Below are 114,224 nucleotides of genomic sequence, written 5' to 3' on the forward strand. Positions count from 1 at the left end.
CCCCTCATTATATCACATGGTAATTAGCTAATTCTCCACTAGACTACAGCTCCTGGAGAACAAGGGCCCTGTCTATTCTTTTATTCCAGCAGCTAGCATAATGGCATATAGTAGGTGCTTTACACATATTTATTACATGAATGAATGCCCTCAGGAAGAATGAAAGGTGACTTGGGCTTAACGTTTCAACTTTACATTGGTTCAGTGTGTGAGAGTCATGAAATTAGAAGTAATCATTAATTTCCAAGGAACTTTAGAGAACCACTTCAAGAACTGTGTAAAAACCTTTGCCATGGAGAGGGCAGGGTGGGGTGGGAAAGGGATTGAAACTGAGCCAACAGAAAAAAGAATGCTCAGTAGTGGGAGGCCTGGGTGGCTCAGTTGGTTGGATGACTGCCTTCGGCTCAGGTCATGATCCCGGAGTCCTGGGATCGAGTCCCGCATCGGGCTCCCCGCTCCATGGGGAGTCTGCTTCTCCCTCTAACCTTCTTGCTTATGTTGTCTCTGTCTCGCTCTCAAAAAAAAAAAAAAAAAAAAAAGCCCAGTACTGATTCAGTGATATGGGCAGGACTAGGATACTATTCTATCCAAGCTCCAGGATCTGTACGATGGTTTCCACCAGTTCTTTTGTCCCAGTCCCCAGAGTGGCGATGTTAACCACAACACTCTGCGAAGTTACATAGATGTATAGAAACTGTCCGTGTATGTGTAAAATAAGAAATATGTTGTACAGATACAATAAAGCAGTGGCCAATCAGTAGGCAGAATACTCTAATAGTATCAGTGACTTTCAGTCTATTTGATCTTTCCAACAGACATCTTTCAGTCTATTGATAATGTTTCAAAATCTATTTTCATGATCGAGCCTATTCTATATGACAGGGGTACTCAGGAACACTTTATAGTCTTAAAATTATTGAGGATCCCAAGGAGCTTTGGTTTATGTGGGTTATTGCTATCAGTATTCGTTATGTTAGAAATTAAAACATAAATTTTAAAAATATTCATAGATTTGTTTTAAAATAACTGTGGTATATCTGCTACATGTTAACATTTCTTTCTGAAAATAACTATATATTCCAAAGAAAATAATTTAGTGAGAAAAGTGGCATTGTTTTACATTTTTGCAAGCCTCTTTAATGTCTGGCTTAGTAGAAGACAGCTGGATTCTCATATCACTTCTATATTCAATCTGTATTGCAATATGTTGTTTTATTTGAAGTAGATGAAGAATATCCCATTTTACACAGACATGTAGTTGGAAAATGAAGCAGCATTTTAATAACACTTTTAATAATTCTGGATATTCTTCTTTGATGCTACACCAAAATTCTACAAGTGGTAGTTTCTTAAATCTTCTAATTGCAGTGTGAAATATGAAACTGTGTCACTTAATTTTTCATACTCCATTATATTAAAATTCTTCGACCCATCTTGTACTTTGAATGGTTCTTTAACTTCATGAATGATTTTATAACATCATCCGTCATTGGTCATTTGGAAAATAGTGGTTCACTGAGTCTTGTAGAGCTTCCAAATGTCAATATATTTCATTGTACAATATCAAAAACATATTAATTAAAATTATGACAATCTTAGTACAAAAGGCTTTGAATATAGGAAAGCTACCAAGCTCATGGTGGCAGAGACAAGTTTTCTAAATTCTTTATTTTTTACTTGAAAGCCCATATTTTTCATTGAAAATAAATACTTCCAGTTGTTAACCTTGAAGTGACAGGCTCACTTAATTTGTTTAGAAAAAAAAAATTTGCAAAACATCCAAGTGTAAATAACCATAGCTTGTCTGTCAGTTGTACTTTCAAGTAAAAATATGTCTCATGGAAAAAAGCAGCTAGTTTAGCTCACAACCCAATTACCCAAGGGTTTTAATTCACGACTAACACTGTGCTTTAGAAGATGCCACAGAAGAATTTTATGTGTGCCTCCCATTTTGCCACACAGAATATTAAAAGGACAGAGTGAAGAGTTGAAACTTAATAAGAATGAATAAGTTTTACTGCTTCATCAAAGACATTCTTAAGTGAAAGTGACATTTGTGACAGTGGAGACGACAACTACTAGGAAGCTTGGTTCCACTGTCCTGATCCATGCTAAGGTGATAGCAGTTTTACCCATCACTGTTTTTGTACTCTTAGTGCAAATGTCAACAAAGTAAAAAAAAAATAATAATAACATCTTAGAACTAATATAATAATAGCTTTGGCCTTGCAGAACTCCCTGAAAGGTTTCAGGAACCCCAAGGGATCTATAGACCATATTTGAGGACTGCTGCTTTAAGACACAGGCTTGTTCAAGGAGTTCTCTTACACAGACTTTAATTATATTCTTAGTTTTATAATCATTTTGGGCTTTCCCCTCCAATTAAATAAAAATAAATGTCATAATCTAAAAGTAACCTCATAAATAAATAAATCTCTGCCAGACACTTGAATATGGCATACGACCTCATCCTCACAAAACATCTGTAAGTCAGCTATAATTTGTTCCATTTTTATACTTGAAAAGCAAAACAATACACTGAAGCTCAGTGAGGCTAACCTATTTACCCCATAGCAAATAATTACCTGAGTCTAGAATTAAATACAAGTCTGTCTGACTAAATAATGCCTTCTAATATGACATATCACTCAAGTCTGAGGATATTTAATACATATATATATTTTTAGAAGACAGGTATATTGATATATACAAATCCTGATGTTCAAAACAGAAATATTTTTAGGGACTTTCATAAAAACAACCTTCACAGAGTTCTTCTAGAACTTGTCACATAGATTTGGTCTGTCATGAATTGTCCGTGTTAATGATAAGTCACTTTCACACCTTTTGAACTCCGTTTCTTTCTAATGGCAATTTTAAAGCACTATCTCAATCTCCGGTTTATTCAAACTCCCCACTAATTCTGTGAAATTTATGGGCCAGGTAGGGTGCCCTGTGCATACTGAGGAGGGAACTGACCCTCAAAGAACTTCATAGACTTCTTAGCCTTTCCCTTTCCACCTGTTTTTCCCTCAGTATCATCCAATTAAGACCAAGTGTCTCGCGTAAGAAAGCAAACAAAAATACAACTTCTACACACGTGCTTTTCTTATAATTTTTTTCTCCTTTCCCTCAAGTCCAAACTGTTAGGTAAAAGAGCTGGTGTTCTCTGTCCCCGTGATCCCACCTTCTCTACCTGCTATGATCTGGATCCTTCATACACATAAATTATAAACTACAGTTGCTTAGGTGAAGATCACTGAGACATTTGTAAGGAGTAGCAGTTGCTTCTCAGGCTGGCTGTCTTGATCATTCCGCCACATGCTGCACTGGTCAACAGTCCCTTCCTCTCTTGGTTTCATCAGCCTTGCTCTCTCCTAGTTTCCTCTTCTTTTTCTGGTCTTCAACTCTTTCTTTTGCAGGTTCCTCTTCTTCCATCTATCCCTACGTGAATGGAACATTGGTGCTCTGCCATGTTCCATCCTGTCTCTCCCTGGCTGTTTTCATCTTCTCCCTAGCTTTAAGAAATACCTGAAGGCTGATGATTCCTGATGGATCCTCCATTTTGGATTTCTCTCTCCGGAACACTCCTTCCAACAGCTTACCCAGTGCTGGAGCTCAGCTATCCCACATTTGCACCCAACTCAAGAAGTTTCAAACAGAACTCATTACATTCCTACCAAAAGTGCTCCTTTCTATATGTTTTTTTTTTTCTTGGCAAAGAGCATCTTCTCCTGCCTTCTTGCCCCAACCAGAAATCTCCATGTCAGTCTAGACAACTCCTATTCCCCACTACCCCCAATATAAACCATTACGTCTTGTCTGTTCTATTTCCTAAATATCTCTAGAGCTGTCCCAACCTCCAGTTGGCACTTCCATTGCCTTAGTTGAAACCTAAATTTTTCTCTAGAAATAACCTCCTCACTGCCATCTCTCTTCTATTTGTCTTCCACAACAATAGCAGCTATAACTTTTTAAAACTCTTACTGAATGACAGTTAGAAACCTTAAAAGCTGTCCTTGCATAAAGCCCTTAGTGTTTCCCAGCCATGCACCACCTTCAGGAGAGTTTTGGCTCTTTGGGCCTGTAGAGCCTGGTGTGTCCTGGCCATGCTTACTTCGAGCCCCAATCCATCACACCTCCAGCTCCCAGGACACACCAAGTACTTCAACACCTAACCTCCTCACTTGCTCTTCTCTGTGGAATGCCCTTCCCTTCCCCATCCTTATCCGCCTGGCATTCTCTTCTTCGTCCTTCAGAAAACTCTACACTAAAATCTCTATCCATAATACCCACCACTCAATGTGGTGGGTATTATGGAGGGCACGCACTGCACGGAGTACTGGATGTGATGCAAAAACAATGAATTCTGTTACGCTGAAAAGAAATTTAAAAAAAAAAAAAAAAAAAGAATACCTTCCAAAGAATAATTAGCTGTTCCCTTTCCAATGCTCCTACACAGAAATGTACCCAACAGGTACATTTATTATAGTGATATTTCCACTTCCATGTATGCCTCTGTCTTCCCACCAGGCTGTGAGCTCCTTAAAGTCAGCAGGCACTGTGTTTTACCTTGAAATCACAGCACAAAGATATACATAGTACACAGTAGACATTTAATAAATGTTTGCTAATGAATGCCCAATGACCAGCTCTGGGTCATTAAATGCTGCAGTCATTTCTCCTGATCTGAGCAGAGACCAAGAGATCCCCTTTTCCCATCTCATTGGCTCATATCCTAAATAAATAAATATACAAGTTTGCACAGTGATATCAACATCTCTTTTAGCTTAAATATTCTATGGGTTTTACAAAACTACTTTGTGGACTATAAACAGGTTCATAAATCCATCTACAGCAGTATTCTGACCTAGGAGCCACAAAACTTCGGGAGCCCTCTGTGACCAGGTATTTAACAAAAAGACCATAGTTGTTCATAGGACCTCCGTAAGGCTGATTTTCATCTTCTTTATCTTCATTTATCTGCGGTAATCACAAGAGGGCAAGTATTTTTCATGCTTTCAATACTGACACTCGGAGAACTTAAAATTCGAGAGTATAAAAACCAGGTTTGCTGGAAACTAGGTTCGCATTTGGGAAAATGAGATCACTAAATCACTCAGTACTCCCCCTCCTTCCCCCGCCTTTTTTCGATGCCCTGGCCAGGTTGCTAATTAGGTAACTTCTTATCATAATTACCTAGTCAGCCTTAATGGCTTCACACACTCTGCTCCGTCTCTCACTGGTCCTGTAGGGCCGCTTTTCAATTGTTAAAACAGCTGCTGAGTTTCAAGCCGGAGGAGGCTCGGTGTGCGCCGAGGGGGAAGCGCTCCCTGAGTGAAGGCTGTGGTAGGCAGGCGGTCGGGTGAAAAGTGGGACATGAATGCACAGTTTGCACACTCTGCTTTCCGCCTCCAACCTTCTGGATTTAGCTCGTCTCTCCACTCCCCCCTCCCCATCAACCCCAGAGTTCCCCCTTATTGTGCACCCGGGTCTCCCAGACAGTGCGATGGCCCCGCGTACGCCTCTCCCTAGATTTTGTGGCTTTGGGGGGTCTCGGTGGGCCTCCCTCTCCTTCCCTGAGACCGGCGGGGCGGCCAGGACGGCGGTAGGTCCCCTGCGATGCCGCCTGCGAGGGTCCCTGTTTGGGGAGTCCTGGGTCGTGGAGTGTGTGTGTGTGTGTGTTTGTGTGTGTGTGTGTGAGTGTGTGTTTGCGCGCGCGCGCGGTGGCGCGCAGCGGGAGGGAGGGAGGGAGGAACTGAGTGGGGGGGAGGCACCGGGCAGAGGAGGGAGGGGGCGGGCGGGCAGCGGTGGGGCGGGAGGGGGAGCGGCTCTGGGCTTCAGCAGTGACACTCGGGAGCGAACACACACACTCCCCGCTCGGAGCCGCGAGAGAGCGGAGCTTACCGCGCAGCGTACCCGCCGCCGCCGCGCGCCCGGCTCTCCTTGCGTCGCACTCCAGCCAGGCGCCGGTGCCCCGAGCGGCCGCCCGCGGAGCCCGCGACAGCCCCGCTGACCTCGGCAGCATCCTCCCGCCGCCCAGCCCCCGTACCCTCCCCGCCTTTTAAAAGGACCTCCCGCCACTTCCCCGCTCTGTCCCGGGATCCCCCAGCCCCGGGCTTCTCCCCGCTCCACTCCGCAGCAACTTCGGCGGCCCGCGCGCCGCCAGCCTCGCCCGCCTTTGAAGTTTGCAGCGCCCACCGCAAAGTTGGGACACTTCGGCCGATTTAATTTTTCTCTTTTATCTGCCTCCTCCTACGCCTCCCAGCCCCTTCGGTTCCTGAGTACTGGTGCTTAGCATCTTGGCCGGTGCCTGGGACGTGGACTGTTTCGCACACCACACCTCGGGGAGGGATTTTTCCTCTCACCCTCCCAGGAAAATCAAACAGATTTTTTAAGGTAAGTAGCGAGAGGAAAGCAAACTTGTGACGCCTCGACGCCTTAGCCCGCCACCCCAAGACCTGGCACAGGGAGTGTTCACACCCAAGGTTTCATCCGGGGTGGGGGGTGGAGGCGCGCGACCCCTAAGTCAGAGGGGCCCAGCGAGGTTCTCCGTCACCGCTGGACGAGGGCGCCAGATCCAGAGGAGCAGAGGGCTTTAGGGGCGTAGAGCAGGTCTCCCTCGGTTTTCCACGCTGGCTTCGTGGCTGGGCGGCGCGAACGGTGTTAGGAGGTGGAGAGACAGTTGCACAGGCCGGGGACACTAGGTTCCCGGTGCCCAGGATGCGGCGGAGTCCGGGGAGCCACAGAACCTTTATCCCGGACTTGGCCTGGACACTTACTTTGCCCGCCCGCCGGGAGGGCTGCTGCCTCCCCCTCTGCTTCATGCCCTCTACCCTTCGCTAGAGAAAGTCAGCGGGACTGGGTGATAGAAGCGCATGAGTGTGGGACGAAGAGGGGTCTGGCATGCGCATGGGCTCGCCTGCGGGCAGGACTGAAGCGGGTTCCTGGCGGGCGGCCCCATCCCCGCAGCGGGGGCTCTGGGATCTCGGTCCCCTTCGGCCAGCCGAACCCCTACCGCTCTGGCTCCTCGTTAGTCCTCTGCCTGCTAAGCGAGCATCGTTAGAGAAACTTCCTCGAGCTAAGCAGGGAGGCCTGGGACCGGATCCTGCTTTTGCCGGGGTACTAGAGCAGCCACCGAGGGGACCTTCCCTCTCGCGCCAGACCCAGCGACAGAGCGTCGTGCCCCAGCCCTGTCTGTGCACCAGTCGGTGTTCGCTCTAGTCGGCGCTACCTTCAGTGCCACCGAGCTGAGAGTTGGGGCAGCCCCGACACTCGGGAATCCGAAAGAGTGGTTCCACGTCCCAGCTGTTCTCCCGGGACACTTCGCAAACTGCAGAATTTAGGTGCGGTTTCGTTTCATTGTGCGCCCTTCCTGCCTCCACCCACCCCGTACACCCGCGGGGGGCTGGAGAATTCGCCGCTGCCCCCGCACCAGGTCCAGGCGGGTCGCGGAGGCCCTTGGAGTTTGCCGTGGGCACCTCTGCAGGGGCGCTGAGCTGTTCTTCGGGCCAGGTCGCGGTTCCCCTCCCGGTCCCCTTCGGGGCGCTGTCCATCTCCTGCTCTGGGTACAAGGAGCTCCCTGAAACCAAGACCTTGAGCGAGAAATGAACCTGAGAAACTCTCTGGGTTTAATTTTTTTTTTTTTTTAACATAGTTCCTTTAAGCAACTTAGTTGCGCTGATTAATTTGTCTACTTTTCATCATCATTCGATCCTGCTATATCAAAAAATAATTTATTTTTTCATTCAGTCGCTGACCTCTCCAACCACACTACCCTCTTCCCCCCACCGCCCTCGCCCACCCCTTCTTTTGCCTCGCTTCCTGAACCCTTTTTCTTTTCTGAAGGAGGGAATCTCCGCACCTCCTCCCTTTTTCCTCCCACCCGGTCCCTGAACGCCTGTGAGAACGAGGGGAGTCGTCAATGGAAATAAATAGGACCCCCGCTCCATTCTCCGCCCCCTTTAAACAAGTAAAATCCTCCCTGGGCTGGCAGAAGTAGAGATAAAACATCCCTCCAGAGGGAGCGGTTTTGAGGATTTGATGGGAATGAATTGTTTTATTATCCTGAAAGATGTGATGGATGGATGCTAGAGCAATATGGGTACAGATCAGAGTGTACTGAGGGCTCTCAGTATTTATTATTATTAATTATTGTTTATTAAGGGTAATAATAAGACCATACCCTAGCTGAAGACCATGTTTATATTTGGTTTTGTTTTTGGGTCAGTCTCTTATTACAGTGGTCTGAGAAAGTGAATACACCAAAACGATATTAATTTCTTACACCCTTTCTGCATATGGAATTAATTAAATGTCAAAAAGATACTGTCATTTTACCAAAGTTTTAACCCATGAACTTTTAGAAGGTTGCATTCTTATGAAATGCCCTCGTTTGCCTCAGTCTGTCTCCTTAAAGTTCAAAAACTTGGCAACATAATTAATTATGGTCCCAATTCCCATTTTCAATCTAAACCTATATGCAGGATTACATTAAAATATCCCATCATTTATCCTTTAAAAGTGACTCTGATGAGTTTAAATTCTTGGGGAAGGGGAGTCACCTGGGAATGAGAGGTCCAGAAGTTAGAAAAATTAGTGACTATTTCAGATTTCACTAAAAAAATCCTTTAATTCCTCCTTTAAGGAATGAAATTAACAAGTGTTTTCTCTGTGTAATTCTGAACTTCAGTGAATGTCCTTAATCTTTACCATACAGTAGAAACACAACAGCTTGAAGCTTTGTCTGTATTGTTTTCATTTTTATGTCAGGACGTTTTATTCATTAAACCTGTATGTGGAAGTCACAGGCTCCACGTGGCAGCAACACTCTGTTTTAATTAGTAACTATCATAAAAAAGAAGCTAGAACTCTGTAATGGGCCTAAATTGCTAGGAATTATGTGTGGTTTAAATTACGCATTTATTTCAGCAGAAATGAAACCATGAATACAAAACATCTTTTAATCACTTGCAGACACAGCTTTTATCTCTTAAGATGTAACAAAATATATAATTGAAAAATATCCTTCTAAGAATGAGGGAAGCCCTGACCCTCATTTTATTTGTCCTGGGCCTATTGAACATTCATGTGGTAACATGAATAGTAAGCAAAGAGTGATGTCATAACCTTGGCAATACCATGCTGAGGGCATGCTTACATTCAATGTAGCCATGGTGGATCCGTCTGCAGATAACTTAATGTAGCAACTTCTTCATCTGGCTTCATGAACCTGGTGATTCAGATATAGTTTTCTCACTGGAATTTATTGACCAGACTCTCCATGTGATAAGGGAAAATTTGTGTTGTAGAACTCTAACTATCTGGGATGAAGGTGGGAAGATAGAAATAAAATATACCTGTCAGTTGTTCTCTTCCTATATTTGTTTCTGTAGTATTTCTATTCAGTGTACCAAGAGGCCAGAATTTTTATTTTCAAACTGATTGTGTTTTTGTTGTTTTGTTAGGACAGAACTTGTCCTTCATTTTGCAATGATGAATGAGTAGATCTGGAAATGTAAGGACTATGCCTGATTTAACAGATAGCAAGGAGTAGTGTGAATTCCAAAGGATGTGCACTAAAATTATTTTAGTCTTTCTTCCCTTAGTTATTCCAGTGACCGGGTGATTGAGTCTAGTGACCAAGCAGTGCTCTCATGCTTTTTTTGTTCCCTATTTCTGTGTCCGGTCTTGTTTTGGGGAGCCCTGCCCTCATCCTAACATCTAAGTTAATGAACGGCAGCCAGTGTCAGCTGCCATCATCTTATTCACCAGGAAGAAAGCATATCCCATAGCCATCCCTATTGGGTGAAAAGCAAGTGTAATCTACAAAAGTTGTTCAGATTATTCACTTGACCTCAAAACAAGGTCTAGAACCTCTAAATATCTACTTTGGAACAATTATTCCAAAGAATATAATTTATTCATTTCCAGTTGATTCACAATCATTCAGTAGAAACAACTAAACAAGTTATAGTTGAGTAGTAAACAGTAAATCACACTAAATCTTTACTTTCAGACTGACTTTAAAATTAAAGCCCTCCAGTACTTAAATACTCCATTTAAAAATGCTTTGCAATTTAACCCTGAGGTTAGGCTAAATTCTGCCTTATTTTAACATTATATTACAATGCAAATTGACACCTATGTTACACACACTCATGCTTCCACGTGTTAATTTTCAACTAAGAAGAAATGTAAATACTTGGCTGTTACTGTTAAAAAGAATCACATAGCATGACATAGAAAAACAAAATTGCCAATATTTTATTATATCATATGGTGATATGCTGATCCTAAATTTAGTTAATATCTCTGAGAAGAACCACACCATTTTAGGATGAATGTGTTGGGATATGTATATAGATCTCTTGCCTCTTCTGAGAGGACACCTGGCATTTTCTTTCTATAGCCCACCAGCGCCCAAGCCAATAACAAATGCAGGTATATTCCTGGCTGCTTACTTCTTGAACACATTTCCTAACGCCAAAGATGCTATAGTCATACCTTCCCCCTTTCTTTTGGTATGTTACTAATAACTGCAAACCAACTAATCCTTGCATTTTAATATTTTGAAATATTTAGAAATTATAAAATATATAATATTAATTGACCCAAGATTTTAAAAAACATTTCTAGTTTTACATTTTAAAAATTGAGAGTAAGGGTATTTGATCAGTATGGAATAAAAAGCAAACTGGCAATATGTTTCTGCAAATTTTACCCTTTGGGATAGAGACAGATTTGACCACAGAACAGCTGGATTTTGGGTCCTGTTACAATGTCAATTTTTTTTTAAGAACTCACTAAACTAAATGTGATTTAGACCTCAAGTTTTTAAATCTAGAAACTTCCAAGATTACATGTCATTATTCCTTCAACAATTTCCGGATCCCTTGGAAACTGATTTATTTTAGTAAGTTGGTGAGTAGCTTTTGGTTTTGAATTGTTAATTTTTCCATGTTTCAAATTTGAAAATGACACATATTTAATATTTTATATATTTCTCTGAAGTATTTATTTTTAGTTTCACTTGTGAAAACTCTGAATGAATCTTTAAAAAAGAAAAATGTGGCAGAATGTATATAGTTAACTTTTCCAATGTCCCTTAATTGTTCTTTTGAAAAAAATTGCTGCTATTCTTTTGAAAGAATTGTTTCTATATAGTTATGAGAAAAGAAAAAAACATTTTTAGAAACAGTGGGTTATATAGAGTTTGGAAGGAACTCAATAAAAACATAATTACATGATTAGAAATCGACTCATTTGAACAAACCTCTTAGACACTGCCTCTGCAGTGTGGAGGTTTTAAATATAATAACCAAATAACAAAATCGAGTTAGCAATATGCACTCATTTTCTAATTGGAATGATTAAAGCCAATATCACAAATAGGGGTCACTGACTATACTGTATGATAACTGTGCAAGTTTCTGTCTTCTCCCCAACATGAAAGAGAGGCACACACTGTCTTCTTCCAGTTGTGTGCTTGGAGGACATATATTCCACAATCTAAAGACATAGTCAAAAAATATGGACTATATTCAAATGCGTGTTTTATCCATAACTAAAAATCATAAGTACATAGGTTCTCCGAGGCAATTGTCCATAAGCATACAGATCTAAATAAAATGAGACTGAATTTTATCCTTTCTCTAAAAGAAAGACTAAAACCTGAAGCCATAATTAGAAAGATTTGTAAAGGGTGATATCTTGTTTTTGAAATCACCATGACTGTGGTTAAAGTTATAATACAGAAACTATGAGCAAGTGTTTATTTATGAAGATGGAGTGTATGGATAGTTGACAAATAAAATGAGGGGCAACATTGTGATGCTTACCTGAAAATATTGTATTTAAAAGGGGAAAGCTAGTGTGAAAGGGATTAATTTATGTAGGGTTAGTTTCTCTGACTTAGGTGCTACAAGTGTTTGGTGCCTCCTGGAGTATAGATGGTTAGAATTTACAGCACATCGTAGTGAAAAATAAACCTCAGCAATCCATATGGACTTAGGAGATGGCTTTGATTACTCTCTTTTATTCAGGTCATGTGTACTCAAAGCTCACTGGCATTGCCAAATGTAACATTATGCATTTTATTTCTGTAATAAAATATGTTTCTGATTAAATTATCAGTCATACAAAAAAAATCAACTCACATAAGCATGAATGTATTTGATCCGTTTTAGTTATCTTGTTTAAAATACACACAGAAAATAAATACACTTTACCCATAAGAATACACTAGTAAATATGTCCTGGTTGAAATCTAAATATTATTCATATGTTGATAGCACTCAATAAATGTTGTAATTCATGTTAAATCCCAGCATTCACTGAAATTGATAATATAGTATCAAAAGCTTCACATTGGGATTGGTTCAGAAGTAACTGGATCCTGTAATTGGAGAGAGATTTGTTGCCAGCAGCGGTAACGGTGATCAGAAACAGCAGTGGTAGCTAAAACACCTGGCAAACTGAGAAAAAAGAGCAATCATTTAGCTTTGGGTCTCCCCAAGTTTCAGATATTTTAGTTCTCGGATGATCCTTCGAAGTTTGCTAAAATATGCTATGAAAATATATTACCTTTTTTTATGGAAAATGAAACTGCTCCCTAAATAGAAGATATGGATTGGACCCTCTGATGATCCCAGTGGCAAGCATAACTGTATTAGTAGGTGGACAAGCAGGCAGGTCTTATGGGAAATGGCCTGAGGTCCTGGGGAAGCCACCCTGCCCCCAACTGCTACCAAGGCCTCTTGTGGTACTAAAATGCTATCTGCAAAAAGATGATTTTTCGTGGGGTTTTTTTTTTAAGATTTTATTTATTTATTAACGAGAGAGAGATCGAGATCACAAGCAGGCAGAGAGGCAGGCAGAGAGAGAGGGAGAAGCAGGCTCCCCGCTGAGCAGAAAAGACAATGCAGGGCTTGATGACAGGACCTTGGGATCATGACCTGAGCAGAAGGCAGAGGCTTAACCCATTGAGCCACCCAGCCCCCCCCCTGATTTTTTGTTTTTAAAATAACTTTGTTTTTGAGTGTCCACTGTAAATATGAAAATGCCGCTAAGATGGGAAACAGGGTAAGCTGCTGTCAGCTAACATCCTCTCAAGATGTTAATAGTGGGACAAAGCCAGACTAGAAGAAGGCTAGTTTAAGACGGAATTTTAAAAAAGGGAGGGATACTGACCTTTGGATCTCTTGGCCTCTTCTTCTTTGGACAGCCTCCCGTTAGAATACACCTGTTCTTTTCTCCTCTTCCTCTGATAGTTGCTTCTCAGTTTCTTATACTCTAGAAATTATACCTGGGGCCAGGTTTGTGGGCCACAGCTGGAATGGCCCCATTGCTTCGTTGAATGCTCTTCTGTCACCATCCTGAAGTTCATAATTCTTGAACAAGAGGTCTTTCATCGGGCCCCACAATTTTATATTTTATACTGAGACTACAAAATATGTAACTCATCTTCTTTCTACCTTGATGCGAATTTAAGATAGAGAATCTATATGTTGAAGAACTGGTAAGGACATTTGAGATTATCTTTGCAACGTTAAGTCGAGTGAATATTTGTATCAAAAAACTTATCTTTTCAGTAAAATGAAAGAAACAATACTCTTTTAAACAATTGAGAGACTGAGCAGGTATCTAGCTTTTGATAGTGCTGTTCTTGTAAAGCAGAGGTCTCTAAAAGGGAGTGGAGAAAATATCAAAACTCTATTTAAGCTTACTTTTATGTATAAAGGAGGAAAAGAGTTTTGTTAACATTATGTAATATATTTATTGGCAAAGTCACTCTTACTCAGCATATTGGATGATCACTGAAAAATCAGTAATCAGAGGTAACAGCTTCTGTGAAGTAAAAATAATAACAGGTGAAAATAATGACATTCTAATCAGCTCTGACAAGGAGTGAGCCCTACCCAAAAGTTAACCAGAAAAAAGATGTGGAGTATAGGGGTTTTTCCAATGTAATCAACTATGATACTCATCACAATATAGAATGTCTCAAATAATGTGTGTGTGTGTGTGTACATATATATATATTATTTTATTATATATATATTTACTTAAATAAATAAATATGTATTTTTATTATATATGTGTACATATACACACACATATAAAATATATATAATATAAATATATAATAAAATAACAATATATTTTATATATATATACACACACACATATATATCTATAAAAAATCCCAATTCTAAAAGATTTGGAGACACCACATTACAGGGCCAGAGATTTTCAACAGAAGCTGAAAGAGCCCTCAAATAAATCAGTCACCATTATCTTTAAGTATTCTTAGTTATATGTATAAGCATTTGATAATTCATCTGTTACCAGTAAATAGATAATACACTCCATTATGTTCTGAAAAATTCAGTATTCCAAGAGTTAAAAAAAAGTTACCTAATCTTAATGCTCTTGTAAAAAAAATAATTGTGTTACATTTTGAAATTTATATTTAAAATTGTATTGTCTCTCAGTAAAGTTGCCGGTTATTAATTTACACCAAAGTTGTTTCTGTGTTTTGAATTTCACAACGTGAATGGAAATTATCCTACTTATTAACAGTATTATAACTTCTTAAAACCCTCAGTTGTTCACAAGGTACTTCCACATCCATCATTTTCTTTAATCCTTACGGGTACCCAGTAAGGAAGATATTAATCCCCTACTGCTGAGAAGTCTGAAACTCCATTTCAGCTAAGAGAATAAACTACACTCACAAACTTTTAAAATAAAGTGGGGACTCCTTGGTTCCAGAAGCAAAACTGATGGAAATGTCTAAAACTTTTAAATTGAGATTAGTTTCCAAATTAATTTGCAAGGACACAATTTACTTGGAATTTTTTTTTGGTTACAATTTAATGATTCAAAAAATCATTAATTTAATCTAAATTCACAAGACCTTAATCGTAGACAGTTTATGTGCTAAATGTTTACTGATTTGGGTCATGGTTAACTTACTAGGTAATTTTGTGGCAGAAGATGAGTACACTTTTTTACACTTAAATCCATATGTGTTAAGGTACAACACTGAAAAATAAGTAATCTGTAGACTCCCTTCTTAAATTAGTGGTAATTCATAAGAATTCACCTCTAAAGTCATTCCAGTATTCTAAAGATTTTTATTTATTTATTTGTCAGAGAGAGAGCGAGCGAGAGCGAGCACAGGCAGAGTGGAAGGCAGAGTCAGAGGGAGAAGCAGGCTCCCTGCGGAGCAAGGAGCCCGATGTGGGACTCGATCCCAGGACGCTGGGATCATGACCTGAGCCGAAGGCAGCTGCTTAACCAACTGAGCCACCCAGGCGTCCCATCATTCCAGTATTCTAATAATGTGGCATTTTTAAGAGATATAAGATTTGAAGTTAAATCTGTTTTAAAAATTTTTAAATAGGGGAACCTGGGTGGCTCAGTTGGTTGGACGACTGCCTTCAGCTCAGGTCATGATCCTGGAGTCCTCGGATGGAGTCCCACGTCGGGCTCCCAGCTCCATGGAGAGTCTGCTTCTCCCTCTGACCTTCTCCTCGCTCATGCTCTCTCTCACTGTCTCTCTCTCAAATAAATAAATAAAGTCTTTAAAAAAAATTTTTTTAAATAAGTGTTTCTACATTTCAATGTAGTTCTACATTTCAATGGAATACTGAGAGTTGCTGTAGATGCATAGGCTAGGATATTCCAAATACCCTAAATACTTAAAGCCCTTTAAAACATAATGAGGAATAAGTCAGCTCCAACAGTGAAAATATTTATACACCCACACATATTAACACTTCAGCCAGAAAGTTCAGCCTATAATTGAAAAAAAATATCTACATTTAAAGTTTTGTTCATACTTGCAAAGCAGTGACAACAAGGAGGCAGTTTTGAAACATCTTTTTCTCTTAGCAGGCTCTATGTTGTGTAATGACCGCTGATGACAGTTGACCCCCTACACTCACCAGCTACAGCCTTTCCCTAATGCATCCCTTAAAAAATTTTTTTAAAGAAGAAAAACCACGCCTAACTGTGTATCTTACTTTTGGGGGAAGGACGGGAAGGGATGAAATAATTGTGGTCAGGATTCTGTGGTTTGTCTTCTCTCTGATTGTTGCAGATTTATGTGTTTGTATTATATCATCATAATTTACTGTAAACTCTTCATTAAAAGTGACCGTGGGGTCTGCCCGCATTATCTGCCTTTTGAGTGCCCTGTTCTTTAATCATCTCTTAATCCAGAAATAATAATGCAGAACATCCCAGGAACTGAGCCTGATCCTCAGCTCTCTAATCTCAACACGTGCATCTGAAATCCTTTGCTAGATCTACTGCCTGCAAAGCCTGAGCACACTCACCTTTGAATCCCTTTAATCCATCTTTGTTTGTTAAACAATATTGATGCCCCCAGATATGGTCTCTCAAGGTTAACAAAAAGAATATTAAGGATTTCCTACTGTTTGTGTGATTATTTTTAAAAACTCAACATCTTGGCCTCTCCTCTGTGCTCTAGTCAGTCTTTGAGGAAAGAGGAACTTTTTATCTGATAGATTAGGTAAATTCTGATAGAATAACCTGATGCTGAGATTCCGTCTGATACCTGTTTAAAGAGCAGGCCAAAACATGTATCTTTTGTTGTTGAGTAAAATGTTGCAACTAGTTAGAGAAGCTGTTTTATACTATGTGCAGATAAACAGGACTTCTTATTTCAAAAGAGCGTTTACATCCACTATCTTAAACCTCATAACAACCCTGGGAATAATTGTCTTCATCGTGTAGATGAGGAAACGGAGACCAAAAGAGGTTAAGAGACTTGCTCCCAGTACAAAAGGCAATAATGGTTTAGTCAGAACTTCTTCCGCTCAGATCTTCTTACTCGAAGTCCAGCAGATCATTTTCGGTTTTACTTTGGAAGCCTTTTAACTGTTCCCAAACGTGGAGACATGAGACCAGAGAGTGAACTACAGAAAGACAGGGGAGACGTTAACTTCCCTTTCTTTAAGGTTCTCTCAACTGTGAGATTGTCACGATCCAGTGTCCTTGGAGAGTATTATCTCATCTCTCCAAAGACAGGGCTTACGTTTATAGTTTGTTTTTGGCCTAGGATTTTGTAAAAGGGGTCGCAGAAGAAATATGTATTTGAAAACTGTTACTTTAACTTATTTCATTTTACAAGAACAGGACAAATGCATACTTGTGTGCCCCCCCCCTTTTTTCTTTTCTGGAAATAAGAATAATCTAGGATTTAACTTTTTTAACTATTTAAGGTTCCTGATACATCTGTCCCACTCTTCTATCTTTGGGTTATATTATCCTGATTATAGTTATTTTTAAATCAGTACCTTGATTTTGTCCTGTGTGTTGGTCCTGGAGGCCACCACAGAAAATCTGACAGCCGACAGGCTTTACTGCTGTCTTATCAAAATAAGTTCCAGTGCAGGGCAAGAGGCAAACTTCCAGGACCATCACGAACTGGGAAAATAGAGGATTGGGTCCATGGAACCAAATGCCAATTTTTAGTCTATGGTATTTATTATTCTATGGTAATAATGATTTCATCTTGATAGAATCTTATTTCTTAGTATTTGCCAACTCCATTAAGTAGATGAATAAATTAGAATCTTGTCACAATCTCCTAAAAATTGCACAAGGCCATTTTTGGGCTTTAATGTAAACACAGACATATTCCCCAGAGCAAAAAACCTGCCATCTTCCTCCTCCTCCTCTACCTCCTCTTCCTCCTCCTTTTCCTCCTCCTCCTCCTCCTCCTCCTTCTTCTTCTTCCTCTTTCTCTTCTCCCTCTTCTTCCTCCTCCTCTTCCTCTTCCTCTATGTAAAGAAGGTAGAGAAAAGAAAGCCATGAAACTGTGTGGATGTAATAGTAGTACTCACAGTAAAAAGAGGAAAGGATGTGTATAATCTGCATGTCATCCATGCTGAATAGATGTGTAAAACATTAACATTTGGTCATGAGTAAAAATTGGAAATCAGGAAGTTCAAATAACGAGGGGAGGGGTGCCTGGCTGGTTCAGTCGGTAGAGCATGCGACTCTTGATCTCAGAGTTGTAAATTCAAATCCAACGTTGGGTGTAGAGTTTATTTAAAAATATATCTTTTAAAAAGTATAAATGGTGCAAATACTGGAGAAGAAAATCATAGTGCCACCATTATCAGATAATCAGTCACACGATTGGAAGAGACAGCTACTCGAAGTGCAGCCCACGAACTATCAGCATCCACATCTCCATGGAGCTTGTTAGAGAGGCCGAGTGAAAGGGCCCACCCCACATCTTTTGAAACAGAATCTGCAACTTAATAAGAAAGCTGGGTCATGTGATTGTACATTCAGGTTTGAGAAGCACGGTCCATAGCATTTGTTCCTATTCTCTGATCAGAATGTATCCCAGCCAAACCATATTCTACATGTTTTCAGAGGAAAGAGGTCCTTTCAAGTAATGCACTATGTTATTCTTACTAAGACATGACTGTGTTCTTAAGGACAGAAGAAAATGCATCCTTCTCCTAGGCTCCTGGACCATCCAGCATCTGCCACCCATCTAATAGCAACCAGCTAACAGGTTTCCATGAGGTCCTCCTCAAAAGACTGAAGAAATACTTCCCAAGTTTTTGAGTTTTACAAAGTAGCCTATTTTATACCCATAAACTTGCCAAAAGCACCCATGACTTATTTCCTATTTAGCTTATAATCTCTCGCGCGAAACAAATTCCATAAATCAGCAATAATGAGCAGTTTGCCTATTTTGGATTTTATTTATTTGTTACCCACAAAACGTCACGAACACTGGCTTGGTGTTTAGGTTCCGTGATCAGCATTATACCTGTTGTAAAAGATAGCATTGCGTTTCCTTTCTGCAGAACCTGGGCATCTCAAGAATACGTACAAACAGAAGTTAAAATGGTCTGCAATAGAAGTACACACACTGGAAAACACAACTCGATTGCCCAGTGGTTGTAGATGCTTAGGTTGTAAAGAAAGAGTAGGATTCTGCCACCCAGAGAAGCGACAGAGACAGAGGAGGCCTCCAGGGCCCGGGACAGGCATCAGCACATGCTGGGAAGGGGAAACCCCGTGTGGGGAGTTGTAGGAAATAAGTTTGGTAGAGTGAGTTGTGAGGTCAGAGACCTCATGGGCACAAACTTTGTCCTCTAGTTCACGGGAAATCATCTGACTTTTTATTTTTATCAGCAGAAGAAGGAAACATTTTTGTTTTTAAGATAAGGATGTTGGTGCTGTGCAAATGATCAGGGAGAGATGCGGGCAATGGATGTGAGAAGCAGTGAATGGCTCATATGAGGCACCGGCAGTTTGGATAGAGAAGAGAGAACCAGTCTGAGGGAATGTGCAGCAGGTGCATTGGCAGGATGTGTTGGTTAGCGGGGGATGGGGATTGAAAACAAGCAGAGGATGGTGAGGTTCCTAGCGTGGCACCTGGCAGGCCGGTGCTCCTGAGGTAGAACTAGCGTGTGCTGGTTTTCATGCGGCATCTGGTGACCCTCCAGCAGCCTTCCCAAGGACTACTCTTCCATTTCAGTCAACAAACACAGGAAGAAACCAAGGCAGTTCAGGAGTGGTCTCAATCTGCCCTTGGACTCGAGGATGCAGAAGTGTTCTGGCAGAATAAGGAATGGGGCCCAGATTCACAATGCAGCCTGAATCTGGTTCCGTGAGGCCCATGCTAAGCCACTTCACACTTTTAAGTGTTCTATCCTGGGCATCTGAAGGAAAAGTGAGTCTGGAGCCAAGTAAATCAGCCTTGAGGCCTCGGCAAACCAACCACCCCCCCCAACAACTTCCTTGCATAGTCCAGAATCTGATGGGAGAGATTTCAGACCCTCTTACTCTTTGCAATAAACTTCTTGAAATCAGTATAATTAAGCAAATATTTATTTAGTGCCTACTTTGTGTAAGAACCATAGAAATCTGTAGAAGAGATAGAAAAAGGACTAAAAAAATCTTTCCTAAGGGTCATTTACTTGGGTAAACTTATGAAAGCCTCATGAAGAGCTTTTTCATTTTTTAAGGATGAGAAAAAAATATTAAAATATCTATAACTCAAGTGAAATAAGAAAGGGCCATAAGAATCGAAGCCTCTCGTTTCACTGGAGGACCTTGATTCAGCTTCATCTGCCCCTGATGTCTGCAAGGAACTTGCAGTAGGCACTCAAACACTAGTTCACTTACTGACAATGTACAGAGGAAGCTCAGATAGGAAGCCGTCTAAGTAAATACCACATGGCTGCAATCTTGTTAAGAATCTTCCTGCAGATTTTGTAGCCCCCCCCCCAACTTTTTTTCTTTTGGTATCTCACTCCAGAATGTCAGGAAACCTGTCAGAACACCTCCTACTTTTTAAACTGCTCTGTTCAGTTTACCAGCTTTGTCAGAGAAGTCTGTATTTTACTGAGTCCCGAACTCCTTCCTTAGAGTCCCATGACAGCCACTGGGACTCGCTGGGCCGGCCAGTGCTTCTTATCCCTCTTTCATCTGATAATAGACCTTAAAACATCTGGTGTCACAGCCCATCCCCGCATTCCTGGATTTAACCCTGGCCAGGCCTTCCTCACCAGATGTGATTGTGGCTGCCTCAGTTGAGTCAGGACTGTCTTCTGGTCTCTGTGCATTGGGACTGTCCACTTTAGTGGCTGAGGGCTGTGGTTAAGGCACAGGTGGGGCAGATTCCTGGGCATAAAGCACAGCAGACCAAATAGGTCCTTCCCCTCAGTCTCCCTGACTTACTCCTCTCCGTTCAAGTCCCTGCTGAAATGTCACTTCCTCAGAGAGGCCTTCCATGACCACTCAGCCTCAGAGGGCTCCTTCCCCCTACCTTTCTTCCCATGGCACCCCTCCAGCCATTTCACCTACTCCACTTTCTGCCTGGTGCTGCTGCTCTCTGGAATGGTTATATGTAGATGTTAGCTTGTTCGTCCTCTCCCTTACCTACCGAACTCAAAGCTTTACAAGCAAAAGGACATCACACATCTTATCCACGGCTATATTTCTCAAGCAGTGCTTGGCACAGAGTAAGTGCCCAGTAAACATTTGGTGCATCAACTGATGAATTCTGCAATTCCATCATGCTGGCTCTTGGAAACAAAGTTCCTGTTGTCACTGCCTTGTTGATGAGTATCTTTTTTTATTACATCACTAGGAGCTGGGTTATAAAGGTTTCTTTGATCAAAACTTTATGGAAGATTTGGCCCATGTGTTCAGCAGACATAGCTGGCAGAATTACCAAAGCAATTTTTGAAACCAGGTTTGTCATCGGAACAGGAATATCTTTGAGCCTGAATAATTAAAATACCTGTTTTTGTGAGTATGGTTAGGCAGAATGAAAAAAAAAACTTTTTAAATTTTTAAGTTCCTTGGAGAAGATAGTATGTATTATCTGAGATAGATGGAAAATATATAAAAATGTAAGGTTATTTGCTTATGGATGAGTGAAGATAGATTATTTTTAGAATCTTTGTTCCCACTACAGTATTTATTTTATCCTTGCTGTCACTGGCACACAAAACTAGTAATGATCTTCGTTCAGAAGATATAGTGATTATTGAGTTTGGTCCACCGATTGGTTATTTAGTAAACCCTACTGGATATATTACAGAATGTCTGAAAAGATTGCTGACTTTTCTCCTTCAGAGTATTACACTTCAAAGCTTGGTGACCCCGCGCCCCAAGGACCTCTTTCCTTTCTCTAGCCGGATTTTTCCTGCCTATCAATAAGCTTACTCCTGTCGGTTCCCTGCCCGCGCCTGCGCAGTTCCTCATTCGCCTATCAGCCCCACTGGCTTTAGGATTCCTCACTGGTCCTCCAGCTCTCTGCAGAAAGTGCGCAGAAGTATCAGTTAGGTGGTATTGGCAGATATGAGCTCATAGGAAGATTCCTAAGTTTTATTTAGCCTGTCCATTTAGACACAGCTTATGAAGAGGTCTGGTTATATGCCAAATTTCAGTGTTTTTTTTTTGTTTTTTCTTTTGTTTTTTCTAATTTTCTTCTTAACTTCCATATATGTTTCTCTTAGCTTCCTCCTCACTGACCATAAACCACCTCTTACCAGAACTTTTGACAAATCAGTTAGCCTCGGTTGTTACGCACCCTTCATTGGAAACCTAAATTCAAAGAAGCAGCTACTGGTTACGCGCGCACGCGCGCGCGTGCGAGAGTGTGTGTGTACACATATACTTGTTGCCTTTCCCCAGTATGTCTCACCCACCTTCCCTGCACCCATCAGATCCACTTTCCCACCCGGACAATTGAACTCAATATTTTTGGCTATCAAACTGCACATCTTGCTACTTTCTACCTTGGCCAGTGCTTCTTTATGTCTCTCATAACAAGAAGAGAGTGTCTTCCTTTTTTGTCTTTTCTAATACCTTAACCAGTATAAGAATTAGCTTTTAAAAACTGCATCTAACATTATCAGCAATTCATGTATTATTGGATGCCAACTGGAAATTCTGCCCAACTAATTTCATTTCTCTCTGATTTCTTCCAATGCTCTGTTATTTCATTGCCCCTGTTCCTATAATCAAGATGTTATCTTTGATTCTTATTTCCTCACTTCCTGCCTCCAACTCACCTGTACATTCTCGACGTAAGACACAATGCATCTCTCCATTACTCTCCATCTCCCCCACCAAGTTTAAGCCATCACCGCGTCTGCCGTGGACAGCTGCAGTGGACTTCTTCTGATCTTGTTGCTTTTACAAAAATGAAGTTGGTTTTTGCTTTTATAGTTATCATGTCTCTAACATCTGTTCTTTACAAAATAGAGTTATTCCTAAAAAACATGGATTGAATCATGATCCTGAGCTTTTTTTTTTTTTTTTTTTAAGATTTTATTTTTTTTATTTGTCAGAGAGAGAGAGAGAGAGAGAGAGAGAGAGCTTGTGCATGCACACAAGCAAAGGGAGCAGCAGGCAGAGGGAGAAGCAGGTTCCCCACTGAGCAGGGAGCCCAATGCAGGACTCCATCCCAGGACCCTGGGATTGTGACCTGAGCTGAAGGCAGATACTTAATCAACTGAGCCACCCAGGCGTCCTGATTCTGAACTTCTTAAAGGCTTTCCCTCATACTCAGAATAGAGTCCAAACTCCTTAATATGGTTTGCAGAACTGTATGTGATCTGCCCTTTGCCTTCTACTCTCCCCTCTGCCCACTTTGTTGCACAGTGATAGCCTTTTCTTTGCCCATACTCACATCGAGTGCCAACTTTGGGCCTTTGCACCAGCTGTCTATCTGCCCAGAATGCTCTTTCCTCTGACATCTCTTTCACTGGCTTCCTCTGGTTCATTACATGTCGGAGGAAAGGTCATTTCTTCCAAGAAACCATCTCTAAATCTTCCACCTAAAGCTGCCATTGCTTTCTCTCACGCAGGCCTATTGTAATTCTGTATGGAACTGTGAATGTCAGCCACTGGTGTTTTGTTATTGATATTTCTGTGTATGTGCTGTCACCCCCACTAGACTGTGGTTTCCTGAGATTATCAGTGTCCCTAGACAGTGTCTGATATGTAGCAAGGACTCATGACAGACATGTTGAGTAAAAAAAGTAGTGAATGAGTGAATATACTAACATTATTGGATTCCCCTGCTTGGATATATATGTTTTGTTTTTATAAGTAAGTTGTACATTCCTAGGATACGTCTTTTGAGTCCTCTTGTTACCTAGTTTGGTTTGGGATATAGAGGCAGTGCTTGGAAGATTCTTATTCTCTTGACTTTAGCTCTTTTTTGACCTTATTTAGTTTGTGCATCCTAAGAAGTCTGTGGAGTGTCTTACTGAAGAGTTCCCTTCCTGGTTAAAATAACTATAAAATAATCAAATTCAAAATTGACATACTATAGTCTTAACCTCCAGTGAGTTTACAGCAACGTACCTCTATGGTCCTAAAGATTATTTCCAAGGGAATTGGAAGTAGGTTTACTCACTAATAGAAATTCACATTAATACTCTGGTGTGCGCTGTTACCACAGTTGTGATAAACCCTCTCCCAGGGCTAACTTACAGCAGTAACTATTCAGTACATCACATGGATGGACAGATTTCCATGAAAGTAGATTACTTTTCTTCACTTAAGTCTTTAACCTGTTCTTTTTTTGTCTTAGAATTAAATACAGGGGAGCCCAAGTCATAGTTTGCATCTTTGTGAAACTTCGTCACTGCCTTATGTTGCCGTGTTTCCTAAGAGATATGATGCGCTAATCTCAACTCTCAGGGGTTCACAACTGTGGGGCACCAAGGAGAAAATTTGGGCCAATAAGCCACCAATGTGAATAGTTCTCATGCTTGCACCAGAAATGTCCTGACTCGGTGTGTGATTTTTCCCCACTGAACCATGCTTCCTAATCTTGGGAGTGTAGGAGAGGGAAATTCTGTGTGGAAAAGAGAAGTTTTACAAATTGTATTCCTTGAAAAAGTAGCCTGTTTTGAGGAAATACTTGTTCTCGTCTCCATCACCTTTCCCTGTGGTCTTGGGACATGATGTGGAACTGTTTTGTTCCCTTTTCAGAATTCCCTTTTCAGAATTCTTCCCGGGAATCTCAGCAGTTGCTAAGAAACATAGATGGTAAACCATTAGAAAACACCTTTCAGCTTTCTAAGTTTTCCCATCCTTTATAAAGGGATATCTTGCTTTTATGACCCTTCACAGTTAGTTCCCTACTAATCTCTCTTTATCTCTTCTAAAAGTATTTTTTTCCTCACTTTTTTCTAGACCATAAAGACCTCAAGAAGAGAGGGTGTCTTATGTAACTGGCACATTGTTCAGTGTCTTGCACAAAGGAAGTACTCAATTAACATTTGTTTATTAACTCTTACTGATGCAGTTCTCTCTCTGTGCGTCAGCTCCTGAGCCGCCACCTCTTACCAGAACTTTTGACAAATTAGTCTCTCTCCCTTCCCCACATCTAGCTCTTCTCCCCTTTTCCTACTATCTCTCTGAGGCTTGCTCTGTCTTCCCCCCACCTCTGTTAAGCACTTATTCTATGAGCCACCTGTTTTCTGTTGGTATTTTGTCATCTTACATTGCAGGGTACTCTTATCTGGAATTAATGTACACTCAACCTAATTGTAAGCAGCAGAACAGTCTGAATCTATATTAAATGTCTTTGCACTTTCAGTGTGTTACACAGAGCAGGGACTCAGTGTCTGTTGCCCACAACAGCTCGTGTCTTATCTTCTGCGCTGATAGGTGCTATTGCTAGATACTCCTGGCATGTTGCCATGTTACATCTTAGCTAAATTTCAGCAGAGGATGGGGTGTATAGTTTGTTAACTGCTTTGGAGAACATTGCACAGGAAGTCATTTCCATTTTGTTGCAGATCAACAGGAAATAAGGCTTAGTTGCCAAACTAAAGTAAGAAAAGCAACCAAGCATATTTATTCCTCCTTTAGGGACTTTCATTGTTCCAGGAATCATTAGCTTCTCTTCAGATAGTGGAAATTATCCTGGATATCTCAGTTGCACATGCAGAGAAAAGTTTGATAGGAGGAAGATGTTCAGTCTTTTGTTCCAGTTTTACTTTGCATTATCTACACTCTGTAGCAGTTGAATTTATCATAGCTTCTAATCACTTATCAGCTAGATGCCTTTAAGGAGATCTACTCCTTCCTTTAGTAAAATGGGTCTGGCTTCCTGGATCAAAGACTACTCTTATCTGTAGTACACTTATTTTGGCCATTTCTCTTGCTCATTATTCTTTTTATTGGCATTAGTGATGGTGAGAATACAGGATTACTGACTCTAAAATCTGATCCTCTTTCAAGTTTATTTCATAGGCATGACCATCTTTTAAAATTAGAGTGCCGTAACCTTGGCCCTGCTGTGAACTACGCACCATGAGGATCAGAGGGGAAGAGATGAGAGAATGGAAACTTTATTCAGATCTTTGGTGTGTTTTAATTTTACGTTGTGTTTTCATACTAATTTAATTTCCTTCCAGAATGAAAGTTGGCAGTCATTTAGAGAAGTGGTAGAGGAGGTTGGAATCATTGCCCTTGAAATGCATGTGAGAGTCCCTAATCCATAGATTATTGACATAATGAACTCTAAAACTCTTAATAATCATTCCACTATGTAATGACAGCCTGTATTTAGAGAGCTTTAGCCGGTGGATTGTGTGCCTAACTCTGGCTTTGCTCTGTTGGGGTTCGCACATTGCAGCTGTGCCCTAGTCCTCGGGAACAGGAGCTCACCTAGCACCTGCCAGAGAGGGCTCAGCAGCGGGAGCCCTTTCCTCCCACTGGCTTCATTTCACCCTTTGCAGAGACAGAAACACCCCAATCCACAAGATGCCTTATTTCCCTCCAGTTTTCAACTACAGCAGAGGATATTTCTGTACGGATAAGAATGACCAACTAATTTCCATGGCTGTTTTTCACATTTTTCATGTTTGCCATTTTCATTGTTTGCAAAAGACAGCAAACAACAGGAGGACTCCTGGGAATTCAGCTTTTTTCATTGCTAAATATCAGCCTGGAGGGCATCTGTATGCCCTTGCTGGGCATCTTGCTCTTCCAGAGGCAAACCCCCTCGCTCACAGCCTGCTCTGTGACACGGGGCCGGTCCCCCAGTGAATGCTACGTTTTTTCTTTACAGCTAGATTAAATGCTGCAGACTTATTATCAGATGTGGCGTGGATGACTCAAATGAAAACAAATGGCCTAGAGTTTAAAAATAGAAGTTGAGAGACTAAATATTTGCACTTAAAAAGGAAGGGAAAAGAACAGAAATCACCATGGCCGACCACTTCTTGAAGTCATCCTCACTCAATTATAATTTGCACTTTCCACTCCCTATAACTAAACATTAGATTTCATTTACTCCAGATGCATTTGCCTCAAGTAAATTCAGAATGCCATCCTTCTTTCTGGTGATAGTAAATTTATTTCATGTTTGTGGCCTACATGTGACTGGGTACACTGAATAGTCTTTAAGTGAATCTTAGTGACATTATGGGGAGTTTTTTTAATCGTTTGCTTGGTGTGACCTGTTTAGAGTTTTGCAACATTTAGTATCTATAAAAGCTTGACAACATTTTTTACAAATAAATCATGTTTTTGCAAGGAACTTACAGGCCCTTGGTGGTTGGTGGTGGAGGGCTGGAGGGATTTGCTTTGAGTATATCTTTCTCAGGTAGACTGAGCTATTCGTTGCTGTCTGTGGAATGTACGGTGCTGAGAAAGGTCACAGTGTCTTTAATATATACATGACACCTTCTGTTCAGAGAGTCTTGGACAGTTGGTGAAAACCTGAAACAACTTTTTATTTAGCAGACTTGTAAATTCCTTACATTAGTGAGACAATATAGCTAAACAGTAGCCTATAAATACAAAAGGAAGCTTTTTAGTGGCCTGAAATATTTCTCTACCCCTAAGACAAGATTACCAATTAAGATTGTGGTTAAGTACATCTTTTATATTTTTTAAAAGGAATAAAAAATTAACGAGATTTCTTTACTTATAATCACTGTTTACATAATTTCAAGCAATAAATTTTTATGTTCACTAAATGACCCAGTGGATTAACCAAGATGGTAAATTGACTAGCCCATCTTACGTAATTAAAGATAAATCTTGCCAAATGACAGTAGTGAAGTTGCTGCAGACACTCCCCAGGGCAAGTTTTATTGTTTTTACGCATAGTTTTTGTGTTGATAGAGGTCATGCTGGGTGTTTAGTTGATACATTGATGAATTATTTGAGCTCCCTTTTTTTTTTTTCCTGTTTACCACTAGACTATTTTACAGTTCTGAAACATTCCCACAGGTTTGTGGTAAAAAGATATGCCAGGTCAGTTTGACTATTTATTTTTCACTGCACTAAAGGCTCCATAAAATAAAAAGTTGAAATGAATGCTGAAAATAAAGTCTTAGCATGAGTTTCAGGCTTTCAGTTACCCATCATATGCTCTACTCCCTACCACCAGAAAACAACGTAAATGCTTCATATCTCCTCCTTGGTGTTTCCTTCAAAACCAGTCTTCAGTTCATTCCTTGCACTTTTTACTCTGTGGCCTGGGGGAGCAGAGAGCCCTGCAGAGAAGGTGGAAGAGAAGAATGGGAGAAGCAAACTTGGTCCTCATTCCTAAAACATCCCAAAGAAAACCACTCTCCACTCTTTGACCTGTAGCTTTTACCCTCTCGCCAGCAATTATAAAAATAATTTATTATCTGTAAAAGTTCTTCTTTTAGATCCGCTGCTCATTTACCTTTACTCTAACATGAACTAACTGGACTCATATAATGTTTCCAAATAGTTTAACCTCAAATTTGTGTGTGTGTGTGTGTGTGTGTGTGTGTGTGTGGGTGCGCATGCATGCGCACTGTGTAAGTTCATTATATTTAAAGTTATTTACTTGGGGCACCTGGGTGGCTCAGTGGGTTAAAGTTATTTACTTTTTAGTGCCTAGATCTCTAACTTTGTAGTAGAGAACACATGGCTAATCTCTGGATAATTATATTTCAAAAACAATTGGGCCTTCCAAAGAATAAAACTATGCAATAATCTAGATTACTCATAATCTAGGCTAAAGGTTAAGGTTTATAAATCATTAGATCATTTTTGTTTTTTCTCTTTGGTCTTGGCAGGATCTGAAAGTATGTGCCAAATATAAAGAAGCCTCTGACAACATGAAAACATCGGTTTTAGATTAGCATCTCTATTACTTGATTCATTAGAACTTTTTAATTGAAACAAAGTCAATCTTCTCAGTAATAGGATAACACTGTCTAGTTTTTCTGGGCTGTGAATAATTGTAGGACCAAGTTGATTGATATGCCTAGAAAAATAAAAATATTTGCCATCATCCTAGAAACTTCCTACTTCTGTTGGAACTAGACCATGGATTATAAAAAGATAGTGTGGTTTCTTGCTATACAGATAGATTGCTGAGATTACTACCAGATGCCCAGGACAAAAGAAATAATACCAAAAGAGAAATTCTAGGAAATGTTATTTAACTTAAACTTTAAATTTAGGTAAGCTCTGGATACCTAGAAGTAACAAAAATAAATGAAAGGAAAAGTTATGCCATTAGAGGGCACTTTTGTAATCTTAGAAGAAGTCAGTTCTTATAGACTGGCTTACCCAAGTCTTATTCTTAAGAGGAATGTATTTTTAGTTGTTTATTTAAAATGACTAATTCTTAAGCTGAGTGTCTGAGAGAGAACATTTTACTGGTGGGGGAAAAAAATCTATAGAATCTTAATATCTAAGTAAACCTTTAAACCTGAATCACTGAATAGAAGTTGTAAAAATATGTACACTCCATCTGCACAATAGTTTTTTGATTAGCTATCTTCAGTGCTTCTTTTAAATACATTTTGTTTAGAATAATTCTGCCTGTAACCTGATCAAATGATTAACTTTCCTTAATAACTGAGTATGCTTTTCCCCAACAGTAGATGAATGTTATTAGATAACATGTTGAAGAAGATAGTCCTGTAGAATATAAAGATCTGTGCTTTGGGACCATACTAATTTTTTCTAGTTTTATTGAAAAATAGTTGTTATATATTACTATGTAAATTTAAGGTGCACACATGATAGTTTGATTTGTATATATTAATGAAATGATTACCACAATAGGGATAGCCAACATCCATCTTCTCATATAGATACAAAGTGGGAAAAAAAAAAAAAGAAAAAAAAGGAATAATAATTTTAAATATTTTTCCAAAAAGTGTCTGTTTTGCCCATAATGTATGGCAATTAAAATGGTTAAAATTGCTTCAGAAATAAAAAGTTGATGTGATAGAACTTTAGCTGAATAAATAACGATTTTCATTTTTTAATAAAGAAAGCGAAAAGATAGGGTTGAGTCTCTTCGCTGTTGGTGGTAATATAAATAAAAACTTATTTTATTTACATAAAATAAAGTAGATAAACCAGGAAAATAACTTGGTAAGTAAAACATTGTGTCAAGAACTGTGAAGAGTTTGAGATTTTACTCTGCTTGTAAGCTAACAAGTTAGCCTGTCATACATAGTTTCATTGATGCTAGATGGCATGAGACTCCTGGGTCAGAGACAAAAGCACTACTCAGAGCAATTCAGAGCCATCCACAGCAGAATCCACAGTATTATCATTTTCCCCCAGTGACTCCCTGACCCCCAATTCCCACAAATGAAAAGAGGGACAGATAGCACCAGCCCCCAAATGGTTTTTTTGTTTTTTTTTTTTAACAAGAGGAGCCCTGAACTTGGGGAGCCCAGATCTTCCATGGTATAGTGATCATGCATGCTCTTGGCTCCAGAAACTTTATCTTCCAAGGCTTTTCATTACATAGGCATCCTTGGGAAGATAATGTAGAACAAAGGCAGTGAATTCCTCTGCTCCCAGATGGGCAAAAAAAGCACAGAGACCCATGGAGAATTATCTTTCAACACCTACTTTATAGAATCCTATCATCTGAAGCTGTTCACTATTATTTATTTATTTATAAATTTAAAAATAGCTGATGTGGAGAATATACAATAATCCTATTTTCCATATTTAACTTACTCATGAAAAATTGTATTTCTTGTATTGTATTATATTCACTATGTGATCTTACCTGTCCAAGCCTCAGTTTGATTATTTTTGAAATGAGAAAATCATAGTGCCCACATCATAGGGTTGTTGCTAGCATTATATGAGATAATATATATAAAGCACTTAGAAGAGTGCAGCATTTACAAAATAAAACTTATTAATACTGTTTTTAACTCAAAATTCATTTCTTATCACTTGCTGATTTAACAAAGAGAAAGTCCTTCCCATGGATGGCTGGAAAAGAGGAAGCTGGAAAGATCCCCACCGATCATAACTAGCTACCTCCCTAACTCTAGAGCTGACCTAAATATCCCAAATATCCTGGGGCATTGGGCAGCGTGTCCTGCTTGGTCATCCCGTGGGACCATGCAGCTGACCACTTTCTGGGCAACCATAGAGTCTAATGAGGTAAAGCTGCCTGAGTGGTTCTAGGGCAAATACACCTGACTATATCAAACCCAAGTGCTGCCATCGCATATTTGGTCTAAGTTCCTAATAAGCATGGAAGGGCAAATTCTAACCACTTCTAAAGAGACAGATTTTACCATCTGGCTTCTGCTCTTGGGAGGTAAATTTTGGGGATGCTGCTACAGAGTTAACTGGATATATTCCATTATGCTGAAATAATTATTTCTTAACAGGGATACCTGAGCAAATTCTAGCATATCGGATTACTCACTTCTGTTAGCTACAGGAGGAAGGGCATCAGAAGGGAAGGATTAAGGGTTGTGAGTAGAGGTCTCATTCTATTTAGTTAACCATGTCCGTGTTTGTTTTGAATGGGTTCGCTGAGTTTTGATTTTGATCCATCTCACCATCTTTCATAGTTATAAGTTTCATCTGCTATTAGTAACTCACATGAGCTCCTGCTTTCCATGCCCAACTTTGCTTGTATTCTATTTTGACTGTTATCTGGATATCTGAGGTTCAGATTACTTAATGAAACTGAAGAAGGCCTGGTCTCATTCCTCAACTGCTAGCTAGTTGGGAGGAGGAATTGAGGATTCAGTCTCAGAATCATCATTTGTTTTTAGAGATTATCACCTTAACCCTTGAGAAAACTGAGGTCCACCTGGAGTGGTTAAGTGCATTGACTTAGATATGGATCTAGTTTGTGCTGCAACTAAAAAAGTCAGATTTCTTCGTTCTCAGTCATGTTTTCACTCAATTACAATGCAATTGAGAATTAGAGCCTCTTGTAAGAAATTACGATGGCTTTCTTGAGAGATATTACAGAGGACAAATGTTTGGCCTCTGCAGTCAGATCCACCTGGATTTATAACCTTTCTCTGCTTATGTAAAAGGAGGTTTACTCTTCCATGAGAATAGTACCTACTTCACAAAGATTTTTGTGAAGATTAAATGCAATAATGCAGCTGGTGAATTTAACCCCTTGTTTTGCACATAGTGACTCTCAATGACTGCAGATGTCTTATATGGAAAACTGCAAAGCACATGGCAAAAAAAAAAAAAAAAACTTTTTGAAAAAGGAAGTTATGTTTACTTTTTGGGTAAGCTCAGTGTGAGAAAATTACTCCTCACATTATCATAAAAAAGAGAAGTTTATTCCCTTCAAAAAAATATTTTAATATGAATCTACTTTTGATAGCACTCCAAGAAAGATAAAATCAAAGTCAAATGATGGCTTAAATAGAGGTAATCTCAGAGCTGTAGTAATGACTCTTTAGAAATAAAACTGGCTTTCACTTCATTTCAAATTATTGCAGATATTTTCATTCGACTTTCTCACTCTTTAAAGTACCTAAGTATAAACACACTCTTCCCCTAATGCTTGAAATCCCTGATGTACGTTGCCAGAGAGGTAAGGGAAAACCCTCAGAGGAAGCAAGACCTTTCACCAGTACTTGACATCAAAAGAACTTGCCTACCTGAGGCTTCCTGTTAGGGACACTGAGTCATGTAGAAGATGGTGTCCTTGACAATATTCCCACAGCAATATGCAGTAGAGAGTGATCCATAATTATCTATAGGATCTTTGATGAAAATCAGTTTGAATGCCAAAATGTAATTCAATGAAAATACTCTGCTGGAATAGTAAATATATATCTGTGATGGAGGTTAAGCCAAATAACCTGACACTACAACTTTCCAATGGTCTCACTTGATCCAAAAGTGGGAATCCAAGCCCACTTCTAATATGGCTAAGGTTTACATTTAAATGTTGTGTTGAAGAGTCTAGTAATGAATGATAACTAGATAAAAGCAAATAATCTATCTTGTGATTTTGGACAAATTGCTTAACCTATGATATAATTAACTTTATCATCTCTAAAACTTTCTAACTTACAAAAATCTGATCTTGGAAACAAAAATAATACTATACACATATAATCCCATCAAGTCTCAAGGAAACATAAAAGTAATTGTGCAATGGTAATTTTCTGGCTCTCAGTGAGTCTGTGTGTCTCTTTATGCTATGGTTCAATTTCTGAGACATTTGTATACACTTTTGTACAAGAACCATGTTGGCTTCTGCCATATTGAAGTGGGGATTTTCTCTCTGAATATCTGGAGAAGTCAAAGCACCAAGAGTCCATTCATTTAAAAATCTTTTTAATATCTGAAATGTTAGTGAATTTGTTATCAACATCATGAAATACTTTGGGAACAAAACAAAACAGGAAATTTGTCTTCAAGATCATGTATGTATCCAAAATACATACTACAACTCTAACTTTCTGTCAAAGCTAAAATATTCTTAACCGTCTAGAAAGTCTGCAACTTGCCCAAGCGTCTACCTGCAGAACTAATGTAAGCAATCATTTCTGTTGCCCCAGGATGGTGCCTCTCCACTGGTGTCTGCTGTGGCTGCTATTACCACTGAGCTCAAGGACTCAGAAGTTACCCACTCGAGATGAGGAACTTTTTCAGATGCAGATCCGGGACAAGGCGTTTTTTCATGATTCATCAGTAATTCCAGATGGAGCTGAAATTAGCAGTTACCTCTTTAGAGACACACCCAAAAGGTATTCTCTCTGCAGTATTTTCCTTATCAATAAATTGATAAAGAATGCTAAAAAGCAAAGTAAACGTTTAGACTTAGATTAGGTAATTTACAATCAATCTCTGAATAGTATTGCTTATTTTCCTCTAAGAAAAGAAAATGACAATGCAACTGCTAATCATTAAGTAGAGGTTGTTTGGTCCTTGCTGATTGTGATCTCTTTTGGGATGGAGAGAGCAGTTTTTGCATTTCTTACATTTTAGAATGGTTATTTTCTTATCTTTGGGATAGCAGGAAATTTCTAAGAAGGATTCTGTAGGATTAAGATGAAATTAATCAAGAACAGGGTTCAAAACAGAGGCATATGAAGACCCTGAGCTCACCTCTGCCCATTGACATTGCAAACTACAGCTCCATATAGAACAGTTCTCTCTGAAGTAGACATGAAAACTAAACAGTTCCTCCACACAAAGGATAAAAAGGCCACATAGAGATGGATAGGAGAGGCAGAGGCATGATCTTGTCAAAAAAACCCTACACTTAGTGTGGCAATTCACAAACAGGAAGACTCTGACAAATACAGAGCACATCCCTGAGGAAAAAGGAGTTTGATCCCCACATCAGGCACCCCAAACCTTGGGACCTACACCAAAGAGACAAGCCCCCAAAACATCTGGCTTATGCCTGGGAGAACCAAAAGGCTATGAAAAAATAAGACTCCACTCTTTTTGTTCTAAAAGGTTTATTTATTATTTTAGAGAAAGCTAGAGAGTGGGGGGGGGGGTGCAGAGGGAAAGAATCACATGCAGACTCCCCATGAGTATGAGCCCAACACGGGGCTCTGTCTCACAACCTGAGGTCATGAACTGAGCCAAAACCAAGAGTTGGACACTCAAACAACTGAGCCATCCAGGTGCTCCTTAAGACTCTGCTCTTAAAGGGCATATGTACAGACTTCCTTACCCCAGGACCCATTGCAAACACAAAAAGTTGAAAAATGCCTAGACTACATACAAAAGAGATTCATTGGCTAATCTTAAAGTGTCTGCTGGAAGGGCAGGGGTCTCTTAGAACTCTTTCAAGGCACAGAGGTGCTAGCAAGTATCATTTTTGCATTTTCCCTCTACCTTATTAGCACTGCTTGCCCACATCTAGGTTTTCCTATGGCCCACACTGCTAAACCTGACAGGTGGGCGTGCCCCAGCCTGGCACACCCCCACAGCCCAACCAAAGCCAGTATATATGCAGAGGCCACACAAGGGATTCCTGGCTCTGATGACCAGGGTGGTTACATTTCTGAGCCCCCAGGATTGAAATAATCAGGGAGACAGTTCTTGGCAAGCTATCCCCACCAGGATACTGCAGAGACTAAGACTGAGACACCCCCAGGCTTCCTATAATCAATCCTTCAAGACTGGGAGAGATAGTTTTTTCACCTAATGCATAGAAACCAACATAGAGAGTTAAACAAAATGAAAACAAACAAACAGGGACGCCTGGGTGGCTCAGTTGGTTAAGCCACTGCCTTCGGCTCAGATCATGATCTCAGCATCCTGAGATCGAGTCCCAAATCAGGCTCCTTGCTCAGCAGGAGCCTGTTTTTCCATCTGTCTCTGCCTGCCATTCTGTCTGCCTATGCTCACTCTGACAAATAAATAAATAAAATCTTAAAAAAAAAAAAGAAAGAAAGAAAACAAACAAACAAAGAAATATATTCTAAATGAAGAACAAGATGAAACTCCAGGGAGGAAAAAAACAAAAACAAAAAAACCTTAATGAAACAAAGAGAAGTAATTTACCAGATAAGGATTTCAACGTAGTGGTCACAAAGATGCTCAGCAATTTTGGGGGAAGAATAGGTGAACACAGAGGGAATTTCAACAAAGAGACAGAAAATATAAGAAAGCATTACCAGACAGAAGTCATAGATCTTAAAAAGACAGTAACCAAACTGAAATATACATTACAGCAGTTCATCAACAAATTAGATAAAGCACAAGAAAGGATCAGTAACCCAGAAGACAGGGCAGTGCAACTCACCCAAAGAGAGCAGGAAAAAGAAAAAATAATCTGAAAAAATGAAGATCATTTAAAAAACATACAGGACAACATCAGGTGGAGTAACATTTGCATATTAGAGGTCCCAGAAAGAGACCCTAACCTGGAGGATGAAACATATATCCTCGTTCAGGAAGCCTAGAGTTCAAAATAAGATGAACCTAAAGAGATCCACCCTAAGATATATTACATTAAAATATCAAAATTCAAAGATAAATAGAAAATCTTATAACCAAGAGGAAAACTTGTTACAAATAAGGGAACCTCCACAAGATGATCAGCAGATTTTTCAGCAGAAATTTTGCAGGCCAGAAAAGAGTGACATGATATATTCAAAGTGTTGAAAGCAAAAAAACCTCCAACCATGACTACTCACCTAGCAAGATTTTCAGAATTAAAGAAAGATGAAGAGTTTTCCAGACAAGCAAAAACTAAAGGAGTTCACCACCACTAAACCAGCCTTGTCAGAAATGTTAAAAAGATGTCTTAAGTTGAAAAGGGGACTAACCAATACCAAGAAAACATATGAAAGTAAAAATTTCCCTGGTAAAGGTAAATATATATTAAAGGTAGTGAACTAATCACTTATAAGGTTAGCATGAAGATTAAAAGGCAAAAGTAGTAAAAAAAATAACTAAAACTACAACAATTAGTTGGAGTATATACACAAAATGATGTAAAATGTGACACCAGAAGTATAAAATGTGGAACTGGGAAGTAAAAATATAAGGTTTCAGAATGTGTTCATACTTAACTTGTTACCAAATTAAAATAGACTGGTATATATACATATAGGCTTATATTTGTAAGTCTCATGGTGACAACAAGGCAAAAACCTATGGCATATATAAAAAGATAATGAGAATGGAATCTAAACATAACACTAAAGAAAGCAATCAAACCACAAGAGAAGAAAGCAACAGAAAGAGAAAACAGAATGGAACGATAAAATGATTAACAAAATGGCAGCAACAGTATATACCTACCTATAATTTAAACATAAATGGACTAAATTCTCCAATCAAAAGGCATCGAGTGGCTGAATGGATTTAATTCCATATGCTCCCTGACAAGAGATTCACTTTAGATGTAAGGACACACACAGATTGAAAGTAAAAGGGCTAGGAAAAGATGTTCCATGCAAATAGAAACCAAAAAAAGTTGGGGTAGCTATTATATTAGACAAAATAGACTTTAAAACAAAAGACTATAATAAAAGACAAAGACGGGCATTACATAATGATTCAGGGGTCAATCCAGCGAGAAGATAAAACATTTGTAAATATATTTTTTAAATTTTATTAACATTTGTAGGTATTTATATACCCAAAATAGATTAGGAGCACCTAAACATATAAACAAGTATTAACAGACTTAAAGAGAGAAATTGAGAGCAATACAACTATAGTAGGCGGACTTAGTACCCCATATTCATCAATGGATGCTTCATCCAGACAGAATATTAATATCAATGTGGAAACATGGTCTTAAATGAAACATTAGACCATTTACTAGATATATACAGAACATTCCACCCATAAGCAACAGAATATACATTTTTCTCAAGTGCACATAGAACATTCTCCAGGATCAATCATATGTTAGGACAAAAAAAAAGTCTCAATAAATTTAAGAAGATTGAAATTTCACCAAACATCTTTTAGAACATAATTGTATGAAACCAAAAATCAATCACAAATATGTGGAGATTTAAAAACATGCTGCTGAACAACCAATAGGTCAATGAAGAAAAAAAAAAAAAACTTGAGACAAATGAAAGTGTGAAAGTCACACACCAAAATTTATGGGACATAGCAAAAGCAGTTGTAAGAGGGAAGTTTTTAATGATATAGGACTGGCTCAAGAAATCAGAAAAATCTCAAATAATTTAAATTTTACCTAAAGGAACTAGGAAAATAGGAATAAGTGAATCCCAAAGTTAAAAGGAGGAAGAAAATAATAAACATCAAAGTGGAAATAAATAAGATAAAGACTAAAGAGACAACAGGAAAAAAATCAATGAAACTAAGAGCTTCTTCTTTGAAAAGATAAACGGAATTGATAAACTTTTAGCTCCACTCACTAAGAAAAAAAAAAGAGGACTCAAAATCAGAAATAAATGAGAGTAAGTTATAATTGATACCAAAAAGATACAAAGGACCTACTATGAAATTAATATGAAGAACTCTATGCCAATAAATTGGACAAACCAGGAAAAAAGTGGATAAATCTTCAAAAACATATACTCCTTAAGACTGAGTCATGAGAAAATAGAAAATATGAATAGACCAATTACTAACAAGAAGATTGCTAGTCCCAACAAACAAAAGTCCAGGACCAGGTGGCTTCACTAGTGAATTCTACTAAATATTCAAAGAAGAGCTAATGCCTATCCTCCTCAAAATATTTCAGAAAATTGTGGCCTCATTTTATGAGCCCAACACTACAGAGACACTGAAACTAGATATGAGGACACCACAAACAAACAAACAAACAAAAATTACAGGTCAATATCCCTAATGAGCATAGCTGCAAAACTCCTCAACAAAGTATTAGCAGACCAAATTCAAATAATACATTAAAAGGATCATACACCACCATCAAGTTGGATTTATTCCAGGGATGCAAGGATGATTCAATATCCACAAATCAATAAATGTGATATCACATTAACCAAATGAAGGATAAAAATCATACAATCATCTCAATAGATGCAGAAAAAGCATTTGGTAAATTCAACATCTATTTATGATAAAAACTTTTCACAAAGCAGGTATAGAGGGAATGTATCCCCATGTGATAAAGGCCATATATGACAAGCCTATAGCTAATATGACACTCAATGGTGAAAAGAAGAAAGCTTATCCTCTAGGATCAAGGACAGGACAAGGATACCCACACTTGCCACTGATAAGTGTCATGGTACTGGGAGTCCTAGCCCAACCAATTAGAAAGAAAATGATATAAAAGGTGTTCAAATTGGAAAGATAGAAGTAAAACTGTCACTGTTTTCAGGCAACATGATTTTATATATAGAAAACCCTGAAGCTCCCACCAAAAAACTGTTGTAACTAATAAAAACATTTATTAAATTTGCAGGATACAGAAATCAATATACAAAAATCTATTGTTTTTTTAATACACCAATAATAAACTACCAGAAAGAGAAATTAATGAAAACAATCCTGTTTACAGTTGCATCAAAAAGAACAGAATACCTAGGAATAAATTTAACCCAGGAGGTAGAAGACCTGTATACTGAAAACTGACATTGATGAAAGAAAGTGAAGAAGACACAAATAAATGGAAAGATACTCTGTGTTCATGAATTGGAAGAATTAATATTGTCAAAATGTCCATACTACCCAAAGCAAACTATAGATTCCGTGAAATCCCTATCAAAACTTCAATGACGTTTTTCACAGAACTAGAACAAATAATTCTAAAATTTGTATGCACCCACAAAATCCCTGAAAACCAAAGCAATCTTGAGAAAGAAGGACAAAGCTAGAGATACTATGTTTCCTGATTTCGAACTGTACTACAAAGGTATAGGAATCAAAACAGTATGGTATTGGCATAAAGGCAGATACATGGATCCATGGAGCAGAAAAGACAGCCTGGCAATAAACCATGAACACATGGTCAATTAACTCATGACAAAGGAGTCAAGAATATACAATGGGAAAAGGACAGTTTCTTTAAAACAATCTTCTTGGGAAAACTGGACAGCCATGTGCCCAAGACCAGACCACTAAACAAACACAGGTAGTAAGCTCCTTGATATTGGTCTTAGCAGTGTTCCGGGTTCTTTTTTTTTTTTTTTTCTTGGTTGGTTTGAGTGGGTGGGTTGGTTGGTTGGTTGGTTTTGAATCGGTCTCCAAAGGCAAGGGCAACAAAAGCAAAAATAAACAAGTGGGACTACATCAAGCCAAGAAACTTTTGCATAGTGAAGGAAATCATTAACAAAATAAAATGCAACCTACTGAATGGGAGAAGATATTTGCAAATCATACATCTAATAAGGGGTTAAAATCCAAATTATATAAAGAATGTATACAACTTAAAAACACAACTCATCTGCTTTAAAAATGGGCAGAGGATATGAATAGACCTTTTCCAAAGAAGACATACATATGGCCAAGAGGTACATGAAAAGATGCTCAATATCACACATCATCAGGCAAATGCAAAGCAAAACCGCAATGAGATGCCACCTCACACCCATCAGAATGACTATTACCAAAAAGACAAGAGATAACAAATATTGGCAAGAATGTGGAGAAACAGGAATCCTCGTGCAGTGTTGATGGAAATGCAAATTGATACAACCATTATGGAAAACAGTAATAGGTCCTCAAAAATCTATAAATAGAACTATCATATGATCCAGCAATTCCACTTCTGAGTATTAATCCAAAGAAAATGAGGGGATGTAATGTACAGCATGGTGACTATAGTCAGCAATATTATATTGCATATTATGTAACTTTTTATGGTTACAAGGGGGAAGTAGATTCACTGTGATGATCATTTCACAGCATATACATAAATCATAACTTTGTTCATTTGAAATTAATATATTTCAGTTGTATCTCAATAAAAAAGAGCTTAAGCAGCTAAAAAATATGAAATTAAATGAATACATGATTCCTCAAGAGTTTACATTGTATTATAAGGATAATATTTCTGGGGTGCCTGAGTGGCTCAGTTGGTTAAGCATCCGACTCTTGATATCAGCTTAGGTCTTGGTCTCAAGGTCGTGAGCTCTAGCCCTGTACTGGACTCCATGCTGGGTGTGGAGCCTACTTAAATTTTAAAAAAAAAAAAGATAATATTTCTTTGAACAATATTCAGTTCATTTACCTTTACTCAGCAAATTGGGCTCACATAATGGTTCTAAATATTTGGACCTTAAAAAATGATACATACTTGTTTATTCTTTCTTGACTTGACTTTTTTCTCCCCACAAATAATGATCAGGGGCTTTGATACCTACATTGGGATGAAATGTTACCTCACCTTGAGTTGAGAGTTACAGCAACAATAGAAACATCATTTCTAGGAGTGAAATACGCAGTGGGAGGCACTCATAGACATTGTTGATATTACAACTAATGGTGAAATTCCAGATAAAATTTAGCGGCAGTGGATAGCTTTTTTCATTGATTATTCTTATGTTTACACATAAATTCCAAAAGCTAAATGGTTCATGGAGTGTTTATCCCTCAGTTTTGGCATTATAATTTGGGGCCATGTTTTCTTAGTTGTTCATTGCATTTCTGTCTGCCTCACCAGCCAGTAAATAATCTGGAGCACATAGATCATGCCCTATTATCTCTGATTGCTGTTCTCTTCCGTACTCTGGGTATGGTAGCCAACAAATATTTGTCAAATTGTTAAAGTTTATTCAGATTATCTTTTATCCCTAATCGTAAGTGCTTCCATATGAAAACGTTGAGTTAGAAGGACTCCCTGCTGTTTTATATGTATAATGAGTACCTTGTAGAATGCAAGAATTGTTTTGTCATTGGTTGCCTGTGGCCTGTATGTAAGTTAGTAAGACACAGTTACTTTGGGAAATAAGCTACTTCCTTGTCTGAAAGGAGAACAGAAGGTAGAAGATGAACTGACACATTGGTTTCTGCTTCAGCAGTTGGCTCTGCTACCAACATAAAAACGGAACCCTAGAAGTTTTGAACACTTTTTTACTTACATGATGCCAAACAAAATATTTTGTTGTACCTATTTCTTTGTAACAGAGATGGGTTCAGTTGTGTGTATATTGTTAATATATCCAACGCAGCCTGGCCAAAGGAACAAAATTCTACTCTCCATAAGTAGATTGAATTGGAAAATTAAGCCATCTGACACCTGTCTTGAAAGATGCTTATGATACTTATACCTTCCCACCCAGTAAATAGTACAGTTATTTTGTCTAGATGACATCTAACTTTATTATTTTATGAACAAGTTGTTTTTACTTTTATAGAGTCTTGTCTTCCTACTGCCTGACCCCCACCCTCCTTCTTTTAATTTATATTTGAATGGTGAGGGGAGAAAATACTGATAGTGCCATTCAGATTCGGTATCTTTAGGTAGAAACAGACTTGAGGTGTAAGGCTCCTGGAGCTGGAACAATAGGGTTGGTGCTAGAATTCTTGGGTTCTATTCATTAATTTCATAATTGATCATTCAAAAATATTTACCAAGTACTTAATACATGTAGAAATCAGTACTAAATGCTGGGACTTCAATGACATGGCAAATGAACCCTAAGTGGGCCTTTGTTGAGAAATGACAATCAAATAATACAAATATATAGTCACAAATTTCAATAAGCACCCCAGGTGAAAAGTACAAGACACTGAGGGTGCACGAGAACCTGACCCAGAATTAGGAGTCAGAAAAGGCAGCCCTGACAGAGGTGACATGAGTAAGGGCAAAGGAGTGCATGAAACAACATCCCAGAGGTTCCAACACAGGGCAGATTCTAGGAAACTAGGAGAGCCCCATGTGGTTCAAGCACAGGACATGAAAGGCCAGTGAGGTAGGCAGGGGCCCCACCACTGAGGAAGTTTTAGATTCTGCGAACAATTAAGGACTTTTCCCCAAAAAGCTAGAGTCTAAACTTACTCATCAATTCATTCAACAAGTATTTATTGGGAATTACTTTAGTCTCTAAGTCTTCAGCAATGAACCAAATGCCCGGCCCTATTACATCTTTCATTCTAGTTAGAGGAGATGGAAAAATAAAGAGGTAAACAAAGAAATATGTAATATGTCAGGTAGTGATAAGTGCTTTGAAGACAAATGAAGAAGTGTGAAAGAGAGCTTCATGGGGAAGGTGTTATCTTCCATAAGGGGTCAGAGTAGGTTTGTTAAGTGAATAAGAAGAAAACCAGTGATTTTTCCAGTGACTCTTGATAAGTCCTAGAACCAATGATCTCAGTCTCAACTGGTCCACTTCCCCACAGGTATTTCTTTGTGGTTGAAGAAGACAATACTCCATTATCAGTCACAGTGACTCCCTGTGATGCACCTTTAGAATGGAAACTGAGTCTCCAAGAGCTGCCTGAGGACACAAGTGGGGAAGGCTCAGGTAAGCAGCATGTTAAGTCTGGCCCTGGACCCCTGAATGGATAACTAAAAGACCCATGACATAGACAGCCTTCTGTCTATAAGAAAAAGCAGCGTGGGTGCATAGGGGAAGACGCTGGAGATTTTGCAGTGGGGATGGCACTGAAAGACGTGATCTTGACACTGTCAAAACCACTTGACAGTTAAGAGAGACAGACTTGGAGCCTGAAGGGGTGAGGAAAATGGAAAGGTTTGGACTAGCCTCTCTAGCTGTGGTTTGCAATCTCACCCAAAGATTGGAATCAGCACTGGGTGCTTTAAAACTACTGATGCCTGGATCCCACCCTTAAAGGTTTTTACTTAATTGTCCTGGAGTATGATCTGGACATTGGGACTATTAAAATCTCCCCCTAGGTTATTCTGGTATGCAGCCAAGATCTCTGGGGAGTAAATGGTGGCACCGAAAAGAGGAATAAAAAGGCTTTGAGTGCCATTGAAAGGCCAGGATGACAAGAAAGTCAGTAGGAGGGATATGTTAGGCATTTAAGGAAGATACAGATTGTGGAAAGCAAATACCAAGAAACAGGGAAGTGAGAAGAATCCGTATGAGGCTCTGGGGTGACCTGCTTCCTTCAAGGGGTGAAGGCATCATAGCATAAAGGTGAAGTCTTTGTGACTGGTGCCACACAAAGGATGCAAGCTAGATGTGCTGCTCATAGGGATGAGATGACAGAGAGTTGTAACTAGGAAAGTATGTCATCATGGGAGATAGAGAATAAATAACGGCATGAAATCATTCATCTCCGGGTTTGGGACTGTGAAATTCCACATCCCTCATTCAATTTGCAGTAATAAGCTGAACAGGGTGCATTCCCACACTGGTTACCCAATCCTTCACCAGGTCTTGGTGTCTAAGCTTATCTGGTGTCTATGTGGTATCTGATATTAAGAATAAAAAGAGAAAAAATTAGTTTGGTTTCAATACTTTCCTTCTATTATTCCTAGGCATATGTTCTCCACACTGAAAATTAGGTCCTCTTACTGGTACTTCATATTCTATGTTTTAATGAGAGACTGTCCAGTCCTGGTAACAAGAATAAAACTAGTGAAATAGCTGGCCATCAAAATGCAATCAAATTGCAATCAAAATGCAATCAAATCCTTTTGATAAGCAGATTGATGGTAGGAATTAATCTTTCAAAGGCTTACAGTCTTTGACCTAAGACTTTCAGTAATTACAGTCAATTCTGAAGCCTAAATTTAAATTCAGAAAAGCCAACATGTATGTGTGTGGGTGTGTGTATATATAGAAAGACAGATATAGATATATACACATATACATACACACACACACATATATATACATGGCACTATCTTAAATGGTCAAAAATTGACCAACGGTATTATTTATATATTTATGAAAATACTACTTTTTACAAAATTATTTTATTATAAATTTTATTGTAAAATAATAATTTATTTTATAAAGTAAAACATTACAAAATAATAATTTTATTTATTATAAAATAATAATTTTAAGTGAGGAAGACAGGATTCAAAATGGAGGTTCATTTGGGAACATATATGTATGAGAATAAGTGTTATTAAGCTATAGAGAACAATGAAAAAGAATAATATCAATTGCATAAAAACATGTAAAGGACTGAGTGGCAATGAATCAAAATATTAATGAAGGATTGTCTTGGGATCATGAATTAATGGATGATTTTTTTTTATCTTGTTCTTTCCCTCTATTTCCCAATTACCTACTGGGAACATCATAATTTTTTTTTAAGATTGATTGATGTATTTATTTTAGAGAGAGAGAGAGCAAGTCAGGAGAGGGTCAGAGGGAGAGGAAGAGAGAGTCCCAAGAAGACTCTGCTGAGCACAGAGCCTGACCTGGGGGCTCAGTCCCACAACCCTGAGATCATGACCTGAGCAGAACTCAAGAGTGGGACGCTTCACTGACCAAGCCACCCAGGCACACCCGACATTATTATTTTTATAACAGCGCAAAAAGAAGATCGTCTTAAAAACAGAATCTAAGGTTGGCACGCCACAGTGCATACCCTGACCCGTAGCTTGTGTTTCTCTCCTGTCTTCTAGGTGAGCCGGAGCCTCTGGAGCAGCAGAGGCAGCAGATCGTTCATGAGGAAGGCACGGAATTATTCTCCTACAAAGGCAATGATGTGGAGTATTTCATCTCTTCTAGTTCTCCATCTGGTTTATACCAGTTGGAGCTGCTTTCCACAGAAAAAGACACGCATTTCAAAGTCTACGCCACCACAACCCCGGAGTCTGATCAGCCCTACCCGGAATTACCGTATGATCCAAGGGTGGATGTGACCTCTCTGGGACGCACCACAGTCACTCTGGCCTGGAAACCGAGCCCCACGGCCTCCTTGCTGAAACAACCCATTCAGTACTGTGTGGTCATCAACAAGGAGCACAATTTCAAAAGTCTCTGTGCGGTAGAAGCCAAACTGAGTGCAGACGACGCTTTTATGATGGCTCCAAAACCCGGTCTGGACTTCAGCCCCTTTGACTTTGCCCATTTCGGGTTTCCTTCAGAGAATCCGGGTAAAGAACGCAGCTTCCTAGCAAAGCCTGCCCCAAAACTGGGGCGGCATGTGTACTGGAGGCCCAAGGTCGACATTCAGAAAATCTGCATCGGGAACAAGAACATCTTCACTGTCTCAGACCTGAAGCCCGACACGCAGTACTACTTCGATGTCTTCGTGGCCAACAGCAACAGCAACACGAGTACCGCGTACGTGGGCACCTTCGCCAGGACCAAGGAAGAAGCGAAACAGAAGACAGTTGAGCTCAAAGACGGGAAAGTGTCAGATGTATTCGTCAAACGGAAGGGAGCGAAGTTTTTACGCTTTGCGCCGGTCTCTTCTCACCAAAAAGTCACTCTATTTATTCACTCCTGTCTGGACGCTATTCAGATCCAAGTGAGAAGGGATGGGAAACTTCTCCTGTCTCAGAATGTGGAAGGCATCCGGCAGTTTCAGCTTCGAGGAAAGCCCAAAGCGAAGTATGTCATCCGACTGAAAGGACACAAGAAAGGGGCGTCGATGTTGAAGATCCTGGCCACCACGAGGCCGAGCAAGCAGCCCTTCCCCTCTCTTCCTGAAGACACGAGAATCAAAGCCTTCGACAAGCTCCGCACCTGCTCCTCGGCCACCGTGGCCTGGCTGGGCACTCAGGAGAGGAACAAGTTCTGCATCTACAAAAAGGAAGTGGACGATAGCTACAATGAAGACCAGAAGAGAAGAGAGCAAAACCAATGCCTAGGACCAGACACGAGGAAGAAATCGGAAAAAGTCCTCTGTAAATATTTCCACAGTCAAAACCTACAGAAAGCAGTGACCACGGAAACAATTAAGGGGCTTCTGCCCGGAAAGTCTTACCTGCTGGATGTGTATGTCATAGGACACGGGGGCCACTCGGTGAAGTACCAGAGTAAAGTCGTGAAAACCAGGAAGTTCTGTTAGTTACCTCGTACGGCGAGATGCTGTTACATAGACCTGCAGGAGAGACATGGAATCACTTTAAGCATAAACTGACTACTCCCACGGCTGAGAGAAGTGGCGACCAGTCCTTGGACTGTGGACGGAAGGATATCAACTTGTGTATATTGGTGTTTATAGGAGTATCTGTTGAGGAGTCTTGTTCTAGTGTACCTCAGTGGTACCTAGTGTGTGTCTGCTGCCCGTTGCTGTCAGAGAGGGCATCTGGAAGGAACTGACATCCCTTGCTTTGACCACTGCATGAACTGCTTCTAAATTATTTTATTACCTGAAAATTTAAAATATGCCATTCATTGCACACATCCACAAATGCAAATCATTCCTCTCTATAGATGCTAGGATATATATAAATTATTTTATAAAGTCTTGTTTTAAATGTCAGTGTTTCTATGATTGTAAACTATTAAATTCTTTTCCTGTTAAAGTACAGATCTAATCTAAGTATATAATTAAGTGGACGGCCCTCTAGTCAATTATATTGCTATTGTAAATTCTTATCTGTTGAGTAAAATGTTTAAATACTGTATGTATCTCATGTACAAAGTTGACATACATTATATTCATGTACATAAAATTAAAGATATTAGATTATATACTGTTCATTTTCCCAAGCAGCTACCACGGTGTATTCAATTTTTATTCTGTTCAAAAACTGCGCCCTTATATAATTTGGCACCAGAATCAACCTTCGTTGTAATAGTTAAGATAACATGCTGCGTATCTCCAAAGTTACTGTGGCATTAGAGATACAGTTTGCTTTCGGATGCTGATTTGGAGCCAGGTGTCATGATTGTTGAGAGTTCCAACAGACTTGTTTTAAAAGAATAAGCAAAAAAAAAAAAAAAAAAAAAAAGGAATAGACAAAGTCAAACACTGTAGCTCAACAAGGATTCAACAGATTGTTCTCAACAGCCTAAAATATATTACATTTATTTTAAAAATAAGCATCTATTTTAAGTACAAAATTGGGATATCCCAAGTATTTTCCATCTGCTTGAATATTAGCAAGATAATGATTTTAATGTCTATCTGAAGCAATCTAGAAACCACCAGTTAGGACTTTATTTGGTATCAAGGAGACAAAAGAAGCAACTGTTTTGATAACATTAACAGTCCGATACTTTGATTTTTCACGAATTTTTAGAAAGTAATTTCGGCATAATTAAAATTTAGACAAATAATAACAGAAACCATTTAGCAAAGATGGCACCAAGAGCACCTTTAGATCATTTCATTCTCCACGGTTCTATACGTGAGCTGTCATGATAACATTAGATCAGGATTCAGAAGAGTGTAGAATTTGTGGTCACCTGAGCTATATAACTTCAGCAGATCTGTTAACTCCCACTGTCCCTCTTGCCCATCTATAAATTGGGTGGTGACAGATTTGGGTAAGATGACATTAGAAGATACTTGCTATTATTATAAGACATAGTCTTTTGTAGAATCCTATGATTCTGAAATTATAAAGTGCTCCTGTAACTACAAGTAGGGACAGATGCAACCTCTTGACCTCTCCACTGTCCCCCACGTACTGGCACCAGCCTCCACGTGGCAGGCATGTGTCAGTGGCATTCCTCTGGTGGGGAGGATCACTATGGCTGAGGTAGTGTACATGGTGGTCATTTTGAAAGGTCCTCTGATCACCTGAAGATAAAACATGTCCCCTAAAAATCCATCATCCAACTCCTCTGGGTTATGATATCAAAAGAAAATTGACCACATCCATATAAAACAGTAACAGTATCCGAAAGAATGTTAAAAAGGGGGGCAGGGGGGAGACACGTGCCCAGTGGCCATGTAGCCAATCAACCTGGAAGGAGAGCTTAAAATTGACAGCATTCCAGAGATGGTACATCTTAAGCTATAAACGGGGTGCATTTGAAAGGAGAACTGACTTTCTCCTGTTACTCGCAAATATGTTTTTAAAGAGCAGTGTGCTAAATGGAACGACAGAGGATCAAAGAGTTATTGCAGCTTCTGAAGACGATGGACTTACTCTCAGATATTGCTTAATGCCTATGGACCCCTGGGAACCCAGCCAAGTCAATTTAACCAAGCTCTTACCCTTTCAGCCCGCTGTGATGGTGGTTTCTACGTAGTCTGGATAGTACTTTGATAGGAATTGCATTAAATGTGTAGATTGCGTAGTCTGGATAAATTTGAGAATTCTTTCATGGTCCCAGTGAAATTTGCCTTTTAGAACTTACAGGAAAATTAAATACACACTGTGAGACTTCTGTCACTCGTAAAGAAAGGGAAACACCTATTAAAGATAAAGATCTCATTTACTAATGTGTTAGATTTTAGGAGCACTCAGGTGAACTGGAGACAAGAAAAAGAAACTTGTTCTTAATTAACAAAGAAACAGAAAGTTGCTAATATGGAAGCACCACCTTTTGTTTGTTAAAATCCTAGGACAACTGTTTTGAGAACAGAGCGTTTAGTATCCCAAGGATAGCCACAGTATTATGGAGGAAAGAAAATCTTTGAAGACATTTAGTTCAAGGTCACAATCTTTATTTTTCAGGTGCAAAAGAAACTGAAGACCAGAGAAATAAAGTTCTCATAGTTGAAACAGATAAGGAGTAGAATTGCCCAGATTCCAAAATACTTACCAGGATATAAATCACTAATTCTTGGCAAGGGGGCGGAGTCACTTGTGGGTCACTTTCCTAAAGGAAATAATTTTTTTTGTCTTATTTATTATTGCAAACCAACTTACTCTTAAAGGCCATTTCAGATTTTCTTAAGAATGAATGGATGCATAAACTATAACTGAGAACTTCAAACTTATAAGAAAAAAAATTATGTTTAGTTATTTTCAGAAACACAGAATGCTTTAGGTTTTCATGCACACACAAACCTGGGGCTTTAAGATCATTAATCAATTTTAATGATAAGTCCTGTAGTTTTTAAATTTAAAACTATCCAGAATATATAAAAAATTATAGCAGATGATTTTATTGGTTAAATTACTTCACAGTCAATGTTTAGATTAATTTTTTAAATGTGCAGGCATTAAAGAGTATGTGCTGATAAGGATATATCCATTTCTTATTTTCATTAGAGTACCATTGAAAAAGTTATGATTTTATTATCTCAAAAAACCAAATGAGGTAACTTCAATTAAAAAAAAAAAAATCACTTAACCAGGTGGTGGGTACTAGAGAGGGTACAGATTGCATGGAGCACTGGGTGTGGTGCAAAAACAATGAATACTGTTACGCTGAAAAGAAATAAAAAATTTAAAAAAATCACTTAGGTGAACTTTACAGTTTGAAATCAGCTTAATGGTTCTTAATAGATTGGGAGGTCCAGGTGCATTCAACGAACACACACACACACACACACACACACACACACTTAGTTTTACATATGATTTAATGGTTTGGTGGACCCGAAACCATTCAGGATCTCTTCCAATACTTTACCAACCCCTCTTAGAGATCATCTATTTCTACTACTTCATTTTATAGATGAAGAAATTGAGGTCCAACAAGACTAAAACCCAGATTCCTATACTCCAATTTTAACATTCGCCTGAACTTCATTTTAAGTATTTCTTTACTCCAGAAGATATCCAGAAAGGATACTCCCAGAGCATCCTTCTCTGTCTTTCTTCTGTGGCTGGTTTCAAAGCAAAACAAAACAAGTTAGCATCTAATTTGAAAAACAAGGTCATTTGGAGCATCTCCAACCACTTCCTTCCCCACTGATATGGTGTGATAGAGATAAAATCGTCTGGGAACTTGACTTCAGATTTTCTCACCAGCACCAGGAGAAGTGACCGAGGCTAGACTTCAGCTGTCCTCTGTTTGTAGCTGTCCACAGGACCTGGGAGGCATCAGGGCACACTCATCATTGTGTTTTTTCCCAGAGCATTTTAGCCAGAAAAATAGACAGTGGTTTGGGATTTAGACCGTTGTTGTCACTTTGAAGGTGGAAAGTGGAAGAGAGGAGGGCAGGGAGATGAAACGGAGCGCGGAGAAAGTACTTTTTTTCTGATTTCTTTCTCTAAGAGGCCTGAGAGAACAAGAGCAGTGAGAGATCTCCTATAGCTTAAATTTATTAAGATCTTAGATTCTGTTTTTTATATGCAAAATTACCCTGAAAATCTGACCTAATCACATCCACTCTATTAAAATTGTATCCGCTGATTGATATTCTCATCTCCTAGGGAGGATTGATCATGTTATTTGGATAAGATTTTCAGTTCGGTTCATTCACATTCCTCCTTCTCCATCTTTGAGAAACAAATTTAGTAATCAAAATTTAGAGATAAAGTTACTTAGAATGGCTTTTCATATCCACCCTTATGTCTCTTTCAAAGATATTTTTAAATACGTTTTCAAAGTAAAATAAATAGAAGGCTATTGATCGCCATCACAGGCAAATAATTGGCTCCAGGATTGAGTGCATGGCCTTAGGCGCAGTTATATTGCCATCTTGTCGTTATTCTGATACTATTGAAGATGTGGCATCAGCTACCGCATGAGTGTTAGAGGGGGAGGAAAGTAGTGTGAGGAAGAACATGGAGTCCTAGGAAAGGACTCATTAAAAAAGAGAAACCAGGATGAATGAAACTCACCATCCCATTGGGCTACAAGGGAGAACTTTCAGGTAAGTATAAGGTTTTCTTGAAACCTGGCAGAAATGTAAAGTTTAGAGACTTCAAGCTGAGGACACATCAAGTACCCTCTCAGGATGCAGACGTGTCCCAAGACTTTAGAATTTGAAATAATATTTGAATTGAGACAAAGGTGTAATACCGAGAAGTCACAGCACATCAGTTTTCAGTATGGGTGATGAGATCCAGACAGAAGAGTCTGGAAAGAAATAATCATAATAAGAGAGGTGATGAATGTGTTGCTTTGTTTTTGAGTCCAAAATTACTGTCAGAAACTGAGTTTTAATCAGCAATTCAAAATGTTTCGGTTCTCTCTCTTCTTGTATAAATACCTGCCAATGTTAATGTTGCCATAATTTGGAAATAAGCAAATCTATTTCTTGTCTATAGTTAGCTCTTGGTATAATCCTTCCAACTTGTGTAAATAAGGCAGCACAGCATAATACACAAAAGTTTTTAAATCAAATTTTTAAAGATTTTTATTTATTTGAGAGAGAGACAGCATACAAGTGGGGAGAGGGCAGAGGGAGAGAGAATCCTCAAGCAGACTTCACTGAGCTCAGAGCCCAGTGTGGGGCTTGATCCCACAACCCTCAGACCATAGACCTGAGCCAAAACCACGAGTCAGACGCTTAACCAACTGAGACACCCAGGTGTCCTTCTATGCAGCTGTTTTAGAACCTACTTGACAAACCCCAAATATCTATTCTTAGTGATAACTCTGAAAGGCTTTTGTTTCTGAGAAAAACTGTTTATGTAACAAACAGAACCAAGTGCATTAATACACAGTGGGGTTAGGAGTTAGGCTGTTCAGTCTCATCCCTTCCTATTAAGTGAACTCAGACCTATTAAATAAGATTAATGTAATAGCTGCTTTTACCATTCAGGCTGGAAATGTTCCACATAGCCTGAACAAGAGCCGTTTTTAGAAGCAGCATGTTACCCTCAAGAGCCACAGAAAAATCACATAGTCCTCTGGGTTTGTCTGACCCATTTCATGCTCATCTGCGGATCCATATGGCAAAGTAACTAGCTTGTGGCGTAACCATGTAATGGTTATAACAACAGATCTAGTCCACTATATCAGCAATTTGCTAAGAGCAACTGGTATAGTGACAAATACGGCCCGTTTCCAACGGCTGAGTTTCCATGTCTCATAGCAGCCCCAAGTAGCCTCAGCAGCATTTCATGTGTCCTGCTCTTTCTGGATGGAGCAGGAACTTACACTTGGGACAAGAGGTGTGTGAGACAAGTGAGAGAGACAAACAAATACACATATACTTTTTAAAGAACCAAATACAAATGTAACCAGTTTTATTATGGTAAAATGTCACTTTCAGAACAGTTTTTAAAGAAATAACAGACTCTTCTGGCTGGCTGTTTTTAAATGGCAGTATTGAGTATCTTCTTCCTGCTGAAGAAAGCGTGCTGTTCTTTCTCAGAGTCCAAGATCTGAAAGAGAAGTTGCTGAATTTTTGCTTTTTTCCACCATGTACAGGATAATGGGCTCCCTTGCGTTATCCACCGAGTGATCTCTTCAGGTATGGAAAAAGATACAAAGATACACAGCAGGGTAAGATCACAACATTGACATTTAAATTGCTTGTGTTTTGTGCAAGTTCCCTGGACTAATGGCAGAGAGCCGGGCTTCAAATACAGCTGTGTGCTGAGCAAACTTGACTGCCTTGAATTCTGAATGCCCACCCTTTGCCAATTCCATGGGCAAGCATTCCGGGAGGCCTGAGTTGAAATGTGCAGATAAATACTCAGTTCCTGGGGTTCTGGTGCCAAAGCATACAGAATACTTATGGTCTGCTATGGAAATCTTGGAAGCACAGATCTTCTGTTTTTAATGTCTCTGTGGATTTAAGACAGTTCTTGGACAACTTATTACCTTTCATAAAATGTACTCTTACTTAAAAAATCTCTTGGTGGCTTACCTATATTAAAAAGAGGAAAAGAATACTTTTCAATTCCACTAAGTTTTCTCTACTAAAGTTAAACAAGCTTCTAGAAGAAAGGATGCAGTAGAATGCAGTAGAAAAGGGATTTGGGGTGCGTGGGTTTGTGGGCTTTTTGTTGTTGTTGTTATTGTTATTGTTTTTTTGTTTTGTTTTGTTTTTTAACTTTTGTGGACTTGTGCTTTCTCATTTGTAAAATAAGACTGACAATCTCTAAGATTCCTTTTGGAAAAGCAGGGAAACGAACAACATTTAAGCACATACTGAGTGCCAGGCATGGGAAATAGAGTATTTAATCCTAACAACTCTGAGATGAAGACATTATTGTAGTCTCACCAAACAGACAAGTAACCGAAAGAACAAAGGAACATAATGCTCAAGGCCGCAAAGTGAACACGAAGTGGATACATCTGGTTCCAAAGTCTTGCATCTTTCTCCTTCCACTTGTGTGGTTGCCAGCTCTAGAGCTCATTAGTGAACCAGAAATTCATCAGAATAGAATATATGAGGAGTCGGTTGATAAAAATGGGAAAAAGTTAAAATACATGTAAAGCTTTACCAGGACATTTGGAAACAAATGATCTTTGACATAGATAAATACTGAGAGCTAGGACAGAAGATTATAATTCACAAAATATTGCTAAATTCCTCTTACTGCGGAGAATTTTTCTGTTTTTATGATGTCTTATAGTATACCACAACAACCTGGTTCAGTACTTGCATTCAGACCTTATTATGCAGAATTTGCTGTCATGCTTATATGTGATATAATGTGTGTCAGTAACACAATGCCAATAAACCTTTATTTAATGCTTCTGTGTTTTAGCATATAAACAAGTGTCTGTGGTTGTTTTTAGATTTGTTTCACTTTTGCCTTTATGCATATTTTCCTTCATTTATTACAGTTTTTTTAATAGCAGAAACTTCCTGGGCCTTCATTCCTTGTGAAGCCCTGAACTGAGGCATATGGCATTAATCCACATGACAGCCTTATGAAGTGGATACTATTATCTTTTCCATTTTATTGATGAAGAAACAAACGATAGGTCAGAGAAGTTAAGGTGCTTCCCCAACATCACAGGGCTAAGAAGGAGAACAGCCCAGTGTCAAATCCAGGTTATAGATAAAGCCAGTGCTGGAAGGGATGACTTTTGTTCCTTGCTTTTGGTTTCTATGGAATCCACTGGCACAAATTTACTTTTAAACTGTGTTGGACTTGTGTTCATTCTACTAAGGATTTGCTTTGTCGGTGCATTGGGTACTTGCTATTAATCTTCTTCTGATATGCTATCTTACATCAATGCACCCTATGCTCCCATTGCTCTTCCTATGTATTTCACATTTAAGAAGCTCACATAGCTGTTGCCTAAGTCCCAGACAGAAAGCTGGTGAACTCTGTGTCCTGTGTGGGGAAGGAAGGAGCTGATGACAAGATTTGGGTATTGCCCTTGGGGCTAGGAGCTTTGCTGATGTGGCTGGCTTCTTTAGTAATGCTTTCCCCTAGACAAAGTTAAGGAGGGACAAGAGCCCTGTTGCCTCTCTTACTCCTTCCCCACTTTAAAAATATTTTCTCCTAATTCCTAAGGCAATGTTCGGTATTTAAAAACTCTTCAACATGACTTAATCAGGTAACATGAAACTTGAATCGTCACTCTAATTTCACTCCCCAAAGAAAACTACTTTTAACAATTCTGTTCACATGCCAATGCTTTTTCCCTTCCCTGTACATAAACTAATATTTATTATTATTATTCATTTTTCTCAAATATGGAATTATACTAAATACACAGTTTTGTAACCCAGCTTTTGTCATTGAACATGATACTTTGGCCTTCATTCCATGTCAGCTTGATCTCATTCTTTTTAAAAAATATTTTATTTATTTATGTGACAGAGAGAGAGACAGCAAGAAAGGGAACACAAGCAGGGGGAGTGGGAGAGAGAGAAGCAAGCCTCCCGCTGAGGAAGGAGCCCAATGTGGGGCTTGCTCCCAGGACTCTGGGATCATGACCTGAGCTGAAGGCAGACACTTAATGACTGAACCACAAAACATTGCTTCTTCCTAGATGTTGCCCTCAAATGTGTGAAGTGTGTGTCAGCATAAACGCATGGTGGTGACCTACCTCAGTTACATACAAAACCATCCTCAGTGCTCTGAACCAGCACGGACAACTTCTGCGTTCAATGAGAGAGCTTCCTCTCCCAACAAGTGACAATGACTCTCTCTCACCTCTCTGGAAGCTTATCATCTAAGCTTCAAGGCCTGGACTTTCAGCATCCATCCTGGTAGATCCCGCAAAGGCCAGTTTTCGCAGGAATCCTGCTTGTATCTCCCACCCTGGATATCTGATATCTCTTGATAGGATATCCGGATATCTGATAACTCTTGTTAGGATATCTGATAACTCTTGATATCTGACCAAACCCCTCATTCCTCACCATCCCAGATAATAACGCCCTGGCTTGCCTGCAGCAAGAATCCTGTTCAGTCAGTTTAGCCAGAATGACCAGCCGTTCCTGTCATTTCCCATCCACAGACCCTTTCCTCACCCTGCCACTCAGCTGGGAGTCCCTACTTCCCTTTGTTGTATCTGGACTCCAGCTCAGTCTCTCTCCTCTACGGCAAAATCCCACCGCAGCAGTCTCTAGACCTATCATAACAGTCTTGAATAAAGTCTGTCTTACCCTTTTAACAGATGTCAGAATAACTTTAACATAAGTAAAACACTTTCAGATCATGTCTTCATCTTACACCTCGTCAGCATCTTTGCGGGAGTATTCACCCCCACAATATGGAATTTTGCTTAGGGTGATGCACACACAATTCTAAGAAACAGAGAAATATACTCAAATGTTTGAGTTCAAAGGAAACGTTTCTGAAGCCCAGTTGAAGGGATTTTTATGTTAACATTTTTATTAAACATTGTTTGGGGTGATCCACGTTTCTGTTCCTCACTAATCAGGTTGACATTTGGCAAGTACCACTGACGGTCTACATTGTCCCTGAATCCATTAACATAGAGGTTGGGTTAAAAACAGGTCACCCCCTGGCTTCTCTTTGGCTATTGCCCTCACAAACCTCTACCCCCCACCCACTTAATCCAATAAGAGCCAGGGAAGGAGTCCTTTCAAACAATTCTTCACTCTGCAGGTGTCTTGAGCTATAATCAGTTTCCTAGTTGGAGAAGTAATAGGGAGGAAGGAAAGTATCTTATCTTTCCGCAGATACTCCCAAACAATTCTGCCTTGAGTAAAAATGACAACCGTAGTCACGTCACCTTAAGGCTTTCTCCTCTGTATGCTGCCCTTGGAGCATTCAGGGAAGGGGCTGATAGGGCAGGCACAAAAGAAAGCCAACAGCGTCTCTGTCACCAGGGAGTTAAATGTAAAGCCACCTGTGACAGGATTTCAGTCTAAAACGGAACCAGAGAATGTGAAATGGAGAACCTCACACACTACCCTCAGGAAACTTAAGAACCAAGAGACTGATTTCCCATAGAAAACCAAAACTTCTCTCCTGACCACCGAACACCTGACAAGAATCTCTCCCCATTCTCAAGCCAATGAACTTACTGAGCGGAACTTTTTGGACTGCCCACTCTCTGCACTCCTTGCCGGTAAGTACAACCCACCCCAAGATCTTCAACAGCATCCTTACAGGTTACTGCACTTTGCACATCCTGATTTGCAGTTCCTCAGCTGCTCCCAAGTAAGCTCAATTTTTGGTCATTCGAGCTTGCCTCAGTTGCCTCCTTATTTAGGGTAACACACTCTTCTCTAACAAGAGCTTGAGCAAATAGCTTTAATATTCTTTTTTCATGCTCATTCCAAATTCTGATTAAACAAAGCAACCATAAAAAAGTAAAAGGAAACTACTCTCAAGGGATCTATACTGGACTAAACTAAAAATTGAAAAGTATTTTTAAAGAGTGTATAATAAAAATTATTACTACATCTGCATTTTGGGTAAGATAAAATATGCAGTTTATGCCAACATCTGGTTTGTTGTACATCTGATTTATATGTATTTACAAAAAAATTACATGTATTTTATGTAAATACACAGAGGATATGAAGTTATTTACAAAAAGCATGTATAGAATATAATAACCATAAAATATTTGTCTTGGATTTATACTCTCATGTCCCAGAATGAGAATGCATTCTAATTTTTCTTTCTCCTACTGCCTTTGTCTGGTTTTCTTACAAGTTATCTTTGCCTTGCAAAATTAATTGGGGAGCTTTCTTTTTCTCTTTATCCTCAGAAACAATTTGTATAATGTAAGGGTTATTGGTTTCTTGAATATTTGATAAAACACACCTGGGAACCATCTGGTTCTGTTATCCTTTGGAGCCTTATAACTACTTGTTCTATTTATTTACTAATCGATTCTACTCAGCTTTCCTATTCCTTCTCAATCAAAATTTTAACTCATATTTTCCTTTAGAATTTGTCACTAAATTTTCAACTGCCCTGTTCCGAAGTTTTCATAGTATTATGTTATAGTTGTTAAATATTCTCTTTCTCTATAGCTTATCTTATTATTTTTCAAATTACTTGTGTCTTATTAAAAGCTTCTCGTGAACTTATCTATTGTTTAATTTTTCTCAAAGAAAGCAGAAATTTCTAAATGTTTTAATCATCGTAATTTTCTAAAATGTTTCTTTATTATTATTCTTTTTGGTATACTACATCCCTGTAATTTATTTATTTTATAACCGGAAGTTTGTACCTCTTGACACCCTTTACACATTTTGGCCACCCCCCAGCACCCTTCTCCGGGCTCTGAGAAGGCTTTTGATTCCCAACAAACTTGGTTCTCTTTGGGTCTACTGGATGTGAGCCCTATTAGTTTTCAGAGCCAGACATTTTGGGTGCTCGTCTCTTCTTTGCAGGACCCAAAGGTAAGGGTGCCTCAGGTAAGGCACAAACCCCTTACTCCTGAGGAAGCTCCACATGTGTGAAATCCCTCCTGATTGTAGGTCACAGCACTGGGGTGGGCTGCTTGTTTGTTTGTTTTCCAGAAGGGTGGGTATTTTTTGTGAGACAGCTTCTCTGCCTCTCTTACCATCTTGATATGGCTCTTTTATCATTTGTTGTGAAGAAGTACTCAGCTAGCTTTCAGGTCTTTTTCTGAGAATTATTTCCTATGTAACTGTTGACTAGGTGTGTTTGTGGGACAGGTGAGGTCAGTATCTTCCTACCTCACCATCTTGGAACACCTTCTCTGGGTTTTATGTTAATTTCGAATGTTAACTCTATTTCTTGCTTCCTTCTTCTTTCTTTCCTTTTATTCTGTTTTTTAAAGCACTTGAGTTGATCACTTTGCTTATTCATCTTTACTTTGTTGTATTCTACCAGTATACCTTATTAATGCATGTGAATTTTAAGAAATCATTTAAGAGGTCAGGAAACCCAGAATGGAACACAGATTTTGACCAGAGAATCTAACTGTATTCCAAATGTATGAAATAGTCCCACTGTAGGGAATTGGGGGGGGGGGGGATGCTGATCTAAGTTACTTTGAAAATATAAGATTAAGAGCAAAAGAAACTACATGAGCACTGTAGTTCAGCTGACAAAGTTCTTTCCCACTAGGCTAAGTGCTATGCATGTATACTGGAATTGTACCTTAGATAAAATGTATGGCAGATGGAAAGACTGGGAGTTGGAATGGGAGTCTACCAATAAGCAAGGAGACAAGGAGGCTAGAGTGATCCATGTGGTAATGGAGTAGAGTTGGAGATGCCATTATAAACTCATGTTTAAATTAAGATAGATACAGATATTTACATGAGGGAAAAAATACACATACACACACACACACACATACACACACATACACACAGAGATGATGATACACACATATATTTCCATGCTCTGTTAGCTGAGAGGGTCTAGAACCAATGATACCGTAGTAGCAATAAGCATAGCTAACACCCAGATCTTGGATTCTGTCTTAGTCTATTTGGACTACTATAGCAAAACACCATTCTGGGTAACTTATAAATGACAGAAATTTCATTCTTACAATTCTGAAGGCTATAAGCACAAGATCTGGTGCCATGATGGTCAGGTTCTGGTGAAGGCCCCATGAAGGGTTGTGGAGGCCAACTTCTCAATGTGTCCTTACACAGTAGAAGAGATGAGCTAGCATTATGGCTTTCTTTTATAAGGACATTAATTGCATTCATGTGGACTCTGCCCCCAAGAGCTAGTCACCTCCCAAAGGCCCCACCTCCTAATACCATCAGCTTAAGTATTAGGTTTTCAGTATATGAATTTTAGGTTCAAGTTATTCAACACCAACAGTGATACTGATATTGGTAGCAAGTACCCTGACATGATTTTCCATAGTCTTCCTAGACCCCCAAAACCCATAACTCCAACTTAATCATGAGAAAATAAATCAGAGAAATTCTGACTGGGGGATATTCTACAAAATACCTTGCCCAGTACTCCTCAAAACTGTCAAGATCACCAAAAACAAGAAAAAATCTGAGAAGTGGTCACAGCTAAAAGGATCCTACAGACATTAAGAAAAATGAAGAAAATATCAGTGAAGTATGGGCTTTAGTTAATAATCATGCATCAATATTGGTTCATTAATTGAAACAAATGTGTTATAGTAATATATGATGTTAATGATACAATTGGATATAGGGTATAGAGGAATCCTCTGTGCTATCTTCACAATTTTTCAGTAAATCTAAATTATTCTAAAAAGTTGAATGTATTAAAAGAAGTAGATATTGCCTCGTGACCTTAGAAAAACCTTAGAAATGATTCCAGCATGGTCAAGAATTGAAAAATATAGTTTCCTAGTGAATCCACCAGAATATACTGGGTATGCCTAAATCCCTAAGTTCCTAAATGGATGTTCCCCCTGCATTCAGGTTACTGAATATTTGCTGAATGAATAAATGAATACACAAACCAATGTGAAACTAAACTCATTGGTGTTTTGTTGTTGTTATTGTTTTTTTCTCATTCATTCATTCAGCAAATATTTACGGAGTGCTGTCTGAGGACCAGGCACCATGCTAGGTATTTGGTATATCATAGGGAAAAACCAGATACTATCACTGCCTTCCCAGAAAATGCAGTCTAGCCAACACTCAACTATTCTTTTTGACAACCGAGTTGAGGCAGATACCCACTGAGGTTACTCCTGGCTCCAACAGTAGCAGTGTACAGCCAAGAGAGCCAAAGTCCAGCCCAAGTATTTTCTGAGTCCCAAATATTTCACCTCGGGGAGGAAAGGGAGAAGAAAGCATCCAATTTTTTAGAAGCAATTTCAATCATTAAGATATAATTTAAATAAAACAAGAGAAGGAGGTAAAAGGAACTGACAGAATGTAGCCTTGTTTTTAGGAATTGAGAGACCTTGGCCTTGACTCTGACATGCGCATGCACATTAAAATGTGGAAGTTCTCCACCTCGGCACTGTTCCCCCAGGGCACAGCACTCAGCAGAAGGTGGGTCATGGGGCAGGTGAGGGGTGGGGGTGTCAGAGGAGCGCACAGCCACAGAGCACTCAATCAGAGCACAGAGGTGTGGCAGTTTGCTGTGATTTGAGCAGCAGCCAGAATTTCACAAAGCATTCAGGAAGGAAGTAGAGCCTTCTAATGAAACCCATATATGCTTAAACCTGTCTGTATATTGAGTACATTGTGAGATAGGCATCTTCACCAAGAAAATAAAGCTCAAATTAGCACAAACCTAAGGTCAGACAGCCTTAAATTCAAATGTCAGCTCCTTCGTCTACTAACAAGGTCACCTTGGACAAGTGGCTTTGTTAAGCGAACTAGGGCTCTGAAAGGTTAAGCAAACTGCTCAGATCATAAGGCTGAGCTTCAAAGTCATTCTGACTTCAAAACACAGGCCCTTTCCTCTTCCCGGAGCTGCCTTCCTGAATAGACCCGGAGGGACTGGGCCATGTTGCCACAAAGGGTCAGCTGCCTGTCCCCAAGAGAAGGTCCAGCATGAGTAGGGCCACACCTTGCCACACCCCTTATTGGTGAGCTGTAGTGCTGAATTAATTCCTTCAACAGGAGTGATTTCTGTTGCATTTTGCAACACGTAATAGAACCTTCAAGTAAATGAGGGGTATTCCAATACTCGTGTGAAAAATTAAAAACAAAAGCTCCAGCTTCCTCTCTAGCCACAAAAGCTGAAAACAACTTCTCTTTTCCTTTGGATTTTGCATAATTTTACCACGAGTACTCCCGTGACATTTTTGGTTGACGTAACAGTATCTCAGGTACTCATTGACATATCTGGACTTCTCATTACTGGGCTGATTAATAAGAACATGTTTTAGGTAATTGACCTAACATGACTACAACCTTCCTATAGAAAGAAACAACAAGAGAAAAAGTTATATAAGCCCCCAGAAATTGAGAGAAAACTTTCATTTAAAATATTCTCCGTAGGGCACCTGGGTGGCTCCGTTGTCGGTTAAGTGTCTGCCTTTTGCTCAGGTCATGATTCCAGGGTCCTGGGATTGAGTCCCACGAGCAGGGAGCCCGCTTCTCCCTCTCTCTCTCTGCCTGCTGCTCCCTCTGCTTGTGTTCTCTCTCTCTCTCTTTCTCTCTCTCTCTCTGTGTCAAATAAATGGATAAAATCTTTAAAAAAAATTCTGCATAAGTTGAGCTGCATAAAAAGTCAATGATGATAAAGAATAATGTATTTCTACAGTGAGTCCTAAAGTCAAGGAAACGTTCACTTTTATAAGTGGAGAAAGTCTACAACAGCTTCTAAGTTCTTGAAGATCATCTTACTCTCCCAGATCTATGATGGACAGTTTAAGTGAAAGATTATTTTCCCATTAATCAGGGATCATGAGTATGTGCACTCACCAGAATCAGGGCAATGGAGAAGTCTGCGATCAGTACACTTCACCGAATTAAAGACTCCGTGTTTCCCCTCATGTGTTGCTGTTGATTGCTGGGAAAGCCAATATTTCCAGCCCATTTACTTCAAATTCATTCCACTCCAAGGTGTTATTTTGCATGGCCAGCACTCCCGTGTTACCCCTGGCACAGCTGTTGATTTCTCTGTAATTAAAATCCTTGTGGGGAGAGCAGAAAGCTGGCCTTCTACATCATTTTCTCATTAGTTTGGTTTTTCATTCCTCTTGGATCATTGTTTAGGCTTGTCACAGGGAAACTTTCATTAGGGTCTTTTGGCTGCAATGTTGTTTTAACAGAGCAAATGGAATTTAGAAACCCAAACAAATATCTCTTCATCATTTCCAATTGATAAAAGAAAGATGCTACTAAACAAAACAACCTTTAGGGGTGTTATTTCAGCTGTATTTCATACTCGATCTTCAAGTTTAGGTAGAGACTGTATTGTTTAAGAAGATTTTACAAATGTTAAGTCAAAATTCTAAGGGAGTCAGTTTTCTGGAAGGTATAAGATCTAAGTTCCAGAAACTCAAGAATGTGGAAACTCCCTCTGTGCTGTTGACTTTCTTCTCTTCTCTTGGTTATGAGCATCAGCCTTGATTTCAGACCCAAAGATACAGTTACAAATTGCGGCTTTGGGGCATTGCATTTCTTTTCATTTTTATTACTTTGGACCTCAGCCTTCTTTTTCCAAATTCAACTTCCCAGGGCATATTTGAATGCCTACTTAGGCATACATGCATTAATCTAGAAGATACTTATCTCTATATCTACCTCTAAATGTTCATCTGTTGTAGAAGCCCACTTCTAAATTGGCCAGATGTGTTATTGCTAGGCCAAACAGAACAGAGTAAAGATAGTTGCTTCCCATCATAATTCTGCTCTGGACTGACCTTTATCACCAAGGCATTTAGGGAAGCCTGGTACCAGGCTTTCACACATAGCTAGATTATACCAAGGAGCCATAAATAAACTCAAGGTTGCTGACACCATTGCAGACATCAGGATCAAAAGAGAAAATTGCATTGAAACTCAACGTTAGCCTTCAGATTTTTTCTTTGTGCTGACGTTACTTCTGCTAAAGTTTCCTCTCACACTTCCTTTGCCTACTTATAAAGCAGAAAGGGGTCCCCAGAAAATACAGCTAGTAAAGTCTCAGAACACACTTGTATTTTGAAACTGTAAAAATCCAATGACTTCCCATTGCCTCTATCACAAAACGACTGTGGAAAATGAATCCTTTCGACAAAAGAAGACAAATTGTGTGTTAATAATAACCTATACATGGGGACGTGGCCAACCCTACCATTTAATGTACTATGCAAACATTACACTTTACCAAGGGCCACCTAAAAATGACTATTTGCAATAGGGGGTAAATGCCCCTCTTTGGGGTCTGCTTAATGTTATGACTTGAGCTTCTGGGATTAGTTTTTTTAACACGTGCCTGTTCTGAGAAGCTTATGCAATGGTCCTGCTGTTTCAGTCCTAACTTATTAAAAACATTCTGTGACCCTCCACATTTGCAATATAGATAATGTGGGTGCCTTGAAACAAGGGCTGTAAATCTCCAGTGTTATGAAACAGATGGGCTCAAATGATGAGAAATGGACAATATACCTCATCAACAATTCAGAAACAGAATGGAAACAATCTCACCCCTCCACACGGAGTAATTTCTAGCAAGTCATAAAACAACAGAGATAGAGACGACTATAGATAATTCATCCTGAAAGAGTTCTTCTCAGCTAATCCAGTGGAACCTCTTCAATGGAGAGGAGAAGGGAGTTGGGGGAAATCGGAGAGGGAGACAAACCATGAGAGACTGTGGACTCTGAGAAACAAACTGAGGGTTTTGGAGAGGAGGGAGGGTCAGAGGTTGGGTGAGTCTGGTGGTGGGTATTACGGAGGGAACGTATTGCATGGAGCACTGGGTGTGGTGCATAAACACTGAATTCTGGAACACTGAAATAATGTAAAATGAAATGAAAGAAAAAAAAAAGTCAAAGAAATAGTCTCAGAGGGTTAAGCAGGTTGCCCACCGTCACACAGGAAGTTACAGTGGCTGTTCCTTGATTCCTACTCAAAGGCCTTTTTTTCACTACAATATTTCCTTTGTTTGGCTCCTCCATTCACCACACAGTTTAAAAATGAGTTAGTAGACTTTAACCTGATAGTCATCATTCATTTTCAGAAGGATGTTTAACCATTAAAACTCCATGCAAGTATAAACTTCAGGGTTAGGTAAGAAAAGTGATGGTCAGGAGTATCTACTATACTCCTCTCCGGGTTTCCTAACGAGCAATAACATCCAGCACTCAGAATACTCCCAGTGGAGCTTTACTATAGTAATAGCATTTACCAGTGTTCCACAAAAACATCAAAAGGTAAGATTGGCCTGTAAATCAGTTCCCCTCTTAGCCACACTTCAGCTGCATTCCATGCCTAACCAAAGTCTATTTTCTTTTGGCAAACAAGTCCTGACCAGCTCGTACTGCCCAGTATGCTGGGGAAACATCGTCAGTACTAACAACTGTGTGAGACTTAAGAGGTACCAGTTGTTTGCTTGCCTCTGGGTGGAACTAAAAGCGCTGCCTGTCGGAGCCGAAGGCAGCGCGGACCAGTAAATGCCTGCCCCGGCTGGTGCAGAACAGAGACAAACAGCCCCAAAATAAGGGTGGCCTCAGCGGGCAGTGGAGAGGAGGCTGCTGCTGGGTTTTGTCACATGGTAACTAATGCAGACACTTTAGACCCCTGTCCTAGCAGCCCTTTCGGAGCAGGAAGAGCCGGGGTAGGGAGGCGGGGCGGGGGGGGGGGGGGGCCTCATAGGGTCTTCTGTGTGTCTCGGAGTCTGAACGCTGGTTTCGGACACCAGTGGGGAGCACCGCTGGAAGCTTTTGTTGTTGGCTTTGTTTGTTTTTCCTGTCTCTAAGATATAGATTTGGGGGATTTCAAGTAAGACCAGTGGGTGAAATTAGAATCTTAGCAATAACTCATGGCATGGGCTGCTTTAAAAATAAGTATAAAAAGCTTACACTACAAAAGATAGCCTCTTGTTTCCTTCTAAACGAAGCTATAAATCTAACCCGAAAGGAGAAGTTGAGCGGGAAATGTTTTATTGCTCTGCTCTCGAATTCCAGGGCCTGATTGTTGGAAGGGAACCGTTTGGGGGACAATGCAGTGGAGACCAAGAGAAAGAGAAAAAGACAAGTTCAATTAAGCAAAACATTGAAAAAAATTCAGCCACAGAAATCGTAACTATTTCTACGGGAAAACAGTATGGATGCCACGTAACAATGTAACTAGGACGGTTTCATTTCCTACAGCACTGAGTGCTTGAGTCCCGGGGGAACTTTGGAAACTTACACAGAAGGGTATAGGCTGTTGGGAGGTCTGGCTGGCTGGCCCTGCGAGTCAAGGAGTCAAGGCAAGGGGTCGAATTCCCTGGGCCCTGCGTGGGGGGCGGGGGACCTCACCGGCTGTGGATGGCGTAATAATAAAGTTCTGATTCATAATGTAAATAATTCTATGCACGCTTTACTTCCATGAAGTCACTAAAAATAATATTTGCTGAAAACGAAATGGCAGGGGAAAAAAGTGACATTTTATGTATGCCGCAGTAGCGGCATAGTAGTTTTATAAAATGAAGATTTTATAAAACCTTTAGCAAATTAGGCAGAATTAGGAAATGCGTTTTAGCAGTGGTCAAAAAGCTGATGGCTTTCCTAGATAATAAAAACTTTGGCTAAAGATTCTTTCATGTTTCTAGTCTTAAGTAATAAAAGAGATCTTAGCTATTTTAAAATCCACTTTATTCATGCTGTATAACTAAAGATACAACTTTACATTCAGAAAGCTGTTCACACTACTAAGCAAGTCCAATAAAAAAGGATTTAAACATTGCCCTGTTTAGTACTTCCTGTAGACACATTTTGTCATAAAAACAATTTGACAGTATTTTTTTTTTTTGAAAGATTTTATTTATTTATTTGACAGACAGAGATCACAGTAGGCAGAGAGAGAGGAGGAAGCAGGCTCCCCGCTGAGCAGAGAGCCTGATGTGGAGCTCCATTCCAGGACTCTGAGATCATGACCTGAGCCAAAGGTAGAGGCTTTAACCCACTGAACCACCCAGGTGCACTGAGCCACCCAGGTGCCCCGACAGTATTATTTTTAACTGGTGCAATTGTGGAAGGCACCACACTAGTCACACCTTACATATTGGTACAGTGATTTACATTTTAGAACCCTCACATACCCAGTATTCTATCCAGTCCTCACAGCAACCTTGTTAGGTTTTATCCCTATGTTTTAGTTGGGGATCCTGGGGCCCAGAGATGTTAAGTGACTTCCTGAGGGTCACACAGCTGCAAGTAGCAAAGCAAAGACTGTGCCAACAATTCTATCCTCAAATTGAGGTCTGCTTCTCTTTTAATTTGTAATAGAGTGCTATTGTCTTTAGATGTGAGCTCCACAGGGCAGGAAGTTTTGTCTCTTGCCAACATCCCAATTCTTAATGCCCAGATCAGAGCCTAGCCAGTAGGAACTCCCACCAGATTTTGTTGAATGGATTATTGATTACGTTATGATAAAATCAGTACATACTTGTCATGGACATTTTTGAAAACATAATAGGAGTTAAAAAAAAAAAACCAATATCCAACCATTCAAACATAAGTGCTGTTGCATTTCTGACAATTTTTTTTCATTCTCTGCACACATTTATTCAAATTTTAGGTGATTTTTTAAAAAATTAATTATTTGTTTATTTTAAAAAGGAAGAAGAGAAGGAGAGATAATCACAAGCAGACTCTGCGCTGAACACAGAGCCTCACACTGGGCCTAAACTCAGAACTTTGAGATCACAACCTGAGCCAAAATCAACAGTCAAATACTTAACTGACTCCACCAGCCAGGTCCCAGATTTTAGTTTTATGTTGTATTTTGTAATTATGATAGGATGTATTAGGCATATGTATGTATGTATATGTGCATGTATATAACTGTTTTAGTTGTTCTATCATCTCTTCTGAGAAATTTCACTATTCTTAATTCATAGAGTTTAGCTGAGTTCATTTTTCTGTCAGAGCATTTAGTCTTTGAATGGTTCAATAATTATTTAGAAAAACAGCAATAACAATAGCTAATATTTATTCAGTGTTTACTGTGATCCAGGAATCCTAATACAACATGTATTAATAGTTTGCATGTATCATCTCATTTAGTCATATAAATTAGTGATTATTTTTATTCCATGTCTTAAAATGAGGAAACTGAAACAGAGAAATATAGTAGCTTCACAAATCACACAGCTGGTAAATGGGAGAGTCAGGATTTAAATTTGGGGAGTGTGCCTGCAGAGCCACTCTAGGCGATGTGGGAAGAGCCTGCCTGAGAGTAAACCCAAGAAGGAAGCCTGGGATGGACAGAGAAGTTGGCTCTGCCAGCATTTGTCTTCCCCACATCCAGCTATTTCTGAAGACATTGCTATTTCTAGATAGACTAGTTCATGAGGTATGAAATATTCAAGGGTATTTATGGCTTCATTATCTTAATAGCAAAAGACCAGAAACAGGCCAAATTTGGCCATCACTGGAAAAAAAAAAAAAAAGGAAAAACCAATCAGTCGACTGCATAATTTAGGAACCTTCTAGATCAGTTACCAAAAGGCATGTAGGACTTTTTAAGGTTAGGTGGACATTGTAGGCACAGAATGCTAAATTCTGCTGAGATCACTCAACATTTTCTGGGAAAACAAACACGATTACACCTTTTTTAAACTAAGGAAATTTCCCCAACAACCCCCAATCTCACATACGTATATTACATATATTACATAATTGTTACAAACTCTTCATTCTTTTTGCCATAAGTGTCCTGGGCAAGCATTGGGATATTGACTCAACTGCAAGTAAACAATCAGGAAGACATTGCTTATTTCGGTCTGTTGGCCCATCTACTAGCAGAACTTGTGAATGTTTCAGCTGATTAGTTCTATTGTCTCCTCAAATATGATGACTCCCCGTAATGTGCCAGTAGTCAGTACTTCTCAGCTAGATACCTTACTAATATTCAAGGAAATATTGTTAGTTTCCCTTTTGAATCTCTCTATCCATAGCTATGGTCCCTGAAACCAGGAAAATCCCATGATGTTTTGACTTTTGCAGGATGACTTTTTTTTTTTTTTTTTGGAAACTCTGTTAGATAATCCTGATTTAATTTTTATGGTATCTAAAAAATTTTTAAAAAGTGGAAAATGTTACACAGGTTATATTATCACAGATCAAACTTCACCATTAGAGTATGAGTTTCTACCAAAACTTCAGTCTGCCGAGTGGCTGAATGGATCACTCTCCTCTGAGATAGCCAAGTGACACAAGTTAAAGAGCAAATATTTATACCAATAGTAGGTAAGTGTATAGGATAGGCTGTGATGTAGGTAATGGTTCAGAATCAAAGAGGCTTCCTAAACTCTGCAGAAATAACTAAAATCATTGCACCCATACCCTTGAAAAAGAGAAAGTCTTGGAGAGATTCAAAGAGGTCATGCATTGCCAAAGGTAAGCCCCTGGTTCAGAAAAAAAGAAAAGAAAGAAACCTTGACAAAAATCAGAATATACAGGGGGAAAAAAAGGAAAAAAAAACATTGGCAAAAGTCAGAATATACACTGCTTAGAGGTCATTGTGGTGTTCACAAAACTGTTGTCTGATCATATAAAGTACTCTTCGTAGGTTTAGAAAAAATTGCTTCATTTTCTAAAGAGTATAGCCAAGGATGTTTCCATTATATGTCTTATTTGTCAGCAACAAAATCCCAGTAAGATGGGACATGGACAGGAATCACTGCTTCAAAGCTCTATTATATTCCTCCAGCCCTCTTCACCCCCACAAATGGGCAAAAAGTATCTTTTGGTCATCATTTTTTCTTCTCAGGATGCACTGAGGCTTTTTGGCACTGGAGAGGAAGCGGCAGTGAACAATCTGTTTGATATTTTTGTTTCTGATATGGGGAACTCCAACCCATCTTTCCAGGGAGAGGGCACACCTTTTACTGGGACTCTTATTTAATGAACTTTGCAAAACCTTGGCTTTTATTAACAAAAAATTCATCCTCAATCTTCAGGAAAAGTAGAATAAGTAAATAAAGTTCTAAAACTAAGATTAGCAAATGCTTTCAGGAATACTCAACTTCCCTTGGCCTAAGGCATTCCATTAGCTTTATTTTATTTATTTATATTTATGTATGTATGTATTTTAAGTAGGCTCCACAGCCAACCTGGGGCTTGTACTCATAACCCTGAGTTCAGGAGTCACATGTTCTACTGACTGAGACAGTCTAGGTGCCCCTCATTGACTCTAACAACAATGAAATAACTGCTTTCAGGATTCACCAGCTTTCACCTTATGCATTAGTAAGAGATCACCACAACAAAATTATTTCTAGGATTTCATCCAAATGAAACCATACAAGATACTCTCTTTAGTGTCAGGTTTCATTTGTTCAAGATCATGCTTTTGAGATCTATCTGTGTTGTTGCATGAATCGGTACATTGTTCCTTTGTGATTGCTGAGTAGTAACCCGTTATTGAATACGCTGCAAGTCTATTCGCCTCTTGATAGACATTTGGGTTGTTTCCAGTTTATGGCTATTATGAATAAAGCTGCTTTATGAATATTCATATTTAAGGTGTTTTGAGGACATGCTTCTTTTTCCCTTTCAGATAAAGACCTACAAAGAAAATTTTAAGATCATGGGGTAAGTGTATTATTTATAAGGAACTACCAAGAAGATTTCCCAAATGGTGCTATTATTTTATACATATACCTGCAATGTATAAGAAATCCAGTTGCTACCCTTATACATACTCACTGACAATTGGTATTGAGATTATTTATTATCTGTGAGCCTTTTGGTGGGTATGTAATGGTACCTCATTGGAACATCTTTCTTGTGCCAAGAGGCCATTTGGATATCACTTTTCTGAAGTTTCTGCATAAAAATCTGGTCTGTTTTGGAGAGCTTGGTTGTCTCAGTCAGTTAAGCATCTGACTCTTAATTTCAGCTCTGTCATGATTTCATGGTTGTGAGATCAGGCTTCGGGCTGGGCATGGAACCTGCTTAAGGTTCTTACTCTCCCTCTGCCTCTGCTACCCTCCTCCCCCAAAAGTCTGTTTTTATTGGATTGTTTATCTTCTCATATTATATTATAAAAAGACATTACATTAAATATATATAGATAAAGACTTAAATATAAGACCTGAAATACAAAACTCCTAGAAGAAAACATAGGGGAAGAGCTTCAGGACTTTGAATTTGGCAACTGTCTCATGGCCATGACACCAAAAACATAGCCAACTAAAGCAAAAAGGGACTAACTTAAAAACTTACGTGCATCAAAGGAAACAATTGTAAGAATGAAATGTGAAAATACAGAATGTGAGGAAATATTTGCTCATCATATCAGATAAGGAGTTAATATCCAGAATATATCAGGACCTTCTACAATTCAACAACAATAAAATAATGTGATTTAAAAATGAACAAAGGACTAGACAAGCCTCCAGAGCAGATATATCAATGGTCAGCAAGCATATGGGAAGATGTTCAGCATCACTAATTATAAGGAAATGAAATTCAAAACCACAAGCAGATATCACTTCCCACACATCACGATGACCACAAGCAGAAAAGCAACAGAGCAAGTGTTGGTGAGGCTGCAGAGAAATCAGAAGCCAGGTACAACGGATGGGAAGGCACACTAGTGCACACGCATTTACTGCAGCATTAATCACAACAGCCAAGATGTGGAGGCAACTCAAAGGTCCACAGAGAGAAAAATAGATGAAAATAGATGAAAAATAGATGAAGAAAACATGCTATAGACATACGAGGGAAGACCGTGCAACCTTGAGAAACAAGGAAATCCTGTCACAAGCTACTAGGGGGACAAATCTTGAAACCATTATCCTAAGCAAAAGAAGCTGTCACAAAAGGACACATACTATATGAGTGCTCTCACACAAAGCATCTAAAGGAATTAGTCATATTAACAGAAAGTAGAAAAAGGGTTGCCAGAGCTGGGGGTGGGGCGGGACTGAGGGCTTACTGAGTATAAAGTTTCAGTTTTGCAAGATGAAAACATTCTAGAGATCTGTTGCACAACAATATGAATGTACTTAACACTACTGAATGTACACAAAAATGATCAAAATGGTAAATTTAATGTATTTTGTCATCTCAGTACAAAATTAAAAATAGAACAAGCAAAAACAGATGAAATTTTGTGCCCCACGTGAAAATATAATCACATTTTAATATAATCGCCAACCTCACAGGACATCCTGCTGGTCAGCTCTATTGATGATACTATTACAATAGGCCATCACAAGCAGGAAATAGCAGACATTCTAAACACCTTAGTAAAATAATTATGTACCCAAAAGATACATAACCTGGGAAAGTACAGTCTTTCCACCCCACCGATTTTTTTTTTCTGGAGTCTGAGACATAGCAGAGTATGATCTCTAGAATGAAAGCATGAAATATAAATTGTTGCACCTTGCCCTATCTCCACTACCACCAATAAGGAAAGACATAAAACTTGAAGGGCCTTTATAAAGAATTTAGGTTTTGAAAACGCATATATCACATTTGTGATGACTGTGTGTTTGCATATGTATACATACATGTGTGTATATATACATACACACATACATGCAAATATACATGTTTCTCTCTACCAGAGAAGTCATAAAGCTGCCAGCTTTAATTGGCCCTGGGCATGAGAAGTCTTTCCAGCTGGTTCAGTGTAAGCATTTTCAAAATCAATGGCTACATACCATATGCTAGGAGGGATATTGTAAATAGAGCACATCTGGAGCAGCAATTACAATTCGAGTCACCGCCTTATTAATTTCTTAGAAGTCCCCTTTTATTCTCCAAAACTAAAAACCAAGCTAAAAGGGAATTTGATAGGAAGCACCACCTCTACTTATTTCAAGTGTTTGAAGATGACACTAACATCTATAATCCTTCCAGAAAAGCGACACTGCGTTGGGTTAACAATTTGATGTGGAAGGATGGTTACAAATGCTTCCTCTTGGCATTTTCATTAGAATAGCCTTACGTTGTAAGCCAGTGTTATATTCTGCTAATTGCCAGTTATTCCTATTTAAAATCTACGTAAATAAAGGGAAGAGGAGCTGCCCAGTAGGTTGAGCTAGCCACTTGGTTTTGGCTCAGGTCATGATCTCTGGGTGGTGAGATCTAGCCCTGAGTCAGGCTCTGTACTCAGCGTGGAATCAACTTAATATTCTCTCCTTCTCTCTCCACCCCACCCTCCCCACCTTTTATCTCACTCTCTAAAATAAATAAATGAATCTTTAAAAAAAAATAAAATAAAGCCATTATGTCACTATGAGACAGTCTTAAGCCCTAATTCTTTGTATCACCTGAACTTCATGCACTGATTTCCAACCACCTGTGACTGGTAGAACACAGTGCTATTTAAGTGACAAGCCTTGGCATCAGAGTAAAGCCCAGCAATCTCTGAAAAAGTCTAGGTACACACAACTTCAGTAAATGGTCACAGGTCCCTTTAGTGATGTGCCGCATAAATATCTGCAAACCAAACTTTATTATCGGTGTGCCCTCTTCAGTGATGGGCCTCTGGAAATTGCATGAGAAATCATATCTATCTACTGTGATCATTCAAGTCACACTGTTGTGTTTGCTAGATGTTGGATATTCTAAAACCTTAGTTAGTTGCTTGCTTTTTTTTTTTTTTTTTTTTCAGTTTGATGATGCCCCATTTATCCAGTAGCTATCACCAAAGTTCTCTAGAGGAAAGGTCAAAACCTTCTGATCACCGTTCTTACCCTCCCACCTACTTTGATAACCATACCTGTCTTTGCTCCAGTGATTGAGAGTGGCATTCAGCTATAAGCCCATTTCAATAGCAATATTTCCTACCTTCGTCTCTCAGGGAAAAGAGGCGAGTCACCTCTGTTCTTGACAAGCAATGTGCAGTCAAGCTTGGGCTCTGGGTGCTATGATTAATTTAAATCCCTGCAAATGTCTTCATTCCAATTCTCAGCTTCCCTCACTCCCAATCAACATTCCAAATTCCATATGAGAGACCAAGAAAACCTATGAATGAACTGCCCTTCAGTGAACTAAGAGTGTAAAACCCTGAAGTTTACAGTTCTTCCTTACATTTCTGTAGAATTTGGAAGAAACCATGTTGCCCTCATGTCCTTGTACTCCCCGCATAATAGCCCATCACAACAGCCCCCAGCCTACCCAAGCCTTGCCTTCAAAAGCTTATAGGTGGCAGAGCTTTAAAAGATCTAGCACAGGGGTGCCTGGGTGGCTCAGTGGGTTGAGCCTCTGCCTTCAACTTGAGTCATGATCCCAGGGTCCTGGGATCGAGCCCCACATTGGGCTGTCTGCTCACTGGGGAGCCTGCTTCCTCCTCCTGCTTCCTGCCTCTCTGCCTACTTGTGATCTCTCTCTTTCTCTGTCAAATAAATAAATAAAATCTAAAAAAAAAGGGGGGGGGGGATCAAGCACCATACAGATCTGAGACCAAATGCATTCTCAGAAGGCAGTGATATCTCTTGATGATGGTCAAGAGGAGGCCTCTAGATGGGGAGAAGAGAGAAGGCAAAAGTCCTTCTGAATCAGATATGATGCAGGCTATCAGAAGAGGTATGATTACACAGATTAAAGAAAAAGTTTTTCACTCAAGCACAGTGATTTCCAACCCAGGGTTACTTGGGCAACATCAGGAGCCATTTTGGTTGTCACACTAGAAAACCTCCTGCAATGCACAGAACAATCCCACAAGAAAGAATTACCATGCCCCAAATGTCAATAGTTCCAAGGTTGAAAAACTCTGCTCAAGTTACAGAGAAGGACGCTCTGAAGCTATGAATTTTAGAATGCTACCTTGGGTCACCTCTTCCTTCATTGGAACCTCCTACTAATGGCCTGGGAAAATCAAATAAATTCAAACATTTTTTGAAAGAAGCAGCACAGATCCTATGAATTATACTATAAAGGCAACTGAAGCAAAGAGGCTCAATTTTTTCCCATAGATAATGAAGATTCTCCTAAAAGTATTGTCACAAAACTGATGGACATTGTAACCCACTGTCCTACAGAAATTTTGAAAACTGATAGAAGACCACACAGAACATATATACCATAACTGAGGGAGGAGACAGACACATGAAGGCATTAGACTACAACTGAAGTGGACCTGGAGACTACAGGTGATTTAGAAAATGCAGGAACTCAAGAAACCACTAGAATGAAAACACAAAGTTTCTAAGACTTGATACTATATTTTTTACAAGAACAAAGAGGGTCGCTGAGGTGGCTCAGTTGGTAAAGTGTCCAACTCTTGATTTCAGCTCAGGTCATGATCTCAGGGTTGTGAAATTGAGCCCCATGGTGGGTTTTGCACTGGGCATGGAACCTACCCAAGATTCTCTCTCTACTTCTCCCTCTGCCCCTCTCCTTCCATTCTGTCTCTCCCCTCTCTCATTAATAAATAAATAAATAAATAAATAAGCAAAGAGTTCACATAGTGAAAAACATTTATTGACAGAGAAAGTAATACAAAACTAAGGGCACCTGGGTGGCTCAGTGGATTAAGCCTCTGCCCTCAGCTCAGGTCATGATCCCAGGGTCCTGGGGTCTAGCCCCTCATTGGGCTCTCTGCTCAGCAGGGAGCCTTCTTCCCCCTCTCTCTCTGCCTGTGATCTCTCTTTCTCTGTCACCTAAATAAACAAAATTTAACAAAAAAGACTAAGATGAGACATATAAGTATAAATGTTTATTCTCACTTTTTTTTTTAGTATTTAACAACTGATTTAGAAAAACTAAACAATATCAGCAAAGGTTAAAAAGGTAAATACAAATCAAAATAAATTAAGAGTTAAGATACTGTTATTTGAAGAAAGCTTTACAAGACTCTTGAAGGACACAAAGTAGATCTGAATAAGTGAAAAGACATGTGTTTTTGAGTAAGAAATTTTAATGGTATAAATATGTGATTTTTTCCTTTGGTTAATTTATAAAGTCAATGAAACCTCAATTAAGTTACAAATGTTTGCAACCAAATAAGTTAATCCTGAAGTTATTCTGTAAGAATAAGTGAAAATATCTCAGAAAACTGAAAAATAAGTAAGTGTAACAAGAATGGACTAGACCTGTTAGTCATTTAAATGAAGTATAATGTCTTAATAAATAAAGTAACATGAGACTGGGGCCAAGATGGTGGAGGAGTGGCAGACTGAAATGATATCAGGTCCCAGAAGTTCATCTAGATAGTTATCAAACCATTCCAAACACCTACAAACTCAACAGGAGGTAGAAGAGAAGAAGAGCAGCAATTCCAGAAACAGAAAATCAATCACTTTCGGAGAAGGAACTCCGAAGTGAGCAAAGATAAACCAAGAGGGGAAAGAAAGTTTTTCTTTCTTTAAAATTTTGGGAGGTAGTCTCGTCTAAGAGACCAGAATACACCCAAAATCAAGTGGATGGCTCAGCTCTATTCATCAATCTAATACATATATTTTTTTAAATTTTATTTCTTTTTCCCCATTCTTCTACCCCTGTTTTGGGTCTCCTCTGAACTGGTTAGCACACATTGTTCTGGGGTCTTTGCACCCTTTAAGTATTTTATTCTTTCCTTCATATATTCTTATCTGGATAAAATGACAAAGCAGAAAAACTCACAAAAAAAAAAAAAAAGAACAAGAGGCAGTACCAATGGCGAGGGACCTAATCAATATGGACATTGATGTCAGAACTAGAGTTCAGAATGATGATTCTCAAGGTTCTAACTGGGCTTGGAAAAAGCATGGAAAATATGAGAGAATCCTTTTCTGGAGAAATAAAATCCCTTTCTAGAAAACCAAAAAAATGAAAATCTAACCACGTCAAAATAAAAAAAAGCTATTAATGAGGTTCAATAAAAAAATGGAGGCTCTTACTGATAGGATAAATGAGGTAAAAGAGAGAATTAGTGATATAGAAGACCAAATGATGGAGAATAAAGAAACTGAGCAAAAGAGAGACAAACAACTACTGGACCATGAGGGGAGAATTCGAGAGATAAGTGATACCATAAGACAAAACAATATTAGAATCATTGGGATTCCAGAAGAAGAAAAAAGAGAGAGGGGGGCAGAAGGTATACTGGAGTGAATTATAGTAGAGAATTTCCCTAATATGGCAAAGGGAACAAGCATCAAAATCCAGGAGGCCCAGAGAACCCCCCTCAAAATCAATAAAATATATCCACACCCCATCATCTAATAGTAATACTTACAAGTCTTAATGACAAAGAGAAAATCATGCAAGAAGCTTAGGATAGAAGTCTATAACATACAATGGTAGAAATATTAGATTGGCTGCAGACTTATCCACAGAGACCTGGAAGGCCAGAAAGAACTGGCCTGATATATTCAGAGCACTAAATGAGAAAAATATGCAGCCGTGAATACTATATCCAGCTAGGCTATCATTGAACATAGAAGGAGAGATAAAAAGCTTTCAGGACAAACAAAAACTGAGGGTTACTGGGGGGAGGGGTTATGGAGAGGGTGGTTGGGTTATGGTCATTGGGAAGGGTATGTGGTATGGTGAGTGCTGTGACATGTAAGCCTAACTATTCACAGATCTGTAACCCTGGGGCAAATAATGCATTATATGTTAATAAATGTAATTAACAATAAAATAAAATAATAAAGTAACATGACACTTGGGCAGGAACAGATGGACAGAACAATACTGCAAAGTAGAAAAACCCAAAATAGACTCAGATATGTACAGATGTTTAGGATGTGTCAAAGGACGTATCTTTAATTAATGGCATAAAGAGAGACATGGTTTGGAACAACTGGGTAACCATCTGAAAAAAAAAAAAAGCAAGATTTAATTTTCTTCATAGGATTCTATGGAATAAATTTCACATGGATTTTAAGCGTAAAATATGAAACTTGAAAGTATCCTATATAGTAAAAAATAGGAGAATTGGAGAGAACAGAGGAAAGGAGGGGAGGGGAGGGAAGAGGAGAGGAGAGACAGGAGAGAAAAGAGAGGAGTATGGTCACTTGCTTTTTACAGATATGGAAAGATTTCTAAGATATATTGTTAAGTGAAAAGAGTAAGATAAGGAACCGAGCACTAGTGTGCTACCTTTTGTACAGGAAAGAGGGAAAATAAGAATATATATGCACAACTACTAAAAGGATATATAGAACATATAAGTAACCAAAAATGATTAGCACTAGGGAATTATGTGAACTGAGAGCATGGAAGATAGACTTATCCACGTAAATCTTTTTATAGCATTCTGATTTTGAAACTTGTGAATATAGTATCTGTTCATAAAATAAATGAAAATTGTTAAAAGAATAGGGAAAACACTCATTGGTGTCATCTATAAAACACCAGGCTATACAAATCTTCCAAATTTACTCTAGATCCCAATTCATACAAAGAAGGAAAGAACTCATGGTCATTCTCTACAAATAGTCAGTGCTAGCCAGGAGGATTGTTTAAGTAATGTATATGCAAAGAAAGCCAATATTTCAGGCATCTGGGTGGCTCAGAGGGTTAAGCCTCTGCCTTTGGCTCAGGTCATGATCTCAGGGTCCTGGGATCAAGCCCCACATCAGGCTCTCTGCTAAGCGGGGAGCCTGCTTCTCCCTCTCTCTGCCTACTCATGTTTTCTGTCAAATAAATAAATAAAATCTTTCAAAAAAAAAAAGAAAGAAAGAAAAAGAAATCCAATATTTCAAGAGAAAACAACCAAGTTGAATTTATTTTTTAAATACTTATTTATTTAGAAAGAGAACACAAGTGGGTGAGGGGCTGAGGGAGAGGGAGAGAGAGAATTTTAAGCAGACTCCATGCTTGCACTCCCAACAAGACGCTCAGTCTCACGACCCTGAGATTACCACCTGAGCTGAAATCAAGAGTCAGACACTTTGACCGACTGAGCCACCAAAGCAGCCCTCAAACTGAATTTTATAATTATGCCCTGAGGACCTGCTGTATGGAATTGTCTGTGGTGCATTGAAATAGAACTAAAGGTGTTCTCTTGGTGAGGAAGAAAATTTAATATACCGAAACATACATACCAAATCTCACCTCCCATAGAAAGGCAGCAAGGGGATTGAAGTATTATACCTACTGAACAGGAATAAAAATGGTAGGCAAATCAGTCCAAATCAACTTAGAGACAATCATAAGATAGTTTCATGATTAACTATGAAGGGAAGCTAGAGTCTATGGGTCACAGAAAACCCTGAGTTGGGAGTCAGGCTTGAAGAGAAATTCACACTTAATCTACTTCACTCTTTTATATCTGAAGAATTTGTAAGTTAAATTTGACTGGAAAGAATGACTAATATTATCAATCTTAGAAGAGAAAGAGACCTCCAAAGAGGATGAGTCAGAAGGGCAGCCCCCCATCTAAGAAGGGTAGGAGACATAGACAAAGCTTTGTAAATGGGACACTTTATGTTTTACGTGCTGATTGCATGGACATCAGTCCCTAAGGTCTTCTGTTAACACCAGCTGCTTGATCACTTACTTTCTTTCCATGTAGTGTCTGGCTGGTTTCTATAGCAGCCTTGCTTCCCTTGTCTAGCAAAGAGTATATGACCCTGGGAAGTTGCCCCAATTTATCAAACCGTAAGCACAGAGCTATCTAAGTAAATCTTGAACCTTTCATGAACACCCTAAGAAGAAACTTGGCCTTCTGGGGCATACCCATTGTTTCTTCTCTAAGGAATGGGATAAAATATTAGCTGCAGCATTTTCAAAATGGTTTTATGTTCTTTATAAGTCAAAACAGCATCTTGTGTATCTCAGAAATTTGGATGCCATCAATGTATATGTGAAAATGTATCATTTTGCTGTGGGTATAGATGCCAGAGACATAATTTCCAAAGAGGGACCAGATTTCAGCATCAAGTAATTGGCTTTTGCTGAGATATGGTAGCTTCTTGGACACAATCTCACGTGAGAGGGCAGTAGAGAACCCAGGGATTAATACCATTAATGATGAAATGATTTAAGATAACATTCCACCCTGATTTGGAAAGGGGATTGTGTACCTGTTTCACGTTTGTTTTAATTCTGATCTCCTCAAATGGACTTCCACAAAGGGGGACCTTCTGTTTTCCAGATCTTACAGCAAAGGAGATCTGGTGATCATCCTTCTTCTTCTCCTTCTTCTCCTTCTCCTTCTCCTCCTCCTCCTTCTACTAATAAAGATTGTTTAAAATAAACTATTTTGGCTGCAGTGCTAGGTCTGGCTGTGAAAGATTTTCAAAAACTGCAAATTAGCACCAATTTCCTAGCCCAAAGCCCAAAGGCATCTCACCTCTGAAAAACCTAAAAATTTATAGTCATTGCAGGGATGAGGCCCACTCAGCCTGGCACCATTGGGTTCTTCTATACTAGATCTGTTCTAGGTCCTTGGGAAGGTAATGTTCTTTCTGGGTGAGGAAGGGGATGAAACTTTATGTAGAGCCACCCAGAAGTAACTTTTCACAAAGGGCCATTCAAATGCCTATATATAATTAATTACATACATGTGTGAAGCAGGCCAAATGTGAGAGAAGAATGGTAACCATATGTATTTTAGAATGAGGAAGATAAGAAAGTGTTTCAGACATGGACACAGCAATGTGATCAAAGATCCTGGGGTAGGAAAATCTTCAATTTAATGAAGGTGCTGAAAGAAGGCCAGTATGAGCTAGAGCAGGGATTGGCTAGGGAATGACTTTGCACTTTGACTGAAGAGTGAGCAATTGCAAAGGAGACTGTATGGCTTGGAAAGCCTAAAATATTTATTATCTGGCCCTTTAGAGAAAAAGCGTGCTGACTCTTGACATAGAGAATGGAGAGGCCATAGCTAGGACATGACTGGTAAACTAGAACCTGAATCTGAATTAAACTATTTGATTTTAGGCCATGGGAAGCCACTGATGTGTTTTAAACAGAGAGTACAATAACCAGGTAAATGTTTTCTTTTTCTTTTCTTTCTTTCTTTTTTTTTTTTTTTCCAGGTAAATATTTTCAAAAGAGCACACTGGCTCTTTTGGGAGAGGTAGACAGAGACAGAAATGGGAATGAGGAGACTGGCTAGGCAGCTTTTGTGGTAAGGCAGAGATGAGGGTACACTGGGCTGGGGTGGTATCAGTGGAATGTAGTCTAAGAATAACTAAAGGGGTGTCTGGGTGGCTCAGTCAGTCACACATCTGCCTTCTTCAGCTCAGGTCATGATCTCAGGATCCTGGGATCAAACCCCATATCAGGTTCCCTGCTCAAGTGGAAGTCCACTTCTTCCTCTCTGTCTGCCCCTCCTCCCTCCACACCCCCTCCCATTTGTGCTTGCTCCTCTCTCTCAAAATAAATAAAATCTTCAGGAGGAAGAGGAGGAGGGGGAGGGGGAGGAGGAGGAACAACAACAACTAAGGGAACTCATACATACAGAGAACAAACTGGTGGGTGCCAGAGAGGAGGAGGATGGGACAACAGGTGGAATGGGTGAGGGGGATTAAAAGATACGAACTTCCAGTTACAAAATAAATGTTATGGAGATAAAAAGCACAGCACAGGGAATATAGTCAATAATATTGTAAAAGTTTGCATGGTGACAAATCATAACTACTCTTATCATGGTGAACATCTCATAATATATAGAAATGTCAATTCACTATGTTGTACACCTGAAAGTAATGTAACATCTTATGTTGACTATATTTCAAAATTTAAGAAGATGGGAGGGGCACCTGCCTGACTCAGTCGGAAGAGCATGCAACTCTTGATCTCATGGTTTTGAGTTCAATTCCCATTTTGAATGTAGAATTACTTAAATAAATAAATAAACTTTAAAAAATAAAAGTTGGGAAGGAAAAAGTATTAAGGGGGTAGGATATCCAGAATTTAGGGATTTATTTGATGTGAGGATGGGGTTAGAAAGAGATATAAAATTTTTTTTCCTCTTCTCAGTTATCTTGCCTCAAGATTGTCAACTGAAATTAGGAAAAATGGAACTGCAGATCCTTGAGGTCTCAGTTCCAAATGTTCTACTTTTGAGGTTTTAGGTTTACACACTGCTAACTTTGTTAGTTCTGGTTATTATTATTATTTTGAACTTACAATTTAGGGTATGTTAAATATAATTATCAGTTTACAATTATACTCTTAGTCAAACATAAAATGAACATGTATCAAATATATTATTTAACTCATTAATAAATGAAGGACCAATAAAGAGTTGTTATTGGCTCAAAGGACATTTAAGAAATATCTACAGAAATTTCACAAAGAAATGTTGGAAGAAAATTGCTACACTAGATACTCAACTGGTGATTATCTTACAGGGTAATTAATGTCTGTGGTTATCAGTTCCAGCAGACAGAAACTGTTTGTATCTCTAATGGACAAAAATCTGTAAATTCACCTTTGCTTCTACAGAGTTGTAATATACCCCAGACAATCAAACATATCAAGCCCAGTACTACAACAAAAGAACACTCAATAATCTCTTTTCAAGTCTCATATAACTTTTCCGTTATGTACATTATGTTGTTCATGGTGAAATAAATGGCATTGCTCCTTTCAACATAATTTAGATTCAGAATAATTCTACTTCTGCTCGGATTTCTGTCATATTCAGATCCAAGTAAAGGATAATCAAGACAGGTGAAAAGTGAGCTTTATGTAGAATGATGGTTAGAAGACTTCTTTCTGACTTTAAGTACAAGTTTTCCATTTCTGGGATAGTCACTAAAATCTTAAATCCAAGAGTCTAACTTCAAGTACATAAACTTGAATTTGTAGTAAGGAAAAAAAACAAAACAAAACACCAAACCTCTTCTTAAAACTTAGAGCAAAATTAATGATAACTGATTGCAGCCAAAAACAAGATTTAAGGATATTTTCTTTACTTGTTTCATATGACCTTGGCTTGCCTCATTGGCAACTTCATAAATTGAACATGGCTGACTGTGAACCAAAAAACTGACCAGAGGTTTTTGAAGAGAAGATTATCAGGATTGCAGTTTCTAATACGTATATGGAAGCTTCCTTGTCTTCTCATCTAATACTTATGGAATGATTTTCCTTCATAGGACTAATTATGAAGCATATATAACTAAATGCTTTAGTACTCCTCCATATTTATTTTAATCCTGTATGTTTTCTCAAAGCAAATCTTTATGGACAGTAACTTGTATCATTATTCATCTCACTTGCCAGTGGGAAGTCTGAGCCATGAGAAGGAACCGTCATGCCTGTGATGTCCCACTAAACAATTTGGAGAAACTAAGAATGTGTTTTCCTGGGAAGTTGAAGGAATCAAATCATGAGGATTTAGAATTGGCCTGGAAATGTATTTTGAATGTCAAAAATAAAAATTCTTAGATGAATAATTTTATAGAGGAATTCTAAGAATCTTTGGCTTTTTAATAGGTGTTGTTCATGACTTATGAGGTGTTCTATTGTGAACTTGGATAAGGTAACTCCCAAAGGTGCTTTCATGCAATAAGGTGGGAAGGAGGCCATATCACTTGTAGGATCAGACTTGGGAAATGAAAATGGAATTGCTCCCAGGGCTAGGATTTGTCTGTCATTTAGTACTAAGTAAGCTCAAAGGCCCAATTCCCTTTCTATTCTTGGTAAACCTAATGCAAAAGGCAGGAGAAAATTAGCTGTGTCTTACTGAAGTCAGACAGTTCTAGAAATAATCCAAATGGTCGTATGATTTCTTTAGCTTGTGGCATGCGTATCAGTTGCCTTCACAAGTTCATTCATTGGGTTATAGTCCTGTCTTCCTCATTTTCCACTGGCCATTTAGGAAAACAAAATGGGACTTTTTCACAAGTGCTTGGGAGACCAGGCAATTTGGAGCAATCCTATACTGACCAGGAGGATTCGTGCTGCTTTAATATCTATCACAAAGGTAAAAAGTAGAGTTTTCAGTAAAAAGCATTTCCATTATCTAAAGCTAATTTAAATTCTTCATTCAAATGTAGAAGGTGCTGATTAAATAAATAAGACACCTTCAAAACAATTTGTTTTAAAATGCCATGGATTTTTTTCAAAGACTAGAGATACCTATGGAATTCAATTTCACATCTAAGGAGGAACTTCAAAAGCAACTTCACTTTCTTCAACAATATTCATACCACATATATGTAAATATTTCAGCATTAAGGCATGCATACTTTTAGACAACAGTCACACGTGTTAACTTGACTTCATTTTCCTGGATATATTTACTAGGGAAAGTTCTCTTTACTGTTCTGAGGGGTTAAGAGAATACATACTTGGATCTTTCCAAGTTTCCAAGATATACCACCTATTGTGATATAGTAAATTCCTACTTACTCCCATTTTCTTCATCTTAGACAGTTGTGAGGTATTCTAAGAAGTGAATAGCAAATCTCAAAGAGAATGGAAACTTCCCTCAAAGGAGACAGAGGAATGACCAAATCTAACATGCTAAAATCTGCCTTGGAATTACTTTTTTCTACTTTGAGAAATCAGCAAAGATGATGATGATGATGATGATAAAATTAATAGTAGTAACAGCAACAGTGACTAAACTTAACCAGGTACAGTACTAAATACTAAGCATTACCTCATTTATTCTTTATTCTTTATTCTACATAAAAGAACACTCAGGTAAGCACAAGTTATCAAACACAAAAACAAGTTATCAAAAACAAACAAACAAACAAACAAACATGTTAGGGAGACTTACGGACATACTCCAAAGTGGTTCATTATGTTACAAAAAATTTTTTATGTCCTGTTTCATCATAATCATATAGGTTAATTTTACATTCTACTTCATAATATATATGCTTTTTTTTTTACTATTAAAGTAATACATTTTTAAAAGTTATCAATAGAATATTTACATATGTAAGTATATATATAAAGAGAAGATTTATATATATATATAACCTATAATCAATATTGCTTATTTGATATTTGAACCTCACTTTCTTTGAAGCAGTCTTGCTTCATGAAGTTAAATATCATCAGAGATTTTTTTTAATGATGTTACATCAGCTTAATAAGTTAGCCATTTTTGTTCAGACAACAGCAAATTAATTCACCTGATCCAAGATTTTTGTCCTTTTCTTCTACCCTTGAAGCTTTCCCCATTAGCTCAAAAACTTTTGATCAGTATTTTCCACAGCTGAATCAAGAGAGTAGCCCAAGGCTAACAAAGCAGCAAAGGATTTAAGGCCAGTTCTCCATCTTCTTCCAAGTACAGTTCTTCAGGTCATCTACTGTCTGAGTTCGTTTGGTTAATTCCTCTCTTAGGCCTTGCAAATAGAGTCATCCTGGACGCGAAATAATTTTGGTCATTCTGACATTCACCTTTTATTGCCCTCAATTTAGATGAGTGGAAGGAAAGTGAGACTGCAAGACAAAGGCTGTGCACATCCAATTTTAAAGTTCATTGTCTTCATTTACGTATTCACAAAAGTAAGTCTTCAGGTTCACGCCGCAGAGCCCAGGAAGGGAAAATATGTAGATGTGCTTGTACTAAAATTTCTTGGGAAGTCTCTAACATCAAAACAGTTTTTCTTCAAACCTTTCAATGAAAGTGACACTACAGAAGGATCTGGAATGTTCCATTGACTTCTAGTATCCCAGTGCATCGCTGCAGTATCTTGAAGGTTCTAACATGCAAATTAAGAAGTCTTAGTCCAAATTCTGTTCAGAAAATTGTCAAAAACAGCTGCCAAGCCTGGGTCAGTTGGAAGGTAAGGATATGTAGTATTTAGCCTATGGCCATACCACCCTGAATGCACCCAATCTCGTCTGATCTCGAAAGCTAAGCATGGTCAAGCCTGGTTAGTACTCGGATGGGAGAATGTGTAGTATTTAAGAAAGAAAGGAAGGAAGGAAGGAAGGAAGGAAGGAAGGAAGGAAGGAAGGAAGGAAGGAAGAAAAGAAAAGAAGAAGGTAAAGAAGGTACTTTAGGAGAATTCAATGGAATAAGAGCACTTACATTGTTGAACTATTTCTTCCTAGGACTTGGGACAAACTCAGCCACTTAACAAAGTGAGGACCTTAGAAATGGCCACCTTAAAGCCTTTCATTCTCTTGCAGCTGTTATGCTGTAGAGGACTATCAGAGGATCTTACACTATGTTGACTTGTTGTCATATGTGAACTTCCTGCCTTCAGAGACAGATCAGATAATAATTAGTGAGGTGACAGCCCCTGGAGTGCTTTGGAAAAAGTGGTTCTAGTAAAGAAGAGTAGAAGGAAAGACAGAGTAGGGTGTCCTGTAAAAGACCCCTACATGATCAGTCAGGGTCAATGACCTCTCAGTCAGGTCACAGCAGAAGGAACCTATGTGAGATGAGAAACATTGCCATTCCATCAAGATGATTTTCCATTGTTTTGAAACATTCCTAGTCTTCTTGGTGGGTGAAAAATTTTTCCTGTTGTCATGGAAAGAGGGAGAAGAATGACCCAAGGAAAATAGAGGCAATGTGACTTTAAGCTGTGCTTGGTCCTTGATCAAGTTTGTGAGCAAAGCTAGAGCAGAATATAACTATTTCCCCAGTCTCTCCTTTCTCCTCACTCCTCCTCCCATTGACTGACAATTTTGAAGTCTGTGCTCCAAGCACATGGACCGAACATCCTGGTCAAAGGATTCATTACAACTAGTTTTGCTGGCATAATGCATCAGTCCCTGCCACTGTATGTTTGTTTTGTTACCTCTGTCTTTTGAACTTTATAAATAATGAATAAGACATGCACGAGATGGTTTAGAGGAAAATTGCAGAATAAATTTGTGTAGCCACAGGTTTTAAGGCACACCATCCCAGCTGAAGACGTATTCCATGCAGATCCAGAACAATGAAAAGCTGTCCTCAACCCTGTGCAACTGATAAGCTTCCTTTTCAGTTTCAATTCTTTTTAGAATTAACAACCACTGCAAGGTTGATATGGAGATATGTACTGTGTTTTCAAAGAATTTCATTTTGTCAGGATGCAGTAACTCTTACACTTCATCTATCATCAGGAGAAATCTGTCTTGGGGTCAATTTTGCATGATACTCTTCATCATGTATAGACAGGAATGCAAAGTTGTGAGGTAATTTTTTTTTATATAGAGTACATCCTTGAAATATTTCTCCCAATGTACTGTTAGTTCTGAAAACACTCAGAATGTGTCCATTCTTCTGCCAGTAAGAATATTACCTCCCTGGCAATTACTGACTATAGTCTCTTATGAGTTCTAGCTATCCTCTGTAGCTATCCATCAACATTCAAATATAATTTAATAAATGTTGTGTTGATTGAAATACTTAACACTTCACATCGAACATAGGTCAATTGGCAATTACCCATTAGGAAAGCTTTAGTTATAAGATCAACCCACTTCTCCGGGAAATTACCAGCATGGAATTTAAACTTCCATGTCCTGTTCAACAGCATTACAAAAACACTTATGAGTGTTAAAGCTCTTTCAAGAGCTCATAATTAATTTATTGTACAGTTATGCTGCTAAAAGTAGAGAGTTAATTGATAGACCAAAGTAGTCCCTACATCAGAACCTAATTTATAGAGTTTTGCAAAAGGACACTCCCTGCATAGGGGGAAATAAACCAAGGCTTCAAAGACACTGGAGCTACTTAATCACTTGGTTAACTCTCCTACACGGTGAATAACTTCTGTGACTTTCAAGATCGCATGAGCTCTTCTTGTGACTTTTATCCCCTTGCCTGCACCTGCACTTCTGTTGTGCTTGGATGACAGAGCGGACAGCTCTGATTCAAATCATCAAGAGCTCTGTGCAGTTTGGAGTTCTCTTGTTTTCTTTTCTACTCAGTTTTGTTTGGCCTCAGTGACCCAGATGTAAGGTAACACCAGATTTAACGTACTTTATTAAAATTCAGTTCAACTGAAAGAATAACCCTGCTAAGCTTGACTCCTACAGATGTATTAAGAATTTGAATAACCTCTGATCATTGCTCATCATCCTCAAAGTTATTGTATGGGAACTGTTCATTTTTTAAAATATTTTTTTTATTTTTTTTAACAAAGAGAGAGCACAGGCAGAGGGAGAGGGAGAAGCAGGCTCCCCTGCTGAGCAGGGTCCCTGATGTGGGGCTCCATCCCAGGACCCTGGGATCATGACCTGAGCCGAAGGCAGATGCTTAACCCACTGAGCCACCCAGGCACGCCTATATGGGAACTATTAGAGCCTCTGTTAGAGCACTTGCTTTCAAATCTCATTCTAAAATACTATCCATCCATTTATCCCTCTATCCATCCATCATACATTGGTGAGGCATTGCTTCTGTTTAAGCCATGGTGTTAAGTGTTATGGGTTTTACTATAATGTGGAAGATAACCGAAGAGAGTATGAGTCTCAGTTCACAAACTCAAGTAAGCAAAATACAAAATTTTATTTCTTTATTTTCTTTAAAGCCCTCATCCCGTCAAACTGGAAGATAATTCAGCTTCAGTCATTACTAGGTTCCCTGTGCAAAGGTCCTGGAGTTTTATAGATGCTCTGATATCTCAGAGAGGTCCTTTGGTTACAGCGGGTTATCTTTTCACACTGGTCACTGAGAAGACACTGACGGTTATGGCCTAAATAGACCCAAAAGGACTGCTCGTTCTGACGCTCCTATTCTACCCTTGGCCATGGACAGTCTAGTGGCTCAAAACTGACCTCTTTCAGCGTACCACGCACACATTGCTTTCAAGGGCTATGTCAGGGAGCAGTGCTGTTCCCCCGTGCCCCATAGATCCCCATTTTCCTTCAGTCTAGAAGGATCACTTGCTCTACTCTCCACCTCTCCAAGACACTGTTTGTTGGCTTAGGCTTTAGGAAAGCGGAGCCACAAAAGGAAGCATGGAGTGGACATCTGTTTTTTTGCCTTATGACATCAATCACAGTCCCCAGGCAAGGAGAAATGCCAGAATCCCCAGAAATTTTCCTGACTTTTGTGCCGATGAGACCATCTTTGAAATAATCTCCAGAGTCAGGCAAATGTCCCACATTCAGCTGAACTGAACACAAGTTACCTGCTCTATGGCAAAAGAGATCAGGAATCAACCTGATTGATTTAGAAATTAGGATTCACTGCTGGAGTTTGAAGGTAAGCCCCTCCAAACTGAACATCTACTCCGTAGAGAAGTTGTGGAGGGTATCTTAATGTGTTTCATTACATGGTTTAACAAATTATTTTTATCCTCAAACTTCAGATTATTTTCTGGTGACTCTGTATATAGAACATTTAAATGTCAGTTTCAAATTTGGTAGTTATCCCAGGATACTGAATGAAGTGCAGGAGACAGCAGACCTAAAAATCAAACATCTGATTACCAACTGCTCCATTACTGACCATGCCCATTGCATTTATTCGCCATTCACTGGACACCCCACCGGTGCCATGTTCTGTGCTGGACAGAGAAAATAAAAAAATAAAATAAATAATCCCTGCCTTCAAAAAGCCCGAGGTTGTTTTCTTCTCACTGATGGCCTCATATTTAGCATACTGATTAAAAATATTCCCTACGTACCTCTCTCTGAGTCTCTTGCACTTGAAGCAAATAAAAGTGTGAAAAGGGTAGTACAATTGAAGACTAGGAGGATATTTAAAAGCTTGCATAACATCCTTAACATAACTTCTGGCAAATGGATTTTCAAATCCCTTTATTCTCAGTGCTTAAAAGCACAGCATTGCAACAGTGCTGACCACTTATTAAAAGAATTCGAATGTCTGTTTCTTAGTCCTCATCTCTGATTCTTGTTAGGCATTTGGATCTTTGGACCACTTGGACTTTCTTGAAATTTTTCGTGCCTTGCCTTGGCTTCCAGTTCTCACCACCTGAATTTCTCCTTGTCATCATTCTTGGTCTTCTCTCCTCTTTACTGACACTTCCTCCCCACCGTTGCCAGCTCTGGTTCTGCCTCCCATCCTGGCTTTGTACCCTCTCATACCCGGAAACATATCTCCATCTTTCTGGAACCTCCCAAACTTGATGAGCTCAGCTAATTGCAGGGGTTCAACCATTATTTATTCACATAATTCCTAAATGAATATCACATTTCCTGTTCTTAGCCTATATTCCAGGTCCCTAGTTCCTGAGCACTGATGGGACATCTCTCCTGAATAGTTTCAGTATTGCCCGGACATCACCGCAGCCCGAGAGCTGACAACTACTCTTACCATTTGATAATTTTGAATAGGTCATTCCACCTTCTAAGTCTCAGTATCCCTCCACTGCAGCCTGAGGAGGTTGGACCAGATGATCTCAAATGCTTCATGCAATTCCAAAGACATAATGCAAATTCATTTTTGAATCTCTACCTCAAATTGATCTCTACCTCAAAAAGCACATTTTTTTATCCCACTGTCTAGTTGCTGTCCATTTTACTTTTGAATTCTTTTCTGCCTTTCATATCAACTATCAACAACATTTTTCTCTCTTCAAAATGTGTCTTTCTTTTGACTCCTACTGTCCTCTCCTCTGCCACTTCAACTACGCTTTCATTTAGCCTTGTTTTTTTCCCCAAACTTCTTTAAGCCTTTCCTAAAACAATATTTTTTATAGATTTTACTTATTTATTTATTTGACAGAGAGAGAGAGAGAGAGCAAGAGTGAGGATGCACAAGCAGGAGGAGCAGCAGGCAGAGAGAGAGGGAGAAGCAGACTCCCAGCAGAGCAAGGAGCCTGATGCAGGACTGGATCCCAGGACCCCGGGATCATGACCTGAGCCGAAGGCAGATGCTTAACAACTGAACCACCCAAGAGCCCTTCCTAAAGCAGTATTTTTATCATGTCATTCCCTGTGCAAAAATCCTCAGTGCTTTTAGAGTCAATGTCCAGTTCCATAGATAAAAATAGTGTGTGCTTACCATTTACAAGAGATCTAAGCTCCAACTCTAAGCATTCTCTGCAAGTACAAAAATTCTTTTAAAATATTTTAAAGTGGATTTGTGGTTTACTTCATAATATTTCCACATAATAACCATGTATGACATAAGAATATTGTGTGTGGTGGTTGCTGCTGAAGGTGTCAAGTGTGTGGATTCTATAGAGAGACACACATTTAAATCCCACTCCACTTCTTTTTTTTTTTTTTTTTTTTTTTTTTTTTTTTTTTTAAAGATTTTATTTATTTGATAGAGAGAAATCACAAGTAGACGGAGAGGCAGACAGAGAGAGAGAGGGGAAGCAGGCTCCCTGCTGAGCAGAGAGCCCGATGCGGGACTCGACCCCAGGACCCTGAGATCATGACCTGAGCCGAAGGCAGCGGCTTAACCCACTGAGCCACCCAGGTGCCCCCCCACTCCACTTCTTACCAGCTGGGGGGCCTTGGACAGATGACAATCTCGTTGCTTCTTGATTATCCCCATCTGCCAAATGGGGATAATAGCAATACCTATAATATAATCTTGTTCTGAGGATTAAGTAGTGAATGTAAGTGCTTGGTGTAGCTCCTGGCCCATGATGAACTGTCAGTTTTGTGTTTGAGCTCCACACTCAACAATTAGGATTAAATTCTGGTTCTGCTTCTTGCTAGCTCTGTGACTCTGTGCAAGTTTCTTCATCTTTCTGAATTCCCTCATCTGGAGGGAATGATAGTACTTACTCTGTAGGACTGGCCTATAGATAAATAATCTGAGGTGGATTTACCATGAAACTAATGAAGCTTAAGCTTCAGAGCCTCTTATGTTCCCAGGTTCCTTCCAAAACCCTAATACTTTTTGCAGGGTACATAGGGGTTGGTGGGGAGGGTTGGTGGCTAGAAATCTACTTGTATGGTTATATGCTCTTATAAAATTTACAAAAATAAGATGTTGCATCCACACTTGGTTATGACTTGTGGTGCTTTCTACTTCAGCTTCACTTCCATCACAGTTCCCTTCTGGGTGGGTCAGGTTGGAGCCACCAATGGCATTTTGGGAATGTAGCCAAGGTAAAACTGAGTTGGGGATTCGTTTAGTCTAGGTTTATGGGGATATTTTTGTTTGATTCACACAACTTCTTGTATAGTTAAGTTACTTCTAGTTAAGTTACTTCATGTAGACGTGATTTCTGAAAACACTGTTGTCTCAACCTGTGGCATGACTAAACACTGTAGGGTCAGAGGTCATGGTCTGAGCATGCTCAACTGTGTCCAGTGCTGACGTGTGTGGATAATGGTGGAGAAACTAGATGCAAAATGCACAGAGCCAGGAACCGATGCTTACGTTTTGTTTCTGATGCCTATGGCATACTCAATGAAGTTCTAATATATCATTTTAGCTGTACGTTGGAAAGACACTTCAGAATATTTCAATAGAATAAGCGAAAAATTGTAGACTTTTGATTTGGTCATATCTTTTGTTGTCTTTAAATCTACTTATTAAGGAACTCAGTGAAAATTCTGTAAAAATTAATGAAATTCGAAGGGAAAGTATTAAGTTGAGTGATGAAATCAATGGAGATTATTTTGCTGTTAGAAGAAAATTATAATAAAAAACAGATTATTTCAAAGGCTGCAATTAAAAGGAAGAGACAAGGTTTGAAAACAACAATAAATAGGCTCTTGGATTGTTTGATAATCAGTTCATGAAGAGAAGTGAATCATTTCCATGCTAGAAAAATATTTGTGTATTTTTTTTAAGATTTTATTTATTTATTTCAGAGAGAGAGAAAGAGAGAGCATGAGGAAGGGGGAGGGAGAGAGGGAGAAGCAGACTCCTCACCGAGCAGGGAGTCTGACACAGATCAATCCCAGGAACCCTGGGACCATGATGCTTGTGAAGGCAGTTGCTTAACCCACTGAGCCACCCAGGTGCCCCAATATTTGCATTTCTTCATGATTGCATGTTAAATAAGGACAGTGACAGATATATATAAAACACTCATAACCACCGTGGCAACCAAAGATAGCAATTAAAAACTGACTATCAATTTAATGAGTGTGATCTCTCCCTGCATGCACACCCACCCCCACCACACGCATAGAATTTGAAATGCCCCAATGTCTTACAGTTTATTAAAAGAAAAAAAAAAATAGTAGGATCCTTTACTGAACTTGACAAAAATCTGGACTATTTCTGTAACTTTACCATTAATGATCTGTGAAGCTACAAAATGCTTTTGTAAACTGTTAGTAATAAAAATAAATCTTAAGTAGGGCTAAATTTAAATTAACTTCCTCTTCTCTATGGAAAATGATATCACTAAATCTTTATCATCGGAAATGCAATCAAAAGGAATACACCAAAAATGAGGCAACAAAGCTATTACAGAAGTGTGTCCAGCATATTATGTATTTCTCCCCTGGATTTTGGAATGGATTGTGGTTTCATTAGCTTTTCAAAATTTGTTTTGGGGTCTAATTTATATACTGCATAATGCACCTATCTGTTTCTCAGCTATTAAAAATTTATAATCTATTATGTATTTTTTTCATTCTAAGCAAATTTTCGCTTTCATATTCAGTCTTGTGTCTTTTTATTCTTTTTCTTTCATGTATCACCAACCCCCACCCCTGCCAAAACACACACACAAACAACTGCCTAAGCTCGATATCCCACAAACCTGGATCCTCTTCTGGCATTTTTTGGAGGAGTGCCTGACAAAGAGGAAGTGCTCAGTCAGTGTTCACTGTGATTGCTGTCTCTCGAGTTTTTCCTTCTGAGCTTTGGGAGAAATCATGCACTAAAGGATGGGGGCATTCAGGTTTGTGAGTGAAGTTTCACTTATCAAACTCAAATTCCTTTGCCCTATATTCAAAGCCTTCATCTCCTTGGTTCTAGACTATCTCTTATGAAAACATTTGCTATTGTCCTCAGGTTGTATCCTTGGTTCTATCATGATTATTTTCTGTTCATTAATGACACTTTGCTTTGCTTTAATTGAGGAAAAAATTAAGCTGACATGAAAATGTTGTGTATATACTGTATATTTTAGTGAAAAATCATTTTAAATCTCAACTCAAGCATACTTGTAACTGTGAAATGAAAGTAAATTAATGTACAGAAAACATACATCTACACACAATTATACTACTGGCTATCTCTGAGTTATATGTGGTTATTATTTTATTCTTTATATATTTCTGTAAATGCTGACTGTTCTATTATAAACATTTATTCAGAAAGACTTACTTAAAATGAAGTGAATGAAATAGATTTTATTCAGTTATTTTTAAAGGGAAGAAAGTGTCTTGAGTAAAATGTGCCTTTATTCAGACTTTTCAATAGGCCATTCTTATGAACGTGGTATTCTAATTGGAGCTTAAAGGCAGGAACCTGGCATTCCTGTGATCTACTCCCAGAAATGGTATTAACTTATTCAGTAGCCTTAAGCTCTTCACTTAACCTTTTAGTTTACCCCTTTATGATGAGAGGATAATAGCCATTCTTGGCGAATTACAATGGCAAATTAGCTTAGGTTTGTAAAGGGTTTTAAAGACGAGTCTCTGTATTAAATTGCTTTGTAATTTTTGGAATTAGTCAAAGAAATAATGATGATGGTAATTAATTATCTTAAGTGTCTACGTTCCCATGGTAAAAGAAAACAGAACTTTATAATAATGTATATCGTAAAAGCTTGGGATGGAGGCAAAATGGCTTGCGGAATGAAAGCAGGCAGTCTGGACAATAAAAGTCAGGCGAAAGCATTAATGTGTGTCCTTTCTCCAGGACCCACAGAATTGGTTCTTTTTAAAATTTTATGTATTTATGTACCTTTGAGTCTGAGTGGTAATCAGGAATTCTGCGTCGAAAGACAAAATTCTTGGCAATATTATTTTGATATATGAATAGAATGGGGGGAAAAAAACTCTATAAATTTGAGAAATGAATTTAAAGAAAGCCTCTTCCATGTGAGGTAGAAAACTGAGAGCATAATGTCACTTTCCTAAGCTGCTTTCTGCTGATCAAAAATAAAATTCTTCAAAGCTTACTCAACCTAAACTTAACTTAGTGGGGGGTGATGATACTCCTGTAATTTCTGAGGTTTAAGAAATTAATGGACTAGATTGAAATACTGATTAAAGTCAAACGGTTTTGAAATAACTTATAGAGGCAAATGTTACCAATTTTTATCTTTATAAATCATTTGCTCATAGCAATACGTTAGAGGAGAAAAAACATGTTTTTTTACATCGAAAGTGTAGGCAAAGAAAACAACATTACGGAATTGGGGAGGAGGAGGGGTAGCATTTTCCCTAAGGGTGGAAGGGCCTTCTTAAATACTGACAAAAGGCCTGTTTAATTGTTTAAGAAAGTAGATTATGTCTTTGATTTCTTTTGAGGAACACAAGTTTGAAATCAGTAGTGAACATGTGGTTTGTGTTGAGTTCATGTCAATGCGATTTGTTCCAGGTCTTATATCTCTAACTGTCCTGGTCCTATCAACACCAGACTGTGAAGGGAAAAAGGAGTCATGAGGCTAGATCTTTCAGAAGCAGAACGTAGTACAGGAGACATTATATGACCTTGCCCAATCCCCTGCAGTGAGACCACATCCTCGCCTTAATCCTTGTCCCTCCCACCAGTGTTGCAAGGGGAGGCCTCCCACCGCCCCCCACCCTCCCACTGGCCCGCCCTGTGCGAAGCTTTGCTGTGCAAGTACAAAAGCTGTCAAAGGCAATTTTTATAAAGTAAGGTGTCACCTTCCAGACCCGAATCCTAAGACCCAGCCAAAAACTGGCCCAGCCGTTTTCCATACTCTCAGCAGCACCCAAGGAAACTTGTCGCCTATTATAAAAGCTTAGTGGGGGTTGGTCTTCCAAGTTCTGGCTCTAAGTTTGTTCTTTTGAACATTATCTCAAACCTTCCAGGAGTTCCTTGCAGGTTTACAGTTTTCTGATTTTATTTGCTTTGCAGTTCTGACAAACATGAGTAAAAACCTAACTCAGCGCTGGGAAGTATTATTCATGGATTTGTTGAAGTCATTATTTACGTTGTTCTTTTAGGTGTCGGGAAAGAACAGTGTTTCAAAAGTCATGGACTTTTTGTTGTGTTGTGAAAGAAACACACATGTCCAAGGGTCTCTGCCTCTGTTTCAAGAATATGAATCAGATACTCCTTGTCTGATTTTCCGTCTGTAACGTCTCAATCACTAAAATAAAAGGAAAACGTAAGGTATGGAAGAAAGGTTTGATTCTGAAATTTCTTATGGCTCCTGCCACTAAATGCTTTGTCTCTGGGGTAGATTTGTGGTGATTCAACAAAGAGTCATTATTATATAAGGAATATTAATAGTAGTAAAAGATTACATGTTGTAAGTTAAGATGTATATTTTAACAACCTAACATCTTCCACAGTTTGGCATTTACAGTAAAGATCTTCATCTGAGATTTTGATATTATCATTTTCAGAGTAATTTTTATGTGTTTTGCATAAACAAATAAATTTGAATAGCAATTTAAAATTGAAGTGAACTCTGGAAATGCTTCACAGTTTTCTTTCATCACTAATTTGCATTTACTAATAGACTCCCTAAGAATTGGTTGGGAAGTTAAGGAATTAGAATGATTCAGTTGCCCGAATAGAATTCAGCAAGAGAGAGCATCAAGAGACCTTGGTTTTAACATGAACTTTCTCAGTTTACTTTTGAAGCAGGGGGGTTGGGTCTGACAACCCACGGGAGGGTCCCATAGGACCAGCTCAAGGGTCTTTGGCTTCTTGCAGGAAAGAAATCAAACATGAGCTGGAGAAAGTGAAAACAGAGTTTATTTAATAGCATGAGTGACAGACAGAATAGCAGGCAGAGTGCCTGGGAGACTCGGAAAGGAGAATGAGTCTCACCATCATTTGGGGCTAGGAGTGTATATTAGAAAGAGATCTAGGGTTTGTATTCCTTCAGGAGTCCAGGGTAGGGTCCAATCACAAGTGAGTGTCCGGTGAACAGTGAATATTAATGCATAATTTACCCAAGGCAGGGATATTGATGAGAGCATCCGTTTTGTTTGAAGCTGAGTTTTGTTTGAGGCTAATGTCCTGGAATATGTTCGGAATCTGGCTCTTCTTAGGTGATAGCAGGTGTTTGAAGCCTAAAACAGAACTCAGAGAAGGATTAACTTTCTCACTCTCTTCTTGAAGTGGGAACACAGCTCCTTTGGCTTATTCAGGGGCAAACTATGGGACATGAGGAATTGGGGCCTAGCAGAAAAGCAGTAGAGATGGAGCCCTTCTAAAATGAAGTCCTTTCGGCTTCCCCATCTCACTTTCCCTGGCTCGAAGATGACATCTTGAGACTCTTCTCTGTACCTTATTAATTCCCATAATGTCATCGTCGCATATACATATAAATGCACTCCATTGACCATAGATCCTAAAAGGAGCAAGAAAGTTGAGATTCCAGAAGTTTTCATTTAATTCAGCTTCCAGAAACATCTTTTGAAGACAGGCATTAAGTATTGTGCCTTATTGATCTGGAGCACACTTTTCAAAGTGTTGACCGCAAATTTGGAGACCATATGCTTCTTCTAATTGTCTTCTGCAAAAGAGGGATCAGCATATACCCATCACACTTTATCCACACCTAAGTCAAGCTGGACTTTCCAAGGGAAAATTACACATAGTTTTACATTTTTCATTTTGTTTCTCATTTACCTAGGTAGGGTATTAATGATTACCCATATCTCCGTTGAGCTCTAGCCAGTCACTCTCCTGTCCCCTTCCCTGTGTAACTTGCAGTGGACAATGTAAGTAAAACAATAGGCCACTCATGATTAAAGTCCTTGAGATTTTTCTCAAGTAAATAATATAAATCACTTTTAAAAAGAGTACAACGCTGTCACAGTCATATATTCTTAGCTGAAATACAAATCTTGGCCATTGATTTGCCTTATACTTATAAGTGTTCCTTGGGTAACAGTATTTTAGGAAATAATAATAAATAGCATTTATTGAACACTTAGTACACTTAGTACATACTAAGCTCTTCCTCTCTGTTTCATATTCGTCATCTCAAATGCTTTCTACCACAACCTCAATAAGTAAAACTTAGGTTAAACAGTTTAACATTCTACTTGAGAATCAGAGTTTACTATGAAGTAAAACAATAATATGGAAACTCCCAGCAATAACAAGATTTTAAGGCAAAATTTTGTATTTTATTACTATTTTGTACTTTATTAAATTGTAGTTGTATGCGTATACCTTTAGAAGTGTTTAGATCATTCAGGTAGTGTTCTGGTTTAATTTTTTGTATCTGAAGAGCTTTTTCTAAGTAATCTAAAAGTTTCTTGCCTTCGTTAGGATTAATGAGAAAGTCCCTGTGGGAATTCAACCAGTGTTTTTCTATTAAGTGCTTCATAAATATTAGACTCTCTTGTTGCTGTTGTTTTGTTATTCATTCACAAACTTATTCAATAGTACTTAGGGAGGACTTTTATGTACCAAATACTGTTCTAAGCAGTAAGAGTACAACAGCAAGCAAAACAAACAAAAATTCCTGTCTGGCCATGAATAATGAGAAAAAATTTTGTAAGATAGGACTAGGCTGGAACTGAGTTTTATAATAATAGCAACTTCTAAATAATGCTTATTGTTATTTCTTACTATTATATTCCTCTCCTGGGCATTGTGATAGTTACTGAGATGTCTGTAATTTTAGTCAATTTGACACTCCTTTTAAAATTTTTACTTTAAAAAAAAAATTCATTTGGCTATGGGTGCCTGGCTATGGGTTAAGCATCTGCCTTCTGCTCAGGCCATGATCCCAGGGTTCTAGGATCACCCCCATGTCAGGCTCCCTGCTTGGCAGGGAGTCTGCTTCTCCCTCTCCGACTCTCCCTACTTGTGCTCGTTCGCTCTCTCTCACTGTGTTTCTCTGTGTCAAATAAATAAATAAAATCTTTAAGATTTTATTTATTGTGCAGAGATCACAAATAGGAGAGAGGCAGGCAAAGGCGGGGTGGTGGCGGGGAGCAGGCTCCCTGCTGAGCAGAGAGCCCCATGTGGGGCTCCATCCCAGGACCCTGAGATCATGACCTGAGCCAAAGGCAGAGGCTTAACCCACTGATCCACCCAGGTACCCCAATAAGTAAAACCTTTAAAAATATATTCATTTGGCTATATTTATAGAGTGCCTCCTATGAGATAGCTATTCCTCTGAAAAGGTAACTAAGAGACATTTAGTACTGAAGTGCTAAAGTTTTGCATTCTCCATTATTAAATACAGAAAAATCTTGCAGACACACAAGTGAAATATTTAGTAAGGGGAAAGTATCCAAAATGTTAATACTAACAAGTAACCATCAAAGACAGAGATGGTGACAGCTTTTCACACTTGTCACCTATCGTGGGTGGGATAATAGCTTAGGTCAGGTATTTATCCATCCAGGAATTGTAAGGAGTTGAGCAGAACTCCTGGGGAATCTGTGGTGCTGCCTTCTTTTGGATCACTGAGCAATGCATCTTGACCCCCATCCTTCTGTTCTTGAAGGAGTGAAGTTCAGAAAAGGCATCTTACAGATTTTGACAAAGACTCCGAGCCTAAATACCTTGATATCTCAGCAATTGTTTTGATATTAAAATAACTTGTGTGTAAGGAAGGGGATGTGGTATGATGAACTAAGGAAACTTCAAGGTTTGGACTGGCACAAAGAAATGGACAGATTGTTCCAGATGGATGGATTTAAATGAACAAGGGCAAGAAGAAAAGAAGGAATACATACATGACCATAAGAAGATGGGTTTAAGAAAGACAAGAGAAGAAATGGCAAGTGGGTTGTTGAGAATCAATTATAGGAGGGCTATACCTTTTATCATATTAATGTATGAATCCTTCAAAGTATTAATATTTAATATTTATAATTACTGTTTGTAAGGGTTTAATTGAAGAAGGATGGATTGAGTACTCACCATTGATTGAATAAAAAGGTTCATATAACAGATGAATTCACTTTTGCAGTTAATTTTCTGCAAAATTCTTATACTCGACTATAGTGGAAGCTGTGCTCTCCTCAGGTTCTGGGAAGTTTATTGATATCACTGAGTATGAAAGCAATGTACAGTTCCAGAAGACCTGTGCTTCCTGGGGGAAATTACCTAGAATGGTACACCATGATGTGAGCCTTAAGGAGAATCTTTGGGGTGAATGCTTAGACACACAGCCATTAAGTCCTGTATTTACTGAAATTGTTTCCTTTTGCCTGGAAGGAAAATGAGGAAGAATTTAGCTTTAAAATGATAAAATCTTGTGTAAATCTAGTCTAAATGACCTAACCTAATGAGTAATTTACTTCTAAAAGAAGACCTTTTATATTTGCTCACTGTAAAATCAAATGTAACAAAAATTTAATCACTGCTTTTGTACATTACCAAGCAATATTTATTTTATTGAAGTAAATATAGAACAACACATATCTATAAACAGTTACTATAAACATATCTAGAAACAGTTACTCTCTGCAGTGTACCATTTCATCTAGGGGTGGGCAGTTTCTGTAGTTGAATAGTAAGAAAAAGTTGACTTGTGTTCTTCCGGAAGGGGAAGGTACAATTTTGTGTTTTACCACTTCTAGTAATAAGAAGAAAAGAAGTTTGAAGATGAGTAGAAGAGAAAGCGAGAAAAATTATGAGTAGATTTACATGTAATTAATAGAATTGGCAATCACATTTAAGTCCTCTCTTTACCAATGCAGAATGGAAATGAATTTTAAAACTGTTACGCATTATGTATTTTGCAAGGTTTTAATTAGCAAAGAAAATCAGCCTTAAACTTGTCTTCAGCAAGTTAAGTGTATCATTAATTAACCACTTGAAAATAGATTTGGACAATGATCTTTAAAAGTCTAGTTGATACATCTCACGAATACTGAGATTTTTATAATTTAATATTAAAATAAAATACATTTGCTGGAAATACAGCAATTTGAAAAAAGCATGTGTTTTGTTTTGTTTTATGATTTTATTTATTTATTTGACAGAGAGACAGAGAAAAAGCAACAAGCAGGGGGAGTGGCAGGCAAAGGGAGAAGCAGGCTTCCTGCTGAGCAGGGAGCCTGATGTGGGGCTTGATCTCAGGACCCTAGGATCAGGACCTGAGCAGAAGGCAGAGGCGTAACCGACTGAGCCTTCCAAATGCCGCAAAAGCCTATGCCTTTTTACATTTTTAGTTACTCCAAGTAATGGGCCACTTTTACACCATTTCAAAAGATCAATACATATTTAGATGTTTTATGAACATCTTTGAATCCAGGGCAAAATGATTTAATAAGGACAGCCTGAAGGAATGCTGACATCTTGGCCAACCAGCGAGAGGATAGAGTTCTATCTAACTTGTGTGGAATTTGGCAAGAAAGCACCTCTTCGTTTTCTGTGGGAAAGTACAGAATGGGGGTGGGAGGTAGGTGGGGTGTGTGATGAGGGGCAGGATTCAAGGAAAGCGCAACCCTGAGTCACAGGTTAGACCATCGAGGTCTGGACCCATGCTAGTCCATATTTGTGGAACCCAGCAACCTCTCACTGGTCTTATCTAGTCTCTCTGGCACCTCAGAATTCCTGAGGAATTTTTAGAATTGGACTATTTGATTCAGAATGCAGATTCTGCCCCCCCTTAGGAAATACAGGCAAGCTGTGCAGGCTTCAGTAAGAGTTTCATGCCACTTCCTGAATTTGACATCAGAATGTGCCCGTGTTGTTACAAAGGTTGAGGGCTGTAGGAGCGCTGGCAGACACCGGTATGAGTCTTGACTAGGTTTCTCTAGATTTAGAACTTAATGTGGATTTATTAAATCCACCATCTCAGAGATAGGCTTGAATGATTTAGGAAGGAGATGAAAGACAGAAACCATAGTATTCTGACAATAAGTTTATTAAAAATCCATCAATGTTACATTTATTACATGAGAAATGTACTTTATATTTGGTTTAAACCCACTTTCCAATCTTCATCACCAGATTAGCTCCAAAAGATATTGCATTTTACAAATTCCAAGAGATTAAAAGGGGTCAATCAACTTGGAAAGAGAAATGCAATAACTTGACACTTGCTTTTCATAGAGGATCAGATTTTCAAAGGGATTTTGTTATTAAGTATCATTAGGGTTAGGCTTAATATCAGGATCCATATAACGAGCCCATGTTACATGCACATTATTATGGTCTGAAAGAGTCAATATGTTTTTGAAATGTTAATAGTTTTTCTCCTATTTATTGGTAGGGCCTGATAAATAGCCCCCAATGTGCTTTAAAATCTTTATTATATTGTTTTCATGACATTTTCTTGAGTCGAGAGATTACGTCCAACTGTCAATTATACTTAGGTGATAGAAGGCAAAGGTAGCAGAAAATTGTGGTACATTGTTATGTTAGCCCTACTAACTTAAATACAATGAGTAAAGAATATGAAATCAGGAAATAAAAACTTACAGAGTCAGGTATCAATATTTAGAATTCAAAGGTATTTTAGAGATTCATGAGCCCAATTCCCTTGGTCTGCAACTGAAGAAATTGAGTTACAGAGAAAACTTTGTAGCTCCTAGAATGTGAATAAGACAGACTCCTTCCATAAGACCCCCATTCCTGGTCCTCTTCTCGCAATTGCTTGCTCTGCTTGGAAAGAAAGGACCTATAACCAAAGTCCAAAAAGCTGAAGGAAAAGAGACCACAGGGACGAGTGCGCCTGATGTTCAGATTACACAAACATCATTTCTTCTGAGACCATCAAGGAGGGTCTCAAAGAGGAGGTGAGGGATATATGTGTGCGTACCTGCCTGTAGTGTTGTCTGTGTTTGTTTTTGTTTTTTTTGTTTTTTTTTTTTTTTAGGTTTGAAGGATAAACAAACTGGAAGGCAGGGCGGTGAATGGAGAAGTTGCAGTCAAAGCAAGTAGGCGCACCCTGGGTGTAGCATGAATGCAATGGGTGTGTTTGGACAAGGTGAAGGATAAGTTTGATTGTTGGAATTCAAAAAAAAGTAGAACAAGGGCTCCTGTGGAGGTTTAGTAGCAAATAAAATTAGAAAGGTGGCAGAGGCCACGCAGCCAAGAGTCAGCATGGCGAAGGAAGGCCATTCTGTAGGGACAGTGACATTAGGCCTTGCTGGGTGAGGGAATTTGCTTTGATTCGGGGCCCAGGTGTCCCATCTGTCAGGATTCATTACTCTTCTCCCTGGCAGGAGGTCCTTGCCGATGGGTGATTCAGATCTGATTATAACAGCATCTGGAAACTACTATAATTTTCTTCCTGCTTTTGTTTCCTCAAACCTGGTCATTTGAGTAAATGCATGTGTGCTTTCTGTATATATGCACAATAGAGGGACCCCCAGTTGAAGCCCCAAACTATTACACATTTGTTCAAAAAGCAGCAGTCTATTCTAGCTGATCTCATGCTTCTTGGGCATTAGAATGCCATGAAAATCTCCACAAGAAAGTGAACCAAAGCCCTTAAGGCCATATGTATTTTGAGATAGAAGGTTTGTAACTTGCACTATTCTCAAGATGTAGAGTGTGTCTTGAGGGGGATTAAATCTATTTATCCCTGTACTTCTCTGAGGGGAAAAGTGTTAAAAGAAATTGTATATTGTGCAAATACTCATTAATTACCATTTTTATTACATATGTATTCTGAATTCTTGCAATGTCAATAGACAAATTTGTATATTTAGTGTACTATTCTTGCAAACATTCCTTAAAAGCCATTTACATTATGTGCCAGTTACTGCAGAAAGATGGTACCTTATTTTTTCATTTGTATAGGTTGTCACAGGTGAAGTGTTAATGACTTTATGATACCTTAAGTTGTTGTATAAGGCAAATGACTAATTCTTGAATCAAGGACAAAGCAAATTCAAGGTGATACAATAACACTTCATCTTTATAAGTAACACCACTATCCCGCTTCCTCCCTCTGACCCCAAATTGTTAAAGATTTTACAAATATCACCTTATGCTCATTCTTTTCAGACTATTATCCTTTTGTAAAAAAAAAAATATATACAGGTTGACTTAAACCATTTTTTTTTTTAAATCTTGCTACAGTAATTGCATTTGGACATAACAGTTCTTAAGGTCAAGTATTTTTTTTAGACATATTATCACCATTGCTACTTGGGCACTGGCACATTATATTTTAAAGGTAGATTTTATTACTCTGTGGAATTAGGCACCTCTGTGTTTACATCTAATTCAACTTAAAATAGGTCACAAATAACTAAGAATCCATTTAGTCCCAAATGTTTATTTCTGAGTTACAGATGTTTTCTTTCTTCATTATTCTACATTAGGTGCATTAGATTCCTTTTTAACTTCATAAACGAAGTTAAATAAATAAATGTTTCCATTGGGAAAATTGGAGAAAAGAATTTCATCAGCTGCAAGCTTCATTGCATTGGTAAATTTATGTTTATTCTGTAGTAAAACAATAATGCATGGCCCTGGCCTGAATTCACAGCTAAAATTTAATCTGTTTAATTGGGTGAGTTCAGTCTGAGGTCCTTCTGTCCTTCATAAAACTGTACTCTGGCAGTTTACGATTCTAACAAACCTCGAAGAGTGAGTTACGGTTTGGTGCTCAAACTGGGAATATCCACAGGATTATTCGGAAAGTAATATCCCAATTGGGGGCACTTTATCTTTTTACAATGGGATATTTAATTTTACTGTGCCCAGAAATATTTGTCAAAGAGGCAAAAAAAAAAAAAAAAATTTTTTTTTTTTCAAAGACCTTTGGTTCTTTTCCCTCATTTTCTAAAGTAATTAGTGTAATAATGTTTTAGTTCCTTTGGGGAAAATAAAGTGTTTCAAAGCTGTCGAATGAGTTTTAAAAAGAAGTCAAGGCTGTATACAGGTTAATGAATCATGTGTGAATTTAGGGCTTGAGTTCTCTCCCAACCCCTTGGTCAAGTGTTTTTCAGATAGATTAAATATGGACTGTGAGCCCACAAATTAGGTGCACCCTTATGAAAAACTTTAGCACCATGTGTATGCTCCGTTGTCATTTAATGGAAAGAAAATTGGCATTTTTTGAGTACCGACTATAAACACAGTGCTCTGCATGTTATAAACATTAAATCATCCAATAGCCCTCATGCATATATCTCTATAGACTTTACATCTGCATCTATATATATAGTAGTATCCCCTTTTAGTTAAAAAGGAAACTGATTTTCAGACATTATATAATTTTTCCACATGGACCTGGAAACTAAAGCATCATTTTTCAGTCTCCAAAGTGTATTCTCCTTTTAGCTTCATTTTTATTTTTGAAAATTAAGTATTTCAAAGATCAATTTTCTTTGTAAAAAACTAGAACACTGTGTTTAAAACTAAAATACCTTTAAAAACCACCTCTGATCCCAGTTTCCCCGACTCTGCTGAGACAAGCCATTTTATGCATTTGTAATGCGTGTTGTTAAGAACCTCAGTATCTTTTACTTACATATAAGTATCCGTAAAAATGTATAGCATAGCTTAGTATGTTATTTTTATGTAAATAATACGGCATAAAAGTTATACAGGTTGCTTTTATTGCTGAAAATTATGTATTTGAGACCCACCCATCTTGAGACACACAGATCTAGCTGATTCACTGTAACTGCTCTGTGACTGTATCATATTTGAGTTTATCATTGCAATTACAATGAATATTGTGACAACAGTCTTTTGCAACTCTCCCTGAACATATGGGCTAGTATTTCTGTAAGAGTGGGAACTTCCTTAGAAGTAGCATTGCTGAGTAACAGAGTATGTACATACTTAGGTTTAACACATACTACTCAATTTCTCCCCAAAGTGGATTTCACACTTTATCTTTGTACTGTGGTGAGAGCACCCATTTCCCCACACCTTGCCAACTTTGGGGGCCTTGTTCAGCCTTTAGAGCTTTGCCTCACTGATGGGACTAAAAATATGATCTCACGGTGGCTTCAATTTGTCTTTCCCTGAGGACTATTGAAGTTCACCATCTTTTCAATGGCCATGTACATTTTCACTTGTATTTACTTTTTCATTTCTGCCCACTTTTCCTTTAGGTATTTGTCTTTTTCTGCCAGTATGTTGTGTTGCCTGTATTGCAAATGTTTTTCTGAGTCCACAGCCTTTGACTTTGAACATTATAATGGTTTCTTGAATGGTTCAGAAGTTTTATATTCTGATGTGCTCCATTGTTCCAGTGTTTTACATTAAAAAAATATTCTTTCAGAAGTTTTCTCCACTTTACAGTCATGGAGATAGTCTTCTATTTTTTCCTCTTGCAATGTTAATGTTTCCATTTTTATGCATAGTTATGTTAGATGATTAAAATCTATCCTGTCTCGCTGAGGGTTTCCAAGTAGTGTAAGGCTACAGTGGAGACAGAGCTCTATGGAGAACAAAGTTACTAATTTCTCCAAGGTCAAGTTCAAAGGGATCCTTGGCAGAAGATTCCCAGTCTGACCCTAGATGCCAGTAAGGTTACCCTGCTTTGACAGTCTTTACCAATGAGAGAAATAAGGAATTTGGAAACAAAGGGTACTTGTTAGAAAGTGTTTCATATGCTTACAAGTCCACCATTCTGTTCTCATTCCTAAAGGTTGGGGATAGTGAAAGGGATGTACATCTTTAGAAATGTAAGTGTGTGCTTAAACATAAAGATTAGAGCCAGATTTTTGTCTGAAGATTTCTGAAAAGGGGATAGCTATAGTAGTAACTCATCCTTGCTGGTCATGAGGGGACCAGAGTTAATCTGTATGAGTCCAAGGTTATATTCTAGAAAAGCCACACTAACACCCTATTTCCCTATAAGCCTTTGAGTATCTGGAAGAGGACTCCAGGCGTTCCCTGTGACTTCACCTAGAAGAGCATGGAGAATAGCAAAGGGAAACTGAGGCCCTGGGACTGTCCAGCTGGTCCTTCAGCTGAGCTGTTGAACATTACACCTGGGGATCTCTATTGGCATGTGAGAGCTGCAGGGCATAAAATTGCCCCTCAGTAGGGAGGGGTTTGTCTGCGATAGAGGTAACTCAGGTAAAGAAGAATTAGTCTTTGAAAAAACCAACCCCCAAACAGACAAATTAGAGTACAGACACATGGATGGAATTTCTGCTCTCTCCTCTCCTCATTTGCTATATGGAAAGAAGCTATTGTGAAAATTTAGAGTGAGGGTAGGGAGAAAAGAAGTGTATTCAACTAGAGAAAGAAAAGGGGAGAGTAAGGAAGATGATCACATCCATTGTTTACCTCCCTGATGTCCAAGATGCAAATCCAACGGCTAGGAAGTGGGGCTGTTGGGTTCAAATTCCAGTAGGCAGACTTCAACATTGACCTCTTCATGACTCTGCTAATGTTTCTTCTCAGGTATGGTATTTGCTCCTAATTTCTGGTTTATGTCCATTTTTAGATTCTGGACTTTTCTTTTGAATTCTAATTTGCCAATAATTTTCTTTTTAGAGATTAATAGATGGGACACCTGGGTGGCTTAGTCATTTAAGCAGCTGCTTTCAGTTCAGGTCATCATCCCAGGGTCCTGGGATCTAGCCCCACATGGGGTCCCTGCTCAGTGAGGAACCTGCTTCTCCCTTTGCCTCTGTTGCTCCCCATGCTTGTGCTCTCTCTCTCTCTCCGACAGATAAATAAAATATTTTTTTTAAAGATTAATATATGTAAAACTATTTGAAAACTTCAGGCCAAGTGTTAAATTATTTTTCTGTTAACTTGATAATATAGGGAATCAAAACAATAGGTTTTCTAATACTGAATCTGATCTAATACTGAATCACCCTTGCAGCCTATTTTAAATCTGGCATGTTTTTAGATATTTTCTTAGTACACTGTGGAATTTTATTTGCTAATGTATTAACATATCATGAAAGCCTTTTTAATTCATGTTCAAAAGTGAAATAAAACTATTCTTTTCTTGTGGCATTATTTGTTCACTTTTTAATTCAGAGTATTATAGACTATAAGATTAGATGACTAGATTTAGACTTAGACTAAATTATGTATCTGTTCATGCAAATGAAGGATTGTGGGCTCCCTGATCTTAAATTTGTCTGGAGCCAGGTGCCTTTTGTAATTTATCTATTGAGCTTATGTTATTGTTGTTCTATTGGGTTTTCCATTATTTCCAGTTTAGGTGATTTATAGCTTCCCAGAAAAATGATCCAATCCATGTAGAGGATGTCCGAATTCGCTGGTGCAAGATTACTGATGGTAGTAACTACAATCTGGTAATTTTATAAAACTCTTTGAATCCCTAATGGTCCCTTTTATGGCCCAATTATTATTAGTTGCATCCTCACATCTTTCTTGATTATAATTGCCCTTAATTTGTCTTTTTTATTAGTTTTTTCAAATACCCCTTTTTGTTTTAATCAATTTATTCATTCTTTTGTTGTTTTCTTTTTTATTAATTTATTGTTTTACTATAGTTGTATCTGTCCTTCCACTTCTTTGGACTTGTTTTGCTTTTTCCACCCCATTGTTTTTTGATTAAAAGATATAGTTCATTTATTTTTAATACTTATTTTTTTTTATATAGTCAAGGCTGTATATCTTTTCAGTTAAGTACCACTGTGTTTATACCCTGTGGGTTTTTGTTATGTAGGGCTTTCTTTCTTGTTGGCAATTTCTAAATACTTGGTTATTACTCATTTTTAATTTTATTGTTCTATTTAGTATGTTTAGTCTTTGTGACATAATTTCAATTTTGGTTTTTTTTCTTAATTAGTATACATTCTAATCAACTTAGCTTGTGTGTCCTTGCAAGAGGGATTCTGGGAAGTTGTGCTGTAGAGGACTCTGCTTTGGATTTTACTTTTTGAGTCCAATCAGTGCCTTTATCTCATAGTTTTTTCTTCTTTTTAATAATTAAAAAAATTAATTGTGATAAAAACACGTAACATAAAGTTTACCATCTTAATTGTTTATAAATCTATAGTTCAGTAATGTTAAGAATATTTACATTATTGTACAACAAATCTGTTGAATTTTTTGGTTTTTGCAAAATGAAATCCTATACCTATTGAACAAAAACTTCCCATTTCTCCCTCCTCCTAGTCCCTGACAACTGCCTTCCATCTCTAGAATTCAATTATTTTAGTTAGGTCGTATGAGTAGAATCATATAGTATCAATCTTCCTGTGACTGGAGTATTTCATTTAACATAATGTCCTCAAGGTTCATCTATGTAGCAGTTGTCAGAATGCCTTTCCTTTTTAAGGCTGCATGGTATTCCATTTTATGTTTATACCACATTTTGTTTAAACATCATCTTTTGGACATCTGTGTTGCTTCCACATCTTACAGTTAATTTAAACCCATTTATATTGATGGTGATTATGTCTATGTTTTGACTTTTTCCTCTTATTTTGTGTTTTCTCCTTATTATTATTCTCTCCTTCTTTATTATTATTATTTTTTTACTTTATACTTCTTCAAAATAACCTGAAAATTTTAACACATTACTTAGCTTTTTCTCTGACAATATCTAGAGCCAATTAATCAAAATTAGGTCCAAACCTTAACATGCTGTCACTCACCTCTGCTTTCTTCTGCATTCTCCCCATGCCTATGTATACTTCTTATTTGCTGTGTCAACAATGTTGAGAATTATGGGTCTAGGTTGATATATTAACTGATTTTTGAAGTTTTATAGTCCAAAATGATGTAAATTTACTTATTTTTTGCTCATTACTATTAATTATATCATTGACTCCACTTATTTTCATTTCCCTTCTTGCTGGATCACATCTTTCAGAGTCTTTCAGTTTTGGAGGCAACCAATGTTGTGAATCCATCTGTATTTGAAAATGTTGTTATTTGCCTTTAGGTTTGAATGGCAACTTGGTTGGCTATACAATTCTAGGTTTGGTTCTCTTTTAATCTTTTCCTTCATTAGTTACATGTTTTAAGGTTTTGATCATTATTTTGCTGTGTGTGATATTAATAAGAGGACTCATGAGAATCTGATTCTTGTTCCTTCTTGAGCTTTGTATTCTGTTCCTTTTTTAAGTATTATTTCTTCATTCACTTCCTTCTGAATTTAACTATGATTGATGGTTGCAGGTACTCAGAGGACCCTTTTGATGTGAGATTCTGTGGCATTTACAAGATCATCCTGTTAGCTACTGACAAAATCAACTCTCTCAACTCAGCTGTATGCTTTTTCTAAGAGTCATATAAGGGTGGAGATCTTACAGATTTCATTAAAAAATTTTAGTTATCAGACAGGTACAATAATAAAAAATACTCACTAGTTTATAAATAAAGAATAATTAGATCCAAATTGTGTTTCAGGCAAATTAATTAAATTGAAATTACCTGCTCAGATGACTAAAACTTTTTACAGTATTTGTGGAGACCTTGATTTTCCATTTATTTAGTTTCCAAATAGCCCTTTCCTCTTTTTCCCTTCCAATGTGAACCATCTCCCTAAAGTTTGCATTTCCTAGAGATGGTTCTCAAGTCCTAGAGAAGACAGTAGGGAATTTATTTCAAAGGCACAGAGAAAGGATGTCGTTTCCTCCAAAAAAGGAGTTTTGGGGCATATTAGCCCATTATCTGAGGTTTGGGTAATTACTATGTAAATTTTCCTTCTTTTTCTCACATGTTGGACAGTTCTATTTCCAGTGTCCCGTTCTTCTACAATATCTGCAGTCTGAATAATATCAAAGGACTGACTCACCCACTCAACTACATTTTCTTCAGTTTCCTTCTTTTATAAGGCCAAAGATTTCCAACTAAGATGGAAATCAAAAGATTCTTATTGTAGGGACCTATTTTATATTTTTATATTTTAGCAAGAAGCTTTCATTGAGGTTAAACAAAAACCTTGTTGTTTAACCCTTAAACTGTCCCTGCTCCCCTTCCCCCTGGGGATTCACTTAAAAACAAGTCCCTGAAACAAGCCTCAGGTAACAAAGCCCAGATACAAGGGTGGGTCAGGCCAGGTGGAGACATCAATCAGTGGGGGGATGCATACTGTCTCCCTCTTTGGGAGCCTTTTGGGTGCCAATCCCAACCAAGGTGATAGGCTGGGTCAAATGTCTACTAGGGTAAATTGTAGCTCAGTTGGTCACCTAGCATCACTGTGGAGTTTCAATCTCATTGGTCACCTGTGTGTGGCCACGCCCGACCGCCTGGCCTTTACCCTTAAAAGCTAGACTGTGAAACAGAGAAGGGTCGCCCTCTCTTGTAAGAGGTGTGTCCCTGAACGTTTGGTTAGATTCTTGATGCTTGGCGTGAAACAAATCTTTGCTTGACCTTCGCTTTGTATCAGTCTCGCTCCTTTAATCATGGACCTGTTATTGGGGCATAACACTTGTGTTTTAGATTTAGAATTGCAAATTGCGTGTCTTTGAAATATTTCAATAAATCATTCCACAAGAACTTCAAACTGTTCTCTTTCCTTCAGTTTCATTTCCACTTGTAAGAGAAGCCCCCTTCCTACTTCCCCAAAAATTCCTATCAGGCTCTAGTTAGGCCAACTTCTAACCATAGAGCTTCTTATAAAAAATCCTTTCAAACATTTTATTATCAATAAATAGGGCCCCTGGGTGGCTCAATAGGTCAAGCATCTGCCTTTGGCTCAGGATGTGATCTAGGGTCCTGGGATGGAGTCCCGTATCAGGCTCTCTGCTCAGCAGGGGGCCTGCTTCCCTCTCTCTGTGCCTGTCTCTCTGCCTACTTATGATTTCTGTCAAATAAATAAATAAAATCTTTTTAAAAAACAATAAATATTACTGATTAGCCAAGACCAACAATAAATATTCCTGATAGCACTGAACCCCTTTTGAAAGTTTTTTTTTCCTTTTATCTTTTAAAACAGAACTCAAAATCAAAACCAATAATCTTTTTTTTTTTTAAAGATTTTTTTTTTTTTTTAAATTTGTCAGAGAGCGAGCGAGCGAGAGCGAGCACAGGCAGACAGAGTGGAAGGCAGAGTCAGAGGGAGAAGCAGGCTCCCCGCGGAGCAAGGAGCCCGATGTGGGACTCGATCCCAGGACGCTGGGATCATGACCTGAGCCGAAGGCAGCTGCTTAACCAACTGAGCCACCCAGGTGTCCCAAAACCAATAATCTTTTTATGAATTAACCATGGATGCAAGAGGCCTTCCCAAAGAAGGTACAAAAGATGCAGTCCTCCCATGATCCAGGGCTACTCTCAAGGACAGCCAGAAGAAAGCAAAAAAATTTCTGAGCTGGTAACAGTTGGGAGGACACAAACCTAGACAAACAGGAAACCAATAGCCATCCCTGGGAGAGAAAGGAGCAATAGCCACTGGTCACCCCAAAACCAAATTCAGAAGACTCACAATTCACAGAGCTAATTCTTACACATGTTTTTCTCCTGCTAATTAGAATTTGAAAAAGAAAATTCAAAATTAAATGTAACCTTTCTCTGGGGACAGCACCCTAAGACAGTGATCTCCAAGAGCTGACTTTGGTAAGAATTCTTATCCTTCACGGACTTCTGCTCATTTCCCAGGATCGCATTGTTAAATTAGTTAAACAAGGAGATCATTAGACTTATGTGGCTCCAGTGCTGTGGTGGCCTCCATACAAACCAAACTCTAAGTCTGTAAATGCCTCAAGCTTATGAAGTCAAAACACCGAAGACAAGCAATCATGAACAGCCAAATGGGCTTTAAGTTATTGCCAATCAATGATTTCTTTACTTTGGATCCACCTTTTCTCCATAAAAAGTTTCTCTCCACCTCCCACCATTGAAGAGCTGCTCATTACTTCCCATTAGAGGCTGCCCAATTTGAATCGATTTTTGGCCAAATAATGTCTTAATAATTTTAGTATGTTTCAGTTTATTTTTAATACTATCTCGAGGCTTTGGAACAAGTGGGCTATACCCTTCCTTGTCACCAGAATTATAGTGGAGGAAAAACAATATTTTTCTGAGTTCTTGCTCTAGACTCCTCAGTAATAAAAGACAGGACAGATTAATAAAAGAAAAATAAAAAGAAGTTTATTAACATAGAAGTATCTCACATGTGCATGTGGCCCAAGCCACCGTCTTTTTATTTTTTAATTCTTTTTTATTTTTTCTATTTTTATTTTTTCCAAGCCACCATCTTAAATACCATCTTCAGCTTAAGACAGAATATGTTGAGGGAAGAGGGAAGAAGCCAGTTAAATGGGAGGTTAGCAGGAAAAGCACGTTAAAGAGTAAGGTTCCTTATGTGGATTTTAGTCACTGCTTCTTCATAAATGAGCTTCCTGTGATTTAAAATTATCTTTGTCCTCCTGCACCTAAAAGGAGACATCTTACAAATGAAGATTTCCTTTATAAATGTCAATTTCCCTTGTAGAGAATAACTTCTCTATTTTCAGATCTTCTTCTGGGTCTGCTGTTTCTCAAAAACTATCAGCTCTTAATAATTTTTTATGCCCCAAACACATATTTTGAGATTACTTATTCTGCTATTCCTCAATAATAAGAAGTCAAAGGAGTCCATCAACTCTTGAGAAACTTTTGTTATAAAGAATTAGAGAAATGACACAAGAAAGGTAGAAAAACATGTGTAAAGCTTACATGTATTCTGTATACCCACCAGTTGTTGTTCATAGCCACGCAAGTTGCGCAAGACACAACCCCAAAGGGAGCCATTGTCACCGACTCTGCTCCAATCGAAGCCCTTAGAGGCATGTCATGTATGATGTGGCTCCTCTTATGCTAGCACTACCTTTAAAGTAGGTGTGCCTGGGTGGGTGGTTCAGTTGGTTGGGCTTTGGCTCCTGTGGTGGTCCTGGAGTCCCAGGATTGAGCTCTGCTTCCAGGCATCCAGCTCCCTGCTTGGTGGAGAGTCTGCTTCTCCCTCTCCCCTCTCATGCTCTCTCTCTCTTAAATAAATACATAAAAACCTTAAAGGAAAAATAAGTGGATGCTAGACAAATAAGGATAGAAAATGTAAGACATGGTATCCCCCTTTGGAGAACTTAAAAAATTGGATTAGGTAGATATGAGAAAGAACCCCCCCCCACACACACACACCATACACACCTAACGATGTAAGATAGTGATTTTTAAATGCCAAATTGAAAATGAACAGACAGCAAAAACTATGGCTCTATAAAAGTAGGAGAGATCACTTCCAATCTGGGTGATCAGAGATGGTTTCATGGAGAAGATGAAACATAAATTGGACTGGGAAGGATGGCTGAAGTTAAACAAGAAGTTTATAATGAAAGAACATTTCAGGCGATAGAAAAAAGGTAAGCACAGCATTGAGCTAGGGGTGATAAAATTTGAGGAAAGAGACAATAAGTGAAATTAATTGAATGAGGAGTCTAAAAGATTAATGGGAGTTCATGTTGGAAGGATGAGACAGAACAAGGCTGTGGACAACCTTTTGACTTCAGGATAAGGATTTTTGGAATATCCAGTTGGTATGTGGAACTATTCAAGTTATTGAAGAAAGAGAACTTCAAGATAATATTTAAGGAATATAGCAGTGATGTCTACAAGGCATTCAATCAAAGAGAGTAGCAAAATCAAATGTAGGGCTTTGAGGGTCTAAACTGTGGATAGTTCCAGCCCTATGGGAAGAGGCAAGACAAGAAAGAATGAAATGAATCTGAATCAAAAGCATGTGTTCATCAGGGAGTCAGTATTTCAAGTGCAGATGCTGGCAGAACTGCTTCCAGAGTAGGAAAATCAGTGATAAACATATTGAGGTCATGTCACTAAAGGTCTAAAACAAACAAGCAAGCAAACAAAAATAAAGCCAGTTTGTTTTGGTTATTTAGTTATTTTAGCTATGTACTGTTTGTCACTTTCTATTCTTCCAAGAACCAGTGTTTGACTCCTATGATTGCAACTAAATATCTTACATGGATCAAAAAGTTTCTTTCTTAATAAAGTCAGTACTTAGAAATTTTTCAGATTTTACATTAAAGCTAATTGTCATATGTAATATTATTGGGATAAGAAATATTTATTCTTTGAAAGAGGTGATGGTATGAATGAATTTCTTTTTAAAAGATTTTTAAAATTTATTTATTTGACAGACAGAGATCACAAGCAGGCAGAGAGACAAGCAGAGAGAGGGAGAAGCAGGCTCCCTGCCGAACAGAGAGCCCAATGTGGAGCTTGATCCCAGGACCCTGGGATCATGACCTGAGCCGAAGGCAGAGGCTTTATAATCCATTAAGCCACCCAGGTACCCCTGAATGAATATTTTTAAATGAATGAAAAAGCCCTCTTTATTCAGTGCGTTCTTTAAAATAAGTTAAAACTCTTCAAAGCTAGTTAAATTAACAATTTTTTTTTTCAAGTAGGCTCCACACCCAGCATGGAGCTCAATGCAGGACTTGAACACATGACCCTGAGATTGAGACCTGAGCTGAGATGGAGTCAGATACTTAAGCAATTGAGCCACCCAACAACTTATTAATTAAATTGCTGTATTATGCTATATTTTTAGTTAAATTTATTTAATTATATTATGCTATGTAGTTAATATAAAATTGCTATGTTTTAAATTAAATTTGTTATATTATAGATTTTTAATGTCTTCCTTTTGGAAGTTCCACAGCTACTATATAACCATAAGCATAAGA

General features: G+C 38.6%; 1 protein-coding gene and 1 long non-coding RNA gene across 2 annotated transcripts; one reads left to right on the forward strand and one right to left on the reverse strand.

Annotated features, from left to right (window-relative positions):
- The first annotated feature begins 5,844 nt into the window (after positions 1–5,844).
- Positions 5,845–47,053, forward strand: NDNF (neuron derived neurotrophic factor). Its single transcript, XM_059169364.1, has 4 exons — positions 5,845–6,399; positions 33,345–33,533; positions 42,547–42,671; positions 44,759–47,053. Exons 2-4 carry the CDS (start codon positions 33,346–33,348, stop codon positions 46,150–46,152), a joined length of 1,707 nt encoding a protein of 568 aa, XP_059025347.1. The 5' UTR covers positions 5,845–6,399; position 33,345; the 3' UTR covers positions 46,153–47,053.
- Positions 47,054–52,130: 5,077 nt separating this feature from the next.
- Positions 52,131–65,154, reverse strand: LOC131828619 (uncharacterized). The gene is made up of 3 exons (XR_009352515.1): positions 65,059–65,154; positions 61,642–61,971; positions 52,131–52,353 (listed from the first exon to the last, which is right to left on the reverse strand). It is a non-coding gene; the product is annotated as an uncharacterized LOC131828619 (long non-coding RNA).
- Between the last annotated feature and the right edge of the window lie 49,070 nt (positions 65,155–114,224).

This window comes from Mustela lutreola, chromosome 1 (genome assembly GCF_030435805.1).
Source record: "Mustela lutreola isolate mMusLut2 chromosome 1, mMusLut2.pri, whole genome shotgun sequence".
Classification (NCBI taxonomy): domain Eukaryota; kingdom Metazoa; phylum Chordata; class Mammalia; order Carnivora; family Mustelidae; genus Mustela; species Mustela lutreola.

Coding starts and splice junctions, on each gene's coding strand:
- NDNF (XM_059169364.1), top strand. CDS start 33,346: ATGGTGCCTCTCCACTGGTGTCTGCTGTGGCTGCTATTACCACTGAGC. Junction 33,534..42,546: donor TTTAGAGACACACCCAAAAG/GTATTCTCTCTG, acceptor ACTTCCCCACAG/GTATTTCTTTGTGGTTGAAG. Junction 42,672..44,758: donor CACAAGTGGGGAAGGCTCAG/GTAAGCAGCATG, acceptor CCTGTCTTCTAG/GTGAGCCGGAGCCTCTGGAG.